Raw genomic sequence first — 132,105 nt, forward strand, 5'->3', positions numbered from 1 at the left:
CCATTTGCACTATTTACTGTTTTTGCACTGTTGTACTGTGTTATAAGTTATTTTAATTTTAATTCTATTTTAATATAGGTTTAATGTATGTTTAATGTATGTATATTTCGTATACTACTGGATACTTGAATTTCCCTCGGGATAAATAAAGTTCTTATCTATCTATCTATCTATCTATTTATAAGATGCAGAAACATGTACCGCTGTAGCATTTTCATTAAGGTCTTTGACAAATTGTGCATTGCTGAAATGCCTGCAGTGGTAACCTTTATTGGCCAGCTGATTGCCTGCTAGTTTCCACTTCTGCTGTTGTTTTTAAGAGATCCAAACTGCAGAAGGAAATGTTGAATTAGCATATCGCTGTCTGGCAAGGAGAACATAACTAAATTGTAAATGACAGATCAGTAAATGCGTTATATAATCTGCAAAGCCTGGATTTGAATGTGATCAGGGTCTTTACTTATAGTGGTGCACTAGTGTGGTGTTCAGCATCATAAACCAGAACTCAAAAATCTCACTATAATGTGTGCATTGTGTTCATTGATGCTAAATGCTGCTCAATGATATCCAATTGTGACACACGATTCAGATACATGATCAACATCTTTTGATAATGCATAACAGTTGGAAGAAGGCAAGGCACTGTGTATTTAGCACCAATGTCTACCCCTGCCTTGGGTTTTTTATAGCCACTGTTGGTCCACGCCAACTCCACTTCAAGCAGCCCACTTCTCGCTTAAAATGTGCTCTTGGGCTGCAGCACTTAGCAACATGATCTCTGTGCCAGCCCAGGAAGACTCAATACCACCTAAATCATGGAGGCCTTAAGAGCTGAACTCCACAGGAAATTATTGCATTGTTCAGTTATGTATTGTAAACTGAGAGAGTTCCCGATAAAGGTCTGATCATTTCACACCCAGGGAGATTCAAATTTGAATAAATCACTTTAAAAACTGACTTAAAAATGAGATAACAAAATAGAAAGAAAATAGTGTTATCGTATTCTGATGTGGTTTGTGTGGTTAGGGTGATAACACTGGTTGGTCAGTCACCACCCATTGATTTCTCTCTGTCTACTCTTACATGAGTATATTGTTTCAGCAGTTTCTAAATGCAGCCTGCAGTGTTCATTTGATTACTGATTATTGATTGTTTAATTAGGCAGACTGCAATGCGCAGAGTGGGCAGATTCAAGAGGAGTGAGCTAACCAAACGGCTAAAGCATGTTGACTCTGATCATGGAAATAAGTGTTATGTGGGTGGATGTAGCTCTGAGCTGTGGGAATAGTATCAAAAGCAGGTGTGATTAAAAAGCAGGATGTAAAGAGAAAAATGTACAGCAGAGCATCAACACTATTCATTCAGTGACAACTGTACATTAATGTATCTTTGGCAGCAGTTATTCTCAGCCCCCAACTCCAGTTACTGTTGCAACACCTCAAGCTTTCTGTTTTTGAATAGCACTTATGCAATATACAATAATAACGGTAACCGATTTACCACTCAAAATTTGCAATACTTTTTGACACAACAGCCCTTAATTTTTTACTCAGATGTAAACAAAAGCAGGCTTCCTATTTTGAGCCAGTTTGATCAGCTATAGCTAGCTAACTAATTTAACTAATGTTAGCTCCATGAGTTGATAAAAGGGATATTATGTAGTTTTCAGCTGCCACTAGCGGTGCAGTTTTTAGATTGCAACCAGTTGTGTGCTCGTACACGTGTTCAAACTCGTGTGCAAGCAAAATCAGCTCATGAGCTTCACACAAAGTGGCAAAAACTCAGGTAAACTCCTGTTGCTATGTTACAGTAATATTTTTATCATCTTGACGTGGAACTAATCCATGCTGGTTACATGACAACGTTACATTGATGGCATTTAGCTGACGTGATGCTGCTTTTCAGTAACTATTTGTGTATGTTTCACCAGAGAGGCTCAGCAATGTGAGCAAAGCTAAATGTATTGGATGACAACAAAGACTGTTAGTGACCTAGACTGAATATTATAAATGAAATTGTTGCCACACTTTATAACCGTTAGACCGCAGTAAGTGTGTGGGTCTTCCACTGTGTTGTTATCCTGCACTGTTATGTTGCATTAATGTATAATATGTGGGTCACTTAAGTTACAGTGACTGAGACGGGTGAAGTAGGTAAAACGACAATAAGTCTAAATTGAATATTATGATACAAATGGCGGTAGATCTGTGTTTATGTTACATTAGCTGGCTGCCCCTGCCTTGCATCACTATAGGCCTATATACCTTTCCGATGTTGACAGTGTTTTCACCTGAAGTCGATTTCATTCTCGTTTGGCCTGACTGGCTTCTGCACGTAAAACTGTTTTCTTGTTTTTTATGCTTATGTGGAGTTTGTGTTAGCTGCGGTTTTGTTGCTGTTTGTACTGTACAGAATCAGAAGGCAAGAAGCTCGGGAGCGTCCATGCAGTCACAGCCAAGAGATTTCATGGAAAATCCAAGTCTTCACATAGGATTAGGCATACCGGCCATCAGAGGTAACTGAAACCGGCAAGTGGATTGTTTTTAGGTGAGGATACAGCTATTCACACAAGGCAATAAAAGAGGAATTCATCTAATTTAAAAAACCTGCAAATAGCCCCTTTAAGAGCTCTGTCTTGCATTTAGCATCCAAGACAGGCTTCAACACAAATGCTAGTCAGTTTTTAATGTAACCCCAAGAAATTAGTTAATAATGTGCTCCTCTGCCTTGGTTACTACTATAGGTAGTAAGCTAGTAAGCTTGTAAATGTTTGAACAGACAATACATTCCTTACACATTTGCTTTTGTATTTTTGGTTTTGGAAAGGCTAAAAAATGACACCACCACTATAGGCCCATACAGACTGCTTCCACATGTGGAGAAATGTGGAGCTTGACTGGCCTGTCCTGCCTAGTTACAATTGCTAAGCTATAATTGGACAATAGCTGTTCAGAGGAGGGGTTTAGTAAACGGTCACTTGAATAAAATCATACAGTACATACAATTAAAAAAGAGTTACTGTTAGTAACAAAAAAGAAAATAAGAGCTTGATTACAATGCATGCAAATATTAAAGAAATACAGAAAATGTTAAACCACATTGAATAAATAATACAAGTAACAGATGTATTGGGCTGACTGAATGTGACTTCCTGTGTATGTGTATGTGTGTGTGTGTGTGTGTGTGTGTGTGTGTGTGTGTGTGTGTGTGTCATGTTGTGTGTACCTGCATGTGAGTCATTTGTCATCATCAAGGCAGGTAGGAGCTGCCAGACAGAGGCCAATCAAACCTTCATCACAGCCCTTTGATTCACAGGAAATGCACATGTGTGCATGAGGCACCAAAGAATAAAGAAGTACACAATAATCTTCAAAGCAGAGTTACTCTACATTCTTTGTGTGCATCGACAATGGTGTGTGAAACCTGTTCGACCCACATGAAGGGACTCCAGAGAAATATATTAATGCTAAACCTCGCATGATTGCTTTAGCACAGGGTCAGCCTCTGGTACTTGAACTGGACACTTATTACTGTCTTACAAATGCATTACCATGATAGCTTTAAGTATTACTTATCATATATGATACTAAATGGATATAAATAAGCTATATTAGGATGATTTATTCAACATTACAAGGCTAATTTACTTTAATGCTTGCACAGATCCTGTTTTCCTGCTGTGCATTTATGCTTCTGAGCCCTGTTTGACAGCAGTTCCCACTGACAGTGTTGATAGTGGTGAAAACAATCAGAGAAGCCACATCCTCCATGTCTATCTTTTCCTGTTACAGTAATTAGCTTGTCAGTGTGCCGAACATTTGAGAGGAATTGGTGAAAATGCCGCCATCCTCATGAGAGCATCAACTTAAAACAATAATATTCAAATGCTCCATCCCCCCATATGCTATCATGCATAGACCCATCCACTGGGAAAACAATCCACCTCACACCTCACTGACCAAATGCTGTTACAGTAATGTGTCGCTGAAAAACTGTGGCTTTCTCCGACTGCTCCCTGAAAAGTTCAAAAAAGTAGTACATGGTGTGCTGCGTGTCTAAAAAACCCAGCTGTGAAGCTTAAGTGAGATTCATGATTTAATTTAGAGCACCATATGTGGATTCATGTGTTTCCAGAGTCTGCAGCATCATCAGTTAAGATCATCTGTGTGTGTCTGTGTAGGTCTCATCTTTCGATAGAGTTCCCTGACTCTGCTTCTTTGTCTGTGTCTGCCCTGATTGCTCTTATGTGTCTGAGCTGTGCTTGACTACCCTGCCTGCCTGGTGTGTGATTTTTCTGTGTCAGTATTTAAGCCCTCAGTTCTGTTCAGTCTTTGTTGTGTCCTTGTTGTCAGTTGAGTGTGCTGTCTGTCCTCTGTGTCCTGTTTCCATGGTTTTGGATTACTCTGCTCACTTTTGGATATATGTTGTGTTTTGCACTACAACCTTTGTTTGGACTTCTGAAACCATATAAACCTCTTTAGTTTGCCTAATAAATCACAACAACTGCATCCTGCTCATCTGGGTCCAACCTCCTGACTCTGCACTCGGCCATTGTGACAGATACATATGTAGATAGATGCAGACAGACATCACTGACAAGGTGAAACCAGGTGAAGTGGTATGTCACTAGCTGCATTTGCTGAATGTGCTCCTTGTTCTGGTCAATAAATTCCGCTTAAATCTATCTCTGCTCTATCTCATCTGTTTTTTTTTACACTTTCAATAGGTGAAGTATGTGAAAATGTTTTAATGTGTGTATTTTTTATATGCCTAGTTTTGGTTCAGAGGCTCAGAGCATGACTGTAATGAAATGCTTTCAGCTGAGATACTGGCTTTGTTGGAGCAACAGTGCTATTCATTGTGCATGCTATGAGCTTATGGATTTGAAAGGCTCTATGGAGCGTTTTAGCATCCTTTCAGTCATTTAGTTTTTTAGTTGCACAACTTTACTGTGCACTGCTATCTGTCCAGCATCAAACAGGATTCAAAATCAAAACTAAAAGAGTGAATATTGGATTTACTCTATCTGCTGGATGTGTAAAACAGGCAGCTGTTTGTTATCAAGTTCAACGTATCAACTTAAATGTTATAATATGTTGTGTTTACAGCTTGTTGTGCTGCCCTAAAGTGGCCAAAAATATATTTCCCTCATATTTCAATTCTAGACACTTAAACGCAAAAATAAAATGATTTTCTATTCTTGAATTACAAACCAAACAGTGAGGGGGTTAGTGAAGAGGTTGGAGTGTACCAACATGTCTCTAGGGACGGCAGTATCAGTTTGTCTGTCTCTTTGGTCCAGACTGAAAATTCTCAGTTTCCACTCAATAGATTGGCACAATCCATCACAGTCTACACAGATACACTGTGATTTAAACCTTATTACACAGTTAAATCAGCGTGACTACACAGGGGCATATATGATCTAAAAAGGTGGATGTCCCAAAACTTCTTCAAATTAACTTTGACAAGACAGAAGTCCTCGTCATTGGACCTGACCAAACAAATACAATACACTCCTTGACCCCCTCACTCCCAACATAAAGTCAGCAAAAAAAAAAACTGTGGGTGTTCTTCTGGATATGAATTTGTGCCTGGATCAACATGTAAAGAAAGTAATCCAGTCAGAGTCAGGGTAAGAATATCAGATCAGCAGGCTTTTACAGCTGACAGACTACACTTCTGTGCTCGTGAGCTGTTGGTTTTTATTAATTTCCGTGAGTTTTATTTTATTATCTGTGTGTATGTGTATATGTATATACTGTATAATGTATGTGTACGTATGCTCAACGCAAATGCATATGTTTCATTATTTACCTTTTACAATTGTCCCTAATGTTGCTTATATTTTGAATTTCCTCATTTTGGAAAGCACTTTTTGCTGGAAAAGTGCCCCATAAATAGTAGGCATTTAGTTCAAACCCCCACTGTGCCGAAGTATAGCCTCCCAGGGCCGCTGGTCATGTATGGTGATAAAGTGGTTTGTTTAAATAAGAGTGGAGGAGTTAAGGTAAAAACTGTACCCAAACATGTTACAGCAAGTAGATTCAGAAAGTAGTTAAGTCAATTTTAAGTGATGGTAGTCACATTTTAAAAGATGCATCCTTTATAGAGCAAGGGACAAATAAACTGTGAAGAAAATGAATTCTACTTCCTGCTGATTCATTGTATATACAGTTTATATACAGAGAACTAGGCTGATAAATGTTTGCTGACACAATCTGAGCCACTAACATTTAAAGCCTTGTCTGGCATTTGTTAAAAATTTATGATTTCATTAAATTAAAAGAACAGAAATCACAGAACGTGGCAGAATTTATTTGTTCTGCATTCACAGTAACAACAATGTATACAGAAAGGCTTCACAGAAATGGCCTAGTCATAGTGAGCAGAGCAACATAAGAAAAGATTTGAAGATGAAAAGGCAGGATACTGCTGGCAACTTTAACTTTAACGGACTCTGCTACTGGACAGTTAACAATACTCACTTACTCAGTATCACAACTCACATATCAGAATTGACCAAAATACAGACAAAAATTGGTGCCGAATATTTACATATATTTGTCAAGATATTTCCTTGGTACCAAAACATTTGGAATACAGAGAGCAGAAGATGCAAAGAGACTCCCTCCGGAGCAAAGCCAATATCTATGTCAGCCCTAATGAGGCCGTTTGATGTGATTAACTGCAGGGTCATTATTGATCTTTACCCGAAGCTGGAAATAATAACGATATGGTAGACTCACATCTTTAATGATTATATTTTGGATTTTTTTTCCTGTTATTTAATTATTTTTTTACAAAAGCTAAAATATTATAATGAAGCTTTACATTTGCTAGCAAAGTCATTTTTACACAGGATTTACTTTGTTTTACACATTTGCGTTGTGTGTTATGTGGTGTTCTGTAGGTCTGTGCGTAAATTCTGAGGACAGAAATCACATGTGTATGGTAGTACAACTTCAGTGCTTTTTGACTCAGGGGCAAAACACAAATATCACCCCCCTCCCCCACCACCACCACCACTACTGCCACCAGCACAAATTCAAAATCCACAAATAGCAGAGACCAGCTTAGTGCCTCCTCTGCGGTTTTGGCTCTGTCTCAGTTCTGGCTCCTTCTCCACATCTCTGTAAATGAACCCAAATCTTAATCTTAATGTTTATTTGCTTCACAACAGTTTCATGTGCCAAAAAACACACAGTCTGCTCACTATGTGTGCAAATTCAGAAAACTGGGAGACATTTTCACCTCTGCTTCTGCCTCTTGGTCACTACAATCAATAAAAACATATCGATGGCTGTATTTCTTTTTTTCAGGCTTCACCCTACTCACATATTCTGTGGTTCCAGGAAAATCAGTAAATTCTTCATGATGATGTTTTGCAAAAAAATTTAAATTGACCACAAGTGTTGAATGAATTTGAAGTGTACATATGCAGAACAACTACAATATCAGATTCTGATTGGCTTACGGTGCCGCCTTCACTAATTTAAATGTTTGGAATGGAGCCAAACAAGTTCACTTGTGAAGAGGAATGGATGTGTTAGGAAAGTTTAATGCTCTCACATTTACCCGTTCAAACCCAGCATTGGTCATAAATGCGCACATGAATGGCTATTTTTACTTCCCACAATATATTTCTTTGCATGAAAGAGTCTACGTTTTAATAAAGGCATGCTGTGCCTCTCTGCTCTCCTCCACAATCATCTGAAAACACAAGAGAAACCACGCAATAGGTGGACTAAAATGGATTCCACAGTGTAGCAGCAAATGAATCAAAGGCAGTGAGCCTGAGATAATCATAGCAAGGCACTCTGTGGAGAGATCAAAAGTAGAACGTTTCTGCACCTGCCAGTGTCTGTGGTGTGTGTGTGTGTGTGTGTGTGTGTGTGTGTGTGTGTGTGTGTGTGTGTGTGTGTCGGCGATTGGCTGTCTCACCATGGGAAACAGGACTCTGCTTCCTCTCCCGAAGGGACCTTCACTCAAACACCAGATGACTGATGACTCCATGCACACGCCAAGACTGATTTCTCAGGTATTATTTGTAAGCATCTTTTTTTTCCAGGTTTAGGGTGATGTGAGACGCAGAGGGCAACATATGGGAATGAAAACACACATTATTTGCTGAGGTGATGTGTTGAAGTGTTTCATCCAAGGAGTATGACGTCCTACACCCAGACCGCTCAATCATGCCAGTGCAAATAGAGAGATGGAAAGTTTCCTCTCACATGAACTCTAACATCTTCACCTGGTTTTGACGTTTGGGAGTTTCAAACACAAATGCCAAAGGTATGATGTCTATTGCTTGTGTATGAGGAATGTTTGTTCTCTTTAAATAATGTCACAAGGAGCACGGCCTAGACCTGCTCTATATGAAAAGGGCAATAAGATCCTCTGTTATGAATTGGAGTTATATGAATAACACTGAACTGAATTGATTTGCAAGTATTGACATATCTCTTGATTCCTTGCTTTTTTCCTTTTGTCTTGCTGTGCATGTCATACTACTGTTCAGTTTCTTTTCCTATGTTCTATTGCTTTTCTTAATCTATCCTCAAAGGAACACGATGATTAATTTGTCCAAAAACACACTCAATTGAACAATATTCTTTAAAAAGAATAAGAATATAAAACAAAAATACTGAATCAGGTCAGTTTGATACATTTAACAATGTAACACAACTGAAATAAGGCAAGGCAAGGCAAGTTTATTTGTATAGCACATTTCAACAACAAGGTAATTCAAAGTGCTTTACTTAAAACATAAAAGCAACAGGGAAATAAAATAAAATATAATAAAAGTTACAGTGTTACAATCAGGGTTAAAAGAGTTAAATGGAAAATAAAAACAGGCTGAGGGGTTGAGCAAATAACTGAGTTACAATCATCCTGAAAAGAGAATAAACAGAGAAGTACACTTACCACTTCCTTCACTCTGTTCAATCTCACTCCCATAATCATCCAACTCAATTACCTACTCATTTCTCACTGTGTAAATATTTAATTAAAAGCAATGGTAAAAAGCTAAAAACAAAGAAAAAGAAAACAGGACAGTAAAAGTTACAGTGCAGTGTAAGTTATCAATAAAAAGAAAAATCTTAAATATTTAATTAAAAGCAATGGTAAAAAGAAAAGTCTTCAGTCTTAATTTAAAAGAACTGACTGTTTCAGCAGACCTGCAGTTATCTGGGAGTTTGACCCATTTGACTCTGGCGACAGAAAGCAGACCTGCCCCAGACGACCTGAGAGGTCTGGATGGTTCATAACGAAGTAGAAGATCAGAAATGTATTTTGGCCCTAAACCATTTAGTTCTTTGTAAACTAACAGCAGGATTTAAATAAGATATTTAATCCAAAGGCTCTCCCCCACACAGGTGCTTTCACTTTAGCCTGACCTCTTTTCAGAACTGTGTGGCCTTGTATTTGTAAATACACCCTTTTTTCCAGCAGGTAGCCAGCTGATTGGTCAGCTGTTGGAGCCAGTAAAGATGGCACAAGCATTTTTTCGTAAAGGGGGCTTTACAGTAAAAAAATAAACTAAAACGAATAACATAACAACACGTAAAATACAAAACCATGGCTAGTTAAACGCTTGTCTAAAAAGTTGTGTCTTTAGGTGTTTTCTAGAAGTATCCACAGAATCCAGGGCTCTCAAGGCTGAAGGGAGCGAGTTCCAGAGCCTTGGAGCCACTATACAGAAAGCACGATCATAGTTAGATCATAGATAATAGTTGTTTTACTTCTTCTATAGTATACAGTATACAGAATTTTAAAGAATAGCTCTTGTCATTCATGTTTTGGTTTTGTATACCTGAATGCAGTAGCTCACTATGTGGTGTGGTGTAAGTTTAAGAACTTTATCAATAAAGTGATTGTTAAAATATTTTGCAATATCTAGAAGGTTTGGTTATAAAAAGACCCTTCCACTTCAACACAAGATGAAGTCAAATTGTTCTTTCTGCCCGTGATATCATTTAAGGTGCTCCAAAGCATCATCAATATAAGGAGCCATAGCTCTGACAGTCAGCCTCCTGACAGGCGCATTCTTATTCATAACTAGAGCCAGCAATTCCATAAACACACTGAAAGTACTATCTGGACCTAACATCATCCACATATGAATCACAACAAAAACCTTGTACAATCTTTTATAAATAATTTTTGGCCCAGCTTATGGAACTTTGGACCTTTAGTCCTCCTGGAAGCACACTAGAATATGATCGCTAAAGCCGATACGGCTTTAGAACAGAGTTCAGATGCATAAGTGTATGTGTGATTAATACATATGGATTATACAGTTCCTGTCTTGTTAGTGCCCACCCTGGCTGGTTGGTTAATGACCTGAACCACATTACAGGCACTGGTTATTATAAGAATTTCCTTTTTTTAAAGAACAGTTTGATGCAAGAAATTCTATGTTTAGGTCTCCCAGGAAATACATTTCTTTATTTTCAACACACGCTCGCTCAAACATTTCGCCCAGATTATCAAGAAACTGGCTGCCAGATCCTTGTGGCCTATAACAGCATCCCAGCAATATGGGTTTTAAATTGGGTGGGTGAAGCTGTAACCATAGCATTTCAACATCACATGAGATTAGATCCATTCTAAGCTTAACCGGGATGTGGCTCTGAACGTACATTGCAACTCGGTCCCCATAGATATCCCTATCCTTTGATGCTATATTCTTCTCCACAGTGACATCATCAAACATGTTGTCTAAATGAGTTTCAGAAATGGCTAGAATAATGAATTTTATCAGATGTTAACAAGTTATCTATGTCCTGAACTTTATTCTTTAAGCTGCATATGTTCACATGTGCTATGAAAGGTTTTCCTGTTCTTTCCATTCTGTATGCGCTGTGTGAAAGCAGCACTGTTCTGTCTGATTAGACCTCTGTTGTGCTGGGAATTACATGATGCCACCAAACTCTGTGAACTAACTTCTAACAATGATAACAGCGTAAAAAAGGTACCGCTCTAACATTTGCAGCGAAAGAAAAAGTGAGGGAGCTGTGCCTGCACACACAGTCTTGAGAAGAGGTCTAATTAGGCAACATATGTGAAAGCATGTGTGGGTGGACTGTGAGTATGCAGGGGCTTCAAAAAAACTCAGGTCATCCTATCATGAAGACTTGTTTACTGCTGCACTCAGGCCATTTTCATATAACACATTTCAACATGCCATAGCAGGAAAAGCACGGGTGTCCCAGGTGTTGTACAGGCTTGCTCCCTGTCATAATATAACAGGTAAATGGAACAGAGCCATTGTTAATGTTATTGGTTACGATGCTTTTCTTGTAGATGCTGTTGTTTCGTGTGCGTTCAGTACAGTGAGTAGCTGTCAAGCATATTGAGGAAAGGAAGGTTTTACTACATTATATATTACATACCAGGTGTTTGTTTACATCCTCCTTGGCCCTGATGCACACTGAACTTTCAAAGCACCACCAGGCTTTCTTTGAGGCAACACAATTGAAATAAGGAATTGAAACATTCCTGCAAATTGCTAACTATTATTGTCAAACCTCTGACTGAAAGGCTCTGGTTTTAATTAGAAGAGCATAAAAATCCTGCAGAACTATATTTTCAATTTTCCAATGACAGTCTTTTAACACATTTAATTTCCCCGATCGTTTAATAACCTCTAAATTGATTAAGAGCATAATCATCTTTACTCCTTTTTAATCTATTAAAGCAGTATAAGTCATTTCCTCAAGCTCTCGTCTGTCTCAAGGACTTCGATAATATGTGCTCCCATATGTGGCACTGATGACATTTCTCAGCTCATTTTTCCTGCTGTTTGCTTCGGATGATTAATGACAGACTACGCGCAGACATAATGTAACTACCCTCTGAGCCTAGGCTGGTTCATTTTTTCTCATGTACATTCAGATGCCTTAAGTGGGTGTCAAACGGAAGACATCTCGAATATGTATTTGACCTGCTGGATCCAGTTCCACCTTCAGGGCTTTGCCAACCAAAAGAGATTCTCCTCTACTCGATTTACAAGCACTCAGGCGTTGATGAAAGTTGTGCCCCTTTCAAAATGTCAATGCAGTGTGACTGAACTGGCTTATCAATTAAACATGAAGAAAAATTAGAAGCTTTCGGTTATGGAATGTTTCATCTTTGTCCAGCATGAAAATGTAAATGAGTTTCTATAGATGTCCCATGTGGATTTACTTTTGTCCATTTACTAGGATCCTCATTAGCGGTGCCCTAAAGCACAGCTAGTCTTCCTGGGGTCCACATTTAAAAACATTAAACATTACAGGCCACACATATGGCAAACATAAATTAGAGAATAACATTAATATGTATGAGTAAAAACTAACTGACATATGGGTACGTATGAATATGCATAGCATCCTACCAATATGATGCTCCAAAGTGTTTCCTTATTTGCTTTTTAAACATTGATTTCTGTGTTAATATAGTCAATGATTTTTTTATGATTTATGTAGGGAGCTGATGGAAAACTGCAAAATACCTTACATTTTAGATGCTCACAAGTGATTCAGATGATCAGTATTATCGTCTGGTTGTGTTGAGATGGGATATTTTCCTACTGAAAGTGTGGTGACGTCAAGCAGACCCACTTGACAGTCAAAGTAGGGTTTTTGATATGTATATTCACTGAAATTATCATCCTTATTTCACCATCTCATGATTTCATTATCTGCAATTAGATGAAAAGAGAACTTTCGTTATAATTGCCTGCAATTATTGGATAGCCAGCGTCCATTAGCATTTTGCTTGTTTCATGATTTGAAAGTGCCCTGTAAACCGCCAACTGCAATAGATCTATGAGGAACAATTACCTTTAAAGGGATGATAATTACACACTAAGTAGAAAACAATTTACCTGCCAACTGTGGCCGCATAGCTTCAAGAGGAAAAGAGGACACATCTTATTTCCCAATGTGGCACACAAAGTAAATGCTACAAAACAGGATTGATATGACTGAACACAAAGAGTAGACTTTAGCAATAACAGTGGACTATATGAGTTATCCCTGTCAAGTGAAATTCATTCACAGGTAATATACACTCTGGAATGGAGAGTCACTTTTCTCTGACCCCTCTGGCCACCAGACGAGCTGTTATCGACAGATACGCCTGTCGCCTCTGTGGACCCTGCTGGAATCTTTAAAATGAGCTGAGGGAGATCTCGGCTCAAAACTGAAAATGTCTGCTTCTGCTTACACTGAAAAAATAAATAACTTTGGAAAATGACTGTCCCTAAGTGACATTCTTTGCCTCTCTATCTTCCAATTTATGGTTCAGCAGCAAGAATATAAATGTAGCTTGTGTATTAGGTGTCTGTGAGTCTCAGATAGTTGGCAGTGGGTTGCCAAATTCAAATTACTGTCAAAAGTTTAAAAAAATTCTTTCATAAATGTCTCAGACAAACCAAAGCTGAAGGACACCTGTTAATGTTCGGGTGCCATAGCAACACGGCCTTGGATCTATTGTGGAAGTGACGAGAAGGAAGTACGTCACCTGACTTAATTCTCCAGTGAGCCTACTAACTAAAATGCTAAGAGAGTGATGTGCCACCCCAGCCTGAAACAGGTGGAAACATGTGCTCTTACAGCCTAAAACTGAATCACGTGGTTGGAAAAATCCAGTCTCAAATTGCACATCATTGACTGTTATGTGGGTGCCATCTGCTGGTTATTCTTGAGCGAAAAACATTTACCTTGTGCTTTGCTCAATTCTGCCACTAGAAGGACACTTCACTACTGCATGTCCTGATTCAAAGAGAGCAGATTTGGGGGCTTCAAACTAATTATAGTGACTCAAAATACCATTACTTGATAAAAAAAATAAAACTTTAATACCATTTAAATACCATAAAATGCCATATCAATCAGTGTTTGGAATTATTTTTCCCTAGGTAATGTCTTGTGTATTGTATCTTTTACCTCACAGATAATGCCAAGTGTGCTCCAGCACTATCAACTATTCAAACATATCAGATAACAGATCAGCCATACAAGCTGCCTCTGCACAATAGTGACCCTGCAATAACTGCTGCCCTTTATCAGTGAAAAGTACAAAAAGTAGAAAAAGTACAATAACAACATGTGTGCATGGACAGGAACACTATAGAAAGTGACATAACATAACTACTAGTAGTAAATTGTAGTCAAATGTGTTCCCCCAAATGGGTTAAACATTGAATAAAACCTATAAATGTAATAAATCATTGGATAAAGTAGCCTAGTGAATTGTACCGTGACTTCATCAGAGGAAACTGGAGGTGTTTTTTATATGAATATGCTCTAATAAGGAACTAACTCTTAATAATTAAGATTGAAATAGCCCAAGCTCATCGTAATCACTGATGCTATGTCATATTATAGCATATTATTACATTAATAGCTTTTATTAAACATTTAACTCCTTAAGATGACAGCGTGTTGATAATATACTCTGTTTATGTTTAATTATAAGCTATCTTGAAAAATATAATAATAATTTAGCAGTTTTTTAATAACAGTTTTGTATTGTGCGGACGGTCAGTTAAGTGTGATTCCTTTTAGCTATGATTCGGCGCTATAAAGGAAGATAATACTCACTCTGTATCATCTTTAAGTGTATCTATTCAATAGCTGAGTGAGTAATTGGAGCTACATTCATTCAACCCTTTCTATCCAAACAAAATGCCCATCCACAATCAGAAACAAAACCATTTCAGCTCTTTTGCTTTAGAAATCAAAATTTGCTTTTTATTCACGCCCCACAGTGTCCTTCTGAAAATACGGTTTGTCAAAGAAAACTATTGGAGGATATCATTTATGCTTTGTGATAAAACTTAAAATATGGTCACTTCAGAATCTGCTCCCCAGTGTGGACTGGCAGTGCAAGGCTGAAGATTTAAAACAAAAGAAAATCAGATGCTTGCAATGCATCAAGGCTTCATCTATGACAAGTGCAGGGCAGGCCAACAAGGACAATGGCAGGACCGTTGTGCGAGAGGCACTGCTCAAATCTCCAGCCAATCCTGTGACTTTCATAATCACATGATGTCAGTGAGCCTGTGGCTGTTAGATGTGGCATAATCAAAACAGTGAATTCAAGCTTTTGGACTGTGAAACAGTTTGAATTCATTTTCTCTGTTGACTTTTACCTCGCCTTTAAAAAACATAAACTTTAGTCAATCCTGCATTTGGTCGTGTTTGTGTGTGCATCCGTCCACAGCTAATTTTGCATACTACTGAACTCATCATCCTAACATTTTTTATTAACTTACCGATCGACCTTACTGATAGACCTTAGCAAAGGGCATTTTCAGGAATCAGCTAGGCTACAAACAAGACTTACCTAGTCTATAGCAGGCCGCATTTTGGTCATTGTTGTAACATCCACAGAAAAGTTTGTAATTATCTTGATCAGATGAATTCAATACGTTATGATCCACTACAGTTAGGCAAACTAGTAAAGAAGGGAAATGAATAAATCCCCATTTTTGTTATCTTTGCAGCCATATGGATTGTAAAGGAGCCGGGAGGGACAACTGAGTGAGATTCAACTTTTTGTTTGCAAGGGGTTTTATTTTGTGTGGCGTTACAAGGAACGTTCTAAATAAAAAAAGAATATTTAAATTCAGAAGTTTGGACTCATTGTCCCATTTACTTTCTTAATAACTAACTTTCTCCCCATCATTCCACTACTCTCATACATACACACTGGACACTCAGCCTGCCCTGCACTCCCTGTTCCCCACTCACATGACCCCAGACACACCTGGTTGACATCTTCACTTTACTGAGTCTACTCTTCCAGTTGTGATTGTGTTATTGAAAAATGAGAAATCACCCATGTTTAACCATTGTGTAACTACTCAGCTTTTCAAAAGTGTGTCACAACCGACGTAGGAATGATGTGGGTCTTTCTGTAAATAACAGGGTCAAGTGAAAATCATTTGAGAACAGTAAACAAGGTGAGTTTACTTTACATACTTTTTTTTCCCACATCAGTCCTCTTTGGCAACAGGGTGTTCAGCATTTCCCCTGATATGAGGCCATTATGTTAAACATTAAGCTATAGCCAGACACAGGTCAGGTAGAGGTGGCCTCAGGTAAAGGTGGTGTGATCGAAAGTAATATTCTTAAAATGGTGCTTGGCAAACAGAATAGCTGTAAATATGCCATGCTCATTCAGTATAACTTGCCACATGGTCAACAGTGGACTTAACTATTATTCAAAAAGGGGAAACTAAACTTAAAATGAAATTAACATTGTGCTATTGCATTAATTTTGGACAGTTAAAGGAATAGTTTAAAATTTTGCGAAATACATTTGTTTGTTTCCTGAGAGAATTTTAGATGAGATGGTCAATACCACTCTCATATCTTTCTGTTAAATGTGAAGCTACAGAAGCTGCCAGCAAGCTTAGGACAAAATCTGGAAATAAAGGAAAACAGCTAGCTTGGTTCAGTTGAAAAGTGACAAAAATCCACCTACCAGCACCTCTAAAGCTCACTAATTAACAAGTTCTTTGTTTAATCCAAAACTGAAGTATATCATTTGTCATTTTACAGTGGTGAGTAAATATTAGCTTGAGCCAGCAGCCGGTTTGCTTAGCTTATTATGTACTGATTAAACAAACAAGATAAAATGTGTTACTTATCTCTCTCTCATCTAACTCTCAGCAAAGAAAGTGAACTATTCCTTTAACTGAATGTGCTTTAAATGATGCTATTAACATAGATTTTGTCAAAATGTCAATGTCAACAAAATGTGTGTCCCTTGATTTAATGATGATAATAGGTGACCCTTTCTGGAGTTGACTGACATTTTAACTAAATTAGTTTTAGCTATTAGTCATGTGTCCAAATCCCAGTGAAGTCAACATGGGTGTGTGCTGTCATAGTGAGTTGTCCTGTGAAGCAGCTCCAGAATTTGTCAATAGATTACATCATCATTAAATTCTGTCTGTGCTGTTCAGCTTGGGGAGATGCTTTAACTGCCAAATTTAACACCACTGTACAATGCTGCAGGAAAAAAAACATGTGAGGTGCATTTTTGAAGCATTGTCCAACCTTAAACAAACTCCCTCTATTGCTCTCACTGTTGCTCTCTCACATATTAATGTACCCACTGAGGGAGTGGCTGTGATTGGTCCAGAATGACACCTGAGCAGACAGCCGGGGGTTATTTTGGACGCTGATTGGCTGTTGGAACTGTGCTGTTCATAGGGACTTCTAGTGTAGCTGACTTGAATGGAGCTTTTGTGTAAATATGCCACATGTACAGACAGGGGGGAACAGTATCACGAACACCTATGCTGTACTCCAAAGCAGCCCAATACAATAGCCCTGTGACAAAATGATACCTTCACCGAGCTCATAATGTTCTGTTTTTGTGAGATTGTCAGAGAAGTGTTGATTCAACATTGTGGTGAGTTTTGAGTTTGTAGTGATGACTCAACTGCTTACCAGACTGCACATAAACCATAAAGTCATGAAAAATACAGTCACCAGCTCTGCTGAAGATAAGGTACGTAACACTGTGGTACAATTTCCTTCAAAGAAAGATAACAACCTCAAGTGTTTTCCTTTAAAGTAAAATGGCTAGTAAAAGGTCAATGACAGCAATAAGGTTACAGATAGGAGGCAGTCTATCATAGACACATAGTGAAGGCTGAATATCAAGTTAAAGGAATAGGTGGACATTCTGGAAAATAAGCTTTTTGCAAACAGTTTAATAAGAGGATTGATACCACTCTTGTCTGTTCATTAGCAGGTTAGCTTAGCTTAGCAAAAAGACAGGAAAAGGGGGAACTAGCCTGTCTAAAGTAACTAAATCCACCTACTGAACTGTAGGGATTCAATTAAATTTGTTAATTTGTGAGCTATAGAGGTACTAGTAGGCGAACAGAGTCAGGCTACTTGTTTACCCGTTTCCAGTATTTTGCCAAGCTAAGCTAAACTGAGTCAATGTACAGCTACATATTCACTGTACAGACATGAGCATGGTATGAATCTTTGAACGCTCAGCAAGTAAAGTGACTAAGCGTATTTCTCAAAATGTTCTTTTACATGAAATGCAAATCACTGTCTGAGACACATTTTTATCCACTGAATAGCAGTTTGTATGGTTTGTAGTTCTCAGTCAGTGTATATTTATCACCCCTTAAAACCCAACATATTCTCTTTTTTAGGCATTTACACACAGACAATAAGCATGCTGTGCAGGAGTAAGTGTAGGATCTGGCCATGATAAAAGGTGAGCTGCTTGCTAAAGAACAAAGGGGCTGGGAGATTGCATCCTGGTGCCACGCCCTCGGGCTGTAGAGTAAGGGCCTTTATGGCACCCTTTGTTAAGCTGTTTGATACACTCTATAACCCAGAACCCCCTTTCATCTTTCATGGCACAGAGAGAGCAAGAGAGAGCTACTGAAAAGGTTGTGTGTACCCAGAATGCATTGATGCATTGGCCTTGGAGAAAGGAAGAAGATCGGGTTGAAGAATTTTGAGCAAACTGTGGATTATTAACCTAATTTTAAATAATGATGGATGCTGCAATTACCTATGGTGCATTAATATGAAAAAAACTATCTTTATTTATGGGTTCACCAATTTAAAAGGTTCTCTAAAATGTGCAGTAGCACCTGAACTAGAAGGAATAAACAAGATGAAGCTAAAACCGTTTTCGTCTTAATCAACTATCCAAGGGGGCGGAGTAGGATGTTTCCCTTCATAATTTTACACAGGACTGAGGAAAGAAATTGTCAAGCTTGAGTTTGATAGATCAATTTACCAGCTGTTCCAGAAGGCTTTTCCCTTAGCTATAATTCAATCCCTCCCAGTCTAACAGCATAATCTATGATACGCTTGATCTGCTACTCATTTGAAGTGTCGTAGCATCCTGCTTTATCTTCTGATGTGGCTGAGACCTCCTCAATGCCAGCGCCAGCTCCGCCAGTTGCTAGGAGCTCTTTGCTATATGCAATTTTCATGGATATTATGGCCCTGCATTAGCTAACAAGTGACTTGTGATTTCAGCCTGCACATTAATGCACGTTACTGCCAGTAAAAGCACTAGAAGCTAAATTATGAATCTAAATTCCTGCAGGATCTCACAATTAAACTTGGAAGTCATCTCAGGTCACACATATCCAACAACACACTTTTTTTCAGTAGATTAGCATACACACTCCAGCAAAGACAGAGATTTACACACATACACACACTCACTGCTGTAGGCTTTTATCCTCAGGCACCTGGATTGCCAAGAATTACATAGAGAGAAATGTATTCATTTGGAGAACTTACACACGCTCCTTCCCAGTCCAATTCTCAGTCAAGCCTTCAACATACTCATTTTGTCCTCAGGCAGAGAAGAATACTATTGCTGGATTACTGGGGTGCTGTAGTAGTTTGGGTCCTTGGGGAGCTCCCCGTAGGTGCACTCTTCTCATTTTGACCTCCTTTCCCCCTTTGTGAAACTGTGAGACTCTGGTGATTTATCTGTGTAGACCACATGTCCCTCTGGAATTAGGATACAGTAAATATGACTGATGTCATTATCTATGGATTGCAGCAAAGTGAATGTCTCTGAATGTTGGTTTAGGACCACAGCAGTGTGTTTTGTAAAGAGGTCATGAGTGAGGATGTATGCCATTCTATCATAGCGTCCTTTAAAAAAAAGCTGAACTAAGTGAGGAAGAAAAAGAAACCTGTTCAGATTATTAAAAAGTGAAATTTCCTCTTTGACAGGCTTCTCATCCAATAAGACATGCTGCATTTGTTCAAGCCTTCTGCATACACCAACACGACTCTAAGCACTCAGAAATGAGACAGGGGACAAATGCAAACTTTTCAACCTTCAATATACTTTCATGCTTGACTTGTCTGGTACAAAATTGTGAAACTGCTCCAGTGGAGTGCAGCGGTGACATTTATATTTAAACACTCAGTTATCACTGCCATTTCAGAAATGGCATTTTCTCATTCTATTCAAGTGGAACCAGTTTCAATGTGGTCCATTTGAATGTGCAGTCTGGAAACTGTAATACCTATAAGATGACTTATATATACATATGTAATACTAACATTCAAAAACTCATTCTGAAACTTAGTGGGACTAAGATAGCTCCTTTATCGTTTAAATGGTGTGATGACATGGTTAATAACTTATGATATTAAAGTCTTTGGAATAAAGTAGCCTAGCTTGCACTCCACTACATTTGCTATCACTGTTTGTGTTTACAAAGTCTCAGCCGTGCTAACACCTCTTTGAGACTCCACACAGCAGTGTTTTGACCTAAATTCTAACACCAGTATGCTAAAGTGCACAATTACAATGCTAACATGCTGATGCTAAGCAGGTATGTTTACTATATTCAGCATCTTAGTTTGGCATATTAGCATCCTAAGATTTGCTAATTAGCATGAAACACGAAGTACCATTTTAATTACGGTAGGCTACAGCATGTGAATGTGTGTACAAAACGTCATGTAATTTCATCAAATAGGATTTGAGATATTTCAGTCTGGAGCAATGGGGTGGACTGACAGACTGGAATTGCCATCCCTAGAGCCATGCTGCTAGGGTAGCTAAAAGGTCTCTGGTGTGCCTGTAATGTTTCCAAGTCTATTTTCATAAATATAGTTATTGGTGTTTTCTTTTCCCAATATTCCCAGTAATTGGAGCATTGTTTTCCTCCATGTGGCACATCAAATCCGTCATAAAAAGAAGAGATAAATTCAGCACCTGGGTTAATGCCTTAAAGCTAAACGCTGGGTGACAACCGGAAACCAGTCCCCACATCACACCCTCACTTGATGCAGAACTCATTCTTGGTTCTGCATTTTAGCACCACATAATTGCCAAAAAAAACCAATGAATTCAACACCCTGAGACATCAGTGCCACATATAATTACACCAAAAAAGATTTTCAATTCAACTTAATTGAAAAGAAATGCTATCTGATTGATATGCTCTCTGTTTTTGTTTACCAAATTGGCTGCTGATCATGAAGCATCAATTTATTCAGAAAGTCAATTGGCATGAAAAAAGATGATTCATCCATGGTATTACTTTCTACAAAGTGCCAGCAGCTGAAATTAAGTAAATCTGACTTAATCTAGGACTTTTTGACAGTTAAAATGCAATAATATACAGTATATATTCTCACTGGATTAACAATGCAGTTCCATCTCATAAAAATGTTAAATGTATAATTGTCTTTACAATGTTTGCCTATGCACGTCCTGTGGCACAGTGAAAAGCAAAACGTACACCTACAGTCCTATGTTTTTTGCTGCACGTATGCATTGGGTGGAGGTTCGTTATCACACTGCCTTATATACACCCAGCTGGGTTACACAAGTTCTTGCAAAAGTTCTTGTTTGTTGTTGTCGGCCTTTATGTCATAGGGGCACTGAACCTTTTCCATTCACATTAACTCTGTGGCCTACATGCTGTTCCCTGCACACTGCTCAGTGGAAGACACACCTCCTCTAACCTGACCCCAAAGGTCACTAACCTTTTATCTACATAAAAACAAGGTTGTGCCACTTCCGAAAGCTGCCCATATAAAAAGTTACTTGTCCAAGAGGTTGGAAATAATTTGTGGAGGTGCAGCCTGCAGGAATAGTTAGAGGAAGACTGCTTTTTTGGACAAGATCTGTGAAAGTTTGAGCGTTTATCCAAGAGTGATCACACTGACATTCTGCTATCAGCCTGGTAAACACATATTTCCTTTTCTATAATACTTTTAATCGTACAGTAGTTCATCATGGATCTCTATCACAGCTGTGGATTTAAATATTGAATTCATGATGACTTATTGGCCTACTTTTATTGTATTTTGTTTAACACCAGGCTAAATCCCTGGGTTTGCTCTTATAATATACCATTTGGATCTTGTAATATCCCTGCTTCTTATTATAGCTCTTCAAATTCTCTTTCTGATAAGTGTTGCATATGTTTCGCTGCCATTTAAAGTACTTCTATTTCCACTTTCACTTCAGCTCACAAGCCTCCTGGTTGGCGCGTCTGTTACGGACGAGGGGGCGGTGGGGTGGCGACACGTCATATCAGCCGCCGCGCTCTGATTGGCTCCCGATTCTCACCCGACACAGCTGTGATTGTTTTCTGCAGAGGAAGCTCTTGCCCCTGGTAAGAGCCCTGTGCTGTGGAATGGAGCAGCAGCGTGTGTGTTTTTTTCTGCATGTGTGTGTGCGCTAACGATGATGTGAACAAACAACGTGATTGCAATCCTTGTTGTAACGAGCAGGAAAACAAGGAGGGGGTCCTGGCTTAATCATTTGCCGAGGCGCGAATGAACAGGAGTGGTTTCTCTTTGGACCAGATACTGAACACGTCTGGAGATCAAGGTAAGGACTTTGGATCACAGCATTTTCTCACTCTAGTCTAACTTATGCAGTTATAGCAGAATCCAGGAAACCATTACTTAATTTATCTTTCACCTCGCAACAGTGTATCTCTCTACTTATGAGCTAAATGTATCTGTTTTCTCACAAACGTTTCCATCCCTTCAGCTCAAAAGTGCCAAATGCCCAGACTAGAGGACCACTGCTGGAGCTGCTCTTGTGCATCAAGAGTCGAAACGAAGCATTCATCTGAGGCAAACTGGTTGGCATCTAAAGCTGAAGAAATGATGTCCATCATCACCTCGGTGCTCCGCAGTGCCTACGGCTCACTGCACAACGTCCGGACGGCCAACCTGATCCGTCGGGGTCTCGTCCTCTTCACCGTCGGGGCGTTCCTCGCCCTGGTGCTCAACTTGCTGCAGATACAAAGACATGTCACCCTGTTTCCCGAGGAGGTGATGACAACTTTGTTTTCGTCTGCCTGGTGGATCCCACCTTGCTGCGGCACAGGAGCTGGTGAGTAGACAACATGCAGGTTGGTGGTAGGGGGAGATGTTAATGTAAATGTGCAAATAGTTCTGGAGGTAAGTGTGACCTCTGTTATCAGTAGTTTGCTGCTAAGTTTGGGAGAAAGGAATGCGAATAGGGGAGGGGTAACAGCGCAGCAGCTTTTTCCATATATAGACAAAATGACGGAGAAAAACCATTAAAAATCCATTAAAATTTAGATTTGTCAAGCATTTATGGGCGCTCAAAGTCTGGGAATCTCCCACACCTTACTAAGCACTTTATTGTACAATTTTTACATATTTACAGCAGAAAAACAATGCTTTTCATGTAAATGCACCTGCTGTTAGTTACCGCCTGATCAGGTGGTAATGAATCATTATTCAGCTTTGTTTTTGTTTGCTATTATACAAGCCTTTCACACGCAGGCTATAGCCTACTAGTCTTTGTGGTTTTTTTGTTATGGGAAAAGAAACTGACTTGGCACAGACGGCATTGATTCTCGACCTCTGATTGGCCGCAACAGCCGGACACGAGGTGAGCTGCGCGCTCATTGGTGTGTGTCATAACGGGTGAGCTGATGGGGAGGTACTCTTACGGCAAGGAACCAGGAAGTGGGAGGAGAGAAAAAATCATAACAGCATCCGTCATCGGCTCCTCCTCCCGTGTGCTGCGGGACAGAAAAAAAATTAAGTAGAGGTGTATGGAGACAGACTTATCTCAATAGAGGTGTAGCTTCATGGCTTGACTTTCTGTTGACATTAGTCTATGCTTTATTAATGTCTCTTAGTGTCATGTAGGAACTTGTTTAAGGTTTTCATCTTGTGTAGTAACTTAGCTGCTTCCTTCTCAAGAGGCATACTTAGTTTACAGTGAACTCACAACAACTTTTGGTAGCCTATGTTTTTTGCCTTCTATGGTCTCAGGTATTGTGGGCTGCACCTATTAACTGATTAATTGTCTAGTCTGTATAATATATTAAAAATGTCACTTGTTATGTAATGTCACTTGTCCCCAGAGCCCAAGGGGATGTCTTTTTAAAAGCTTGTTTTGTCCGACCAACAGTCCAAGGTTTTAAATTGTGAGGAGGCATTTTTTTTTATTCATTCATTACACAAAACCTGGAATTACATCAAAAGAACGGTCAAGCAAACTTTAAAAAAAAAAGTTTAAGAGAAAAATAAGCTTCTTTTTTGTCTAAATGAGTCACTAATTAAGGAAGCGCATGTTCAGCAAATAAAATAATCCCACACAGCAGCTCCATGACATGATATGCCCTCTGGTGTTTCACAGAGTTTCTTCTTATCTTGGGTAATTCGGGTCTGTTTGTTCCCTTTTCATAGCTGTCGTTGGCCTGCTGTACCCCTGCCTCGACAGCCATTTGGGAGAGCCACACAAGTTCAAGAGGGAGTGGGCCAGCGTCATGAGGTGCATCGCAGTGTTCGTCGGTATCAACCACGCCAGTGTTGTATCCTTTCATAAAAGACTTACCCCGTAGATTCATACATGCATAATTTTTTCAGTGTTTCCTTTAATTTTGGCTAGTTTATCAGAGAAAATGCACTGTTCTGTCTCTAGTTTGGACAGTGCCTAAAGCAACAGGATGTCCTGCTCTACCCGTAAGACGTGATGTGGAGTTAGCAGGTCACACAAATATGTGAGTAAGAGCTAATCCCATGCTAGCGTCATACTGTTTGACTTTGTCCTTAACGGCTCTAACACAGAAACTAGACTTTGACAACAACGTGCAGCTCTCCCTAACACTGGCAGCCTTGTCCTTGGGCCTGTGGTGGACATTCGACCGGTCCAGGAGTGGCTTTGGTTTGGGGATCACCACTGCCTTCCTAGCTACAGTCATCACACAGCTGCTGGTTTACAATGGAGTCTACCAGTAAGTTTGCTTTCATCTTCTGTCATAACACTGCGTTCAAATACAAGTTGTCCCGGTTTTGATGCTGTCTGCAATGATAAATCACGAGTGCTTTGTCATCACACACACAACAAAAAATTATGTTGATGGGCTTAAGTGCTAATTATATAACAATTATAGCTACAGTAAACCCCACCCTGGTGGGAATCAAGTAAATAAAGTACTTGGAAGTACTCCCCCCTGTGTGATTCCATAAAATAAAATATGACAGATGATGCTTGACATACTGAGTTATATTTTGGGAAGTCCCCTTGTCTCTGGGAGCCCAATTAACAGGCCCTCCTACCCGCTTCAGCAGCATAACATCAAAAAAACACAGCTGAGAAAAGAGACTGCTGCTCATGGTGAGAGCTTCAATAGGCAGCTGCAGCACATGCTGACTAGACAAGGTAGAAAAAACGAGGGAAGAATGAGGGGAGATAATTATATTTTAATTACATTTTCAAGCACAACATGTTTTGTATGTTTTTTTTATTCCCCCACTCAGACATCTGTCTTTGGCATTGTGTTTAAGAGAGCGTTGTGTTTCTTACTCTGTGACATGACATCTTATTTAACTTTGACCTCATACAAAGAGGTCAGAGGTCAGGATCATCTAGAGATCATCGTCATCATTAAACCTGCTCTACATTTATAACTATAACTACGATTTGATAGGATGATTTGGGTTTCTTTTGTCTTTCAGGTATACTTCTCCAGACTTCTTGTATGTACGCTCCTGGCTCCCATGCATATTCTTCTCAGGTGGTGTTACTGTGGGAAACATCGGACGTCAACTTGCCATGGTAAAGCCTGAAACCATTTTGATATGTAATCCTATAATTTAATGGTAAAAAAGGAAGAAAAATACAGTATATTTAAATTATATAAACATGAGTTTGGCTGATTCCATTATTTTATGGTAAGGATGTAAGTTCACCTCAACCTGCTTTAAAAGAATAATTTACCTACAAATTAAGATTTTGGACTGATACAGACATATTTACAAACAAAATTTTATTTTTCAACTGTAAAATGTTGTAATAGTGCATATCTCGGTCAATTCTCTAAAAAAAACTATTTTGGGAGTTCCTCATGAAAAAATGTCAGTTATGTGTTTGTTTTTTTTTATTTACTATAAAATATTGATATCGGAATTGGCCTCCAAAATCCAATATCAGTCGGGCAACATATATACAGTACATGTGTATTTAAAAATACATGAGTGAGCGCTGCTGTGTGTTGGCATTATCAAGAACAACATAAATGGGCAGAAGCTGTTGCAAAAATGGGACCAAAGTTGATATATGAACCCAAACAGCTCATACATCACAATGCACATGTTCTAAAGACAACAGGCTCCAGGTCCCAAAGTTTAGTAATTGTCTCAGCATCTGCTAGTGTTTCCCCTCCATTTAAAAAAATAAAAAATAAAAAATAAAATCTGACAGTGATCTTGGATTCTTGCTGTTTTGTGTTCCTAAACAACTGAACAAGAGTCAGAAAGTCATGAATACAGCTTGTCTTATATGTAACTAGGCACCTTTTTGGACGAAATAGATCTTGTGACAAACTTTTAAAGACCTAGTGGTACAGAATTGTGTTGCTGTACATGAGCAGAAGAAAGGGAACATTTAAATTCATTATGTATTTGACATTTCATTAAGTTTAATAGCTTAAACGTTCTGTATGTGTAACATCTAAACGGCTACCAAACCAGTTGCAGTACAATAGTGGAATGTTTTATAGTTACAAGATACTCTTGATCTTGATCCAGAGGGTTTTTCCAGTTTGCCGAGATTATAAATCAGGGGTAAACACCTGTGGGGATGTTTTGAAAATTGTTGGTCTGTCGTATTTGCATAGCAGTACACATTTACAAGTATCAGCCTTCAAACATCTGTATTTGTTGAACTCCCCTGCACTCTGTCTAAACCGTGGAACATAAAAGGAGGACTTCAAAAGACTCCTCTGCGCCATGCATACTTTATTTTCAATTATTTGGCTGAACCACAACAGCTGATAACATTGTCAGATGGTTTAAAATTGTGCAAAGTGCATGGGACGCCCCCTTTTCTTTATAATTATCCCATCACGTCAGCTTTGATGTCTTCATTAAGCTTGTGCCCGGAAGCCTCACCTCATTCTGTCTGTAAAGTAAGAGCCCCGTCACTCCCTCAGTTTGACTCGGTGAAAGCGTGAAAGCAGATTAAGGGCTGTTGTTTTTCACAGTCGTGGCAGGACACAGAGCCAGTCAGGACTCGGCTGACCAGAGGGTCATTTGCTACTTGTTGTTTTTGTTTGTGATGAGGCCTGAGGAATGTTGGCACAAGTCTGTACTCGTGGTTTTGTTCTCTGTTTTTCTCTCTTTCGCTCCAGTGAGTCATTTATGAGAAGGATCAGGAGGAACATGAGACTTTTTTTGGGGGGGATAAAGAGGTTACAATGCAACAATCTGTTTAGCAGCATAAACCATGCAGAATGAAAAAACAAAAAAACAAGCATTGCTCTGTCCAGCTCTTGCGCTTATTTTATCTGCTTTAAAGCTGCATGACTTTACCATTTTATTTGAAATTACAGTCAGATGTGTAGTTTAATTGGAACCAATGACCAAATAGAAAATATTTAAGCAGTAAGCAGTTTCCTCAAACAGTACTTTCTTCCTTTATTGTACACAATGTTCAGCCGCCATTTGGGGTTAAAAAACAATCTTTCAATGGAATGGAACTGAAAGAAAAAATTAGCTTTCTTTAAAAACAATATTGGCACTTAGAGTAGTCCGGATTTGTTCATAATGCAGTAAACAGGTCCTTATTTACTTGAAAAGCTACTAATTGCCCACAGAGTTTGGTTTTTGAGTTTACAGGAAACAGAAACTAATGTGTTCATGTGTGATTCATGTCTTGAAAGTGAGTCACCTGAGGCTGTTTCCCCAAATCAATTTCCCTGTCATGAAAACAAAACAATAGTTTGAGTAATCAAGAAGATAAATGTTCTTCAGTGCTTACATAAAATTGACTATAGCCACTTCCAGGCAATAAAGCTGTTCTTTGATTTTGCTGTAAACAACTGTGTGACTTTGTAACTACAAATATTCTAGCTGTTTTTCTAATTGCTGCATTACATTGAGTGCCTGATATGTTAATAACACCGTCTTGTCTGTCTCCCCTCAGGGCGGTGTAGAGAAACCCCACATGGACTAAACAACGGAAAGGCAGAAAACCAGGTGAAGGACAGCTGATGTAAAAATGGACAAGTTATGTGAAGAACGAGAAGAATAACAGGAGAAAAAAGACTCATTGTTTCGACTTCATCCTTTTGTTCTCATAACAAAGTGTGGGTCAGAAAAGCCCCTCATCTAATGTGCCATGTCCTCTGCTCCTCCTTGTGGCCAAATAACCTCTCCCTCCCACCTCTGTTGTACTCCATTAGCATTAAGGCTTCCTTCACACAAGACAGGAGAATGGTGTTTGCCTTTTTTTCTCTCGTTATTTTGAAGTGTTGACTGATTTTTACTTTCACGCTGATGTATCTTCCTGCAGTTTATGGAGTGGAAGCGTGCGTGTGTGCTTTAGCATGGATGTATCCTGGTCTTGGCAGAGAAGACATGAGGCGGTGCTAAAAGTCTGTTTTATTTTTTTATTTTGTATTAGCATGAATAGAATATAATCATAAAAGGGAAATGAGTGGGCAAAAAAAATGTCTTCACTCTCGCATAGAAATGTATTCAGCAGCCTCAGTTGCATCACTGAGACACAGGGGAGATGTATGTTCCCGGTCAAACCAAATTAAGTATTTATTTTGTACATTTTGAATTACCCCAAACCAACTGTACTTTATGTTTGATAATGAACGGTGGAATAGTTTTGACATTTGGTGAAATGTTTAGGAGGTTGCTTCTCTTACTAAGAGTTAGATGAGGAGATTCATACCGCTCTGATATCTGTACAGTATGAATGTAGCCAAAGTCAGCAGCTGGTTAGCTTAGCGCAAAAACTGGAAACAGGGGGAAACCGCTAGCCTGGCTCTGCTGAAGGTAACATCCACTTACCAGCATCTATAAAGCTCACTAACTAATATGTTTGTTTTCGAATAAGCTAAGCTGAGTGGCTGCTGGCACTAGTTACTAGTTCTATTTACCATACAGACACGAGTGGTATTGATCTTCTCGTCTAAGTGGAATGCCTCCTTTAATGTGGTTATGAAACATATTGTAGAGGACAGTAGATGGAATGAAGAGAGATAGGAAATATGTACAGGAGTGCCAACTACCAATTTGTACTTACTGATACTCATTTGTGTACATATAAATGACAAGAGATATACTACACGTGTTAAGAAATTTGGAGCAGAAACTGCAAACCATTTAGGTTCCTCAATGGAAATTAGTCCTATTTACCTGTGAGTAGTATCACATTCACAGCTGTCAGTTAGCACAAGATCACACTTACTTTTTGGAAAACTATCCTGAGACCTTCCATTGTGTCTGCTGTTCCTGAGAAATTTCACCCACACAGACAGGACTGTTGTAGGGAGAATTAAGACATCAAAACATTAATTTGAAAGAAATGCCAGCATATGCTAATTTAATTTTTTCTTAATCAGCTGAGTGAGGAAGGCCACCATGGTGGAGCGTGTTTTGAAAGAATGTATCAGGAATATACTACAACAATCTTTGCCAGCATCAGTGGTTACTGTTAAACCAGCTTAAAACACTTTTCCAGTGACCTGCTTTTTCTTCGCTGACAGGTGTTAAATGTCGGAGAACGGGCCTTTTTATTCCCATCGACAAACATTTTGCTGTGTGATTGTGCACATGTCCCACTTCACACTGTGTCTTCAAACTAGCGATAATAGCTTGGGAACATATACCGGTTGAAGGAGGGGGCAGGATATTATTAATTAAGATTTGCAATCTGTGATTGCCTGTGTATTATAGAATGTAGTGCTTTTGTCACTATAACAGTTAAGTTTTATCATTTCTACAATGACATTACTGCTTGTATGTACAATGGCTTGCCTATGTAATCAGATCAATACTAGACCTACAGTATGTTAGTTAGTGTTTGGGGGTCTAGAGGATTAAGTGCAATCAGAGTATACATGAGCCGATTATTCTTCCTTATTTATTATTATTTCTGATGATGGCTAAAATAAATATAAGTTGTTGTAAATATATGCAGTGGGCATACTTCAAAAAAAGCAATAACATCCTTGTTTTTTGTGAACAAGTTTATTTGTCAAAATACACGCTTTTAGAGTCAATACCAATGAGAGAGAGACCGTAAAAAAAAAATATTGTGTCAAGCTGTTGTAAAAAGTCTCAAATAGTAGCATTATTGAAGGAAACCTGATTTATTTTTTTAAGTACTTCTTTATGGCAGATCACGTCAAGTTGAATCTGCTCACATTCAGGTGTGCTAAACTGAAGAGGAAGCTTTATTTTTTTGAGGTGGTGAAGCACCTTTTGTTTCGATGTTTCGGAGTTTGTGTGTCTGATATTTCCGCTGTGTATCATTTTTGCTACCATGGATTTAAGTGAAAAATAAAAAAACACCTGACAAGGACATCTGCATGTAGTCATCACTCACATATGCAACTGGATGAAGGGATGTAAAACTAGTTTATTATTCAAGATGAAAATAAGAATTATGTATATACTGTATATTATTTGTACAGTATCAATGATACTGATTGATATCCTTTCAGCCAGAAAGAAAAAACAGAACTTAACACTCTCTAGCTTCCCTTCCAGTGATATAAACCTGATACATACATACATACATACATACATACATACATAACATACATAATGCAACTGAGCTTCAGCAAATGATTTTGCCTTGGATTAGACCCTAGCCTAATTACATGTCTGAACAGCTTCAGTAAAACAATAGCCCTCTTTTTTTTTAAGGGTTTCAAATGCGGCCGCAGCTCAATTGCACCCGAGCTTTCTGGGGTGCTGATGATGGCATTTGTTGTGTCTGCTGTCACGGCCAAGTTGAATAGATCAGGACACTCTTTTGTCTGGGGTCCCTGTCAGTCTCCAGAGCCATTATAATGTCCTCGGCTGCATCTTTCCTCTCTCTGCTCTCCTCTGCAAGACCCTTCCATCCGCCTCCGCCCTCCCAAAACCCCTGAAACTACCCCCCACCTCCTGTGTGTCACTGGGATCATGAGGAACTGGGCCTCCTCCCTCCTCTGTCTACCCCCTCTCTGAACACGCCTTTCTGGAGGGCAGACTTCTATTTATACCTAGCGGGGGACTGACAGTTAACCTTTTGCACTGGGGGAAATTTCTGGGAGTGGGGCCAATATCTGTGGGCTGTTCTGAATGAACCCCTCGTTCTGGGGTATCTATCTATCTATCTGTCTATCTATCTATCTGTCTGTTCTCTCCCTCTCTCTATGTATCTATGGGTCTGACTCTCTCTCTCTCTCTGACAGGCCAACGATCCAGCGCCACACGCCACTTCTTCTTCGCTCTCCCTTCTCTTTCAGTCTCCTCCTCTTCTCGGGCAAAATAATTGGCCGGGCTTCAACCTCCTTTCATTACCAGCCACAGCACACTGAAAGACTCCATTAGAGCGCCTCCTTATTGCCAAAAACAACCCCCTCTCTCTTCCTTGTACTCTCTCTATCCTTCCTTCAAGGCGAGAAGACAGGCCGGGGCACATCTGATCTATTGATTTGAGCCATCTATAGGTTCTCCTGCTAGACTCTTCAATTTCACCTCCTCACAGCACCATTGCGTTTTGTCAGGTCTGTTATTGAGCCTCTAATTTGATGCTGTGAGTCAACTGCCAGTAAACATGAAGACAGTGATGTTAACATTTAACAACTTATAAAATATAACAGGCTGCACAGTGCCTACCTTCTATAAAAGTCATTTGAAGATAACAAGCAGAGGACCACCAGTGGGGTCAGTCAGTACAGACTCATGCTGCGCAGTCAAACATTGCTCAAATCCACACAAGTTTATTTTAAATTCTAGCAAAGAAAGATACCAAATGTCAGGATACATTTTGGGAAACGTATCTAAAACAAGGTACAAGGCATCTAGAATATTGCCATTTGAAGCAAAGGTAGATATACTGATAGAATACTGTGTATGTGCTACTTAAGAGGAATCTTTAAATCATGTCTTTCTTAAAATAAGTGGAAAATTGTGTCTTTTTGGTGATTTATGCAGCCTTTCCCCAATGGAATTTGTTGTGAGACTTTTCTTGACATGATATCTCAAAAAGGAGGATCACTACTAAGCTAATGTCACATAAAATTATTGATTTGCATAGTTAACAACTATGCTGTTTACGCACAAGTAATATTTTAATACTCAATACTAAACTACTTTTGTGATTTAAATATGTGATTAGGTTGTTTTCTTTCTGGCTTCATTTGCATTTACAATTTTACACAGCAGAAAACAGCAGACATGCAAAATCAGTACAGCCATATGAAATTGTTATTTTGTGTAAAAAATAAATAAATAAATACATCTCTTTAGATTTCATAGAAAGAAAGAAAGAAAACATATTAGAACATAAAAACAGTGATACACATTCAGAGATCTGGGTCAAATAAAATCAAAAACACAAAATAACCTTGAAAGACTCATAATAATCCTATCAAAGTAAAAATAGTACCAGACCTCAAAATACCCATTAAAACCTTTAGCTAATATACATTCATGTGAGCCAATGACTGTCATCCACTTTAAATTACTTTTTCAAACTTTTGTATAATAATTTCTTCTCACCTTAGGGGCCCTTCAGCGGTTTCTGACTCAGACTTTGTGGACACAGGTGGTCTGACTCCCTCTGAAGTCTGTTGTAAACTTCCTAGCAGAGGGAGCTGCTGTCCCCTCACTCTGCCTGACACATGCATTTAAAAGCATCTCAGGTGCTTTTATCTTGACAAGTGTTTGCTTTGACTCACGCTCCTACTCTGGAGCCAAAATGATGTTTGGTCCTTTGGGACCAAGTAAAATCTAAGCAACTTGTTTTTATGTTGAAAAGTTAAATACATAGAATGGAAAGATATTAAGAGGCACACATTCTTTCTATTGAGTAGTGATTGCTTTTGTTACCACCAGATGACAGTATTTATCCTCTTAGGTTGTCTGGACAGTATTACCCAGACATCTATGGACTCCTAGTGGAGGGACAAGGACCAGCAGGGTCTTGCTAGGCAAAAACCTATTCACCCAACTACTTTTATGAATACTAATTAAGGTAAATCTCCTGAGCCTTTAGACAAAACATAGATAGAGTGTATTTAATTGATCTAAGATAACAAACTCCATGTTTAAAAATGCATGTTCAAGTGTGCAAATGCTGCATACAAAAGAGGGAGAAAACTTCAAATCATATCAGTAAATGTTTTTTTTAAAATACAGATTTTACTTAAAGCCTCTCAAAATGCACTGATGAACATAAAAATTCAGATTCAAAAAGATAATTTATTAAACAGCAGCAGGAATATTATTCTTGGAATATTTATCTCACACTGCAGTGAGCAGGGTAGAGTCACATGCATGATGGAAAAGGTCAATGAAATGGATTGAGTGTGGAGAAAATCATTGCACACTCTTATTTCTCTGCCAAAAGGTCTTCAGTGGCATTAATGTCCTGCTCTCTGTGATATATAATGAAAGATTGTGTGTGTGGGTGGGTGTGTGTGAGTGTGTAAGTGTGTGTGTCTGTGTGTGGGTCGTTTAGGTCTACTGAGTCTTCATTACACCAGAGCTGGGTCCACTCCTGTCCTCTGCCCTCGCTCATTGCCTCTCCCAGTGCCGGCCAGGAATAATGAATTACAGTGGATGCCATGGGGGGGCTGTGTGAGTGGCTCAGAAGTGGACTCCATTTTAGCTCAAATGACCTCTCGGATCCCATTCAAATGGCAGTCTCAGGCAGCTCTCCGCTTTTTCTATGTATCCCTGTTTGGGGTGAAATTATCACACCCTTTCTTCATTTACTCATTTCTATTTTTTTTTGGAGGGGGGGGTCATTCCTCCGGTGCTTTGGGTTAAATCACAGGGAAATCAAAGAGATGTAAGCAAAACATCCACATAAAAACACAGGGAATAGACTAGCAACATATTTAACAGTGTAAACAACAGTTCATGTCACAGTGGGATTTATCAGTTCAGTCAGCGTGCTCAGCCTTGTGTGCCATTCCCGTTGATTCCTCTTCTTCCTCCGCAGGACAATAATAAAAATGACAACATAAACCTCAGGTGATGGCACATTATGCATGCCATCCAAACAAATCCTTCCCAGTGTAAATTAAACACACCCAGTGCATCTCACAGCCCAGATCAGACTCTGTAAATCAAGCAGGGTAATAATAATAACTAAGGTAATGGAATAGATCAAGGCAAGCATTTCCATTGCATGATCTATCCTGAGAGGCAAAACCAACAACAAAATTCAGCATTTGGTGGAAACTCATTGATAGAAGGCTAAATATTTACACCACAGGTCAATATCCATGCTCATCCCTTAGTTTACTATAAATAATAAAAAATAATTAAATATGAGGGGGTTCTTTGGCTATCTGGATTAAACATATTTACTCACTGATTTTAAGATTATGAGATTAAGAATATGTGAAACACATATTCTTAAAAATATCACATTTGAAAGTCATTCAGACTATGTATCCAAAAAAATCAAAAGCACAAACGGGTTGTGTAACAGACATCACACAAACCTACACCAAATGTAAAACTGATCCGCTCATGGACACACATAAAGAAAGATGTCCTATATGTCACCTACAGTGTCAAAGACTGGAGGAGTTTTTTTTTTGCATAATCAAAATCATGCTTGCAGCCCTGTTCAGGGTGCACTAAAGGCCGATGTTTGTCATGTTTTAATTAGTCTTCATTAGTAGGCGTAAGAGGCATTTCTGGGAAGCAACAGGCATGCGGCCTATTCATCTCGCTGCTGAGAGATGCACAAAGTTGGCAGGCTAAATCCATCTGGGAAAGTTATTGCGCCTGAAATGGCCTTTGACAGCCCGCCCCCTGATAAGTGACAAATTCACAACATATCTGCGACTGGGGGGTAAAAACAACTCAGGTGCACACGGGGTGAAAGGGACTCCATCGCACATGGCGCTTTCAGGGGAGTCCAGCACTATTTTGGCGAGTTAAACGGCGCAGGGCGCGATGCCACACAGGGAGAAGGGTCGAATAACCGCTTATGACTGACCTCCTTCCACTATAATTAAAGTTGCAAGCTGGAGCCAGAGACATAACAGAAATTGTTTCTCCCATTTAGAATGAAACGTAAATAAACGGGAGAAACAACTTGATGGCATGCTGGATTTTTCTTTGGAGCACTTTCAGTAAAAGGTGTAACTTTTAAAACTCCGAGCTGCATCACATCTGGCCTGTTGGGTTGACATGTGTAACTGTCCGGATAGTAAAAAAATAAATAAAATAAATCCACTAAGAAATTCTACAGTTTGAATTTACTTTAGGAGTTGATTAAATTGAAGATGAAAACTACTGGGGAAATACAGGCCTGTCATGCCTCTAGTTTAACATGTTTTGTGTTGTTTTATAGGGGGGGAATGCACCTTGCAGAGATGTAATGGTTGCAAACTTATATACATGAAGACTTCAATCTAAGAAATCAATCTAAAGCATAAAATATCATAATTTTTTGCCTGGCGATGAATATTTCACTGCCCTGCCTGCATGCTTAATGAGTTTATTCTGCATCAAGTGCTTTCCACCTGTCCCTCTCCCACTTGTTCCTCCCTCCTAATAAACGCCTGCAGAAGCTCGAGACAGGTGCACGAGGAATTTGGACGATCCAAACCCCGTAAAACACCCTGGGTGCACATGAGCATCAAGGACCAAAAACTTTTGGGGCCACCGAGCTCAGTAAGTGAGTGTAGGTCACTGAATTTCAGGGAGACTGCGGCGCACCGCTGCTGCTGTGGTGCACCTTTTACTTTACATGGGCTTTTCTTTTATACGTAGACTTAGGACGTCGCTCTCAACTCCCCCACTCCTCCCTATGTTGCGTGGTAGCCTATTTGTTCTGTATGACTGAGAATGTAAACCCATTAACCTTACCGGAATAGCCACCACGTGCAGGTCATTCTTTGCTGTCACAAGTGAAGACGTTCCGTCACCTGAAAAATACAGCTGGAAAACTACAGTAGGCCTGTATGTGAAGAATACTGTGGGCCTGACACCAGTTGGTTACCACGCAGATAACACTTTATCTAGGCTACCTGATGCATATGGAGGGGGGACTGGGGCTTAAATAATCTTTTGTGAGGAAATTCTTCAGAAAACAAAACGAAAATATGACTTTTAAGACTATCATTTTGACATTAAAATAATAGTGAAACACTAGTTTTAAAGTTATAGAGTTCAGAGGGGAAACCTGCCCCTAAGAGTGGTTAACCATCTTTGTGCGTTTTAATGTGAGTCTTCTTCCTTTTAACCCTGTATTCACTTTGTTATTGGATCTTACAGTGACAATTTAGGATGGGCCGGTAAAAAAAAAAGCTCATTTCTCATTTGCCTTTAAATATTTTTCAAAATAAAAGGAAAACAATGACAGTGAATTTCAATTTAAAGCAATTTACTTTTGGCAAGAATTTCCTAACGTGTTGAATTACTGTGTCGGGAGCGCTGCCATGTTGTTTTATTATCACTCCCCTTGTTTTTTGTGTTAGGTTTACTATTGTTACTTTAATTTGTTTTGGGTAGGGTATGTCTTTTTGGTTTTATTTTTCGATTTAAGCTTCCTGAGTTGGCAAAAAAACACTGAGACACTGAACACACATATTCCTCATATTCTTCATCTAGCTTTTGTCTCATGGAGACAAGCATGGACTCATAATAAGCCTATTTAGGATTTTATTTAGTTCACCAATCACTCACTTTGTTAATCTACTATGTGACCAGAAATAACTACAAAATTGACTAAACCCGCCACAGTATAGGGCTAAATTATAATTTTTATATTGCTTACGTGTCCTACCACTCTGCAACACACCTCAATTAACCACAGCTATAGAACCTTTTCTTTACCCTTTAGTTTTACGTCTTGAAACTTTTTCAATGCCCCCCTCAGATAGGATGTAAATCGAGACAGGAGTGCTTCTGCTTTGTCTGTTAGAAAACTCACTTTTCTGACTTTTCAAGAAATAGGCTATATCCTCCTGTAAAATGTAAATAAAAGCCACTGCACGTTATTCTCATATCAGTGAAGCATTGGAGAGTTTGCTGATAGGAAGTCAGCTGCATTCAATTAGCCTTCATCTAATTTAGCTGAGGCCTTAATTGCGCTCAGGGTGGTGCAGTTGTTTGTGCTAAGCTCTGTTTGAGACTTCTGTGGAGAAATACGAGCCGCTCCTTAAGAACAATCCCAATTCAAATGAGACTTATCTTCGCCAGAGCGATCAGACGGATTAAGAGTTATTAAAACCGATAAAGGGCTGAAACCAGAAGATTCAGCAGTCCCAAAGTCCGCTGCGTGGCGACTCCAGAGGATTTCTCTGTAAACACATTCCCACCATGGAAACATTTATATAGACATCATCTACATACAGAGATGTATGATGAATAAATAGTGGAGTAAAGGATGATATCTGGAGGGCGATTCGCCAACAGAAACAGAAAAATAAATGGATTACACCAGACTTTGAGAAGCACCATCTCACTACATGTTTTCCCTTAAATAAAAATCCAAATTCAAGTTTTATATCAAGTTATGACTTTTACAAGAATAACAAGTAGTTTAGGAGTTAAACTAAATTAGCTTTACATATAACAGTATTTCAGCAAGATTTGACCAGTAAAGTGAAGCAATAGTAGCCTACTAAACAGGCAGTGGCTCGTTATTAAACGATGAAACTGCAAAAATAACTATATCTTGAAGTAAGACATTTTTTAAAAAATATGATCAAATAATTGCATTGGTTTCTAATCCAAATCTACTTTCCCCCCACATTATCTCCATGTGATCTGCCCATTTCTCCCATATGCAACACACAAAACTTAGCCTACTGAATAATCTTGGAAAACAATGGGCCATTGGAAACAGGTGGAACTCCCTCATCAAATTATAAAATTTTATTTGAGATAGATTTTATTTTTAAATTGGTTGACTTTTTGCAGTGTGGACTATAGGCCTACAGCAATTAGGCCCGCTCCTAATCTTTTCTAATTCGGCTGCCATGCTCTTGGCTGACCCGGGATGGGAAACAAAGGGCAGCGAGCTTCCAGGCCCACAAAAGCGCAACAAAAAAATCATATAGGATCATCAAATAGGAGAGACGTGCTTTCAGGTTTTGAAAGGCACAGGAAGCTGGAGGATTTGGTCCGACCCCTGCATGGTGACAGAACTGATATCTTAGAGACCCCCATTCATCTGGAGGGAGGGATGGTAACCGGGAGAGAGAGGGGAGGGGTGCTGGGGTAGGGGTGGGGTGTGAGGGGGCTCACAGTTTGCATCTGCAGAGGTCCCACCGCCCTCTGATCTGTGAGCTGGCACACATCACGGCGTCCATTCACAAATCCTCCTTCTGCGCGTCACCTTTTGTAGTACTCCATAGTACTGAGCGCTGGTGACGTGTAAGACAATCCTACCAAGCAAAATACAGAGAGGAAAAATAGGTTATAGGAACTCAAGGACAGGGCACATGCGCACAATGCATACGATTTCTTATAGTAGTAGGAGGGGATGTGTATATGTGTGTGTGGGGGGGGGGGGGGGGGCGACGACTAGGCCTATAGGCTAAGTGAATATGAAATAGACTCAGTTGCTGGATTTATAGACTGCATAAAAACAAAATCAGATGTTCAAACTGTTCGCGACTATATTTTTTCTCCAAAAATAGGGAATATGAAACCCTTCGTGCAAAGCTGAGGAGATCCCCAAGTTTTTTTTAAACAAATAATGGAAAAGACAGAAGATTACTAAAGCACGGATTTAGTAGACCCTGACAGACATGACGTGCTATAATCAATATTTCCTACTTTACAATATACAATATATTCATGGAAAATAATAATTTCATCCATTTAACCATAAGGCAGCACTCTCAATCAAGAATAGTTTTTAAAAAATAACAGGCAACATCAATGATAAAGTGATCACATGTTGGCAAACAATAGTCACAAGATTTTTCCAAAAAGTCATATAATCGATTAGTGCTTTGGCGCGGGCCTGCTGGACGTTATGTGGCAGACTGCTGTGGAGCAAATCCTAACAAATATCGCTTGAATATGAAAAATGTTGAATATGAATTTGTGTTCAACACGTGAAAGGGTGGCAGACCTGGCTTCGATTTATACATCAGACTCGGAAATCCCTCAGAAATTGGCTGTGCAGTCGCCTTTTCAGGAATATCTATCTCTAACTGCAACATTGTTATATGTTTATCACAATGTGAAACACAGCACATGCACAGGTTTTAATGTCCCCTTAAAATAAAAACTACACATGCACATAACACAAGACACTTAGACATGCGTGATAAGCACGTGCATGCATGTAATAACGCCAGTATTATAGACTGAGTTTTTGATCATGTTACAAGAAAGAAAAATACATTTATACTGTGGATTCATGTATCCATTTCACTGCGTCTGGACAGTCCAGACCAAGATACAGATAAAAAAAACCCACTATGTTCAAGGGTGAGCTACCATCAAAAAAGCTTCCTTTTATAATTGCATTTCCTCTTGTATTAATCAAAATTTAATAAACAACAAAGATCCTACAGACTGAATATGGAGGGGCTTCACTATATAAACCAAAGTAATAGCCGATAAGAAACAAGACAATAAAACTACAAAGCAAGCATGGCACCAAAAACATACAAATGAGTCGATTAATGACTGACTTTACTCGGAAATAAAAAGACAAAAATTCCATGTTATGCAAATCAATTGAATACTACAGCACTATTTTAACCCTTAACCAACCAGCACAAATTGTCCTAGAATGTATTTTCATTCACAAGCAGAAAAGTAAACCAGAAAGTCTGACTTACATGACAAACAACAGAAATCCTTTGTAAGTAAAGACAGTGATGATAATAATGATACCCCGACTGATTATCTACTAAAACAAGACACATTTTTTCTTAGCCAGCATAGACCAAAACAAGCCAGTTAAAACTGAACAGACAGCAGTGAACCAAAACGCCACAATAGTGGGATTATGTACTTGTAAAGTATAGGCCTACACTGCAAAAAAATACACATTTAGTAGAGTTGTGAGTATTAAAAGCCCGTTTTGCCTGCCAAAAACTGCAGCAGAGTGAGATGACTCCTGCCCACATGGTGTTTCACCTATTTCGAGAAATTTCTGTGCGTAAAAATCATTACTCTCGACCCGCTGCCATCAATCCAGTCTCAATTTGTTTTGTCTTAAAACGCGCTTCAAAATGGAAACAAGTGAAGTGCCACATATGTCACTTTTGAAAGAAAACCAAGTCTCTATGGCTTACAATCAGACTGTTTGGCGTGTAAATATGTGTATTTTTTTGCAGTGCACACACGCTCTGATTATAATTCAGAGCCTGAAATGGTGTCATTTCCTTCAGACATCCCTGTTTTGCTGTGAGGTTAGAGGCCAAGCCCAGGCGGTAGCGGCCTGTCTGTGCCTCCATTGTCTGCCGCTTATTTAGCGCTCAACATTAATCTGCGCTTCCCATCACAAGTGAGAAACAATCGCAGCATGAGAGTGGCCTGTCTAATTACATCTTTCACTCCGAACTTTCACTTCAGTCGCCGACGTGAGGACTTGGATTTGGCCCTTTTGTGATGGGGACCTGTGAGATAGGAGCATGAGGGTGTTGAGGTAGATTTTGAGATAAGATTTTTGTTGTTGTTGTTTGTTGTTGCAATGCAGCAATACCAGAAAATGAGAATTCACTTTTAATTGAAAAAGGCTATTGAAAGATCATCTTAAAGCAAGGGATGTGGTGTTTTGTGAATCTGTGTGCATGACATGTCAATAGGCGTTTGAACGCAAACCCCAGATTAACCCCAAACAAATATTTTCGGTAATAAGACTTCACTATAATTGCTTTGCAGTTTGCACAAAGCCTGTATTTAACAAGTGGAAAGTCAAGGATAGGATGTTTTCCACCTGGCTTAGACTCAAGCTTAAATTACAGGGCTTAACATGTCACAGATACAAATTAAAACAACAATGTTGTGCAGCAGGTTATTGTTGCATCCAAAAAAGAACCTATTTTAATCACCACAGCTCACATACATGTGAATAATCAATCATATCATAACGACTGACCGGCCTGTGAGGCACAAATAATCACACTATTCAACAAAGTATAGGTCTTGTGTTCATTTTAGAAATTTGGAAGTTACTCGCACTCCCAAAAAAAACTAGAGGAACAGACAATGCCTGCTTGTAATAATGAAAACAAAGCAGCTGACTGACTTTCTAAGTGAATTGTTCAAAGGCTCCTCACTCAGTCTCAGTCCTGCTGCTCCTCTGCTCCTCCTCGATGCCCTTTTATTTTACGCGCAGCCCTCGGCTCAAACGCCAGAGAGCCGGCCGAGCAGTCCCTCAAGCCCGGTGCCGTCCTGGAAGGAGAAGTACAAACTTAGTGGTGGTCAGCAAAGTTACTGAAAGTTTTGTCTTTGGCGCGACTCGGTACCCTGAGCACCGTGCACAAAACAGTTTGTTTGCATCACTGATTTCTTTTAAAGGGATATGGACCCAGTTCTTGGTCCACCGCAGCGTCACGACAGGCGAACATGAGAACATCAAAAATACTTAACACACATCTCTGCCCGTTTGGGGTCAGACAGGGAAGTCTCTTTGCCTGTCACGTTTCAGTTTTGATGCACGTTCTTGCCAGTTTTGAGGCAACAGGAAGCAATATGTCACATTGGACCATTCAGAAAAACAGAGTGGTTAATTTCCAAGCTGGACCCACAATGTGCCATATGGGTTAAAAAGAGTTTAAATGTTTTGAGATGTTATTCAATTTTCAAGAAAATACCGTTACTCCACCCTCGGATCAAAATGTGAGCATATAGACATGCAGCAATTCAGTTCCTCGCATTTAACCTTGGCCAGGACAAACTGACTTTAAGTTACTCTGACTCCAACTGACCGTACAGGTGTTAGAATTACCTTCAATGCAGACATATTGTGAGCTATGTTCAACAGATAATAAGTGTTTTCAGTGTTGTCTAAAAGGGTATTTACAGATATTATTTCAACACATGTTGCCTCATAGATTTTCATGTCACGGATCCCCAAATACACCCACAATAGGCCTTTTTTGTTAGGGCTGTGTCTCATTTGCTTACATTTGAGCAGATATTTAGTTGTTATTGTTTTTCATTTAAACTGAATTGGACTGATACTATCCAAAAGTGTCGAGAATGGAGCTTTTACTCCTCAGATATGTTATAGCACATTAATATGAAGTAAAAACGTACTATTCGTCATTTTTTTGGGAATCCCTGCCTGCCCTGCAAGCAAGGAACCCCGGGGGTCCCCACAACCCACTTTTGACAGCCGATGCTTCAACCTCCCATTGTTTTAATGAACACAAACAATGTAATGTGCATCATGTTGTCCTTTGAAACCTGAATACCCCCCCACCAAAAAAAATGAAGTTACAGGTTCATAAACACAGATGAATTATTGGGAGTATCTAGGAGCATGCACTGGATTTAAATTAGGCTTCTCCTCCATCAGTCCAGGACTCTTTCCCTTTACTAAGGCGAGGATGGGCGTTTGTGGACTGCTCCGGAGTCTGCATCACGTGGCCTGGTTTCTGCCATCCTATTGGTCCAAGGCACGTGTCTGGGAGGACGGTGGGAAAACGTCACTCGGGGGGCTCGTATTGAAAATAAGAACAAAACTCCAGAGTGAGAGTATTAGAGCATCAGTTTAGGAGGCTCTTTATTTACCCTTAGTTTAGTTTAGGCGTAGGCATTACTGAGCACACTGAAATCGGATAACAATAAATTGGATGGTGCGCAAATGGCACGTTTTAGCTCTACGATATCAGTTGTAACCCAAGATTGAGGGAATATATATCAAAAAGTATGCTTTTCTCAGAGGACACTATCGCAAGGCTTTGCATGGTGTCCAAGGCACTCACTAGAATCTGAGTTTTATTTTTTTATTTATTTTACGCGTGCAGTTTTTTTTTTAAATTTAATTCCCCATAAGTTCTGAATTTCATTGCAGCAGAGAGAGCGATAAAGGGGTTAAAGAGAGTAAAGCGGGGAAAGTGAATCAGTATGGAAGAAAATGATCACGGCAACAGAGACGTGGTGGAGCGGCAGGAGTCGGGGGATGAATCAAACAGAGCCATCCTCCCTCTCTTACAGGCGCCGGGAAACCTTCAGATCCCTCACCGGGTCACCAATTTCTTCATCGACAACATCTTGCGGCCGGATTTCGGCCGGAAAAAGGACGGGGGCGCAAACCGCGAAGAGAGTAGCCTCGCGTCGCGGGAGAGCCACAACAGCCCTGCCGCCCCTCAGAGCGAGCCGGTGGGAAGCACGGTGCCGGCGGAGGGGACCTCCACCCCGCACACGGTTACGGGGACCAAGAAGCCCACTATAGCCGCCGATGAGCCCCTGAAATCCCGCGGGGAGAACGGAGACCAGTGCCTAAGCTCAGACTCAGACAGTTCCCAAGCCAGCTCAAACCCAGCCCAGAGTCAGCCCATGCTGTGGCCAGCCTGGGTGTACTGCACCAGATACTCGGACAGGCCTTCTTCAGGTTGGTGGCACCGTGCATGCGTTTTACTCTACCGTATTCTCGGTAACCTGAAATACCCCGTAACACTGACCCCGGATGCCTTGACCGACTTCTCCCGAGTAGAGAAGCCTACAGCGAACTGCCCTGTGTAGCAAACTGAGAATTTACTAAATATAAATCCACATAGATTTTTTTGAAATATTATTTAACGCTAAACGCAAATCCCGCGGTAAAATACATAGACAACACGTGCAATGTAGAAAAAAAGATTAAAACATTAAAATGAAATAAAAATATGGCTTTTCGGTGAGAGGAGGCCCATTTTAAAACGCAAACGACGAAGAAAAAATATTGTTTTTAACAGTAAATCTTGTCATAAATCTTTCTATTTTAACAACTCACCAAAATACATTTAACACATAAAAACGGCCATTTTTTGAGCTTTTACGCACAGTTTCTTTCTTGACTAAAATGTTCCAGTTTAGGCAGTCCTCTTGCAAATTTCCTCGGGTTATGAATATGATAATACTGGGGTCCTACATGTACTAAACAGAAGCGCGCTGACAGGCTGCATGTCCTCCAGAGCAGCAGGTCTGCAAAATAATATTTGGTGCTCTTGTCAAAGCTGCTTTGGTCCTTAGAAGCGATAGGCAAGTTGTGTTTGGGATGAATTAAATATGTTTTCACAATTAACGCTCCCTCAGCTCGTGTGTATGCTGGCCAACAGTGACTTTTTTGGTATTATTATTTCTTATCTTTATTTAAAAGAAAACACAGGCTACAACTTATCTGCCTGCTGTGAGGTTAGTATGTGTATTTGTCATCCATCAAAAGTGGTACAACTTATTCTCATGCGTTATGTAACGCTGTATGGAGTGGCGTAGGCGACTACTACGAGTTGTAGAGTTTCAGTTTTTATATAGGCACGCACACACACACACGCACGCTGATTCATCAGGTTCGGCCTGTATTATGTCGTTTCATTAATGTTTTCCACTGTTTGGAGGTGGGAACCAAGCATTTAGTCCAATTCACCACCAAACAGGCCTCTATCCAAATGGAAAATGTGTAGCCTATCTAATGTGTGTTGCTCAAATTCTATTCACGTTTTCCCACTGAGGAGCTTTTCAAGTGACCCACAAAAACTAAAAGGCAAAGTAGCTGCTCTGAAATGAGTCTGAGTCCGAACTGTAATTCAGCTCACCTGCAAAACAGTGGCTCCGATGTCCCATTGATGTTTTTCCACTGTTGTCCTCTTGGTTAATAATTCCTTATTACTACAGACAGAGTCGGTGTGTGTGCACGCGCTAGTGTGTTTGTGTGCTAGAGAGGAAGAGGGATAGAAACGGGGAGGGAGGGGAGATTTTGCTGCTTGGTTGTTTTCTTCAGTGGACGTGTCAACATTTTACAATCAACCCTCCTCGTTTTATTAAAGCTTGCCAAAAGTGCTTTAGGGAATCAAAAGAACTTATTTTTGTGATTTGTTGTATGCTAAAAAGCTTCTAAAGACACAGTAGCCTAATGACAACAGAGACATTTATAGCCATTTGTTTACCTATTTCTCTATTTCTCTATTTTGAAGTTTACAAATCTACATATAGGCAAATACTTTCCTTACGCACCTTGATAAATGTCTAGGCTCACTCCTAAATGTAAAGTAGCCTAGTAGAATATTATACTAGTTATTGGTGGGTTTAATTTAAAAACTAACATATTGTTTCATTAATGAAATTGCTTAGAACGCAGTTTGCCGGATTATCGTCCATGTAAAAGTGTAGGCCTACCCATCTGTGTGAAAAGTTTGTTTTGATGCTAATAAACCACTGTTTGTGTCTGTGACCCCCCCCCCCCCCCCATATCACCCACACTACAGGGCCAAGATCTCGCAAACCAAAGAAGAAATCGACCAGCAAAGAGGACAAGCGACCACGGACGGCCTTCACAGCAGAACAGCTGCAAAGACTAAAATCGGAGTTTCAGACAAATCGGTATCTGACCGAGCAGAGGCGGCAGAACCTGGCGCAGGAGCTGGGCCTGAACGAGTCCCAGATCAAGATCTGGTTTCAGAACAAGAGGGCCAAAATCAAGAAGGCCACCGGCGCTAAAAACAGTCTGGCCCTGCACCTGATGGCACAGGGACTATACAATCACGCCACCATCTCGTCGAAAGACGAAAAATCAGACAGCGATTGATTTCCAGAGAAGTCACAGAAACCTCCTAACGAAAAAGAACCTATAGTAATCCTATGATAGATTTTTATAGAGATATCACAAAACTCTACCTACAGGAATATTTAATGATACCACAGCAGATACAAATACCACAAAGTTCTATTACTATCACTATACTCGATGCTGAACCACTACAGATAGGCTATACCAAGGGTCCAGGACACCACAGGACATACAAAAAAATTCTACACTAAGGCTAATCGACTGCTAAGAGTCCCTACAGGAATATTTAATGTCACCATAGGTCTCTATATGTTCCTATAGGAATATTATAGTGATTTTTCGATATGGGAGGTTTTGCCAAGCCTACAATGCAATAATTTCATCGAATAAAGGGCCAGTGTGCAGAGTATACCAGCATAAATTGTTTAAAAAAAATAGAGAGATATTTCTGCAATATCACGTCTATAAAAGATGTTGTAAAAAGGTATGTTTTCAACGTTTGTCGTCCCCGCCCCCCCACCCCCCAGAGGAGGTACAAATGCTTACACCCTTCATTTTTATATAGGCCTACTGCTACCCATGATTGTCATCATTTTACATTTAAACTAACTGGCACTTGACGTTTCGATCTGTCAGTGAAGTGAACTGAAGTCCAAAGAATATTTTTCTGCTGCATCCAGGCTACTGTGAATTTAAATAAATGCTAACACGATTTTATTTCCATGCTTGTTGGTTTCCTTGGTTGTGTTTGATGTAAAATGGAAAGAGGAAGGTGTTTTTGAGTGTCAGCTGCAGACCTAATTGGGCAGACAATGAATTTTGATACGTTTTTTAAAAAATAAATAAATTCACAGTTAACAGTTTATTATGACTGAGAGAGGTAGCGATTTTTTTTCTAACACGCCACTTAACTAAGATGCTAAGTTAGGCTTTGCTTATATGTATGTGGTCGTCTCATAGCCTTTAAACAACTATTATGTGCGTATTCCCTTCTTTATACCAATGCATCAGTGCAGCTATTATAGTTTTTAAATAGCAATATAAATCATTTTTTGTAGCTAAATGAATTGAAGGCTATGATGCTGCCTATAAAGTCACATAAACAACTCTGTTGCATAAAGACAATGATGACAACCATTTTGCGCTCTCTTTGAGTATAGCCTATACATGCAGGTTATTGGATGTTCTTGTTAAATCTTTCTCTATATACAGTTTTATTACATATCCATATATCATAAAAGAAGGCAAATCCGTCAGTGACTGTATTACAAATGTTGGAAATCTGTTATCGTTGTTGAAAGGACTTCATATGTGTATTTATATAGATTATATTGAGAAAAAAATCTATCCAATGACCAGTGTTGCTTTAGAGTAGATATCTGAGGTGTTTACACTGCTTGTTTATCTTGCAATAACTTCTTTTTGTTTTCTTTCTTTGTGAATGAAAAATAGTTTATGGGGCCTTTGCATGAAAGCTGCAATTTGTTGTACTTGGGCAAATAACTGTGTTTATACACTTTGGTCTTTATCGACAGAAGTATGACCGAGCATAAGTTTTAGACTGTATCCATACCAAATTGTGGACTTTTTGCCTTTCAAAGTGTTTTGTTGTTTTGTTGCAAAAAGTGTGTGTGAATTGAAATCCACCAAACAGAAACACACTTTGCCTTAAAAGTTCAAGTGTGAACTTTTTATGAAACAGAACTGTGCCGAATCAGAGAAGCAGTATTACTTCAAATGCAGACTATTCAAGTTGAATGCCTTTATGAAAACTGCTGGTACGACATTATGAATTTACTCATCAGCGTATATCTATCTATATATGAACATGTTTAAATAAAATTACAACACAGAGTTGTAGAATACAATGCTATTTTTTATTTTATGTTGGAAGTATTCTTTGGTATAAATGTACATAATTTGTATCATGTATTAATTGTGTAATTAACTGCCTCCTGAAAACTGCAAAAGAAGAGCAAATAAACCTTGAAGATTATACACAAACAAGTTTCTAGCATCTCCATGTGAAGCAAAGAATTCATATATTTCCATAAAAACACACAAAAAATAACTGAGGCGTGACTGAAGCAGCAAATGTGACCTTCAATCAATGCTGAGCTTCTACAGGCATTAAAATGTAGAATAAACAAATGCATTACTAGCTTAAATTGTCTAGAACAGAGAAACACATACAATACTAGTTTTAAATAAATGTTGCCAGGTGTCAAATATTCACAAATGTTATCACAAACATTATTCATTTGCATAGCATGACAATCCTTTCCATGCAAACACCCACTCATTCTATGGGCGGTTCAGTATCACATTCATGGAGGATCAAATTCATGGGGTTTGAGATTAAAACATTTGCAAAAGCATCCAAACATTATGCAAGGGAAAGCCTTGAACAATTCCCAGGCATGTTTCCTCAACAATGCCTTATCTGCATTTCCATACTTGCACCGCTAGTCTTTGAACGCCATGTCTAACGGCCAGTGACTAGCATTAGAGCAGATAGGGCTGCTCCCAGCACTGTCTCCACGACGGTCAGTCTTCCTCGCCGCCTCTGAAAAGAGCCTGTGCTTCTATCACAAGGCAGAAATGGGAGTCGAAACGAGAGGGAGAGAGAGAGAGGGAAGGAGGGAGGAAGGGGGTGAGAGAAAGAGAGAGAGAGAGCAATGAAGGTCAAAGCCTGTCATGGCTGCAGGTGGCTGGTTTCCCTCCTCCCGCCCCTCAGTAACCCATTCTCCACACACAGCTTTCTCACTCACTACTCATACTCCCTTTCTCCCTCACACACACACACGCACACAAACACACACACACACACACACACACACAAATGCACACCCCTACCTTGCTATCACTTGGTTTTTATTTTATTCTTGCCTGGCACATACACACACATCCCCACACGCTTCATTCATTTCTGTTCCTCCTCACATGCGCACATACCCCTGTTGTTTTGGTCCTTCATTCAGCGCATCAATAGGAACCTTCATCAAAATTTTCACAGGCAGGGAAGCTCCCTGAAGTTCAGATAGGGACACCAATGCATGAACAATAGCAGAAGCTGTAAGGCCGCATGGGCACATTCTCCTGGAACAAAAGCTTTTATCTGAGAATAATTTGTCTCATCTCAAGAAGTGAGATTCTGATGGTCAAGTGGCCAGAAGTGGTCCTTGTTTGGGCCTCTACCTGCTTTACCCAATAGAAAAGTGTTGCATTGCTGTGAAAACACAATATATGACAGTATGAAGCATCAGTAATCTGGGTAACATCTCTTCTAGAACAGGATACAGAAATTGTGAAATGCCTGGAAGAAAATTGACCTTCTGGAGTATACTGCTGACAATTTCAGAAAGTTCTCTGTAAAGATGGAAGTGAGCACAAGATATATCAGGAAAGTATCAATGTCTACCTCTAAACACAAAAGGGCCCCATCCTGCTATGACCTCTCCTACCATCCTCCCCCTCCCCTACTGTGTCATTTACCCACAGTTTCTAAATGCTTCCTACGGCCAGAGTGGAATCTGCTCAGAGGTGCCTGGGCTTTGTGGCGGAAACATAATTAAAGTGGTGAAAGATGTAAAAGGTGAAGAATGGGGATGACATCAGGCCAATTTCACACTTGGCACTCGAATGGATAGGTCCAAGCCAGGACTCTTGCCTCGCAACACAGATCAAAGCCCACTGTCACCGCACCAGTGCAGGGAAAAAAGAGGCAAAAGGACACCTAACTATGCTAATCCCCAGGACGAATATATTTTAATCTTGTTAGAATACAAGTTAATGCCGTGGCTCAGTGACTGAACTTTTCGGCAAGAATGAGAGGTGGACAGAATTACTTTTACCTTTTTTCACATGAGGTGCCTCTGTCTGGCACCGGATAAACAGCCGGCGTCTGAACAAACTTTCTTTTGGGCAAACTCAGCATATTATCAAGCCACATACTGTACAGGATGCAGATAACAGTCGCAAGCCACTGAAAAGGCAAGCAACAGTTTTCATTAAGAACAACGAGGGGCAAAAAAGAACCCCAACCCCAGTGTCAGTGACCCCGTCTGAATCCCCACTAGGGCAACTAACATGCAAAGGAAATGAGTATTTTGTGGACTGGTTTGTCCCCTCTCACATTGAGCCCTCCCTTCTCAAAAGCACCTTGGTAACCCTTGATCTCTCATGTATGGAAGTCAGGGCGCTGGGGCCTGCAGAAGTTGACTAGGCAGACAATAGCAAGCGGATGCTTTCTGGAGAAGTCACACCCAGGCAACTCTCATTTCACACACCGTGTTTGAGCGACCCTTGAAAACAGATGCAAGACTTTTCAATAAAGATTCTTTTTGTTCACTTGATGAAATTCAGGGGGGGGGAAACAAATCTCCATGTACTTTTCCCCATGCAGCTACCATATCTGGTTTCATGAGTGCATGTTTCCTGCTTAGGGGCAGGAATTAATACATGAAATTGTTTATAATGTGACTGAACCATGGATGTGTCACAAAAAGATTACTTAGCGGAGAGAACACTATAGGAAATATTTTAGTTGAGAACATCAAAGAGTTAATATTTATTCATTATAATTATGCTCGAGTTACATTTCAGATGATGACGCAGGTTGCAATTGTTTCAGCTCAATCATGATTTTGGGCACTACATTTGATATGACATTGACCACGGTGTTGGTAAAATTGCATGCTGTTACAGTGGAGACTCTGAGACAGCCAACTTTATTTTATATTTGTTGTTTTTAGCAAATGCAAGCAGATATTTCTCACTGAACAAAAGGTTAATTTCAACCCATGAAAAGTCAACAGGTTTTGTTTATTTTTTAACTTTATGTTTGGCTTAACAAACAAGCGCTGCAACTTATGATTATTTTCATTAGTCGATTAATCAAAAATACCGAAAACTGCCCTTCACAATTTTTCAGAGCACAAGGCCACATTTTCAAATTACTTGTTGTGTCCAACCAACAGTCAAAACCCCAAATATATTTCATTTATGATGACATGAAACAGAGACATGCAGCAAATCCTCACAGTTTTGAAGGCGGAACCAGTAAAGCATTTTGGCATTTTTGCATGATAAATGACTTAAACTTAGCAATTATCAGAATAGAATTCTAGAATTTAGAATTTTCTGTTGACCGACTAACCAATTAATCAACTAATTGTTTCAGCAATAAATGTAATGATAATACAATATGACTATAGTTTGTGTAAAATGAATCACACTGTATGTTCTTTCCTATATAGTGTTAATAACAAGGCAAATCAAAAATGAGAGGAATAATGTGTGAATAAAACTGATATTGCAATACACAATTTCTTCAAAACAATTCTTAATGATTTGGATTGGAAGTTTTACTAGGCACTGATTAGCCATTTATTTTAACAAGCAATACCCAGGCATGGATACAATTTAAATATTTTAATACCTAGGGTTGACATGCTGTTTGGCCATGTATCATGTACAGTAAATATCCTACTTAAGGTTTTGCAGGTAATAAAGTTTTCCTGCTCCCTGAAACTCCCTGAAAGCATTCTAACTTAAAATATAAGCCCAATTTCAGCTAAAAAGGGTACGCAACAAAACAAAACCTTCATAATAAACTCCAGAGATAATACCTTCTCTTCTTTTTCAAAGTCTAACCTGGCTTTGGGTGTTTAATACTGTTTCTGTATTGCACTGAAGTAAATAATATTGAATATGTGCCAAAATCAGTACCAAGTTTAAGTTTCTTAAAAATATCACAAAACCTAGAGCAGAACATTCAGCACTCTGGCGGAAATACAAATGCACACAACAGTACCAAAGGTATCACTTGTTATGCTGCATTATAATTTCATAATTCATACGTTTTGGGAGTTTATGCAATGCAAACCAGACCTCTTGAACAGAAACAGGCTGTTTTTCTTACATTCTTCTTCTTCTTACTCTTACTAAATTAAGATGTACAATGTACAGTCATGCCATTTCTGGCCTTTGTTTCTGAGTTTGTGTTGCTTGCTGACACAGCTAGACAGGGTCAAGGATACATCTGACTCACCTCAGGCCCCCTGCTCTCCCCGGGGACTGGCCTGTCACTCACTTTGTGGTTACGCATCATAGCTGACAGAGGCACAAAGTGAGAGCTCGATGCTGCATCAATAGCAGCAACATCATCACCAAAACCCATCCTTAGCATGACATCTTCCTCCTAGTCCACCACCAGCTCTCTACACTGTGGAGGGAAGGAAAAAACATATTCACACCAAGAGCCAATAATAAAATGTCATTCAGTGTGAGTAGGAAGACCTAAAAATAGAAGATATGGACACTTACCTCAAAATTCTCCACACTGCAGTTTGGATGTGGAATGCCTTACAATATAGTTGTTATGAAGTGGCAGCCAGACCTGCAAAGGTTTGAAATGATTGAGTGCAATACTTAATTTCAGATGGTTTATTGAGACTGGATTCACACATCTACGCTCGGTGATCCATTTTCAATGGCTCTCTAGCTCACTAAAACAGTGCTAGGTTGGTGTAGTGTATATCCTTTAATTGGTGTTAGTTAGATGACATAACAAGAACATGCGTACAGCTGTTTGACTAGGAGCAAAGGGTTTCAATGATCACTGATCACAGCACTTTGTTCTTTCTACATTAAATTAATATAGCCACTGAAATACTGTACTGCACCACTACAGAATACAAATGATTCTGTGGCCAATGCTGACAACTCAAACTAAGATTTATTAAAACACATTCACAGTATATGAATAATATAGCTTGTTTTTACATCTTAGATGCTACAGAGCAGAAAATTCTGTAAAAATCAGCAAGTGCCCATTGCGGCAGGCTGTAACCGATAATTTGGAGAATAAAATGGCAGCCTGCCAAAGCTGGGTGAAGAGTTCAATAATGGCTCATTATCTTGTAGTAAGGGCCTGAACCCTATATTATATATATATATTTAGCATAAATGCTAAATATATATCTTTTAGGCTCCATATCTACTATGAAAATAATGTAGTCGTGGTTTCGCTAATATGAATGGACGAATGTTATTTTTTTTAAATTCAGTCATTTAAAAGAAGAATTTAAACAACATTTTGTTCTACATCTGGGCAAACTGTGTCTGGAAGTAGAGCAGTATTGCGAACAACTGATTTTGAAAAAAGCGGTGACAATAGAGGTTAACCCTTCACTTATTTCAGCCCCATCTACCTGTCTAGACTTCTTTAGATTCTACATTGTACTCAGACGACCAAATACAGCAAAAATAATCATCTCAGTTTGAGTTGGCATGCAAGGCGAGCTACAGCTCACTCGACCGTGCCTTATCTCACAGTAGTGGGCGTCTCCCACTTTCTCCCACTCACTCATTTTGCTGCATGCTGCCATTTTAACTGTTGTTGAGTGGCAGGCAGGAGGGCGGGGTTGGTAGTGGCGGCCATGATGGTGGAATCGCTACACTCATTCCTGAGGAACAGTCTCAACATCAAAGCCAATTCGCACATTGGGCTATGTTGTGGTTCAGGCCAAAACCAGGGACTCTAGGTATAGGACAAAAAATGTGATATATACAAATTATACCAACATCTCCCTTTATGTACGGCAAAACATTTGTATTAGAAAATAAACACATACACGTTATTCTGACAATTAACAATTAAGAGAAAAAATTATTTGCAAAAACCTCTATAAGAAAATTTGACTCCTCTCATCTGTGACATTTGCATGTGTTTAAGGTTCATACTCTGTATAGATGAATACTGTGTGTCGTATTAGTGTCTTCTTTAGGTTTTTACTGGATTTTAACTCAGATTTGCATTGCACTACCCTTTTCTTGAGCTTACATTTGTAATATTTATATATAAGCTCTGTATAAGTACAAATTAAAAGAAATGCGGATGTTGGGAAGAGCTGCACATATGCTGCACATTACTAGCATCTATTGAAATACAAAAAAATAATCACATTTTCAAAAAGATAAAACTGAATAAAATAGAACACAAAACTACTGTATGTCTATCCAAGGTAGAAAGTTGTCTTTGGCTCAACAAGGCACAACATAAAAACAGCTCAGGTAGACAAGAATAACTTGAGTCAATGTAAGAATATTTTTGTTTTACCTATAAACTGCCTGTTGAATATAATATTTAACAAGATGAAATAGATATCAAGTTTACTTACTGCGCATGAGAAATAAAATGTCCAAAAATGTATCAAAATCAAAAAACAATCATGAACCAAAAACAGCATGACCTCCTTGGTGTCAGAATATGCCACAAATTAAATAAACAAAATCTTCCATCCAAGAGTATCATTGTGGGATTAGATGAACTAAAGCAAACCAACATAACATTCTCAGTAAAGTAACACTGTTGTTTCACAGTTGAAAGGCAAACGCAATATTGTTCTCTATTTTGCACAACTGTCCTGACGTCCTCTAACCTAACTGAAAACGTCACAATTATTACATTTAAAAAAAGGAAGTTTTGCCAACAAATTCATGCTTGTGGTCCCTCAAAGCAGACTGTGTATTATGTGGGTCACTTTCATACCTCCGCCTCATTTCCCCACCCCCAACCCTGGAAATTAAAAAGAAAAAAAAATCTTCCTTGAATGACCAGAGTGGCTCCTAACCAACTACATTTGAGGTCAAAGTTCATTATGTCCCCCTGGCAACACCAGGGCAACAAGCAACGGTGTCTAGACAGGTCATGGTATCCCCCCCATGCCCAAACCAACCCACCACCCCCTGGCTCTTTCCGGAAGGAGGTGTCAGCAGCAGCCAAGTGCAGGGTAAACAAGGCAAGGGAGGGTGGCCTTTGGCCCTTCTGAGGTCGGATCAGCACCTCCACCCTCCACTGATCAAAGATGAGGATCCTCCATGCCAGGGCCTTGGTCAAAGGGGGAAGGGTCGGCAGATGAACTCTGCGTTTCTGTAATCTAGACGTGTCCAGACCCGATTGTCTTCTTTCACAGACCAAAATGGACCCTTCCGGTGCCGCTGATTACATTAGGGAGGACAGCCTCTTTTCACTGGGGCGCCCGGACAAAAGAGGCGCTTCCGTGCCCCTCGCCATCTGGTCCCAAAATAACAGAAAAGGTCCCAGGAAAAAAAATAAGCCCAGCCAGCACACAGCCTAAATGAAAGGAACGCTGTTTGAATAGATGGGATGGCTGGACAGATAAGCAAACATACAGTAAAGCCCCACACATTTCATTTACGCAGAGATTGGAACCCAATCTAAATCAGCAAATAAAGCAGTGTACATGGGCTGTGATGAGCAGGTCTGCAAATCACTGATGGATTTGAGCAGAAATGGAATTCTGCTGTGCACCAAATAGAGAACTGTGACACACATACATCATTATTATTGCAAGCTATCTGTGCCCAGAGGCTCTTCACCAGTTTATACTAATCTATGTTGTACCACAGAGGACCACGTGGATAGATTTGTAATGGAAATGAGAAGAAAAACACTAAAATATGAGATAGTTCTGAGTTTTTAATACAACGCAGTCAATAGAACAAGGTAAATAATTTAAGACAAAGTACATTTTTTTTACTTTAGGATTTACTAAAATCAGCACTGTTGCTACACAGGCTTGTCACATCAGGTTGATTGCCAGTTAGCAATAGTAGCAATAGTATTTGCGAACTCATACAGTCTGCATGCTGTATGTCTGTCATATCCCTATTGGTTTGTTATGCCCAGTCCACTTTGTCAAAGTGGACTGGGCAGTGTTTTGCACATGACATCATGACTTTTGACCATTCCTGTCGCATATCAAATAATTTTGTTTTGGTTGTCGGGGTATTTGGCATAATTGTAGCTCATGTTGCCTCGAAAACTTCCCTGAAATCCAAGTCCTTGTTACTAGACCTCTATTATAGCTGAAAAATGCAGAAAATGCTAACAGGCATTCCACATAATATTATTAGCATTTGTAACATTGTTTGCAATTGTGATGAGTTGAGATTGATTTTCATGAAGTGTTTATTTCTTTACATTTCCTGTATGTGCAGTGTAACTACCGGAGTGATACAGAGTAATAACCCAGCGTAAGGTTAATCAAAAGAGCACCTCACTGTTAGTTATCCATCACCTTGACATCTTTGAAAACCTGATAATTAATATAAAGTAGCAAATGAATCAAACTGGATGTATAGCAAATTTTAAATAAAAGCCTTAAAAGTGCTCCAGAAATCTTTATTTCTTTCATTAGAAGATTATGTCCAATTTAAAATCCAGCACAACACTGTTCGTGTTATAATAATGTGGTCTGTTCACGTCAGCATCTCTGAAAGGTAACATGCTTAACATGCAGGTACCGCAGGTGAGCTACATGGTGTTACACTGTCACAAAATGTATAACTTGGGTCTTTCTGGAGCTTTGCTGTGCCAATGCTGATTATGTGCTCTGCTATGCACGGCTTGGTTTTCTCTCACAGTCCACAAGGAAATTTAGTAAATAAACAGCCTCATTAGTGGCAAAGGTGATGCTGCCCTTGATCTTGAATGGTTGTGTCAGGAGAAAGGTGAATGTGCAGCATTGAGAACTCAAATTGGATTGAGTAGCCGGCCCATATGGGACTACCGGCTTTGTTATGAAAACTGATTTCGTAACAAAGCTAAAAATCTAAATTCAGCTCCTTACTGGCACATGCCAAGTAACGATGAAAGAAGCACTGTGTACAAGCACAAAACTACCCCGAAACATATTTTTTTTAACATTTTCTAACAGCTAGAAATCACAGCAATAATGTGCTTCAAGCCTAAAGCTGATATCAGAGGATTCTCAAAATCAATGAGTCACTACATCTACCAATCATGATAGCAAATTCTGAACTAATAGTACAACTAATAGTATGAACCAATTCACTGTTATCTCTTTAAACCCTACACACAGCAGGACTACAGTAAATATATACAGCTACAACGCAGATTTCTCTTTTAAATTAATGTACATATCCAAGGTTTCGACCTATCATCCTAACTTTGACTGCAGATATATGGGATTTATCAAATCCAAATCAATAGTATTGCCAGAACAAATTGATGCTTTAATGAATCATGAAATATGCATATTATTGGAAGAGCTAGGGCATATCCAAGGTAAAACTCATGCACCAAAAGACAATTTTTGATAGTTTATCTTATTAGCTTTAAACTCCACAGAAATTATGTAAAGCTGATTACTGAAATTTCATGTAATTTTAATATTGTCTTAAATTTCGCTTTGTGTGTTAAAATATACAGTATCCCAGGTCTGACATAGCACACGTTTTTTATGTAAGGTATACAAGGCTATTCAGTGAATCAAACTTTTCATGTTCTGCAGATCCTAATTCCCCAACTTTTCTCTACCTGCTTTTCTTGCTTCATTCTTCATTATAAATCACACCAAGGCCCCGTCGATTCAGCTGTCGGTTTTTAATCCATACTTTTTTAAAAAGTGAACTGCATGAAAAGAAGCAAATGACTAAACAAATCAGCAAAAGAACTGTGGTTACATACATGCACATCCAAGCAGCTGAAAATGGTCAAATTGCACAGATAAATAAGTCGATTCTTAAAAATGAATGTGAATGACAGTCTACTGGTGTGATTTTTGACAGCTATATCCTGAGAAGAGAGGAAATGACTGTAGACTTCAATGTCTTAAAAGACCTACTTCAAACATGACAACAAGCTCTTCTCATCTCTGCTGTGATGCAGCAACATCCTGCAAGTATTTTACATCAGATTTTTTCATTTATGTCATTTCTAGGAGAAGGAGTTAATATAAAATCAATAGGGAGAGAATACACAAACAAGTGAAGCAAGTGGGGTGCTGGGATCTGTCTGCTGTTCTTGTGATTAAGCTCAAGAGGAAAATGAGTACTTTTTTGTCAATACGAAATAAAAGTTCTAAACTTCAGAGATGAGGCATATAACTGCTCTATAATGCTGAAGACTTTCTGTATTGACTTGCATTCAAACAAGGATCTGAAGTGCATAAACATGGCTTGGACATCAGTTGTCAAATATAATGGTTGTCCTTTGTAATGATGCTGCACACTTGCACCTGCTTTGGTTCCCTTCAGCATTGACAGTCAAACCTCTAAAAAAAAAAACCCAACAAAATGATGTGGCTGATGTTGCTTTTCTTTGTTCTTTGTTTTCTCAAGAAGTACTTGTTGGCCTTGCAATTTTTGATAAAAAAAACAGTAAGAAAAAAGTCTGTATACCAGAAGAGAATACAAAATTCCAGGGCGGCTAAAGCCAAACTGTTCGTGGAGTTTTGTTGAGGTGAAAATGTCGCAAGACGACATATTACTGGTAAATTGTGCAAAAGTTAAATATTGCTTTAAAATGTGTGGGAGTCAGAGACACACTGTAGGTATCAGCCACTTAACAACAGCTGAATGTTATGACACTATGAGAAAATCACTTAATTTACTTGCTATACCAGTGCAGCCCTGGCATAAATGTTAGCACTTGCTTTTCTATAAACTCAGACAATCTTACACCGAAGTCTTACGAGCAGAAAACTGTTTTATATTCATGAATTACTTTGCCTCTCAGACAGGTAGTGTGTAAAAAAACTAATGCAGAGGAACGAGATTCACAACCACAGCCAGAACTGAAGCGAGCTTCTCGTACAGTACTGCATATGATCATACACCATGTTCCTGCCCTGCTAAATGTCTATTCCCAAAAAAATTTAGACAAAATGCAGGAATAACAAGAAAGCGCTTCCATCAGCAGGTCAAGCCACAACATCTGACAAATACTGTCCAGTGAACCACATGTGTTACTACGCACCTACAAACAAATACAGTATTTCCAGAACTTTCTCTCCAATGCTCTGACTTTCACAACTTTCCTACTGTCCAAGATAACACACCAACACTGAAAGGGGTTTTCTTCCTATTGCTATCGCTGAATTCTTCTTCCACCAAACTCTCAAACATCATCTACTTCAAATTTTTCAAGTCTTCATGGGTTAATAAAATCTATATAAACAACATCATTATTAAATCCAACCCACTACTGATTCATTGCATATGCGTCTGCTGGGGGTTGCACATAACTGGCAGACACCAGCTCGGTTTCACAACTGTGGGATAAGTGAAGTGAGTGTGACATATAGAGGGCAGGTGGTGCCAGTCAAGTGAAGTACACGAGAGAAGTCCCAATCTGTAGTTTCTTAGCTTCATAATTAGTTATTTTTCCATAGCAATCTCCAAATGATGTCATCAGGCCTTACAAAGTACTCATTACTCAGTGCAACAAACAAGCTGGAAATAACACTCAATCCTATGGAGACTTGAGAACTGCGTTCCAGGGAGGGACTCGAGTCGCTGTGTGAAACCAACAAGAACCAACACGACACCTGGCATTTTCCAGCTAAAGTGGGCTGTTGCACACTGCTGAGCACAATGGCAAGATATGCTTCTTAATTGTGCAGGTTTGAGAGTACTGACAAGAAAAAACGCCCACACACATATGGTTGTCCATATAAAGGCTTAAAAAACTGCTGCTTTTTCAAATAAGCATATATTCATGAGGAAATGGACATGGTCTATGTTTACCAAAAGTTACGTTGGCTTAGCTGCAGTTCAAGGGTCTGATCTGTGAATCATGACCATTTACTGAAGCAATCTAGTCAGTGTTTGCCTACACAACTTCTCATTTTAAAAAGACCACGCCCCACAGCATTCAGGCATATAAAAATATTTCAAAACAGCAGAGAAAAATCTAATTGCGAATAAGAAGAATTAAACCAAAATATCGGATGCAAGGAGAGGAGTCATAAATACTGGGTTGTTTGCGTTTACACAAGAACAAGTCCACAACTGTAGATTGTACCTCTTACAGCTAAACAGGGTTGTTGCATCATTGAAAGTAGTCACTGCAATATAATTTATACATCTGACTCAAATGTATTTTAAAATTGCAAACCTAACTTGAAAAGACTGGAATGTACCCGTCGAATAAACATTTTATTGTAAAAGGTACTTTGGATCAATTAATTTGCATGCAGTCTATGTTGAAAAAAGCATTGGAAGGGTTACAAATTGTTTTGTTTTTTACCTTTCTCTCATAGTATGCTTCCTAAGCACTAATCATCATGACTTTGGACTTTGCAGTAATGCTGTATTTTTGTTATAAACAATCTCCGACTTGCCTTGCTATAACCATGAAAGTACAGGGATTTGGATCACAACAATCCATTGATCAGCAATCCTTTGCAGGGTGTCAGACACTCACTGTTATTTTTGGTGTGAATGAATGAAAAAAACTTAAAACGTAAAATACTGATTGGAGATTGGACCTGTCGCTCACTGTAGTGATGATTTTAAGACTGAACATGGACCAACATTACCATATTATTGATAAGTGATTTCCTTCTGAATCTTGAAAGTTTTTAAAAGTAAAAGTTGCACTAAACACTTATTAACATGTATTAAAAACTCAAAGACTGCTGAAAACCTCACTGTATTCATCCCAATATCGGAAGAAGTCCTTAATTTCTGATAGGACCAGCAGTCATATCATTACAAATCAAACTATTTCCATGTAACTGCTTTGTTAAAAAAAAAAGGAGTTAGTTTTATTAAGTATGTCTAAATATCCTGAATTATTATTTATCTCTTTAGCTTTAGATTTTGTAAAAATAAATTTTTTACATACAACCAAGTGGCAGATTACAGCAACTGCTAACTATAGCGTAACTTTAACAAAGCCAACACAGATGTGAGAGTAATGTAACTCTATGTTGCCACATGAAAGAGGTCTCATATAGTTAGGACTACCACTTCTAACTGTGACAATGAAACACAACTAATAACAGGTCACCTATAAGAAGCAATGAAAAGTGACTAAAAGTAAACACTGCTAATCTCCATAAATTGTTAATTCAATTACAGGGTTTGCAGTATGAAGATGAGAGAATTTACTAAGATAAAGCTCTTGGAAACTGGTACAACACCTGCGCTTTGGAATTAATGCAGTGTCTGCAGTTTCCCCAATAGTGACATGAGCACTGGCTTAAAGTCAGTGGACATATTTTAAAGAGGGTAATTAGTTAACAGTTAAAGGCAGTAATCACCTAGCGAGGAAGATAAAAGCACTCAAAGGAAAACAAACTGGAAATGGGCTGGTACCATTCACATCACAGTCGGATTCTAGAGGTCATGTGCTAAGTCCTTTTAAGAGCCTCAAAGGGCAAACGGTGAACATTGAGCACTTTTGTGTGAGTGTTTAGAAACACAGCCAGATTTTAAGCACACAAACATGAAAAATATCAATTTCACATTTGGTTTAACGCTTTCACACTTTGTGTCACTGACACCCAGAGAGAAGGGCTGTGGAAGACAAAACACAGCTCCTGGATAAGGATCATGTTAATGCCTATCAATTAGGATCAAAAAGGGATTAGCTGGCATGGTTGCAGCGGTAGGATGGGGGCCCATGCAAAGTCACTGAATACTAGGGGTCACACCCCCGACTTCATTAGGCCTGACCTTTCCACGCCATTGTGTGACAGGAAAGAGACCCTGCAGTCTGTTTCCCTTTTACCCATCTTCAGATGGCTTACGGAGAGTCAAATATGAGACATGCAGAAAAGCTGTTAGAGATCAGTGAAATATGAAATATTCACTTTTAAAGTCCAGGGAGACTTATTAGGTTACTGCAACTTGGTGCAGGTGGGTATTTACTCATCAACCCCCAACCTCCCTGCAAAGGAAATCATTTTTTTCACCTTTGAGAGGAGTGAGATTTACTAATTAGTCATGGCACAGCCTTCCCTCACTATGATGTACCGCAGGGTTGACGAGCTCCAACTCTGCCTTTGCTGTCTTAATTCACAAAAGGTCAAATGGCAAAATGAAAGTAGGTATTCCAGGTGTGTTAAAATAAGCCCCAATTAGGGAAAAATGCAAGCACACCCTCAAGTCTCACATGTCTAACTTGGAAGGAAACTTTCAGTAAAGCTCCTGAACTAGGGGAAATTCTAATGCCGTGGTATGTTTGAGTACTTTTTTACATATTCATTACATAAAGAGAAAGAAATGAGTATGACAGAGAGAAATAACTTTTACACACAAAGCCCTTGTATGGATGTCATAAATACTGGGTTGTTTGCTTTTACACAAGACCAAGTCCACAACTGTAGATTGTCCCTCTTCAATGACGCTAAACAGGGTTGTTGCGTCATTGAAAGTAGTCTCTGCAACATCATTTATACATCTGAGATTAAACTATTTAGTTAATTTGAGTATATAAAAATATATAAGTTAATTCAACATGTTACACTTTCATTCAAGCATCTTTAGGGTTGGAAAGATATACACGTAGATGAGCGGACTAGAAATTTACACACTGCTACATTACTATTCACTCTGAACAGATGTTTGTAATCACCCTGGTAAGAACAATAACTTTATTATTCAACTGTGCCATACTTTTGATAATAGAAAAATGTGTAGGAAGTCAACAAATACCTGCTGATTTATCATTATCAGAATGTTTTTTGTACTCTTAAATATCCAGCTCTAAAATCCAGTATTGGTCAATCTAGATATAGGGACTATTGGGTTACAAGGACGCTATGTACTCTATGGTTAACTATCCATACTAAAGCTGAGCAGGGACTGGCCTGCATAAAAACTGTGGCTGAGAGCAAGGTAGACCCGACACTGACCTATTCTTACCAACGACAACCAACATAAAAAATCTTTTAGTTGACAATAAAGTCCAAACATACATATATTAGATTACAATAGACACTGAACAATACAAGGTCTGCTTTGTTAAATGCTTATATGTAACTGTTTTGCAGGAATATGGTAACTTAGACTGGACGTCTCCTCTTTGCAAGGCCTCAGTCCAGCAGCATGTGTTGAGAACTAAGTGAACATTAGGAGTTAAGTCAAATAGCAGAACTTCATATCGGGCCAAAAGTTTCTCATTGAATGTAAGTACTTGTTCAGGCTGCTGTTCAGTGTAAGCGTGCATGCAGCTCTGCACTACAGTCAAACAGTGGTCACCCAGGCCTACAGCCTTCTTTGTAACGTTTATGAGGGTGTTATAGATGAGCACACTCCATTTGAAAGTCAGTGGTGGAGTTGCAGTCAAATTAAAACAGGAAATACTGCTGAAGCCATCAATGTTACACAGCTGAGTGGGAACGGACATGCTGCATGTGCACATCTGAAGACTGGCTGGGTCACAAACAGTGGAAAACAAATGCAGGCACAATATTCACACAACACCGTAAGAGAAAGACATCAAGTTATTTACTTACCTTTCACAAAGCCCCCAAAAAGTGTTTAAAAACTTCCATTAACATTATAGTCACTGTGAAATTTCAGAAAGGTAGCCTTCTTCTAATGAGGATCTAATATTCATGTGACATGATGTTGTGGCTGCACCTGAAATTCAAAAGCTCTGCTCTGTCAGTGAGTGGAGTGTTGTGGTTGTGTTAACAATAAACAAAGGTCTGCTATCTCCAGGCAATTTTTTTATTGTTAACCCAAGATCAATTTCATACCTCAGAAATTGTGTTTGAGCAGAGAACAAGATAGTTTGCTAAATCCACCCGATAAACAAGTCGCTCATGTTATTATTATTAGGGCATCATGAATACAGTAATAAAAGAGACACACTCAACTGTAGCTGATCGGCAGAAATATTAGTCTAAACAAATAAAAAAACAGAACATATTATCAAAAGTGAACTGAAGCAACGATACGAATGACTATATAATATAATCAGGATTTCTAACAACAGTTGAAATAGTTTAGTTTGAGCACGATTACATCTACAAATTGCCCATACTGCCTGCTTGCATTAGTGGAACTTGCAATATGGTGACGTAGACTTCACTTGTTTTGTACCATCTACAAAAGTCAACAGGCTTGAGACTGCAAAACAAAAAACAATCCAAAAACATAAAGAATCTAAATAATTCCGACCTGCCTCCATTCCCTCATGAAACCACAACACATGCATCAACCCTAAAGTGCCTTTTCTCTCTCTATTTTCATGGCAACAGGGCAGAGGCCCAGCTTAATATGTTACTGACAGCCACTGTTGTGTTACGTGGCATCAGAACACAGTCTGGCTTTCACACGAGGTCTTAACAGTGGACGAAAACATGTATTCAAGAGGGTAAAGGTCACCAAAACCTTTCAAGATAGCAGTCAAGATAGCAGTTCTACATCACAATATACAGTACTTTTAAATAAATCTTGCAATGGGCGGATCTTAAATTTGCAGTTACATCCTGTGCAACTTTATTATAAAGATATAAAGATCACTTTCAAGACTTTTTCAAGAATTTTCAATGAATGCAATATAACGTACAAATAATAAAGCATTACATATCGCTTTAATTGCTTTAATTCTCAGTAAGCGTAATAATCATAAAGTGTAAAATATTTTATTCCATTAATTAGATTTTAATATACGTATGTATACAGTTAGCTTTATACAAAAAAAATGGCATGGTGCATAATTTAGCAATATTTGTTAAATGAAATCATTTCAATATGCTTAATATGATGGTACAAATCAGACAAAATAGCGAACTAACAATTTAATGTTGTTAATTACTCTGGTGAAATACTGAAAAAAATATTTTTATAAAATCATTTTTATAATGCCTGACTCGCTTATTATATAATGTGTACATTCTTTTGATGTCAGTGTTTTATAAATACAGTAAAACACAAATTAACTACAGTGAGAACTAATAACACTTCCAGTTTTCAGCTGGGGAAATTTCAAATTCCAAGATCAAATCATCAAAACTTATCAAATAAATCTCTTCTTTAGAAAATATATTTTTATTAAACCATATTGCATGACTTACTCAGCACCTTGTGTTTTTGATGAACCTGTAGCTTGGATCATTTTTGCACTGAAAAATACAAAAAGAACAAACTGTGCATCGCACACATTTTCAATGCAAATTATTTTGCTTTATACTGTTAATATTATGTTTTTATAGTACATTATTATACGAGTGTAATTTAACATTTTATTAAAGTCTTTATCGATGTGCATTTTTAGTAAATCATAGTCCATCAGAAGCATTTGTGATACTTTAAAAAATATTAAAATAAATGTGAAACTGTATGACAAAATCCAAATGCTTGTCCAAATAAAAATTGAATCGCGCTGCACTTGAGAAAAAGTAAACATTTAAATCATAAACTGTAATTCAAAAGAGGTCGTTTTCACATGGACCTGTTTGTTCAATATTATTTTCAAATCTGCTCCACTGAAGTTTGTTTACTCCACAAAAGTGGAGCCATTTCCTAACAGGATTTACACTGTGAGTTCAAATTTCCTTTTCCACAAGCTACATTATAGTTCATCTCTTTCGCCACTGCCTGAACCTAAAATGGACGCTGCTGGCTTTGAGATATCGATGGCTAAGACCAGCTAAGGGTCACAGATGTGCAGTTGTGCTTTTAAGAGGGAATAGGCAATTGGATCCATGGTTTGGCAGGCTGCCAGGAGACTCTTTAAAATACAGTGAAGGCCTTGATTTAAAATATGGCACACCAATGTCAAAGGAAACTGCGTCATTACGTAGCAGAGGCTGGTGAGATAAACAACCCACCATTTACATTTTACAACAGACAATGGCAGGTGCTGCTGTTGTACAGAATAATGCTTTTAAACATGCTGAAATTGTACTCTGTATGTGCACAGAAATAACCCAAAAAATCTTTTCATTATAGCTCAGGCAGCATTAGAGCCTAGATGAAAGCCTGTTTTCTAAAGACATCATCATGATGTTAGACCTCGTGACTGCACTGTGGGTGGAGACAATGAGCCAATGGAAAAACAGGATGAAGATTCAGAGCCCTTCTTGCATCAGCATTTTCCGGCTAAGCCTCAAGTGAAAGTTACGAGATCCATATCCATGATTATCTTATGAAGAGATCACAAATCTGTGTTAATAAAAAATGATTGCTGCTGACGAGTGAATGACAGCACTGAATTTGATTAGCCATTTTTCAGCATCATATCATGTAGACTTGGCATTGCAAGCCAGAACTCAGCCTCTGTAAATACTGGTCTGTGCAGCGGACCGATATTTCCCTCAGGCAATCACATTCACTCACTGCAGCACCTTAAAACATTCCTAGAATTGCTTTTCTCAACTTTTAACGTGCCCAAATGTGCTTTAATGAACAGGTCAACACAGATCTTACCATTTGAGCGGACACACTCCAGCGTCGAAGACATGAAGGCATGAAAGGCTGCAAGACGCCATGGATCTCCTGTGAAAACAAAAGAAAACAATCATCAAACAACTGTGCGGGCGGCTTGGTAATAGTCAACATAAACATTATGCAGTATGCACAGACTGAGAAAAGAAAAGAAAACTGAAAGAAAAGTAAGGGCAAGCATTAAATGAAGAAGTGCTTTCACTTTTGTGTTTACAACATTGGAAATTTGGCTTGTAACACATTCAAGCTAAATATGGGGTCAAAACGCTACAATATATTAATAAATGCTATAAAACAATTTGAAAGTAAATAATGACTGGTAACAGTACTTTATTGTTCTAAAACATGTATGAGCTATACTTGATTGTAATGATATTTTCTTAAAAATATATTATATCTACTTTAAGACACATAAATTAGGAATAAGAATTGTTTTCAGGTAGTATTTTGTGATTCATCACTTGATTGATAATCTGCATTCAGGAAGCACACACATACTCATTTACTCAGCATTGTGGTCACTATTACAAATAACAGCACAGGATCCCCAACATTGAATAAATTGCTATACTGTATGCAACAACTGTACATATATCTATATAGATATATAATTCAGCAGAGTAGCCAGAAAATGCCTGTTTAGAACTGCAATTAAAAATTGCAACAAGTTACACCAATAATAAAAGCGTGATCCTAAAACTCTGCTTTTCATTTCTTACCTTTCTAATTGCAATTCCAATCATTTTTGTCAGACACTGGATCAGGTTTGGGACAGGCCTGCAAAGATACTGCATGCTTTAAGTGTGGCTGTACGCTCCAGTGAAAACATAATCAACAAGCACTCAAAAACAATTAAGCAAAATGACAAGACGAGACTAAAGGAACTGTCTGACAGCAGACGAGTATGCACTAAGTAGATGATAATGAAGAGATCTGTCCAGGCTGGTCACTGATATGGCAAACTGATAAACATCATAGACTTCCTGGGTGAAAGTAACTTGTAATGTCAGAGTGAAGCTTGAAGCACTTTTAGAAGACAAACTTAAATATTGCATTGTACTGTCCCTCACTGATAAAGTGAACTGTGAAATGAATATGACAGCTGCTTTGACTTTTTAAAAACACATCTGACTGCTCGGTGCAACACCTGTCTTTTTAAAGATGTGGAGGTTTATATAAAATATTTTATTCACTTTAGCTAAGTGGCATTGTACTTCAGCCACTCCACTAAATGGCAAGTTGCGTTTATGTGAAAATAAGAGGCTCATCTTGCACACCACATTTTATGATAGACACAATGATATTAAAGAGTTTATAAAAAAAGTTTCACTGGCTATTATTGCAGCACAACGAAGCTGTAATAAGTGATAACAAAATGTAGCCTGTAACTATCTTCTAACTGACTTGATTTTTCAGTTATTACTCCAAAAACCACCGAATATGATCATCTATACAAAAATATGAAAAAGGTTTTTTTCACAGTTGCTAATTCATACATTATTTCACATTGCATAAATGTGTTCACATTGTTGCCTTCACAATGTGCTTCACCGCATGTTATGAAATGCTGATTACGTGTAATAGATTTTATTTTCATTCCTTTCAAGCTGCCTAGAAAGATATTGTAATTATCTAAAAGATACCTACTGATACTGTGTGTGGTGGTTACAATACTCTAAGTATATTTAACAGATGCAATGGAATCCTCACAAGAAGTTTTTTCACGGAAGGATATGTATACCTATTTTTAAAAGACAAATATTTCAAAATGGGAAGCCGCCACTGACATATATAAAATATGCAGACACATTATGGTTGCCCACAACAAATTTTGGGATACCCTAGAATCCTATGGCAAAAATTGGCAGTGATGAATCAGACAAAATGGCTACCAAGCAATAACAGACACATGCGCGCTGGTAGAGAAACAAGTAAGGACTAAACTTCCAACAAGTCAAGAAATACATAATAACATTGGAACTGTCCAATTACTGGGTTACGTTGACACAAGGATGGCTACTAGTGTTTAATAATCATCCAATCGATTAAACGCAACACATTTAGGTTAGAAAAACCTGTTAAAGGAGTTAACATTCACTGTCCCGTCTATGTGCAATACATGCTCGAGCAGCCGTGGTCTGTTTCATTGAAGTATGAATGGATCACCGGCCTTGCCAAGTTTTGTCGGCTCACATGAATTCATATACGTCATGTGTAACAACAATACTATAGCAGCCATCTTGCCCAAAAAGAGCAGACACTGGGAGGAGGGAGGAAGGGTGCCCCAAGTCATATGACCGCACAGTCTGCAGACAACTGCAGTGACAGAGCAAAAGCGTCTAGACGAGTCTGAGGCAGCAAATCAGCTACACATGCACAACCTACTTTGACTTCCACTTTGTTTTTTGTTAAATCCATAATTTACACTCTTGCAATGCTCATCAATTTGGGTATGAAATAATATCACAATTAACCTCTTAAGCAAAGTAAACATCGTTAGAACTGAATTCTTGTGAAGTTCAGAACATCAGAATATTTCCACTATGTCAGGCTCAACCACTGAGACTGTAAAAAAAAAAAATTTAAATTGCACAAAACATCTTGAATTTTCCATTTAAAGTGATAATGCAGCAGGATTTAAAATGCAGTTTGAAATGTGTTATAGTGATAGATTTAAATATTGTGTGAATAAAATCTGTGTCATATACTTTGTGTGATCCTCTCAGACAGTGTGGAAAAATATTTCATTGTACTTTTAAGCTACTTGTGGGGAGTTTAGGAGTTCAAGTGGCTAAAATTGTTGTAGATAGATGCAATCATGACAAATGAATAAATGCAATGGTCTGATAACCCCTACTAAAGCTATGCAGCATCAACCTACATGACTCTAACCCTTAAAAAGTGAACACACTACTCTGTCTCAACATACAATGTGTGCAGCAACCCGACCTTTGTGAGCTGTTGGAGGCTGCCTTCTGGATGGTGCACTCCTCTTGACCTCCAGGTGCTGAGCTGAGGGCTGCTCCCCTGCAGAGCATAAAACAAGGATAGGACAAAAAACACATTTCATACAGAATTCATACTGCCTCATTTCAGGGTCGCATAGATTTGTGAACTGCACGGGTGCCTGGAAAAGGTATTGTTGTGTGCTTTGTAATCATAAATTGTTACAGTGGTATAGCTGAAAGGGTTAAAAAGATAATTGGGGAGTCCTCAAAAGATGGGGCTTTTCCCCGCAGGTGTCTGCTGAGTAAGGTATCGTTACTAGCTTAAGCGCGCATGGGGTTAATCAACAACCTCACGTCAGCAAAGGTGCGTCACCTGCGCATCCTCCTGAGTTGTGAGGTCAAGCCTCCAAAACAAAAAAGCTGCTGTGTGGATTCATAAGAAATAAGAAAACACATCATACATCTTATATTAACAGTAAAAATAATCGAGCTACTTATGGTCTGTTAAATGGTCGGTAAAAAACAGGATTATTTAAATTTTAAGATAGGAAACCGTTTTGTTTCCAAAAACCGCACAGCCAATGCTCACAAACAAACATTTTTTTTTTTTTGGCTAACGTGTAATGCTGCAGTATCCACTATTAGGCAACTTGCAATCCCACGCTTGTCTTACCTACCTGTACAGCAGAGCTGTCTGCTGGTAGACTGCAGAAGAAAAAACTTTCACAGCGTTTATCTAAAAAAATATTTTGTCTGAGCGTGGCGACTCATGGGCGAAGGCGTTTGAGGAGGAGAGAGCAAAGAAAATCCCATTTCCAATAGCCGGCTTCCTTGAATATGTGCAAAGACATGCAAAACTCCATCTCCCAATTTTATCAATTTCAGACAGACTCCAGACAGTCTCCAAGCGGTTACGTGCCTGCTTGTCTTGCGCGTGCACGCCGAATGGCGCGGGAAGTGGCAATAACAGATTCAGAATGACAGCGCGAGCATCCAATGGCGATAAATGAGCCGAATCCAGCATCCAATCGCGGTGGCCGATAGGTGTAAACCCCGCCCCCCCTCCTCCTAACCCTTCTGTTGACAGTGCACTGAATAAAACAACAGTCTGAGTTAAGCAGTTCATTGCACTGAGATGTGGGTCACTGACTGCAGCCTATTCACTATGGGAAAATTGCAGAAGCATGATAGTATTACATATCATACTATTACCTCAGACATGTGCATAAATATACAGGTAATTGTACATCACATGGTCTAGATTCACTTGACTTTTCCCATATGCTTTTTAATTATATACCATATTACATACCATATACAAGCATATAAGTATGACCTTAGGTTATAAAGTAACCAGGCAGATTTTACATTTGACTGGTGCCATTTGTTTTAAATCTGTGACACTAGTTACAACTGCCAGTGATATTTACTACAGTCATTGTGTAAATACATGCTCTACTTTGTTACACATGACTACATACAGTTGACTGAAATTCTTGCAATAATCCTAGCATTTAAGTTGTCTTTATGAATATCCAGATGTTTCCAAAAATAATAGAAATGGATTTTCTGCATAAAATATGCTCAGAATGGAAGTTCACCAGTGTCCAGTGACAGATAGGGGATTGAAACCCCAGTCTCCCTTTTGAGATTTAAACAGACATCCACAAAAAATCTTCCCTTCCCTTATCGGGTATGGCCATGTAGTAACACATTCCTTTGACCTCCCCTCATTACGAAAAACTGCTCCAATTTGGACACCAAATCTTTCTCAGAAGGTCTCAGACAGAATCAGTCTGCAGCTAAAAACATTACATAATTATTTAGAAATGAAATGATTACATTTCTTTGATTTACAAAATAACATTAGTGGCCTTTACACTCCCACTCCACAACTCCACTGTCACTTTCTCAAGACAGTTGCTGATCCTTATGAGTCGACAGCAAAAACTTATTGTCTCACACAAAAACAACTTCCAAGTTGGATTTAAATTCTGTCAAAGAATACACACAGCATACAGACAAGTTTGTTGTAAAGAACCTCTGTCCTTTGGATAGAAAATAGAAGTTTTGTCTCCTTCGGCTTTGCACCCTTTATTTTGCATTGTTATGGAAAACCGCTGGATTTGGATAGGGCACAGAATCATTGAGGTCACCATAATAGAGTGTGACAGCTCCCCTTTTCACATCTATTTGGAAGTAAAATCAAAATTCCTGGGAAAGTGAAATCCAGGGAGCATAAACATATCTCATTCATCTTTGGAAACAGCTGTTTAGAGTGAATATTTAATAGGGCATGGAATACATATTGATATGAATTGCACATGCATTCATTTCAAGGAGAAGAACTGGATCCAGAAGCTCGTGCAGGTACAAACAACATGAACCATGTAAGTCTGGGAGGCTGAAACATCAGGCTTTTAGAAAGTTTAGAAAGCATATCGTAAAGGAACAGCAGCACTGGTCCTTGCCATATTTTTTTATTTTAACATGAATATTGGCCTGATTACCTTGAATGCAGCAGTAACTGCAAATGATATACAAGTGTCTTGGAGCATGCAATACTGTGGATAAATTACATTTTTGCATTCCTTTTAAAGCAAAAAGCAAAACATTTGCCAACTCAACATCTTGTCTGTACAATCCCTACAGTCCATTAGAATTCACAGACTGTCTTTCAGGAAAGCCCCTTTACACTTTCTCAAATTAAAAATCTCACGGCTGATCCCCTCCATTGCACTGGCTTTCAGATATTGACCTTGTGGTGCTACAAAATAGCTTCTTCCTCACTGCGGGACCCCATAATGAGCCAATACAATGAGGCTTCAGTTCACTGCTCACCTCTCTTTGGTGTCTCTCTGGGTCTTTGTTGACGTTTGTCAGCCCGGGAGGAATTTGGGGGTTAGAATTCTGCTGTAGTCTAGCTGTAGACAGACAACAACTTTGACTCCCAGACTTACGAAAGAGAAAAAAACATGGTCAGAGATTTAAAAAAAAAAGGCTTTGACCTTAAAGGGAAGAAAAATCAAAGGACTGACTTGAATAAAGATTAAGCACCATTTTGAAGTTCAGCCAAATAAACCAAGATTTGAAAAGGGCAAGCATTTATACATATGACATCTTTGGTGTAGTACTAAAATTGGACACCAATAACGGTCATAATTTTAAACTTTGACCAATTTTCAGGGTCTGATGAATGCAAAGCTATGTTGTGATATTAAACTTGTCTCCAATGGTAAAGAAAGGTGGGCTTGGTTAAAGTGCAGAAAAAGAAGTCCATACAGATGTGTCAAATGCATAGCACCTCCAGACGACTCTACACAAAGCAGACCAGAAACCCCATTGTGGGAACAACCAACAGTATGTCTCATCTATGAACCCTGACCAGTTCCAGTTAACCCAGCTTGGTAATGAGCCCAACCTAATACTGTTCAACACTGAATGAAGTAGAACTAGATATTTCAGTTGAAATGTGTCGATGTAAAGTGAAAATGTCCCCACTAAAATGTGTATGAAGCATGCACCTATAAATCAGGTCATAATAGTGTTGTAATAATATTATATGAGAATCAGTGTTTTATCTGTATGACCCACCTTCTCAGTTTGACAGAAGAAACAGAAGAAAAACATACCTTTTCATACAGTGGACTCACTAGACAGCCAGGATTACACAAGTAGGTTTAATTATTTGTGAATTGAACCAGTTAGTTTTATTATCTTCAATGGTAGGCTATGATTTTTATAAAGACACTAACTGTAGTCACAATTACAACAAAGGTAATGCCAAAATGCAAGGCATTAACTGTAGGCCTATGTGTAGAAAAATATTGTATTTCCAGTTCAGCCAAGAGGTGTAAAGAAAGCCAAGGCGTGTGTTTATACATATATAAATACATATACATATAAAAAATTGTATAACCTATCCAATTGTACAACACACAGATTTTACAAAAACAAGCACCTGTGAATTTAATGCAGTTATGAAGGGCAGATTTACGTCAGATTGATAATGGCCAGTGTGTTTACCTGACCTGAGAGGCAGCTCGCTTTTGTGCAGCAAACCGACCGGGGGAGCTGGTGTTTCCCACCCACAATGCATCATCGCTGAAAACACAGGTCTGCCATGTTTGCATTCTGGTCGTGGTTGGAAATCATTGCCGCATAGAAGCTGTCCCCTTGCCAGTTTCGCGTTTTATGCCGTGATAATGGTGAAAAACTAAAGATTAAATGCACTCTCAAGATTTGTAGTCCGACTCTACGCGGGACGCGCTTTGCATCATGTCAGCCAACGCTCAGGGTGAGTAACGTTAATGTTTCTGTCGACGATGCTGAGTTAGCTATGTAGCTAAATTAGCTAACATGGCTAGCTACCATTAACAGCAGTTTTAAACATGACTGCATTGAAGGTAGGCCCCAATCTGGACCTCAGTTGTGGTTTGCTCAATTAGCTTTAACAAATAATTCGTCACTACCAATGATTTACACTCCTGGTTATATACATAAATACGTTAAAGCGAACGGTATCGTTAGTGTTAGCTTGGCTGCTAGCTAAGCTATCAATAATATAACGTTATAAGTTAACTTAGCGTAACATAGCGTACTGACATTTATGAGAGTTTTTATATTCACCGAATGATGTAACCCACAAGCTAAGCAAATTAATCCATGGCCAATTCGAGGGCTAACCTAAGCATTAAAAATTTCAGTTCAAATTTCTGGTTTGAATTTAGCTAGCTAGCTAGCTAGACACCTTGTACTAAGGATGTAAAAACAGATCATACTAACGTTAATGGTAACTATTACTGATCGAGAATAGCACTGGCACCATTCACTATGTTAAAGTATTCGTGCAGTGTTATAGTTGCCAACATGATGTTTTAATATGAGTAATGGCTCAATAACGTCAGTTGTTTTGGCTCAAATTTACGCTAACGTTAGCTGCCGCAACATTGCAAATACTAACGTTAGGAGCTATCCTTAACACGATCACAACAGACACAATCGCTTAGAAAGAACACGCAGTTCTTTGGCCGCTTTAACTTATGTTGCCTAACTGTAGTCATGCAGTGTTGATTTGTCTGGCCTTGTAGCCATGGTCGGGACTGAACTCGGCACATGTGTAACATTATACGGGTACCAGTATATGACGCAGTTTACGCGGTTTATTTATTCCACATGTGGTGTCCGAACAATAATGCTGCGATGATTTGTTGAGAAGAAACCCGCTTGACACTGTTCTTGATCATAAAAGTTTATTAAATCAAATAGTTGAGCATCAATTACAAGCTCTGCAGCAGCTTGGAGAGTGACCCAGCCCGATGACCACTCTGTTTCTCTGTACATCAAACATAGCTTATATAGGATATGTTTAGGTATCTGTTAGGTACCATAGAAGGGTTTGTGTCTGCAAAGTAAAAGGTCAAACCCATATAAGGGTACAGTACTATCTTGAAGTAACAAAACAAGGGGTTAGAGGTCAAATTCTATAGAAGGGTTCAGTCCCTACATAATCACCAATCACTGTTCTCCCCATAGAACACCTCCCCAAAGGTCACTGACCCTCTGTCTTGCTGCTACAGTGCTATTTTGAACTGTTATAAGTCAAATGCATAAGTATTGGATACTACACACATATGCTTTGTCGTTTTTGATTAGCTTTGGGCTGTAATGGCCTTCAGAAAATACTTGCCATGTCATGTATAGTCTGTCCATACATGGTAACACATTAGTTTACCAAAAGGGACAGGTAGTTTTAAGCGCATCCAAGATGGATCCTTCAAAGTATGTGGCTTTTAAGGTGGGTCCTTCAGGGGACCTAAAGGTCAGTCTGGACTTTCGCCTCTTCCTCAATTGAGATAGTCTCACAGAGACAACTTCTAATGGTGTATTTGGGTAACTTAGTAGTCATCAAACTGTAATGTTCATAAGAAAGTTGTCCAATGATGTGAAAATGAGTGTGAATACCAATAATAAATGGAAAGCCATTTCACTACACCCCAGTTTACAGTATGATATTTGAACTTCAAACATGACAGCTTGCAAATAGTCAGATAGTAATATGTCTATATAACTAAGAGTTGTCACCCTTTGATAAACAACATATTCAGGCTGCTAGTAAGAAACATATATTCCAGTAATTACGTCATACAGTGGCTTTTCTCTTGGTCAAGTGCAAATGCTTAATGAACCAGTTTATCAACTGGATGCAAAAAAGTGGTATTTTCATATATTTGCCAAATGCAGGAGTTTGAGTAAACAACTGACTGGTGCCAAATGCATTGTGGGATATTGAGGGCTGCCGATCAGATAGCAACTTTGTTTTTTGACTAAATCTTGGCCAGGTCCATGACTTCATCTTAAAGCCGGTAATAGGCCTTTTTCACAGAAAAGATTTTGATGTGTCACAGCTGCTGCAGAAATAATGATGGATGGAACTTAATTTAGTTGCTTTGGTTTTAGGGTGCTGGTGTTGTGCATGCTGGCTCACTGTAACACTGTGCTTAAGCTCTCAGAATGCTTATCTGCACAGATAAGTGAACTTTGTGTTAGCCAGTGCAGCTAACCTGTATCTGCTCATTGGTGAGTCCATTCACACCGCGTCGTTCACCGGGATGAAAGCCCCGGTGCATCTTGTTCTCGCCGACTAAACATGCTGTTGCTTACAGGCCGACCGTTAAACGGAGAGAAATATTCCTGAAGTTGACACGGTGGTGTCAAGTTGTCACGGTTGTCAGAACTGGGCTAGCTGCTCTTTAGCACAGAGAAAGTAGGTTGACACACCAATGTCACCAACACAGCCGCCATCCCCTTGTTCGTCTTCGTCTAGGCAGTGTAGAAACAAAAATGGTGTTTTACTGCCATACTGTTTGTTATAATACTGCAAAGGTATTCCATCAGTTTCTTCATTTTAGATCCAGTTATCCAGGTTGAGTTTCTCCAGCTGCTCTCAGGTCTTTTAACAGTTTCCTCCTTTGAAATGAGTAATTGTATTGTAATGTGTTCTTTTCTTTTTGAATGGATTTTATTTTATTTTAAAATTTTTCCTTTAATAATAGGAAAGTGAGAGGAAAGGGGCAGAGAGATAGGGGGCGACACACAGCAAAGGGCAGTAGCCTGGATTCAAACACGGGCTGCTGCAGTAAGAACTCAGTCTTGTACATGGGGCGTACACTCTACCAACTGACCTAATTGCACCCCTTAAATGGCTTTTATAATATTGGTATAGAAAAAAGTATTGTTCAGGATCCAGTATCGAAGTTAAGGTATCTGTACTGGTATCGGCATCGAAAATATTTTTAACAATCCCAGCCCTAATTCAACTTTAAACTTTTTTCCATTGAACTCTATATATTTTATTTTAAGGCAACAACATATATTACTGCTGTTAAGAATAATATCAGATAATGCTATAAAATCTATTATTGTTGTTTCAGTTTTGACCTACATATACATATGAGGAGAGAGTGTAAGTATCTCTCTCTCTCACACACAAACACAGACAGTCTCTCTCTGTACAGCACAAACAGTGGAAAAGATGACTGAGAGCAGCAGGGTTTTTTTTTTTTTAATTGTGATTTTTAACAGATGTAAACAATGGTGGAAGACTTAAACAAAGGTATAGACGTGATAGCAGCTAAGTTTAATTATTGAACTAAATTGCAGAAACGTAGTACGTTGCTCTTCCCCACTTGGTGAAATAACGTGACGGATGAAACTAGCTGATGTTAGCTAGTTAATTAGCCATGTTATCTGCCTTGGTAGAAAGCCAGTAATATTTATTTCACCCGTGCCACGCTATTTGACAGCATATCATACCGCAGACTTTGTCTTTTCCGATGGGGGAAAATCCCCTCCTTCGGCCATCCTACACACCGGTGACTGACTGCTCGCTCCAAGCGGAGGGAAAGGGGTCGTTATACTCTCTACGCTGCACACAACCTGCGGGATTCCTGCACTTTCCATCTTAGACGAGAAAACAAAGGAATGGTATAACGTGAAATTTTAGTGGTTTTAAAACCTTGATTATTTCAAACAGTGCAATACCTTGAAACCCATGACCAACCCATGCCTAATCCTGGGAGTAAATGTTTTCAGTTTGACATTCTTTCTAACGTTGTGTCGTATGACATGAAATATTTTTTTATTTTCACAGCAAGATTGGGAAAACCTACTAAAACTAATTGAATGGGGCACATGAGGCTGAAGGATTGTTGTTTATCTATATCAGCTGATTCTCAAACAACAGCAGCAGGAGGGTTGGCAGGTGCTGTGGTAACACATTTTTGTTGAAGATTTGGTTAATAACTAGAAACAGATAAATATCTGGAAGGGTAACATTTAAACCTATACAGCTATACCGTAAGGCCAAACTAACTTTAGTTTTATGTTTGGACTGCTTTTAAACACTGACAATATAAATAAATATAAAATAGTACCTTTCTGTTTGGAGTCAGCCATGAGAACGATGTGTTCACCAATCTCTACTGTGTACCATGCTGTTGGTTCACGTGTTATTTGTGCACTTGCTGCACAAGTTATTGATTCATATTGGCATTGTGTCAGTGTGCTAATACATTTCTCTGTACATTTCTAGTTGTGCAGGCCAGTAGGACAGACTGATGCCAACCCATGAGGTTGGTGCTTGTTATTAGCATAGTCCATAGTTCTGATGGGAGCAAAACTGCCTTTGTGTTACAGATTATGACTTCGATGAATATGACAAACCCGGTGCTGAGCGGTCACGCAGGAGGAGAGGCGAAGATGACGATCTAGAGAGGTAAATCATCATATCATGTTCTCATGTCTCTACAGGAAGAGTGCTGTGTGTGTGTATGTATATATATGTGTGTGTGTGTGTGTATATATATATAATGTATGTATGTAATTTACTTATGCTAAGGTAGTCAAAATCAAGATGGGTCAAATACAGATATATAAACAAAATCACTATGCTGTAAAAAAAAAAAAAAAAAAAAAAACCCACATATCTACAAAACATACATTTTTCATGGGCCAAGAAAAATAGCTCTGTCAGCCTCACGGCAATGCATTTTTTTCAGATATTTTGATGGGTTGAAGTGTGTATTTAGTTGAAGAAGTAGAATAATTGTCTCACCCCATGAAGAAACACGTAATCCTTTATTTTATCTGAAGCCATAACAAATACAAATACATAGTTTACTGTGGAAGGTCACAAAAATATTGTTGTAGCAAAATGTGCCCAGTCACATCAGTTTACCTTCAAGTGGTGTGATAGTCAGTTTTAAGGCTATTGACAGGCCAGATGCGTTGTTCAGAGCAAACTGCAACTGTTTTAGCCTTTGTTTTAGTCTACTACAATGTAGTCTTTACTTTTTTTTTGTTAAAGGCTGAGATTGGTCACGTATACACAAAGCACTTGATATACCTCACTAGGACATACAGTGTAAACTAGCACTTTATTATTGCAGAAAATGATGATCAATGATGAATATTATAAAATAAGTGCTCCTCAGAAAAACCTAAATGTTTTGTTATTACAATGTATTGCAGCTGCTTAATATTCCCTGGATTTCAGACTCTTGGAATAGACATTATAACCAGTGTTTCCTCTAGGATTTTTTTCAGCAGTGGGGGCAGGGCAAACAGCACCCCCCCAATTACAATTTTTGTCTGAATATAAAACCCCAACACAACATGTCTCAGCAACTTTGCTCTTGTGTCCATAAGCATGCGGTGCACCTTTGAATAGCTTAAAACTGAAACTTTTCCCAGTTTAATGTGAGCTTTAGATGAATGTTTTGGTGTTGGTTGGGGGGTTTGTGGGTCCTCCCCCAAGAAAATTGTATGTTTTCCAATGAAAAATATGTAATTTCACATCATATTGGGCCATTATTTTCACCATATCTCTGAACAAATAGTTGGAGAAGCTAGAGCAGATAATAAATAAACAACACCCAAACATCAGTCTACCTTTAGATCTGGAGAAAGTAATTTGGTTGGTTCTGTTGCTCCACAGTGATTTTACAGTGATGGCACAGCATGTTTTGGGCACCCCTAAGCCTTAATGGCAGGAAAACGCTGTTAATATGACCTCAGAATCATTATAGATACGACTGTTCATGTTTGCCTTTTGTGTCTTCATTTTACAGCTTCTGACATTTATCTGTAGACATTAATATAAAAAATAGGCAACATGAGAAACCCCCTCCCTTCTGAGGTGCATTTTATTTGCACATTAAAATCCAGAAAGAAACGTCTCCTCATTAGCTTAAAAGGACTAGTTTGCATCACTAATTAGCTTTACTAACCTCAGCTCCTCCGGTCACCTCCGTCCTTTCTTTTCCAAAACCACTTTTTCAGACTGAATACTGCAAAATAATTTAATCAGTCTGTACAGGACAGAGCTGCAGGCTACGTCAGTTTAGTCTGTTTGTACCTGATGTTCTCAAGATTGGACAAGTAGGCAGTAATAAAATACAGCTTCCAGTTACATAGCAGCTATGTAGCTGCTGTAGAAGCTTTCCTGCTCAGCTGCGCAGTCTGAAGGGGAGGGGAGATGTTAGCTAACTTAACGCTAACCGGCTTCACTTTTCCAGCAGGTGGGAAACAACAGACTTTTCTTGTTCTTGAGAAGCTAACACAATGTAACAGACACCGTACATTTACTGCCAGAATATTTTTCTCCGCTTGCGTTCACCGTCACTTTCTGCCGCTCTGACTATCAAACACTCGCTACGCATCTCCTGATTCAGAGTTACGCTGCTCTTATAACACCATCTGTCACGTATGTTCTGCATAGAACAAGAAGAGGAAGCGAGCCGAGCATTGAGTGCTGCCGTGCTCGCGGCGGTGTGCCGCTGCTGAATGCATATAGAGGAAACACTGATAACTTACCATTAAGAAAACACAATAAGGCAGCTTTGAATGATATGTAAATAGACATTTATTTGAATTACCCCAATGGAGGATCGATAAAGGAACATCTTATCTTATATTACTCTGTGCTATTATCAGAGTCTTCTAACCTGTTATTTGTTATCTTTTTTACTTAAAAGTGATTTGGAAGAGGATTTGTTGGAAGACGATTGGCTGTCAGGTAAAAAGGTAAGATAAAACAAAATCTCTCTCGGTTTCTCTCACTGCTTTGTTTATATTGATTTTGTGCATGGTACCAAAACACACTTGGCTAGTCAGTATGGTTTCTCTTCTTACAAGTAGGAAACAGAAAATAATATCCAAAACATCGGGTGTTAGTGTTGGTAGAAGATTTAGAAAACAGAAGTGAGCAGTTGACTTGTAGCAGGTGGCTCCTCCACAGGGGGAAGTGTTGATGTGAACCAGGAGGAAGTACAGTGGACAAAAAAGAACAGTGTTGACCTGCCCAGATTGCCTTCACCACATGGGAATAGAGCATCCTTTGGGGTTGGAGGTGGTCCCCTGCCCCCACACCTTCCACACAGACAAATTACTGAGGAATTCAAAAGAGCAAACCATAATGTTCCTTTTTATTTTTGTTTCAGAATCCCTCAGAAGTGTCAGATGAAGAGCTGAATGACGACCTTCTGCAAAGTGATGATGAAGATGTAAATATGAGGTAAGCTAATGACATAAGTGCCATGTGTTCAAGTGTTTTGACATTTTTTGTTGTGAATCTGACAAAGTAAAGCTCCAAATTTAGGATATTTTACCATCATACTTAATTTCTGTTTCCTTCAAAGTCCCAATATTTTGTTTAATGTCAGTGGTCAGGATGTGAGCCTCAATGCCACGTACACCCTGGGCACATCCTATGGCCAGCAGGACAACTTGCAGGAAGCAGACTACACAGATGACGTTGTGAACCTGGGAGCAGAGGGCTGTGAAGAAGGGGATGTGGAGGAGGCGGGGTACCAGCAAGAGGGGGAAGAGGATTACGCAGAGGAATATAGCCAGGACGGCAACACAGACATCCCTGAAGACCAAATGGATTACACTGGAGAGCAGGCTGAGGGTGACGATGGCTACCAGGATGAAGTGCTAGACATACAAATCAATGAGCCCATAGATGGTGAATTTCAAGTGAGTTCTCACATTTGCTTCCTCACACGTAAAAGCCTGTGGATGCGCGCACACACACACACACACACATCCTCCCACTCTCCTTTTCTGTCTTATTTCTTTTGTATCCAAGAGATAATGTCAATTTTCTTGTCTCAGTAAAGGGGCAGTCAGGATTGAAAATCTATTCAGGAGAAGGAGATGTTGGTTGGTGATTTTGGGCAAGGGGATGATTAGATTCATTATCACTTCCTGCCAGTTAATTTCTCCATCTTGCTGACAAAGTTCGTGTTGACAGCTTGTTTGGCATGAGGTAATGCTCTGCTGTCGCCTCCAAATCCCCGTGCCATTGTGACCTTGGGCCCTGTATCTTTGGGGGAGTAAGAAGCTGCTTTGTGTTGTGGAGATGTGCTGCCAATCGGTGGAGGTTAATGTGGGGGGCTTTTATCTCTGGCTTTAGACTGGATCTGATAAAGTCTCATGCAGGTGAAAAGATTATTGACCTTCCTGAGGACACCCCATACAGTTTTCTAATGATTAATGCGAGTTTCTCTTTCATTCGTTTCCCTTCCCTCTTAGCCAGGACTAAGAGGATCAAAGATAAGACCAGATACATGTGCAAATGTCCGTTATGGTCCATTTACCAGGGTGTTATGGTGTTTGGCACCTGACAGAGATATATTACCCTACGTCTTTTCTCCCAACAGAGATAAGATGTTGACCTTCTTACTGAGGGTGTGCAGCACAGGTGGATGTCTATTTTGGATTTTGGGAAATGTCTGCAGATGTGTATTTGTAAAATGTGTAATAGCTGTTTACAAGGTCACTGCAGCTGCTGCCTGGCCCTGATATTTTACTGTGGTATTCAATGAGTAGTATGTGGAACAGTTTAAAGGATTAAACTGTTGTGTTCCCTTGGGGCGGCCTGTCCATCCGTCTGGTTTGCTGGGAGTGTATTTTTTTTTTCTTTTCTGCATTAATATGTGCTGCTGTTTGGCAGGTTAATGGAGCGCAACACCAAACACCACGGTGTGACCTACACTCTGACCTCCTTAGCAACAAGTTTTTGTTAGAGGGTGTTAACAGATAGGATTTTTGAATTGCGACCAACTATACCCCTACACCAGTAGTAGGAGCTTGTTGGTCACAATTGAGATGTATATTTGGGATTATATGAAAAGATTGCATCATGAGGTGAACTGAATTTTTTCTTATGGAGTAGTACAAACTGATTTGTCATCTCCACAAATGTTTATGTCAGTGTGATGTTTTTGGGCATGGAGTCATGAACTCACAGTGCAGCCAATAACGGAGTGATTTGCGAGGAGTCAGTCAATGATATTTTCACCATCACTGAACTGGGGAGGAGTGTTTTTATCTGTGCCTGCATTTCTGTATATCATGTCAAACATTTACATCTCATTGAATTTCAAATGCTGTCAGGAATAGTAATGAAGCCTGGCTCCCACTGTTATGGTAATTTAGGGTGGTGGGGGGGGGGGTTACATGGTGTCTTCCTAAAATCCTTTTCATAACATTTTAATGTTTTCCTTTATGCTGTGTATGATTTTTTTTAAATTTTTTTTGTCTTTCATATAAAAAGATAACATTACTATCCCTCCATATCCTTGAGTATATTGTTGTTAAGCCCACTTTATTTATTTCAGCCATTCAGATTAGATAAAAATGTATAAATACACCTATATTTAATAAATTAAAAATATTGAATGTCTGTTGAACCATCTATGTATTTCTTATGCATATATAGATAGATGGGGAGAGAGAGAGATATATAGAGAGATATATAGATGTTCTTATTTTGAACAGAGACACTAAGAGATGCCTATTGCCGATCCTTATTGAAGCATTGTTACTACTTTAACTAATCATGTGATCATGTTATCCATGTGATCTTTACAGGATGATGAATATGAAACCTATAATGATCGGCCCGTGGATGAACGTGGAGTCCAACAGGGGGAGGCCCCCGAGGAGGAGGAGGAGGAGGTAGGGGGAGAAGAGCAGCAGGAAGAGGAGGAGGATGACACAGCTGAGGGCTCACAGGTCTTTGACACAGAGGTGCTAAGATCCTCCATGATAACACCGTCCACTTTTTTGTTGCTATAGATGATTGAATTTGACTTACTCATCCCCGTAGCTTAGTGCATGAACATACAGGTCTCTTGTTATATGGTACATTTAAAGCAGTGTAGTTTCATGGTTAAAGTTAATTTTCAAAGACTGATTTGGATTTATATACTGTGTAAAATGTTGACTACTACTACTACTAACAAGCATGTGTACTATTGCTTAAGCCGCCATTTGTCAATTAATCGGTTAATTATTTGCTCTTTAAAAGTCCAAAAAAGTCTGTCGCTATTCCTTAAAACGAAAGATGTCATCTACAAATGTGTTATTTTGTCCAACTGATCGTCCAAAACCCAAAAATATATTCAGTTTAATATCATGGATGACTAAGACAGCAGTCACATTTTAGAAGCTTTTGATTATCAAAATTGTGTCAGATTAAAATTAAAACTACTAATGGGTTAATTGACTCATTGTTTAAACCGTAGACAACAGTACAGGAGGGAGAATTTGTGATGCACTGCAAACCATGATGGAGTTTAAACACACAGGAAGTGAACAGTGTCACCACTAGGAGTGGGAGAAGAAATTGATTCTTCGATGCATCGCAATGCAGACGTGGAAGATTCTGACTCGATTATCAAATGTCAAAAAATAGATTATTTATGTTGATTGATAACTGTAATGTTGACTGAACGTAAAAGACGGAATTCGCGGAAGGGTATCGCCCGGACTGTCTGTGGCGTGCACATAACGGAGAGACCAGTGTTACCCTGTATTCGGCACACCACTGATGCGGAATGATTAACCACCTTACTTAAATGTCACACAATCATTAAGCGCAAGTAATGATTTTAACTCGCACACTGTGTGAGCATGGTGACACGCAACGCTTGGCAGCTCTCTGCGTATTCTAAGAGTGAGGCCAAGCGAAGAAGAGTCAGGACATGACGGTGAAAGTTGGCGATGTAAAATATTAGCAATAAGTTTAAGCCTGAAAGTAAATGCACAGTGTAGGTCAGGTGTGTGTCCGTTAATAAAAGTCTGTCGTTTCCCTAACTGCTGGAAAAGTCAAATCTGTTAGCGCTAGCTAACATCTCCCCTGTACAGCACGTTTTTGGCTGTTTATAATGTTAGTTAAATTAGTAACGAAGTAATATTAATTAGCTCAGCTGTCTGAGCCTGACAACTGACGCAAACAAGTCCTTTTAAGATCATTATGAGATGTTTCTTTTGGATTTTAATGTGCAAATCAAATGCTTAGTAATTATCCAGAGATACTGTATGTTTTTTTTTTACATCAAGATTCATCGATAATTGTTTTATAATCGCATTGCAGCCTTCTGAATCATAATCGAATCATGAGGTGCCCAGAGATTGCCAGCCCTAGTCACCACTGACCCAAAATTGCACAAAGTAAAAATGGTGAAGGATATGTGTTACAATGGTAGACTTTTGTTTTTAACACCTGAAAATGTCCTTAGGTTGAAGCTGTGCATGAAGAAGAAACAAAGGAGGAATCGGATGAAGAGGACGAGGAAGATGAAGAGTCTGGTCGGATACGGTTCAAATCTGAGCGAAAGGATAGCGCTGTTGTGCGGCTGGGTGATGCATGCAGTAAAAGGAGGAATATCCCGGAGACATTAGGTACATATTATTCCTGATGGGTGTCATTTATACTGTAGTCAGTTAGAGCCAGAGTGAATCCCCCTAATAATCTTGAATCTCTCCTACACAAAAATAGCTTTATATCTCTATGGACTTAACCCCACGTTCAAGTTTTTCCAGACGGTTAATGAACAAGTGCTCTGTTTTCCCGTTCAACATATCATTAGAACTGTCAGAGAAGGCCAAGCAAGATCTGATGGACTTTGAGGAACAAGAACGGCAAAAGAAACAAAACCGCTTTGGAGGCCGAGGCAGAGGAGGAGGGCGAGGAGGCAGAGGAAGAGGAGGCTTCCCAGCTTTTGGAATGGTGGATTTTAGAGGAGGCAACAGAGGAAGAATGAATGACCAGAGGCTTCCCCTGATGGGAAACATGGGCATGCAGGTAGGCCATTGTACAGTCATCCACCTCAACAACTTTAAAGGGATCATCTATTTGGCTGCACTGAGTAACGCATCACTCAGATCTGAACCACTCCACTTGGAGAGTAGCTAAAGGGAGCATAAGGGCTTCACTGGATAAGATGATTTGAAATGGCTAGACTTTTTTCCTTCTTGTATTTGTCACAGTAACAACAACGGTGGGTGTCTTTGTGCCTGTATTTTGTTCACTGCTGCTCTCTTTACTATCTAAGACCTCCACGCTATGGTCGTCTACGCATGAAAAAAGTCAAAACACTCACCCGTATCAATGTTGATATACGGATTATAGCAAATCATTCGGCAGTAGTCCATTTAGACAGTATTATACAAAATTAAATTTGTTCTTTGCCTAGGATTTATTTTCTTGCAGGCTTTTATTATTAGATATCTCTCCAAGCAGTTAATCCTTTGATTTACCTGGTTCATCAGTTCATACAAGACCTTTTGAAGGTCTAGGGAAAAAGTCACTTTGAATATGTAACCAAAATAAAAAGAACTAGTGGTGGTGATCTCCAGTAACACAGTGAAAGGTTATCTGATGGGCCACGACTAGTTTTTACTATAATCACTTCCTGTTAATCACAACGTTAAAGATACCACATTTTCTTTTTGGTTTGATTACTGTAATGAAACTATGCATTTTACCCAAGGTTACAATGTGTAAAAGTATTAAAAGTATAAATGATAAAATACCAATATACCAAGTTTATTATTTATTTAATGATAATAGGCTGTAAAGTTCAAAGCAAAACATAAGGACTGTAAATAAAAAATTTAATGACAAATGGATGAGATGCCAACACCACAAACATTCTGCTGACTGCTGTTAATGAGCATGTACTTTTTGCAACATAACTTGTGTTTCATCACTTGACTAAATTGGTCACTGGCATGTTTGTTTGTTTGTTTGGTAGCTTAAACAAATAGACTGGCCAATTATCAAGGTTTGAAACATGACTTGACGATATAATTATTGTTCATTCATCAGTTGGTGCATCCCTGGTTCATATATTCCAATGCTTGCAGACAGATGGCTGTTGGCATTGGTCTTTGTTTCTTCTCTTAATGCCTGTAGCTCACTTCAAAAATATGGACTGTGATCCAGCCTTCAGTTTTATGTACAGTATGTCACATGTACTTTTAATCTCCAGTGGAGCCTTGGATTACATTTCTTTAGGATGCCATCTTCAATCTTGCTGGTGAATTGACTTGTTGGTGTGTCATCACATGGCTGCAAGCAGTGATATCAGATTCTTCCCAGAAAGAAATGTGTTTTGACAGGTTGTTTTGGTTTTCCCTCCTCTCCGTTTCTCCATCTCTTTCCAATTAGCAGCCATCCCGAATGCCTCCTCCTCATCAGCTACATCAGCAGCAACTGCAGTCCCAGCAGCACCACCATTCACGTCCAAGAGGACCTCCTCCCTTCCAAGAGCATGGGCGCCCGCTGGCCCAGCAGCCCCTTCAGCCCCTCATCCCCCCGCACATGGCTCACCGCTCCCCACCGTTGCGGCCCCAGATGGAGCCGCCACCACGAATGATGAGCTCCCCACCACCCAACTTCCCCCAGCATCACCAGCAGCAGCCTCCACAGCCCAAAAATATCCACATTAACCCCCATTTCAGAGGGCCCACATCATCCTCAGTACAAGGTAGGTTAATCCACTATCACTCAAGTGCTTTTTATTAAACATTTTTATATAAATAACAGTTCTGCCACCTATGCCTTAGCAAGGAGATATGTTGCATCAAACCAAACTCTCCTAGTTGCCTCAATAAATGACAAGGCTGAGTTTAAACCATGAGGTAAATTGTGTGAGAGAGACTGTAAAAGTGCTTATACCAAGAAACGGGTCATGTTTGGTCTGTGGGACCTTTTGGATTTAAGGGTAATGTCTAAGCAAATAATTTATAAGCAACATTTTTCCATAGTTGCTGTTAATGATTTTAACTGTTGCAAATTGTGTAAAGATATAGTAGATTCACTAAATTGCCTCTGTTTTGAAGAGAGATTTTCTGTGCTTTCTAACTTTTAAATGTTTTGTTTTGGTCTAAGCATTTAAGTACAGCGGGTCTCTTTTAAGATAAATCATTGTGCCCTTTGTCTTGTGCAAAGTTGATCTGATGGTTCCACACCAGTCACAACTGTTCTTTTATAAATACAAATGTGTACTTTTAAAATTATTTCTCTAAGATTTATAATATAAATGTATGAAAATCATCATTAAAATTTTGTCAAATTGTGTGCAGCCCTAGTTAATCAGCAAGCTGCACAGTTGAGGTGCATGATGCCGCTACGGCTGGCAGTTATCCTTACACTGTCCTGAAAGGTGTCTGGATTAGAATGTCATTTTGTTGTTTGGTTGAATGACAAGTGAATAGCTCTCTCAGCCAGTAATGGGTTTATCCTCCATTTTTCTTCTGGCGGCATCACCATTTCATTCCCTGAGATGGGTTTATCTGGCCTGTCGGTCCAGGCCAAGATTGAAATTTTGTTAGCAAAGCATGTTAACGTGTGTGTGTGTGTGTGTGTGTGTGTGTGGATGTGTACGTGTGCACACACATGGTGTTTGGATTTCCTCCTGAGGGGAAGACATGTTGTGGAAAATCTTGAATTGCCTGTGGTTATGATTAAGTGTGTATGTGTGCGCATCTGTTTATATATATTTCTGTGTATATTTATTAGTTTATGTATTTATTTAAGTTATTCCAATTTAATGTTTTCTGGTTGTAGATGTTGACATATAAATACAGTAACTCTTGTTTTGAAGCAGTATGCCAGCAATGTGATATCCAGTTTATTGAATTGTGCCAAATGTTGTCAAACAGCAAATGTCTTATTAATTTTTATTTGCTGAATTTGGCATATTATTCTCACATATTTAATATTTCCGCTCTGTTCCCAGCTGTGTAAAGATATGAGGAGCAAGTGATATAAAATTTAACATGTATGTCTGTGTAACAGCCTTTAGTATGGAGATGTCTAATAGGTTCCTCCCTTTCTACTATACCCAACCTGTCTCTCCCTACTGCCCCTCATTTTCATTTTTCTCCCCCTCATCCCTCAACCCCCCTTTCTCTTGCTCTTTCTCTCTCCCCCTCTATCTCATTGCAGTGCCCTTGATGCCTCCTGCTCAGAGCCAGCCCAGACCTGCTGTGGGTCCTCAGAGGTTCCCTGTGAGTAGCAGCTGCTCCTCTCTCCCTCCCTTTCGCCTCACTTTCTTTCCCTCTACTCACGGTTAGCGTCGCTTTTTGTGAGGGCAATATCATTACAGCAATTAGACCGCTTGCCCTGGCCAAATACTGTTAAAGTAAATCTGTAAACACTGATACGAGTCTGGCTGCACAACTGGAAATGCGTGATAGGGGCTTTAGGCAGTAGACATTTGGAGGTCGGGGCTGCAGTGGCGGGACTTAGTTAGCAGCTCTTCATGGATGGACTGGGGCTCAGACTAGCCAGCTTGGAACATAATGGAATTGTGAAACCAGGATATACTGCCAGTTAAAATTCACTTTCCCAAGTTTGTGTCCCAAAGGCATGGAGACCTTTTTTGAATGGTATTTGAATTAATGAAACGTGGTGGTGGTTTGATGGGGGCAGGCTGAGCCTCTTGCACCAAAGGCTGAATTTCACGTCAGAGAAAAGGGGTCTTAAGTCAGTTATTTCCTGTAAGAAAGCGTCCTTTATTTCACTCACAAAGAATCCATCCAAGAGATGACGGAAACGCTTTTAAAGTAATTACTGTTTTGAGGGAAATTGCTTGCCAGCAAGTCAACCAAAGTGCCTTAAGTTACTCAGTCCTTCTAGTTAATGATGCCCAGGCATCAGGTGGTGCTGGTACTGACTGACATCTTCCTGGAAAGTGCCTTTTTATATGGATTTATGCAAATTAGCCATTGGAAAATAGCTGTAACCAATTGCATTCATGTGGATTTACAACACTGTTGCTAAATGAGGCAGACTTTCATACAGGAGTCAATCTTTGTCCAAAAAACCCCCCAAAACAAACCAGTATTTTTATTTACCTCTTTTCTAGTCTTCAATGTCAGTATTGTGCAATTCCTGTTCCCTGAGGTCTGTGATTATGCTAGATATTGATAGCACAGTAGCAGGGAGCTGTTTTGCCTTTTATCAGACAGTAGAAGGTGGAGTTGGAAGGGTATGCAGACAACCGGGCTGATGAACAGCATAGTGTTGGATTCCCCAGCTGTCAATCGCATTTAGTCTGCTGTTGCCAAGGACACAATTTGAAATGCAGGTGACATACCAGCCGGCAACATCCCATTTACCATTGGGCACCTGATTACTCATGATTATCATACATTATCATCCCATCAAATTTATTAATTGTTAAAAGACTGGGCGAATGGGGGGTCATAGCCTCTAGTGTTACTGCATTACATTTTTAGCTGGTGGAGACTGGTTTTGAAATATTAATCTCAGCGCCAATTAAAGTTGTTCGAATATTAAACCTATTTAGATAATGACATTCATTTTAACCATGAAATAAAGACACCACCATCCACATTTTTGCTGTCAGTAAAACTGTACGTTCCAGTAGTTAATACCTTTTTGGAAACCCTTTATTTCTTCTTTTGCATTTTCATAATTAAATTGTTCCTTAATGGCACTTGGTGGCAAAGATCCCTAACTCTCATGTGAACAGTACCATATCCCAAAAACAAAGAATATGCATCAGTGCCAACAGCAGTTTATTGGTTTTAGCTGTAAAAACATATTACCCAGAAACAAAACATCTCTTTCAACTCAAATTTCCATTCTTTATTAAATACTTTGACCTTTGGCCCCTCTTCATTATATATGTCTTGGTTATCCCCTCACTGGTGAGCACTATCCTAGCATCAGTTACATATTGAGCAGCCTGCAGCCTGTTTATCAAGGATTAAAAGCGGGAGGATGAGCTGTTAGAGAGGTATTATATGGACACCAGAGTCTTCATTGTGCAAACCTGCCTGTCTGACCTTTTAGAACAGTATGATTGCGCCCCCATTGTGATCTCCTGTCTGTGTAAGCCCCTTTGATTAACTTTCTATTAAGCAAGTTTTTGGGACTATGGCCTTCTAGCTTTCTAACACCTCTCCTCTCTAAATACCTCCACGCAGCAGTGGAATAAAGATGGATTAAGCCTTGATAGCATCTTAAGTAATTTACAATAGGCTTGGAGGAGGCAAGCAGCCCATTTGTGGAAGTGCCACGTGTTGAATAGCAGGTTAATTTTTCAACAGAGATGGATGTTTAAAAGAATAAAGGAGACAGTTATGAGGGGGATTCGAATTCCAAGGAGGGATTAAAGGGTTGCTATCTAGTTTTCCTTAGAAAATAGATAGGGAGTAACGTGCATGCAATGAGGAGAAAGCTGTCGAACATGCGAAGTGGTTGAAACAAAGGTGAGGGCGCTTATCCCCTCCTGAAATACCCTTTCCTTGTTAGAGATAGGCTTTTAGGTTTATCAAACAAGCCTCAAGTAGCATTAATGCAGGTTTGCTCACAAATTCAGGCTGAAGGGTTTATTTAATATTGGCATGCATATTGATGTTTCAACTCAAGATTGTGTGTCTTTTTAATGACCCTAGCCCTTCAATTACAAGCGCTACCTGCCTGATACAATACAACAAATTCCTCTTTTTCATTAGTTTAATTTGTTTGTGATTATTGAGTTCCCATTATGGCCCATAATTCATGAATTATGTGTTTTTCCAGGGACCGGGAGACTTTCAGCAGCACATGTCTGGTAATTTTGGTCAACCCCAGCGGCCCCCTCATCACATGGAGCCCTTTAGGAACCAGCCACCTCAAGGCCCTCAAGACAGAGAGCCCCTCTTTATGGGAGGTGAGTCCCACACCAGCCTTCACAAGGGTTACAAAGGTCTCTTAGCATATTTAATCCTCAACATCACCTCTGGCAGTATACCTACAGGGTATGCAGCTAGCTTTCTGGTGCTGATCTATTAGTAGCACTCATGTTAAATGCATGCGTGTGTGTGTGTGTGTGCGTGTGTATGTATGGAGATATATATATAATATATGAGAGAGAGATATAGAGATATGGATGTATATAGATGTATATCTGAATGAGCCTTGGAAACTGTATTAAACATCTATATTTCTGATTATTCATGGTATGAATGCAGAATTAAATACTACCCACTTGGTTGTTTACGCTTTCGCCTTGATAGAGTTGTCTATTTTCATTTCCCTTGCCGTATCACTATACATCTGGAGAGGGAGTTAGTGATGTATTGAAATTGGCTCACAACTGTTGTTGTTTTGGTCTTCCTCGTATGGGCGCAGAACGCACAGAGTCAACACGGTTTCCAGGGCAGCACATGTTTGATCACCAGGGACCTAGCCCTCTGATGAACAACAGCCACAACCTCCACCATCAGCAGCTGCCCGGCCAGGGCCACATGAGCTTCGGCCCACCAGGACCAGCCTTCAACCAGCCAGGCCAGGGTCCTCTAGGACTTTTTCCGAGAGAACCCCCAAGACCCAACCTCCCTCCCCACCAAGGTCACCAGGGGATGGTCGGCTTGAATCAACAAGGTGGCCCCCCCAACCAGCCAAGACCCTTCATGGGCCCTCGTCAGCCGTTTGGTCAGCAGGGGAACCTTTTCCCCCCTCCGCCAGTCCAGTTTGGGATGCAGGTACGACTAAGAGTAAGTGATTTTTTTATAACCAAAGACACCTGTGTAATTGTGTCTTTGTTGTGCAACAATCATGTGCTCTTTCTGTGTATTTCTTACCCAATTATGTCTTTAATTTTCTTGCTAAAGATGGTATTGATCTGAGTATCTTGATATTTTTTAAGCATCCTCTCTTACCTGTGACAATTCTTGTAAAGGAGCCTGGCAACGATTCACATGCTTTCTCTGCCATGAATATATGAATCTTTCACAGCTTTGCTGTAGATTATTAATATTGCTGCAGCAGGAGCAATGACTGGAGTACTGTACACACGAATAAACTAGACTAGTTATCATATTGACTGCTACTGAAGCGTTAAGGAAAAAGACTCATGTCTCTTTGGCACCTTGGCATTTTGTCAGGAGTCATAGACAAGAGCTCCCTCTAGTGATTGAATCACTATTGTTGTACTACTATGTGGATACTTGAGGACATCCATTTGAGGTTAATTATATGCAGGAATCGCCTGATTCAGTGTTGGTATTAAAATTCATAAAGTTGGACTATTGCTATTGTACAAATTTGATAAAAATGACATGAACATTTTGCATTATATGTAACAATAGCTTCAGAATTTTCTGGTTACTCATGTTGTAGTTTGTCTTCTTTCACTGTTATTTCAGGGCTTAATGCACGGCCCTCCTGTCTCCCAGCTTCAGCACCACGACCCCTTGCCGTCCCATCAACCCATGCACCAGCACCAGCAACATCATAGGCAGGAGTTACCCCATCATCAGCAGCAGCAGCTAAATGTCAATGTGCCTCGCCCCATGATGCACCATGGCCAGAATCCCTTCCATCAACAGCAGGCCCATGGTAGCCCCAGGCAGATGACTCCCCGCCCTCAGAACCTCCAACAGCGAAACATGTCCAACAGGCAGAGGACGGTGAGAGATTAACATATTAGCTCATCTTTTTTCAAGTCAAACTGATGAAGTACAGTAAAATGGGGTCTCTGTTTTGTCAGTGCCATGCTAAGTACTGAACATTATTCTGTCAGCATCTTTCCTCAGTACTCAAAATGTATGTATGCATTTGAAAAATGCATACAACTGTGTGTGTGTGTGTGTGTGTGTGTGTGTGTGTCTACATATATAGATAGATAGATAGATTGAGATTTAGATAATATTTAGTTAAGATCAGATTGATTATAAATGCAACATGAAATGTTTATATTTTACCTTTTCTGCAGAACACGCCTATCTCCAAGCAAATGCAGCAGCGCAACAGCAACCTACGGGAGCTCCCTGTAGCACCTGGCAACACAAACATGAACAGTGCCCGCCCCGCCGCCAACGTTAGGCCTGTTGCCAAGGCAACACAGGGGGTGCGTCCTGCACAGAACACTCAGCCGGTGCCTGGCAGTGGCAGAGGAAGAGGCCTAGTTGCTGGCAAGACCGAATCACAGCCTGGGGGAGAAGGCAGGACAGTGGTTCAGAAGGAAATCCCGAGTACACTGTCCAGTGTGGCACCACAGGTCAGCTTTTCAACATGTGGGGGGAAAAAAATAAGTAACGGAAAAACATTGTTTGCTGGCGTAACGGGCAATTTATTTCAGATAAATGTGTATGTTTTTTTTATTCTTCTGAAATGGTACTGTAACCTGCTAAATTCAGTGACCCGGAAATTAGTGTGCTGATAAGGACTCCCATTTATTAAAAACTCAATCATAAGGTTGTTAGTGACGGCAGCAATTTTATTGCATTTTCTCATGGGTTTTGTCTTTGATTACATTTGAGTATCAAGGACACCGTGGCTCATGGCTCCTCTTCCAATAAGTGGAGACAGTCATATCGTCCGTTTGTGTTTTGTGCCACAGGACCCTGATGAGGATGAGGAGACACGGCAGTACCGTCTGAAGATTGAGGAGCAGAAGCGTCTAAGAGAGGAGATCCTGAAGAGAAAGGAGCTGCGGCGGCAGATGCAAGCTGGTGTCAGAAAGAAGGAGCTGCTGGACAGGCTCAATACCAATACTCCGAGCCAAGGCCCGGCTCCTTCACAGATTCAGCCCTCACAACAAAATCAGCAAACACCACATCCTGTCCAGCAACCACCTCCACAGCCACATCCAAAGCAGCAGCAGGAACAAAAACAACAGCAGCAGCCACAACAGCCACAACAGCAGAGACCGTTTCCTCAGAGACCCCCACAATCATTAAATCAATCATTAAAGAATCCTAATCAAGGCACCCCCATCCCTCCTAATGGCAGCGCTCAGACCCTTACACCACGTCCTAATGTCAAGACACGCCTGCAGATGGTACAAGGTAGCGCCCAGCAGCTACAGACCCCCGGGCCTGGTCCAGACCAGCAGTGGAAACAGCCCCAACAAAATCCGCAACATCTGCAAGCACAGCGAAGGAACAGTGCCGTGCAGAATGTAAACAGAGCTGGTGCTCAGATCCAGTCCAATCAGGTGCCCCAAAAGAACATAACTCCCTCTGTGGTCCCTGGCCAGGCTCAGGCTCAGGCTCAAGGACCCAAACCTGGAGCTAAAAGAACTGTGATGCAGCGAGCCAAGAATTCTGGTGTCGAAGGCCAGCAGGTGCCTCAAAAAGTTAGAGTCGTCAAACTTTCAGCGGTGAGCATTTCATTTTTTATGAGACACCTCCTTTTGTGTTGGGTCCGACATTAATTTGATACTCTTCAACGGATTCTACCCACAAGGGAAACAGTTTTGAAAAGAAATGCCACTGAATGCCCTCACACTGTCTATTTTGTAATCTAAAAGATATCTAACCTATGGGAATGACAAGGTGATGTCTGTGTCATTTTGGCAAAATTGATCTGTTAAGAGTTTCCTCTGTTAAGCTTTGGGAACTGGTATTTAATGCCTTTACGCACATTATACCTTTAGAACACAGAAAGGCTGTAGGCATTAGAGAGAGCAGAATGACATTTATCTGTAGAGTTGGACACCTCATCACTGCTCTTAAAGGTTGGTATCTGCTTTTAAGGGCAGAAGAGTATTCTTTTAAAGATAGAGGCTTGGAGAGGGTAAAACAAGAATGACAGTAACACCAACAAAATCTAGAATTACCATTGCCGGCTATTTTATACTCACTTGATAAGTTACTGCTGTGGCCTTAATTACACATTAATCTTTATTGAAAAACCACAAAGGCATGCATGTTAAACATTCATACTTGTCACTGATGAGACATGTTGGTGGGATGTGATAGTATTTGAAATAAGCCGCTTTCCAACTCATCCCAGAGGATCAAGCCGCAGAGCCAAAATCGCGGGCTGGCTGCAGATGAAGATAACTGGGTGTCAGTGCGTTAATGGAAACCTGCGCAGAGCTATCTGATGTACCGCATCTTAGAGAAAAAAGAGGAGTGGGATGTGAGGTGGAGAAAAGAGAGATGGAAACAGAAAGAAACAGCTAAGGCCTATAGCTGTTGTTAAAAGAAGATTGTCTAGATGCTCCCTCTTCCACATTGTTTTGCTGTCATCAATGGGCGCTTGACAATGTTATCAGCTCTCTTTTTTTTCTTGCTCTCTCTCTCCCTCTCTGTCATCCCTCGCTTGCTCCTTTCCATCATCCCATCTCTCAGGTGCGAGGCAACAAAAGAATGCCAATCCAAGACCCTTGTAATTAATCTTTCTTGCTTGAACAGGGTGTTTGGGGGAGGGCGGGGGGACAACATAATACCTGTGTAAGAAAGTTGCCACTTTTGAGGATTTGGATTTGTATAGCTTAGGCACACAGATAAGAGGCAAATTATATTTTCATCAGGAATAATACAAAGCGGCGCAAGACACAAAAGCTGGGGAGGTGGGGGGGGTGGGGGTATAAGGGGGATGGGGTACACATCGAGCTGCTGTCGTTCCAGTGTAATGCAGCTTAGCATTTGATGGGTGCAATCAGGAGCTGTGATTTCTATAGGAGGGATTAATCCATTTACTCTCAACTGGGGACAGGTCAGAGATATCGCCTCTTTTCTTCCCCTGTATTGATCTGTCACATCTCTCCGCAGAGTCGGGGAAGAGACGACCTTCAATTCCTCCCCGCATGTCAACAGAGTTGAGCTGTGACTTTATTTGATAATGAGACCATCACCTTGTTGGGATGATCTTTATTCCCCACGGCATGTCTGATTCAGATCCAGCTCCAGTGCTGGCACATTTTTCGTTTGCTTTGTAGATACGGCCTTGCATTTTCTCCCTGTTGTCCGTAAACACTTTGCCTAAATGCTTAATGTGAAGTTTGTGATGCCTGGAAATGGAGATAAAGGCTTTTAACGAGGTGCTAAATTAGTGTTGTCCTCCATCATCCCTACCCAGAGCGGAAAGGTGCCTGTGGCCGCCGACAGCCCAGTGCAGCAACAAGGTAACTGGTCGGCAACCCCGCTCAACCAGGTCGTCCAACGGAAGGTCACCATGACAGGACAGCAGCCACAGGGACCAGGCGGAACACCACAGGCTAGCCGAGGGGGCATGGGCAACCCACAGCAAAACAGGGTAAGTCATATATCAACTCTCCGCTCTTTGGACACCGGCAGCCATTTCACCTGAAAGATATATATTAATAGTGCAGACTGTGGGGTAATGGCAGTTCTGAAATAAAAGAAGCTGAAATGTCTCCTGTAAAGTTGTCCTGTGCCGCTGGCGCTACCCTGGCATTCAGTAGACATACCAATCGAGCAGTAGTGGTAATAAGACAGGACAGTATGCCAGGTGCAGGAGTATTGACGAGCTGAAAGCAGTGTAACACGGGGGGCTACACAAGGTCCCCTGGCCTCTCTGCACGCCTGTCACCACCAGGCTGCTGTCACAGTTACCATACTCACTAACGCTGACAGGGTAAGGCAGTCACCATAACGCTTGCATGGCTTCGCTCCCTTTATGCTCCCCCGCCCCCAACACACACACACACACACACACACACACACACACACACACACACACTCCCTCCACCTCCTCTCCGCTCTTTTCGGGGTCTCTCCCTCCTCCACCTCCTCTTCCTCTGCTGCGGAAGAAACATACCTCTCACTCTCAAGCTCAAATGAAGATATGCCATGCCACATGCATCATGTTCTGACATTGATGTTCTATGTAGAAATATGATAAGTCAATCGTCTGAAAGCTTGGTGTGTCTTGAGAGGTGCGAAAGGAAAACCTAGCGTTTTTAAAATTTCCTTTGTGCTGAGAAACGGTATACCTCCTCTTCACACGGTTGAATGCAGGATTAAAACATCAACATGCTTGTTTAAGCAGTGAAAGATTCAGTTTTTGTTTTCGCCCGTCTTTCTCTTAACCCTTCCCCGTATTTTTTAACCTCATGTGGGTAATTTTTCTTGCACCCGCATTGGTGTGCAGGTTGTCGTGTCGGGCCGGGGCCGAGCTAGAGGGGCCGGTCAGACGGGTCGAGGTCGTCCGATGTCCACAAGACAGACCCAAAGAAGTGCAGAGAGCGAACGTTGTACTGTGTCCATAGAGGGCCTCTCCTCATCCACAACTGATGTTCAGCTGAAGAACCTTCTTAGGTCCATTGGCCCCATAGAGGTAGGTACTGATGCAATGCATCTTGATGCTTGCATGTACATTTTCTTGTTTTCTAGGACCTTATGATTTCATAATATGTTAAATAAGCATCCAGTTTGCATAAAGACTTAACAAATTTTCATTCAGAAGTTAAAGCTGTAACTAATGGTGTATGTTCTTATGTCATATTTATATTAAAGTTACGTACCTCAAGATGAACTTAAACATAAAGTACGCCCCCCAGTCTGGCAGTGATGACATGTTTTTCAGTGTGATCCCATAGCGCCCTCTGTCGTAGTGTGAGAGTGAATGAATCAATTAATTTCCATCCACCACCCTCACTCCCTCTTGTGGATAAGAGGAGAATCTAGTAGTACTCAAGCTGTACTTTACTATTTCTATGTATTGCAGATGTTCAAAATGATGCCCCAGCAGAGGAAAGCAGTCGCCACATTTTCCAGTCCCCAGCATGCAGCAAGTTTTCAAATGAGCTTCCACAGGTAATCACATTCCTTCTACTTTTCATCATCTTTATAGAGATACAAATGAAATGATTACCTGCAGTGGTTAGTAGCCTTCACATGTTGCCAGTGTGATCGTCTTGGATGTTTAGCTGCCGTACAGACAGTACGTAGGACAGTGTAATTGTATTTTAGTGTCTTTGCCTCTGAGACTGAATGGTTCAAACAATATCACAATTACTACGCAGGCACATGATTGATTTGTCCCACATTGACGTGTCGCTGATTGATGGATGCGGAGCCCAATAGAGCCAGGGAGTCCGGTTAGAAGAAGTTGCTTTCTCCCAGCGTGAGAGCCTCTCGTGCGTTGCTCCAATCTGCCTGGCACAGGAATATTTCTTCAGCCCTTTTGGGGTCACACAAATCCTCTGCACAGAAGCATCGTTCATCGCCTCAACTTGGAACAGTGAACATTAAGACTCTGGCTGCAAACATGCCATTGATTGACTTTGTCTACCAATTGTCCATTGTTGTAAAATGGCACTGGAGAGACACTGGACACTTAATCCTTCTTTGATCTAGATTTTGAAGAATGTTTTGAGCATTTTACACTAAGTAAGACGTATCATGGGATAATGGTTGCTCCCCTCTTCAGTTAGATTCGTTATAAAAACAGAAAGAAAACTTTAACTTTGAAATTCTCATGTGACCATTTCATGGTCGTTTGTCATTATTTATGGCTCGCTGTTAGGTTTCGGATGCAGAAAATGGTTGAGGCAAACTTTGACTGGCCTATTCCCAAAGCAGTATTTCTCTCCCTCTGTAGATGGCAGCATTTCATCACGAATGGCGCTTAATTTTTTTCCAAGTCAAGCCTGCTTTCAGGTACAGATGAGTCTCCAAGCAGCTCTTGGGTGAATGGCACTGCCTAGTGGAGAACTTGCATACAGGCACAGAAGTGGATGATTTTAACATTTGACACATAGCAGTGATTTGGACCAAACTGGCATAGGATGTAACATGAATGCATGTTTTTCTAAATTCCCAGTGGTTTGGAGAATTGTAAATGTCATGACTCTTGTGTAGATTTTGTGGTGCTTTTTCAGTTTCAGTGCTTCTTCTGGGACAGATTGTCCAGATCATCTACCGTTTAGGTTTATATTGACAGGTCCGTTAGCGTTGCCCCTTGTTCTAAATGTTATTAAGTCTTTTAACTGTTATATGGAATCCATTTTGGAATAATCCGTCATGCTTTTGGATGTATATTTTAGTTGGATGTGTGAGTATGGAGCAGTTAGGTTTGTTATCCGTGTCGAGTGCTTTGAGGGAATGTCTACGTAAGTTTTTTTTTTTTATTATTATTATTTTTTTATTATAATTACAATTTAAATGTATATTGTCGGATTTAAAGATGACCATGTATTTGGTAAATCAGGATTCACACACTTAATGTATATTTTTTGCTAGGGTATACATTAGGCCTACTCCGCTCTGTGATTCGAATCTATGTGGGTAGTTTGAGTTGCATAGTGTACCTGGAATAGCACTTTGAGCAGTTTGCCTTCACACTGAGCTGATAAATGTAAATGTTTGTCAGCAGAGCAGAAAAATAAAATTCATCCATAGTAACACTTTGCCCCATAAATTGAATTCCCCTTATTATAATCATCTGTGAATTTTGGGCTCTTACTCATGTTGATATTTTACTCGTACATAAAGATACGCTTCTTCACATGTGTGACAAATTGTTGCGCAATCTCTAATGCATCACTTTATTTAACTTTTCTCTGAGCATATGTCCTTGTTTGGAGAGTGCTACCACATCACTGAAAACCTTACATTCTCTAATTACTTCATTTCCATGTCTGGCACTCAGTTTTAATTTCATGAGATGTCATTATTAAAGGAAATATAGCAAGTTTAGGCTCATTTCCATTTCCATAATTCCACCATTTATTTCTTCATCTCACAACTTTTTTTCTCTATTCTGGGCTTAAAGTTTGGTGAACAAAAGCAGTTCTCTCAAATCTTCAGACATGGTTACCTGTGTTTACCAAGAACTGAAGTTCATGTCATGGACGCTATTCGCAGGAATGTGACACAGGAAGCTGAGGGGGCAACCATTATCTATGTAGTGATCATGTACATAAGTAGACCAGAACTTTCACTCAATATTTATCCTGTTAACTTTTTTTTGAGTTATTCTTTACTTATGTTGTATCAAGTTAAATATTTTTAGATGTAAGCATATGCTGATGTGTCCAGACATGCATCATTTTACAAGTGTTTTGTTTCTAACTTAGAGCCAAAATGAAGAATGACTGGGCCACATTTCTGTTTATAAGACATTTGACAAAACGTTTAAAGGGAAAACAAGAAAATAAAAATATGGCCAATATACCGTGAGCATGCAGGTATGTGAAGCCAGTTCAACTTTAGCCCAAAGATGTGTGGTTGTGTGTGATGTCCATGTGTCTGGTGCCTTTTTATGATGAATAATCTCTCTTATTTGTGCTGCAATTTTTTCAATTATACTTTACGTATTCTGTAAGTGCCCGGGTATTCAACTTGCACCATATCACATATACTTTAAAAATCTTGTATAGCAAGAAATACTTCCTCCAAATAGATTTAGAGGGATGCCACTGAATTTGGGGATTGAAATGATTTGCTTCATAACCAGAAACGTGACAATTTTTGTCCTGCCCATTTACCTGTGATGTCATACTAATGTTCAGCTCCGCACAGCCCTGACATGCTAGAGGTAAAGCGATAGGAAAAGTAAATGTAGCAGGATTTTAAACGGTTTCACTGAATTTCCTTTGTTTGGAATAAGCCATAATACAAAGATAATTTGGAGCGTTAACACATTGATTCCTGTTAGTAAATCAACTCCTGGCTGTGCATCTGCATGACATCACAGATGAGGTTCTAGGTTCTCTGGTTTTAAGAAAAGAGTTGTTCATATACATAAGTACTTATTGGCCTCTGCGCTTGACTGCATGTGTTAACCAAATTAATAAATGTAGTGGTATTTCCCTTTCAATAGCTATCGCTTGAAATAACTCAAAATCCAGAAAGTCTGAAAATGAGCTGCACATGCGTGGTTCTTGCCAGTAAAGGTCACTAGATTCTGCTTCAAATATCACAAGTACTGGGTCAAATTGGGTGTTTGCAAATGTCTGAACTCCTAAAAACTCCTCCTTTCTTCTTGTAAAACTTGAGGTTGCGTGGTTTCACGTCCTTTTTGTATGTTGTACAGTTGCTCTAAACTGACTTCTTTGTGCTTTTTTTCCTTTTGTTTTTAGTTGAACTGGTGTAGACGTTTTTGTTCCCTAACAATGTGTATTTAATGTCTTTTATGTTGTGCGTTACACTTTGGTTTTTAGTGCCGTGGTAAATCCTGTGGATTTGAAAAAGTATCGGCAATGCCGGTGATAGCAATATTGTTATAAGGCAAATGGTCTTGTAATGACAGAACAGATTCATATTGAATCTATTTGTACTTTAATTTTAAGAATTTCGTACATGTGTATATATGTACCTTGTACTTTTAGATATCATGTTCTATTTCTCAGAATAATTTCCTTGAGGAAAATGGTTCACAGTAGGTTATTATAGTTAGATGTGTGTGACATGTCTATGGGGCTTTCTTGTGCTTGTATAAGAGACCCTCATTGTGGCTGCCGCTAATTACCAGTATCTGAATGTTTACACTAGCTTTGGGTCAAATACACAACACTGGGGCAACTGGGGTTGGGTTCTACAAAACACTAACTTACAGCTTCTTTTTCAACAGGTCCATTTAGTTATCAAGGGTGCAGACTGGCTGAAATAATCATTTAATTCTTTCTTTGTTTTCAGGTCACAGCTCCCCCAACAGAGCGGTGCCACAAGCTGTCATCAGTGTGGTTGCATGCCCCCAAACGTTAAGGGACCATGCCAAGGTTTTAACATGTTTTAGCAAATCAACAAATTTGGTTATGAATATGTTATTTGCTACTGACCAATTTTATAGCTTCAGCTTTTCCCATCTCAAAGGCAGCTGTTGGTTTTAGTTCATGCTTGCACTACATTGTAGAATCCATCATATTGAACTTGGCTTATGTTTTGTCAAAAGTTAAAATTGAGGTTGTTGATGCGTTTAGGCGCTTTCGCAAAGATCCAACATCTGACATTTGAGTTGGGTGGTTTATAGTTTGCTCCTCTGATGTAATAATTTAAGATTGAAAGCCAAAGCAGGTCATTTGAAACCACTTGACACTGTTTTTAAGACTTTTCTATCCTGCTGGTATGAAAAATAATTAATTTGCTGCATGTTGTGTTCATCACCTCACCAAACTGAAAGTTTTTAATCAGGTGTTATTTATCCAGTGTTTCCTCAAGTTGTACTAAACAAACAAGAAGATGCAATATGTGATCTCCAGTTGTTTTCCTTGGTTGGTTTAATTAATAGTTGCACCTTGTTTATTTAAGTTTACTTTACACCAGATGGATAGGATTTTTTTGTGGAAAAAGCAGCGTCACGTTTTGTCAAATGACCTACATTTTTTTTTTTAAGTTAATTTACCTGTTAACTGTATTTATCTTTGAGGACAGCCGTGACTTAAATCTAACTCTAATGTCATTGCAGAAGTTGGATTACATGAGTATGCAAAACCATTGGCATGGTCCAACACTTGAGGTGCTATTGGTTTAAACACATCGGGCTGTTTGAGGCTGTAACTGCACAGAGGATTTGTTTTGGATGGCTTTAAATAGATCTGTCTTATGAAAAACTCACCTGATGTGGCCCCCAGTCACGACAGGTGTCACCACGTATTAACACATTCATTTTTCAACAGCGCACTGGTGAGGGCAGCCATTGGCCAGCTTATTCCATGATACTGCTATGTCACTTTTCGTGCTTTAACTCACTCACTTAACGCTTCAGGTTCTTTTACAGCCACGTGGTGTCCGGCCTCGGGATGAAGACTTTACTTGCGCTTACTTCCCTCACTTAATAGATGTTGCCGCATTCACAGCATTGGGCCTGCCACATTTCCTTCCATTTCTGCTTTTCCTGCCATCGCTGTTTCCAATTTACACATATTTGACAATTGCTCATCTGTTCCTTGACGCTGACGTTGTTGAATGAACCTAAGACTTCTGTATCAAGCAGGGTGGCCTACCTGGATTACCATTGTTTGTTAGCCCAGTGGATGGAGGTTTCCATCTCTGTGACGACAGCCGGGTTCTCAGAGCAGACACGTAACTCTAAAGCCGCTTTATGGCTTTCACTGCACCAAAGGTCATCCCAGCCTCTTGACATGCATTGTTTGGTTGGATCTTGAAAAAGACACGGCAGTGGTTACCTCATCTCGAACAGTACGGTGCACCAAATAATGCCTGAAAATCCAACCTCGAGTTTTGACTGAAACTGTTGACGATCCATCCTGTCATGTGTGTTCACACTGTGATGTGTAACATGAAGTAATCGGGTTTTGTGTTTGAACATTCTGAGATCACTGTGAAATCTGTTCTGGTATTGTAAATTATGTGACTTTTCTAAAGAGATTGGATGTTTCTAAAAGTGAAAATGTCTTAAAGAGATGGAATGTGTTACTTTTGATACCAGAAGCTGGAGAAAAATAAACTTTTTGATATACACATCACTGACATTGTTTGTTTTTATTGCGAGATTGGACATGTTTGGCAGGTGATTTTAAAATCACTTCAGTTAAGATCAAAACCACCAATGTACTTTAGTCGGAGGCAAATGCCTGGACTGGAATGGGTCTCGTCTAAAGCAGTACTTCATTTTTTTTCATCCCTTTTAAATGAAGCAGTGTCTGCTTGCGATCTCTTGTGACTGGTTCAATATATTTTAAATTGTGAGCAGATCAACCAGTGAATGATTAAAACTCTCAGATTGACTGGTGGATTTATTATTGTTTTTAACCTTTTCAGGCTTCTATCTAGTGTACAAGGAAAGATTGGAGAAAAGTCAGGAAAAAAACATTTTCTTTCCTTTTCTGCTAAAAGATCCTGCGACCGCTCGGATTAATCTGGACAAACCTTTAGGGATCCCAATCCCCTGGTTGGAAACCACTGATCTTCAAGAAGGTCATCTAAAATCCAAATAAACTGCAGTTTCTTCTGATAATACTTGTATAAGTTACTTATATAAATTCTCCTACCAGCAGCGATACAATAATATCAAGTTATTGTGTTGGTTTCATGTTGCCTTCATATGAAACTGAAGACCAAAAATGTTGAGCCTTTTCATTGAGATGTTGTTGTGAGATGCAGTTGAAGAGATTTGAGACCATGTGCACTTGAGGAACCACCAAGTCTTCTTCATAGACGGAAGGTTGTGAGAACTTTCCGAAATCCATATTTACTTCTGTCCATCTGCTGTGTTATCTATATAGCCATTTGTCCATCCATCTATCATGAGTTTATTTGCATCTTAATTATTCTGTCTTCAGTACTTCAGATCTCTGATTCAGTTTATTGACAGTAAAGAGAGGAGGCAGTAGTAAAGGTATGTTACCATGTCTAGGACTAGATCCTTGTAAAAGAAAATAATTTCCCCTCCAACTTACCACTCACATCTTCAGCGCTCTGCTGGTTGCTGCCACGGAGGAGTAAATGTTGCCTGGAAAGAACTGAGCGCTGCCATTTGCAGAACTCTCTTAGAGGCGGCGAGTTTTATTTTCCAGAATGCCAGACTTTCCATGTTTGCAAATGTCAACCTTTGTAAAAGCAGTTGTTGAGCTCCAGCAGACTGAGGGCCCCCAGAGGGATTAGAGGAGCCTCTGTTTACCTGCTCTGAGGAATGCTGCCCTGCACCAATGCTTTTGTATCTGTCAAGGTCACAGCGCCGGCCGAGATGGGCCGCTTTTGTCCTTCTCTAAAGTTTCCACCTCACAGTATCAACAACAAAACACAATGTGGGCGACCTGGAAGAAGGAAATGGGAATTCCTGCTCATGTTGCTACAGTGGTCAGAAACTTCAGTTCGATGGCTCCTTTTTACCTTTAATAAATCTGGGTGAAGGATGGGATCATTTTTGTGATTTTGATCAGGAAAATATAATATATTTATGTTATTCATCTGTATTTTCATATATTTTGCACTTGTGCTTGTAACTACACGTGCATTTTTTAAAAATTTGATGCATTAAACCTAAATTGTTAAGAACGATTGACAACAGATTGAAAGCCGCTTCAGTTTGTTCCATCAGCCTACAGGTCTACCCACAAATTAATTTATGTAGTAGTTAACTCATAAAAAGCAGTTACTGCTCCTTTCTACCTGTGAGTTGAGTCTGAAAGTTGTCATATGAAAGTATTTACAACTACTCCCAGCTATTTCCCAATATTGCAAAGTAGCACTACCTTTATTTCACCATATGGTGTCGCACTTGCACAACTTAATAACATTAAGTGACTGGGAGAACCTGATGCTGTGATCAATTTCATATGAAAGATGTGTAGCCTTCTAATACCTCACCACACCTCAGTAGGACAAAACCCCATCACTAAAACCTCACTATTAAATGCTTCATGCACACTATTAAATCCCTGTGAAAATATTGGAGGATTATTTGTTAAGACAGACAAATGTTTTACTAAGCTGCGATTTAGACAACGGCTCTAGACTATTAATTGTTTTGGACCGGACTGTCAGTCACTGATGGAGCAATGTGACCTCGAACCAGCAGACACCGTGAAGCAGATTTAGGGCCAACAAACACACTTCTGTTTAATTTGTCTGCAAGTTAGAAGTTATTTGCGGAGGGCAAACCTCGTTAAATTTGACATGGACTCTCAACATTTCGCAAGCATGCAAAAGAGAGTTCAAAGCGCAATATTTTCTCCATTTTGTAAGAGCTAGCAAACAGGGCGGAACTGTTTGCTAGCTCTTCCCAGTGGGCTAAGCTCATTAAATTACCATGTAAAACAATTGTTATATATGTATAATTAGAACGGTCACCCAAAATTGAAGGCAGTGTGCCTTATTAAAGATAATTAGACCAGAAGGGAAATATAAATTCAAGCCTTGGTATGCTGTTTTTAAGACCTTAATTTGGCCACATCATGTCGTTCAAGTGTTCCTCTTTGTGTTTCCTGTGAAGCTCATTCAGACAAAGACATGTAACAACTGCAAGTTTGAAGATTTTCTTTATCTCATTTTGTAATAAACATATAAATAATAAACTCTAGACATTTTTGACGCATCGCCCTGTTATGAAAGTTAACTGGTATGGTCTGGCTATATAGACTATCCAAACTTTGCATCTGCCGCAGGTCATTTCTATAAAACTATTTCCCTATTACAAAATATGAAAAAAAAAATACATTTTTAGTACATTTACAGGAGTTACTTATTAATTTATTTAACGAAACTGTTTCAGTACTACTTTTAACTGTCACTGAATTGTCAGAATCTGCATTTAATATTTTTCTCAGAAGAAAACAGAAAAATAGAAACACAACAAAATAAAAAGCAGAGAATGCAGACATGAGGCAGAATATCTGTCCCTCTCCGACAACTTAAACGAACAGTTTCCAAAATAATAAAATTCTTAATAAACCAAGCAGTACAAGATTTTTCCAATACTTTCCCAACTACTGTATTTAAATTAAAATATATTCTCATATCTTACACTATTTCAAATAACGAAATGTGATTCGGTAGCGATCAGTCAAAATCTAATTTACAATTCTGTGTATAAAAATATAATTTATGGAACCCCGCGAAGTTTGTTCTCCCCAAAATATAACAGTCAGTTGCACATATATGCACATATGAACATTACAACCTGTCAAAGTTAGCTCCTTTCTACATGGTCTTCTTTCTCTTTGCCATATTTATTCTTTTTCAATTTTTTCTTCGTTTTTTCTTTATTTTTTTCCTTTTTTTTTTGCATTTGAGCTATACAAAAATAGATTATGCACAATTTGCTGCTCACACCGTGTCAGAATCCATTTGTGTGACAGCAGCGAGTTCACATGAGAATAAATTATTCAAAGAGAAACTTTTTAAGGCTCCATTCATTCTTTGAAAGGGGACACATGGAAAAGTCAGTGAAATAAATATCCCAACTCCGCTGGGGCCTTTGTCTTGTTTGTTCGTTCGCTCGTTTTTTTAATTATTATTATTTTATTTTTTAATCTAGTTCGTGTGTCCTACATTAAAGTCTCATTCCGCTCCTGTAGTCGAGGTTTCAACTTGGGTATACTGACATCCCAAGTGGATGGATCGAGTGGCTGTCCAAAAGCCAAGTTCCTAATTGATATAGGATCTTGGAGTACCAGTGCACTCCGTCGTTCTGTGCACTGACTTGAGGCTGGGAACTGAAAAGCAACGAGGACACCCAGTGGGCGAGCCTGACAGGTGCCAGGGCCCAGTGCGCAAGGTCGTGGTCTTCTATCACTGCGTAACAGGACGCAAGGACCTGGTCCACCACGACGGTCCCCTGCACGGTCACCGGCGCAAAGGAGCCCTCGTGCTCTTGCGTGTAAATCCGTTTTACGGTCACAGGCTCGAGTTGACTTCGCTCGGCGTCAAACACGAACACCTTTTGTCCAGATTGGACTTGGCTGGCGAAGACCGCCGACATCCGCTCGTCTTCCGTGGTGTTGTGGCCGACGAAGAGGAGGTGCGCGGCGGTGAGGGTGATCTTCTGGCCTGAGTCGGTTTCGATCACGTAAAAGATCCTCCTGGTCGTCGAGTCTCGGTCTATGAACATGATGAACTCGGTGTAAATCGGGTTTCCGTCGTCATCTGCTGCCAGGACCCTGTCGCCGGATTGGAGGTCTTTGACCGCCTTGTTGGTACCATCCTGCAGGGTGACCGTGGAGGAGCCTGGGAAGCAGCCGCCTGACTTTGCTGCCACTGAGTTTTCTGTTAAAATAAAAGATTAACTTGTTAAAATATAATGTAGGCCTACGGTTTTTACATCATCAGTTTCATCTTAAGACTTCCACAGTAGAGCCCTTTGTGGCGATGCACAGTCATTTTAAATTAAAGCGCCAAAGCAGCGGTATTTAAAGCCTTTAAAAACTTTAAGGGCTTATAAAATAATAAATCACAGGTGCTTTGAGCAGTTCAGGACCACCTCCACGTCCAAAAGCCCATTCAAGAACCATCCTTTTTAACTCGTGTTTGTATTTTTCCTGCCTACAGACATCATGGTGGGCCATATGCATTTTGCATGATGATGCCTGTCTGCTCCTCCATGCCAAATGCGTATTGGCCAGGGCCACGTTAGTCTGAGACGAGAAAACTCAAAGCCTTGGCTCATCTATTCTTAATTAAAAAACCCAATAAAGAGCAGGCATTGTTATTCTAAATCAGCTTGTGGATCGAGCTACTCTCGGTAAAGAACACTTACGCCTTTCCCAGCTACTCTTCCCATATTTACTCAGGTGCAGAAACCTCTATGTGACAATTCACACAAATAGGCGACTCACAACTACTATTTACCCAGTGGAGCCACTTTTCCAAGCCTCTCGAGTTGTAGATTTGAATTTAAATGAGGGCCCGGACTCTTAAATGCTTTCTGTTGTGCAACATCAATGTCCCCTCTTTCTTCCACCTCTCCCTGCTTTGTTGTCAGTCTTGATGACAATAATTTTGGCCTTGGTGGAGCTCTTCACATACCAGTTTCTAGGATCACACTGTCCTGCACACAGAAAAGGGGGTTTCCTACTAAGAATTTGGGGCTTTTAATCTTCTTTTAAGATTCCCAAGCATGAAATAAGGTGACAACTGAAAACCAGATTTACCCCAAGCAATTCAACATTGTAAAGCCAAATCCTTTTGGTAAAGTCGCATGACCCCTAATGACACGTCGGCCTGGCCCATACTGTGATCTCAAAACGTGTGTGTTGAATGAGAAGTAAGGGATTTATCAATAAAGTCTGGGCTGAGAAAAAGTGCCACGGTTCATCAATCAGCTTGAAGAAATGTTTCCTAAAGGTGTCCTTTAGTTTAGTTGAAAGCCTGTAAGGTTTTATTAACAAAAAGAAAAATAGCCTAAATGAAATCAAATTAAAAACTGCATCTTAAAGCTGTGTTTTAAAAAATCCGGGGGGAAAATGCTTTGACAAGCAATTTTTTTTTTCGTTTTTCCATTTTATGAACAAATCCCAAATATCACCTAATTCCCTAAACCTATCATCACACCATTTTATTTTGGCTTCCACTGATGCGCAAAATCCCATGAAACAGAATGATCTGAGTTTTATAAGTCACACCGAAGAGCCTTGTTAGATTATGGTCGTGGTTCCCACCAGGAGACAGCATGGGGCGATGTAAGATCAAGAAATAAGCTGTATGGGAAACGCTCATATACCGCCACAAGCTGGCATGTGCCCCATACATCATTCATATAAACGTATTTCCTCATTGAAACATCTCGTCGAGACTAATGGATAGAATCAAATAGATAACCTCATCAGATAAACACTGAGTAGGCCTACACGTTCTCGCGATTATTCTATAACTGAATAATAGTTTTGGCTTCAATGAAAAGCATGGCATTTATATTTTTGCAAATTTAAACGGATCAAGTCTTATTGCATTTCTACTGTTACGCTTAGTTTCCTGCAGGCTATGCATTTTCTTTGGCCTCATCTTGTTTGACTCTGATACCTTCATTACATCTAGTGTAATGTACTTTCCCCTTGCAGACTGCTGAGGGAACTCTAATCGTGCATGGAACTTTTCTACTAGATAAAGCAGGACTGCAGCTTCCCAGAGCTGCACCTTCCCAGAGCTGCACCTGCTCGTTTAGATGATTACAATCGCATCTGACGGGAAATGGTGGATATATCTGGTTATTTTCTCCCACAGCCAGCCGTCACAGTGTGCATGACAGATTTTCTCTATGTATGTGGTGGGTTTTCTCTCAATCTTGCAGCCATACCTGCTTTCACAGAGCAGTGGATGTGGGCTTTGGATTCATAATAGACCCAGTCGAATCCGGCTTCCACCGCCAGCCTGGACAGAGTTCCGTATTTGCTCTTGTCTCTGTCTGAGGTGGTGATGTCCACGGCTCTGCCCTCGTAGTGGAGCGACTCTTCGAAGTGGTGTCCGTCTTCGTCCCAGCCCTCGGTGACCCGCAGCTTCACCCCGGGCCACTGATTCATCACCGAGATGGCCAGAGAGTTCAACTTGTCTTTACATCTCTGCGGGAAGGAGAAATGGACCAATTAGTCACCTGTTGTGTCATGGCTGGCAGATGTCCAGGCGTGTAAAATGCGGAAAAGTATGAATCTAGAACAGAATTTGCCACCAAAGCCTTTCTTATATTGACACCATTTCTATTGCAAAGAGTAGCAGGTGCCTATAATTGACAAAAATATAACATCTTTTGGTCAGACAAGTAAAGCATTAGACCGCATGCGCCACACATGGAAGTTTCCCCCTAGAAACAGCTCTTCCCAGTACATATCAGGAATGTTTGCCTGATATCTGCTGTCCATTATGGTGAAAACGATAACAAAAAAAATCTAATTTGGACTCACTGAGGCCTCGCCCACACTTCTCCATCCCCATCTGACGCCCCTGATTCCTCCCAGCTGAGGTGAAACACTGCGGGCTGAGCTACATTTGTCAGTGTGAGCAGCAGCAGCAGCGTCAGAGGGCACATCTCGGATAAGAAAGCTGCTGATGAAATATTGATAAGGCACCGCATTCGCTTCACTGGCCTATAACATATGGGTGTTTGGTCTTGGAAAGGTGCGAGCAGCATCCCTTTCTATTAAAAAGTGTTGCATCGAACACAACATTCATACATGCATGAGTTTGTATTAAGCCATGGAATGAGCGAGTCCTTTGTTGGTTGCAACTTGTCTGTTTTCTTTAAATCAATAATTGATATGCAGATGATATGAAGATGATCTTCAAGAGCAGCTGCTGCCTTAAAAAAAATCTGGAGTTTGTCCTATAAATAAATCGTCGCAACCCCAACCTTTCCGCGCTCTCAATGAAGATGCTTGGCCTTCTCCAAGACAACTATTCTCGACACTCAAGCAATATGTCAAATAAAACATCACAAAGAGTCTTTTCAGTCCAAACGCGGAGGGAAACTTTCATTATTCCCCTCCTGCAAAGTCTTGGAGACGTGACATGCCTCCTTAAGTCGAGGTGTTTCGGCTGCTGACTGACAGACTTGTGAAATATCCAGGGGTGGTGTGGGCGCACAGAGAAGCGTATATGTGTGCGACCCACTGTCCTTTTATGGACAGCATGTGTGTCCTGCAGCAAGAATGTTCACACAGTCCACCAAAATGGAAAAAAGGAGCTCCACATATTTCAGTGGGTGTTTCATGAGGATATCACACTTGTAGAATGTGTTGGACAAAAATCCCCCCCCCCCCCCCAAAAAAAAAAACCTTCCACATTCTGAGTGGGTCTGTCGGAGTCAAGAGCCGTAAAGCTTAACCTATTTATTAATTCATTAGGTCGTGTGCCGCAAATCAAACCAAATTCTGCTCAGTCACCGTGAAGCACAGCAGGGCGCCCTAGACCGGCGCTTTGTGCTCGGGTAAAGTTGTTCAACAGCCTCCCTCTTAATCTTTCACAAATGATTTGGTTAGAGGAAACACTTATCAGCTACCTGTCAGTGCAAACAAGCCGCCAGCTCATCTCTTTTCCGACGCGTTTGCACTGTGGGCAGAGACTGTAGGCTCCTAACAGTGCTACGCTGCAAACAAAAAAACAAAAAAAAAATCTGCGTTTAAAAGCCAGTTCATCTAGTAAGGTCTGGAATTTTCAGTCACAAAACTACTCAACACCTTATCTTGCTTTACAAGTTGTATCTGGACAATCCTTGAAACAAACTTGATTGGAAACACGTGGAATTGAGGATTTTGGGCAATCTCACGGCTCCACAAGATACAATTTCGACGTGTACAGAGACAGATAATATTTTACGCATGAGAGTGATATTCCTGTTCATCTCAGCTCCCCCTCACTTCAGGAAACACCCTCTACATATGTCTGTAAAACCGCCTTTGTTGGCAACGTTCCTGATGAGTGAGTTGTGTCTTAATATTTAAGGGAGTAGATGCTTGTTAAAGCGAGCTATCAGTCGTTATAGTCTTAAGTATTATTCGTGCGTAAAAACCTACTAGGTTCGTGCGTAAAGCCGTGGAAAAGCACAAAGACCGTTGGCACAGCGTAAATCCTCATGTGATAATGCTTATGCCACTGGCAGGGTAGCCTACAGAACAACTACAATCACCTTTTTTTGCATGTACAACCCTAATTTGATGGCTTTGCAATGACATGTACGATTGGGACAATATCACCTGTTTTAACTTACTATGGCCTCCCGCTGACCAAAGGTCATAAGTTCAAATTGTGTTTCAGGCCCAGTGAGGGGTGCCTGAAAAGCTCTTTCATGTACATGTCACACTTTGAGCCTGTTGTTGTGTTTTCTGTAAACACTAGGATGCTGAGTGGAGAGCAAGTGATGAACCAGAAGCATCAACTACTGACCCTCTTTATAAATCTGTAAAACCACAGTGAAGTTCCCAGACGTGTTTTGTAAGCCCTGGAAACAGACAAACTTCAGCCACAGATCACATTTTATCGAAGGACTCCCTCTTCGTTTGTGTGATTTTATACAAACCTGTAAACACAACGGTTCATACATCAGGTGGAAAGCCTTGCAGACGTGTGTTACTCAACATTCTCAGAAATGAATGAAATGTAAAATCAAACTAGCCCCCCTTTTTGCTGGCGACACTGGCGCATCCTCAAGGATCCGTGAGGGGGTCCCTGAACACCAGTTCGGTCATTACTTCCCCACGCGCCTGCAATTTCATGATCTGTGGGGTATGAGAACCTATAGGTGTATCACAGAGGCTATGTGGGGAGGGCTTGAAAGGGACGCCAAGACCGCACGCACAGTGAATATTTCATCGGAGCTCGTGCTCATGTATGGTGCGAGGCACGGGTTCAGGGACTCCAGCGCGCGCATGGCTTCATCACCACCACCATTAGCACCGGCATTTTATTATTACTGAGCCAATATCACCCAAGCGCTTTTAATAATTCACCAGCATCTGAGTGCTAAAAGTCATGCTGAAGAGACGCGGCATTCTGCAGCCTGGATAGAAATCAAGGCTGCATCTGTGATGTATTGTGAGCCCCTGCTTATCTGTACAGACCGAGCTGTGAGGTTTGATAATTAACTGCCTACATGAGGATGAGGTATTTAAAAAAATATGTCATCATCCGTGCAAGTAAGGCACCACCACCATTGTGCGCCTTTGCTCCTATAATTGACCGAGTCCCACCCATTTATGAAGTCCTGATAGTGTTCAGAACACTCTTAGAGAAATGTCACCGTTTTCATGCACTGATGCACACCATGCGAAAGGCTAAATTGCAGCAGCCTGTGCGAGAAAATGTCTGAATGAACCACGCCATGCCTGAATAAGCCCGGCTATTTGAAGCGGTGCGCATCGCCAGCTCTCTGTATTAATGGCCGGAATAAAGAAAATGCGCTTAAAACAAGCTGCAATTTTAAAGCTTAAATAGGCAACCATATACTGAATGTGTTCACGTGACGTAAAGTAACACGAATGTGCGCCTGCGAAACAACATATAGAGTCTCACAAAGATATAAATATAGATATGAGGAGAGGGGCACATTAATATTTTAAATACACTGTCACAATCATGAAGGCCGAGTGTCCTGACTGTCCGCCTGCACATCACTTCTACATTCGCATCAAGCCTGCAGCCTTTGAAAACTCCCATGCTGATGCATAAAGCGCATCTGCTTTTACAGTGAAGTTAAAAGACTCAGTGTGAAGAGTTCAGCAGCGGGTAAAACAGACTTCACTTAAGGTGCGCAATCAGTCTGACAAGGAGGTTGTTGCAGTGCGCATTGATGGTGCGTTAGGAGACTGGCAGTAAGGGGGAAAGGTTATTCTGTCTCCTTACCTGAGTCATTAGCCTGTCGGCACCGGTGTTCTCCTCATCCTTGAATATGATGTCTGTGTTATAATTGGGAGTCAGTTCTTTAAATCGCTCGGAGTTTCTCGTGATCTTGCCTTCGTATCTGCCGCTTGCCCCGAGGGTCTTCTCGGCCACGTTGGGGATGAACTGCTTGTACGCAAGAGGTGTCAGCTTCTTCGGGTGTCTTCTCCTGCCGTAGCCCCTGCCCGGTCCGCATCCCATCCCAGAGGACACCAAGGACAAGCAGATGAGACCGACCAATACGATTCTGGTCCAGAGCAGCATTTTTGTCCTTTTAAGATCTCAAACGAGTCGCCGCTGCTATCTCTACCGTCTGCCTCTCCCGGCTCTCGCAATGTCCTTGTCTCCTCCTCTACTTTGCCTTCGCCTGGTCTCTAGTGTGGCAGGTGCGAAAATGAACGGCTCAGACAAATGCTAATAACGGGGCACATCGAAGGAGGGTTTTAAAAAAAAGTACTGAGGGAATTAAAAGCCACGGGATCTCTAGTCGAGCTGCAGCCGCTTGTGTGAGGCGACTGCTTTTACTGCTTTGTATTATAGCAACGATCTATTGCAGGGGAGGGATTTGATTGGCTCGTGTGGACAAACCCTCCTGATGTCCTGATATATCCCAAAAAAAATCTTAAAAGATTTCTTTCACCTGAGGGTTAGTCTGTGTTGCGGGGAGGAGGGGCTGTTCCATGGGAAAACATCAATTATAAACCGTCTTTTTTCCCCTCCCATTTTCCAGATTTCACAGGGAAGGCAGGACAGAGGGGAGCACTTTGGCTCAAATCAGTGGCAGCGTAGTTAGGTGAAGTGAGTTCAGTGTATGTGCGGTAATGGGATAACTTTCCCCAGAGAATGCATTTCCCAGGAGAATAAAACAGCTCGTGGACGCGCACTGTGCACGCTTGTGCTGGATGGTGTTTGCTGTGACCCTGTTTCCACCAAATACACGCATAAGCATAATTAAGAGTTTACTTATTGTACAGATGATTAGATTGGTGGATTTAAATAAGAAATGACTTCGAACCTCGTTTCCCTTGTAGAACAGCTGCATGCCAACGTGAATAGACGCACAAAAATGAGTTTGGAGACGGTTCGTACCATTTAGGTTTATAAAAGTCTAAAGAAACCTTAAGCAAACATAACTCAATTTACTTTTGGTTTGACAATGGTCAAAGTTTATTCAACTTTAGTCAAATTTAATAATAATGATGATAAACCACCTAATAACCGCGCAGTGCGCCCTTGTAACACCTCTCTTTTTACGCATCAAAACACGGGTTTGGTTCTTTAAATTGTTATTTAATCCGATTAATTTTTATATCTAGTCCGATATTCATCAAATTACAGTACATATTGTCACAAATCTGACTCACGCCACAAAGTTGACTTCTGAACGAGACAGACTTACAGTACAACATGAGGTTTTAGATACAGGCCTGTCCGACTCATCCAATGCCAGCTCTTATTGGAACCAGCCTATTTAGCACCTAAAATGTTCTGCCTTCATCTGATATGGGCCAAGGATCACCCATAGGCTGCCCTACACACTGTCTGGCTTCCAAAGTCCACTTCATCGACAGATTATACCTTCCTAAGCACTGTATTTACCTGCATTAGGAGTGCAACTTTCTCTTTCCCCTTTAAAGGAGAGGGAAGAGGAGGGCTTCTTGCACTCATAGCAAACAGTAACACCCAGCACTTCTGTAATTAATTCTCCACTTGTGTTTTGATTTTTATTTTTTTTTCAGTTCCTTGGATGTCAATCTCCAACCTTCCTGTGTGTTTTTAGCCCAACACACATATTTATTAATGTGATTAGAGCCAATTAAGCAATATGTTAGTGTTGTTGATTAAAAACTGCATGGCACCATCACACATAAAAGACCCATCCATCCAGACAAAAACAGGTATCTCAAATGTTTCAGGAAGGCAAATTATTTGTGTGATAACAAACCAACTGTTAGAATAATTACAGGAAGAAGGGCTGTTGTGGCGCAACTTTAGCTCTCATCACACTGACAGTGTGGCACAGGTGCTCTGAAGTGAGGACAGATTTCCCAGCCTTTGGTGTGGCTTCAGTCTCATTAAACCTCACACTGGCTGACCTCCAGTCTGGTTCAATCTGTGCCAGGCTTGTGGCACCGCAACCAGGGCAGGTGAGACTACCTGCCGCTCACTGAGACTATGAATATCAAGCCTTGGCCAAAAGATGGTTTGTGCACTTGGCACACTGCTGTGTAACCCAGACCAAGATATTCTGCTTCCAGTGATGGCTTTCAGTCTACATATCACTGAATTCCCCCTGTTTTTGCTAAATGTCTCAAGATGTCTTTACTAGACACATTTTAGCAGTTATCTTTGGTGCTGTTTCAGAGTCACTACTCAAACACTGAGCTGACAGCAGTTGCGGTGCCCATAGGGCCACTGGAGGCACTGTTTGGCCCCGGGTCAGAGTCTTGGTTCAAGTGTCACAGCTCTGGAATAAAACCTGGCATGCCACACAAATGCCTCAAAACCACAGAGATGGGGGGAGGTGAGGGGCAGTGAGAGTCCATTGAGGCCTCCATCCTCACATCCATAAAAGGATGCGAGTTTGTTGTTGTTGTAATTGTTATTATTATTATTTTAGTACAGACTTTAAGGGGTTCTTTATAAATGAACCAAGTGACGAAATGTGATGCAATGAATAATTCATCTAAAGAGCAATGTGTGCTGATGACTGCATTTGAACTTGAGTTTCTTCCACAGAGGAAAACAGCCAGACCTGGGGCAAATAGTATTTGCAAACATTACACTTCATTGTTTGATTTTGGCCTCCAGTGCCAGATGGGTGGAGTTTGCAACCAAAGGTGATCACAGCATATAGTTTAGACAATTAATCAAAGTACCTGAGGTCAATTTAGTATATGAACTTTTCATTGAGAACTTGTGTTAATGCTATAAAAACATCGTAAGACAAACACAAAAATATTTGCAAAACCTGCTAATTCCTGTTCTGGCCTTAATCCTGTTCAGGGTGAACGCACGCTGGGATGTAAACACTCTGGACAGGCCACCAGACAATCATAGTGTTAACACACCAAGTTTTTATTGTCACACACCTATGGACAATTTAGGTTTTAGCTTCAAAATAGACATTTTCAGTTTGCCAAATTGGGTTTGAAAGGATTTTATAACCCCAACAGCTAAACCACAAAGGAGCACATAATCCTGCAATTTACGTTAGAACAAACAAAGTGAATATTTCTCACCATACAACAACATTACCCACGTTTTTGGGAAACCTCTCTGTTGTAAAAGCCATCGGAACATCACAAGCAAAGCATAAACGAAAGCCTTTACTAAATAAACAGCTTCCTAAATTCCATATGTCTAGTGCTATGTTGAGGTTCTGTTAAATTTACATTTATTTACATTGGCCTGGGTTTTGCATAAAGGTGACACAGCAAAACAGAGGCTGATTTTATGAAACAATTCAGCAGGGATTGAGGGCATTACGCAATTCACATTAAGAAGCCGATTGCATGTGATGGCTAATCCAGAGTGAGGCGTGAAAATGAGTCAACAGTTTTGGCTCTTTCTGTGTCACATCAAAACCTGTACCCCCCCCCAAAAAAACGCACAGACCCCACATCCCCTCACACAACACTCTATCCAGTCTGAGATGTCTGCTCTATTACTCTCCTACTTCCTCTTCAGCTCAACATTCAAGGGAATTAAGAGATATGCTTCAAATCAGACTAAATACACACCCATGTTTGATTTCTTGTGCCACAGTCTCGATCAAGCACGAGCGAGATGCAACTAGAAGTGGTTGAGCTGAGTTTTACCAGTCTAAGTCCCCCCAATTACTGCTTTTAAAGCCTCCTCCTGTCTGAATGTTTTGTAACATTGTTAGACGGATTAGAACTACAGAATAATCACGCACAAACATATAAGTAGTGTCAGGCTTTCTGTGTTGTTTTGCTTTGCTGCAAATCGGGTTTCCTTTCTTCCTGCCCAACAGAAAAGCCGGCAATACCACAACTCATTGTGGTTTTCTCTTGCAGGTGGGGTCGGCATTCAAACCTTTGTCCTGTTCTGAACTTCTGACAAACGCTTTATAGCACGGACACGTTGCCGTCTATCCCGTGAACATGTGTACTCTTTTGTAAGCATAATAAAAGTTTGAATAATCTTCTTCTAAATGGTTTATCTAAGCCGCACGCATCAAGCATTACGAAGAAGCAAAGAGTCAGAATTCGGCAGAACACATTCAGGTGCCCTGAGGCTATACTCTGTCAAGCACAATAGAGCATTTCACAATACAGTATCTGGAATCACAGCCCTCGGCGTGCCCCGGAGTCTGTCAAGGCATTTTATTTGCACTCTAGCCGCTCCCAATACTTAAACATTAAACGCCAAGGCTAGACAGGCAAAACCACTTTGAACTGCAGTGCAGGGTGAACTCAGAGGGAGGGGAAGGAGGTGAGTGAGTGGTGAGCGGGGGGCGTGTGTGCGAGCGATACTCCACCAGGTGAGTCAGTGCTGGCCGCCGTGCAACACCATTACAATCTGTGGCAACAATGATAGAGAAGGGAAGGGCACAAGCTCATTGCCATGTAAATGTGGCTGTTTACTTTCAGACATAACTGAACTGAACATTTCTTAGGATGCACTGTAAATGATTTACATCCTAACAAGCGGTTTTGTCTGTTGAGCTCCAGAATTGTCTTAAATTTAAAAATGGAAGATTATTCCACCTTCTTCTACCATAACTCGTTAACTTGTTAGTTTCATATTCTTGTGACTGATTTCATATCACTTCTATTCATAACTGTACAAGTTTCTGATACATTGTAAATAATCTACATCTTCAAGAAATATTTAGACATTTTGGGAAATAGACTAATTTGCTTTCACGTTAGATGACAAGATTGATGCCACTCTCATATCTTTACCTTAAATATGAAACTTTCCTTTTCTTGACACTTAATTTGTTCATTACAATTTAACAATATCTAAGGAGAAATGACAAATAATGTACATCTTAACAAGTAGATTTGTCTCTTATTTGAGCCCTAATATTTTATTCTCTTGGGAGAATAGTTGGAGGACTGCCAAGAGACAGAATGGTCAAAATTGATATCTTGGCATTTAGTATGAGTCATGCTCCAAAAATAATGGATCCTGCACTTCCCATAGTGCAATTATATAGCATCTTTTCTTATACACTCACAGCCTGATAAATGCCTGCTTCTTTCATCAACACAAGCCTTCTGTTGTGTGCCCCTTTAAATCAAACTGGAAAAATATTTGCCTAGTGTGAGATTATTTAATTATCTTTATTAATTTTAGTGACACTATAGAGCAGCAATCTGAACTCCAACATTTTGTTTCTAGATGTTGACACACATTTTTAGAAAATCTGACAGCAGATTAATGTTCTCACCGTACTAGTAGAATTAGTAAGTAGAAAAAGTCTGAATATGAGCGCCTTTGTAATATTTGTGTGTGTCTGTCCTTAAGTACCACTCAGAACAATGTGTTGATCAATAAAGTGACAGGAAACAGTTTCAATCAAAACACCACCAGTGACTCAAAGACATGAAGTTGTGCGCGGATCAGCTATGCAAATTTACTTCGCAATATGCTCCAACATGATCTCTTCAGCATTCGTTTTCATTAAAGTAAGAACATTGATTCTATCTCTCTAATGAGCCCTGAGTTTTTTCAGTGTGTGCCATTTCACCCCAGGCTACAAAAATGGAGGTTATAATTCCCTTCTGACTGAAATGAGTGTAGGAACACAACAAACAGCAGGAAAACTTAATCACACCCCGTTAGCAGGCTACTACACTACCCATGCTAACCACAGTAACCACCCATGTGGCTCATAGTCAATTATGATATGCTATACGTGCTGCTCAGGCATTCCTTCTCCTCAATCAGCTCTTTCTCATCTGCCTTAATCATGTCTGCAAACGTTGTGTTTGTCAGGAAAGTGACACACAGTACTTGCATATTTCCCATCTTCCAGTATGGATAACTTTATTTTGTATCAATAAACGTCATTTCCTGTGCTCTGACTTTTCATTTTCCCCTTAACTTAAACCACTTTCATATTGATTTGCTGCAGATATCCCCATTTATCAAGAAGAGGAAGTGCTGGCACGCTTGGTGGTGTCACAGTTTGTGTTAAATCAAAGTTGATAGTGATCATTTCCAGAGCAACTTACCCTTCCCACTCTGTGCATTCATTCAAACTTTACTAATCCAGGAAATTGATGCCACTGATCAAAGTGGAAGCTGAACAAAAGTGACACTGACTCATATCTAATGATGAGTTGTGACTTCAGATGGACACAGATCTTTGTCAGCTGGATATTTGATGGCGTTTCAAAGTGAAAGCGGCGAATAAGTTTGTGTTGAATACTGTGCAATTCATTTTGTGTTGAAAACTGCGGACTGCATGATTGTCAGTGCCCTCTGTGGCATGATAGAGATGAGAAACCCAATCAATCAGATATTTTCCTCTGGCATGTATCGGTTGATTTATTGAAATGTGGAGATTAAACACATCAAGCTACACAAATCTGATGGTTTATTGTCAATGCACCTGGTTTGGCTGATAAATACCAGGTAAAACAACTTATTCTGAACAAACCACTTCAAAAACACTGTTCCCATAATATGTCAAAGTTATTTAACACTATTGAAATGGTGGAGTTGTTGGATGCACAATGGATATATATTTTAAAAAGTTAAAATTTGATGCAGTATATTCAGAAATATTGTCTTTTATATTCCACACATTCTCTCCTTCCTTGTCAAAACCTGGCACCACATTACTCACAATGCAACTCGACCACCGACATTTCGGTTGGGGATTCAGCTGTGTTAAGCTAGCAGTGGCTAATCTAGCCCAGAGCAGAAGTGGGTAACCAAAAACTGTACTCAAGTAAAAGTACTGTTACTTTGCAAAACCAATTACTCAAGTAGTAAAAGTGGTCCTAAAAATAACTACTTGAGTAACTACTTGAGTAAGTGAGTACTAAAAAGTTAACTGAGTAGCGAGTAACTTAGTGATTAACTTAAGAAATAGAAAATACAAAACAATGGGTCATTTTTTTAATTTGATGTGGATGTTAATAGAATTTTATAAGATGGTCTTCCTCAGGTAAAGGTAAAGAAGCGAACATGCACTTATTTGTAAGGAAATGACCAGATATCATCTCCTGATTAGATAGATAACCTGCCACATACGCACCAGGACAATATTCCCAGTCTGTGTCCATCAAGTTTGATTATTGCATTAACATTATAGTCTGTGAGTACTCCAATAAGTAAAGATTGTTTAAAAATGTAAATTATTTTCTTGTTATCCCCAATATTAAATTATGATTTGGCAAACAAATCACATTAGGAGATAATGCTGTGATGTTTCATAATTTATTCCCCTATTAAATACAGGTGTGTTCACTTCTTCACGTTTATCTGAGGAAGATCATCTTATATCAGTCACATCCACATGAAATAATAGTAGTTTGTCTTTTTTGTGTGTGCATAATTTGGTCTGTCTTCATAAGGCTACACCAGTGAGCATTACTAGTGAAATGCACACTGCTCGTACACTGCTTGCGCTATTTGAAAGCCATACTACCATACTGTAGCTTTAGCCATTATTCTGCTCTAACAGAGTCATGTGGATGCTTGACTGCGGTAAATAAATAAATAAGTAGCAAAGTAGCAAGTAAAAGTAAATTATTTTTCTCTTAAAAACTACTCTAGTAAGAGTAAAAGTATGATGCATTAAAACTACTCTGACAAGTACAATTTACTCAAAAAAGTTACCTGAGTACAGGTAATGGAGTAAATGTAACTTTTTACTACCCACCTCTGGCCCCGAGCAGCTAGTCTCAGAAATGCGAGCAGAGATGAGGAGAGGGCTACAGAGGTCTGGTAAACTCACTTCTTCCTTAACTTAAGATCCCCAGATTTTTTTTATTTTCAGACTTGTGGTCTTCAGCACCAACCGGCATTTACTCAAGTGACATCACTTGAGGCAATTTATCAGATTTCACGCAGCTCCCTCCAGCGCCACAAAAGGCTTAATTCAGCTTTTTTTCACATGTGCAGACAAATTCGGCATCCTGTTAACTTAATATTCTTCATTATTCAATATTTTTTCATTTTTTCAAATTAAAATTTTTATTTTGCTTTCTTTTGAGATGCAGAATAAAGGGAAGGTAGGGGCTGCACAACAATAGTGATAAATTATGTGCTCTTGGGAGAGATAAATTTCAATAACTAAGACTTTCCCCTTCTCTCCCACCAAAATTTGCCTTTTAGCCAAAAGAAAAAAAATACATAACCTTCCCCCTTTTCTGAACTTCCCTCCCCCTAATCATTTTTGTACAGTTCCTTATCTATGTCAGAGTGAAAAAGTTATGTATCTATATATCTTTAATCCAAACAGACAAGGAAAAAGCTACACACTTATCCTGTCAGCACACTCCAAAATCAATTCATCTGATCAGAGGGTAACAGACAGAAAGTGAATTCTGCAGCTGTAGTGATTCACACAAGCAGCAAAACGTCAAAACATGTCAAAATGTGCAAACTGACACACACTCGACTGCCTCCAAGCGGGAAACTTCGACTCAGTGGATGTACGCGATTGTGCATATGCGAGGGCACGTGCATGTACGACTATAGCACAGGCAATAACAGCCCAACAGGAGTTAATGAGGCGAGTGACTGACAGAGCAGCCTGACTGTGTCAACAGAGTATGGAAGACAGTCTGGTTGGGAGCTAAGCGTCTGAGAGAGCCCAGGTGAGGAGAGAGAGAGAGAAGAGAGAGCCGGGAGGCGGTGTTGATGGGAAATGTCAAACGCTACTCCGGAGGACGAGTCTGATTAGCACCCAGAGTGCACTGCACCTCTCGCTTGCACCTTGGTGATGACCCCTGCCTTTCCCACCTCTTCCTCCACTGACACCCTGAATAACAAAAAATCCACCTCAAGACATCTTCATTCATTTTTTTTTAACAAGCAGAAAACTCCCTGAGAAACTTCAAATAAATGAAGGAAGGACCAAATGTCTTTATGGCAGCTTCATATAAAGGTGCCAAACAATCAGCCGCTGGGCTCTCATACCTATTTTTATGATTTGTTTAGCCGGCGTGGTTGTGTAGGCTCTGGGTTAATTATCTGATGTGGCGGAGGCTTCTGTTTGTGTCCCCTGAGAGAAAATGTGGGTCACTGACCTGCCTTAAAACTTCTTTGATGTCTGATAGATTACAGTGACATACAATAAAATGATACAATAGATGGATGGATGGATGATGGATTCAGACATCACAGCAGACTTCTGGCATTACTCTTGGGTGTGTCTATTTACAAAACAGACGCACTCCTCTTACCACACAGCTTATGATAATAACCTCATAAAAGGGGAAATCTGTCTTTCTCTCCTTGTGTTGGGCAATATGACAATACATTCATATGATTTGTCTTTTAGTTTTGGTAAATTAGAGTTAGTGCATAGGAAGGTCGTTACTAACGTCACCCAGAGGGGGACGGTTCTGACTTGTATTTAGCCATCAATATGACATTGATGTTTTGTTGACTCATTGATTCATCCCAACCTTCACCCAACAATGAGTTTGTCACCCTATAATAAAACGCCACCTTAACTTCCTCCTTTGCTCCTGTCATAGTTCCCACAGGGAGGGCTTTGTAACTTTTGGAACATCTCTATTAAGTAGAAGGGTTGACATGTTTTCAGATTTTCCATTAACTGTAGTCCCTATGTATAAAAATTCTAAAATCCCTTGATTTGATTTGTGGATGACTCGCCACGTTTCTTTATTTGCTTGTGTTTTCTGTGTTTATAATGCATTTCTGTATGCCAGGTGACATTGGTGACAATGTGTTTCTCACTTAGCTTGCATTTTACATATTTCCAGCGTTTGTTAAATGTGGCATGCTTTATGTCGTTTTCTTCATCTACTAATGTTTTGTCTGTTTGGTTGTATTGTCTTAAACCTGCATTCATTGATTTTATGGTCACTTGGGGTAGCGCAATGGGCTATAAACAGGATATTACTGCCTTATAAACTTGATATGGTTAACGTGCAAACAGTAGCCTATTTAAACATCTTGCTGGGCACCATCTGTGTTTCTGGCCACTTAATGAATAATTCCAATGTTCACTCATCTTTAATCTTTTAAATTTAATGTGTTTTGGTCTCTACCAGCTGGGAAATATCTATCTGCTGCTAAGCGCTCCTCTATGTTCACTATCTAGTTGCTAACTTTGTCTGTCTGCCATGTCCAGGAATCATACATTGGGTTTACCAAAGCTTTTTCACTTAACACAGCTGCCTGTTTAGGCTGAAACCCAAAACAATGAGCTGAAAGAAATATTCCAAAAAGCAGAGTTGGGTGATGATGCCTAATGGGTTTGTCACTATGATCCCTTTCACATAACACTGATTTCATTCAGCTTTAAGTTGCAGTGCGTTGAGGTCTCTCGGCTGCCGTAATATCATGATATGTATGAAATTACATAATCTGTATACTTTATTTGTCCCTTTACCTGTGTACAACTTGAAACTGGTTACATTCTTTCATGCTTCAACAGGGTTCACGCAGTCTAAAGAGCTGACGGCTTCTCTTTCTCGATGCGTATGTGAACAGCTTGGTAAGCTGGGACTAATCCCGTACTGCCACTGCAAATAAAACCCCAAGAGCTAATTCAACAATACAAACAAGAAACTGGAACATTGCTTAAGGTGGGATAAATGGGGAAGAAGGGGCTGCACGGGCATGTCAGAACAAATCCCAAACATCATATTTCATTGTGTTATCAGAGAAGGTCAGACTTTATTGTTGGCCCAACAGTCGTCCTGGATGTTGATTTATATTTTAAATTGGACAGGATAAAGTTCCAAGAGGTGAAAGTACAATCAAACCTGTGTCTGGCAGCCTTGGTTGTAACTGAACTTCTCCCCACTTCCTGTCTGCAGGTGGGAAAATCCTCATCCTTTATCTTTACTGCCTGAGAAAACCGTCAGGAACACAGGGGAGGAGTTTATGGGGTTGAAAGTTTTTTCGACTGTGCTACTGCAGGGTGGAGAGGTTTATAAAAGGCTTAGATCACAGGTGAGGGGATCACAGAGGAGACTGTGCAGGTGTTTGAGTAGTGTACTGAAGGCTGTTTTAGTACCATGTACATATGAACATAATATCATATTGTACATTATCTCTCAGCTTTGTGAAGATGTGTTATATCTGCAGATCAAAAGCACAGGAAATGGACTTGCTCAGAGTGAGGATGATAGTTACACCTTGCAGTACAGCCAATCTCACAGAGATTATCTCGCTCAAGGCTCTTATTATTTAATAGTAGCACAGATTGATTATTGTTTAGTGCTGCTCAAATTGATGTTTATGCTCTGCTCTTGCAGAAAAGGTGTTTCCCCACTGTAGGTCCTCTTTTGTTTCTCCAAAAACGTCATCTCAGTCCTTTCTCATAACAACATTCCACATTATGGTCATAGTATAGGATATTTTTCAGTAGCTACGTGGACTCATTGCTGTTTTTTTTTACAGATTTTCAAGTGTTTTTGTTCATTTCAGCCCCTCTTATGTTCCTCTATAATCTCACCAAACTATCAGAGGCCGGCTTCCAACCGCCTGAGTTTTTGGGAAGGTCGGGGCCGGTGTGAGACTTCACCACGTCCTCCGCTTGCGTAGCTCCCTGAAAACTGACAGGGCAGTGTGTAAAAACTCACTCAGTTGCTACATTGTTGAGTATGCTGCCGAAAGGACTGGAGCTCGGCATTCAAAAATGTGTTGAATTTACTGCCCTGAATGCTATTTTTTTTCAAACACTGAAAGTCAGAGACACATAGAGAAGGGTTATTGTCCAAACGGTCAATAGGACTTAGACTTGAAGGTGGTTTTAATTGTGTTTTAATGACAGGGACAGCTCAGTGATTTTTTTGTTTGTCTGTCATAATCTAGTTTATCTAAATCTGCAGTTTTTATAAGACCTGCATGAAAGTAGGAAACACTGATTTGTATTGTCTTGTCAGTATCAGTGTGTTTGTCTGGCTAGATGTCTGGGTCAGGGTTGAAATAACATGCAGTGTGACACATAGCAGGCAGAAAAAGGCAACAACACAGAGGTGTCTTGAAGCTATCTGGCCTCAGCATTGGTCTTGACCCGTTGGATGTCTGTTGTAGTTTATGTCTTTTGATGTGAAACAAGAAGCACCTTGATGTCTTCCCGAACTCTCATTACATTTACAGAGGTTTTCCTTTATAAACGGTTATTTTCAATCTTATCTTATTGTACTCTGTACCTTAAAGTTTGGCTGTAAAAACCAGAAAACATGAATGTAATCGTCTGCCATCACATTCTGTATGTCAATAATTTAACAGCGGGGGGGGGGGGGGGGGGGGGGGGGGGGAGTACTGAAAGTCAAAAAGTAACAATTACACTTGAAAATCAACAAACTGGAGTTGTAAGGCTTTCACAGCACAGCAATGAATAATTATAATGTGAAGATCAGCGCTGTTCTGATCCCAAAGCTATGTTAAGAGCCTTATTTTGCATTGAAAAGCCATTTAAGGCACTAATATAAAAGTAGCAAGTGAATAAAAGTGGAGGTAATGGAGGTGGATCGATCTTCGGAAGAAGTTTGCATAAAATCATCTTCTGATAGTCCTGACATTGTTGAAAAGGTGGTTGTTAACAGCTCAGAGACAGACTTTTCGAGAGGCGACTGCCGCAGTGCTTAAAGCACTTAAAGAGCAGTGAGTGCATCAAAAAAGAAAAAAAAGAGTGAAAAAGGAGAAAGTGAACAACTTTAATGAGGGTCTGATCAGTGTGCAGCCGCCAGTCTTGTCATGTAGCGAGCAAGGCAGCTGGCAGGGTTAGAATATGGACTTCTCCCCTGCTGCTTACCATAATTTCCAACCTCACTTCTGCACATATATATATGTCTGCATCAGAAAAAAAGGGAGAAAGAAAGCAGACGCAATCAGAAATGACAATAAAAAAGAGAAGATGTAGACAGAGAGGTCAATAAGAATACATAAAAGCATTTTATTTCCTTAGTTTGTGTTATATAGCAATACCAAATGGATGCATGTGTATGTCATGTTGAACACTAAGTAATCATTTTTCACAGTTCATTCATAGGTTCTTAGGTTTCTCATAGGAGGGAAGTCTTGTTTTCCCTCATGAATGTGGAGGATCAGTGTGTGAGAGGATCAACAGATGATTTGGGGGCCAATAGGGGGCACTGGGGGCCTAATCCACAAGTTTGGGAGCAAGCAGTAGCAGTAGTAACACACAGATGCCTTTCCTTTTACTTCCCCACTATTAAACTGAACCTACTTTGAACTGGTAAACTGACAGAATCGAAAACTTCACGACTCTTGTGTCATTTGCGGAGATTAATCTGGGGCAAGGTGGCCTTGTGCAATCAATCTTCTGCTGCTTGGTGAGACCGCGGACACAACAACCGCTGTCTGAACCATCATCAACGAGTCAGTGATGTCTAATCAGGGCTTGATTGGCACCCTGGTTAGAAACGGCCTGTAAATCAGTCAGATGTGAAGTGCTGCTTCAAGGGCTCAGTCAGCTGTCTGTAAGTATAGATGTTGCTGTTGTTTTGCTTCCATCAGGAATCACATGCATTTAATACTGTTCATTTTCCTACATATGTACCCTTCTTTATGCAGTTTTAACAATTTTTAAATAAAATCTGATCATTATCAGACTTTATTCATGCTATTCAGCAACTTTGAGAAGCCTTCCATCTAATTATAACTCCACTCTGCTTCTGTGATGTATTTGCGGTAGTGAATTATGATAAAGCACATTGTTGTCACCAATTATCCTGCATAGAGAGACTGACCTGCTCTCCTTCTCATGAGCTGTGGTTACCAATGGAAACAGTGCAAGGCTAACATTTACCCTCACTCCTTTGTGTGATGTATTGCAGTAGGGGAAAAAAGGATGAACAAAGCACAGTAGCATACTATGTGTGTGTGTGTGAGAGAGAGAGAGGGAGACAAGGTTCTGAAGAAACTGAACTTTCCCAACTAATGTACTTTGCGAGTCTGGCGGTGACAAAGATAAATTAGCCAAAGAAAGAGTGGGGGATGCTTCAACAGAAACCGACCCTCCGACACCAATTAGCAGATTGATTACGCGCCTGAGAGAAGCGGACGCTTGTCAATCAGCGCCACACAAGGGGAGCGACAGGAAGGAGCTGGCGTAGATGTACCTGGAATGTTAAAGGAACAAGAGGCTGCTCCAGGGGATCCATACAGAGGCACTGATCCATAGGACTGTGTAGCGCTCAACACCGACACACAGAAACAGCAAAGGTGCAAATACCACTATGCCACATTGGAAGGCGAATACCTTCACAGGCTGCAAACTCAAATACCTGTATAACTGGAGGCACACAGGCCTGTTGTGATGGCTGGTCATGCACCCAGCTTCCTGTGCTGTATGATCTGAGTAGATTACTGCAAACAGTAATCGTGCTGAGGGAGTGTGTGTGCATAGATTATTTGCACACATGTATATTCTTGTTCTGTTCATGCACACACACACACACACACACACACAGGAGTATACATCCCCCGTTATTCATCAACTCCCGAGGGTCTGGGCAACGCTGTCCTCCGGATGATGACAGTCCTGTTCGCCTTCATTTAGCAAGGACACACCAGCAAGGACATAAAGAAAATAAACGCCAGCCGCTAAATTTAGTGCTGCCTGACAGATGCAAAAGCCCAAAGAAGAAGAGGAGAGTTCATTTTAACTCAGATACAAGAAGTCTGCAGCTGCAGCTGTTCGAGGAGGTTCAAACCAGGTTACCTGCATGCTGTCAATAGCAGAAATATCATAAAGAGCTGCTGCCCAGTTTGATATGTTACTTCACATGTGCAAAAACACACACAGGCAAGTCAACAGTTAAAGTCCAGACAGCTCAATCTACTTCAATGGGGTAGTTAAACTTGGAGAAGATAAGGGCACAATTAGATTTGGCTGAAGGAGGAAAGACCATTAGGTTCTTATTCTCTGCCTCCCACTCAGAATATATGGTCCACAGTCACTCTTAAAAGGATGAGACGATGACATCACCTCCATATTCAGAATACCAGCTGCATGAAAAAACGAAAAAAGGAGAGGAAACAGAAACCAATTTGTTAGATTAAACATTTCTCATGCAGCCGCATGATTTAGAAGGTCTGCTGACCACAGTGGCACAAGGTTTTACCTCCCCTAAGACACAGCATTCTGTCAATCTGGCCCAGCCAGAATTTCTAATTATAGGCTGCAGACGCAAGAAGGTCAAAAGCTTATTAAAAGTCAAGATTAAAATTCCCAATGCATATTATAAGCTTCCTCCTCCCCTGACTAGCAATTATTTGCTAACTCATGCCATTACAGTGAGCAATATTTCTCAGGAGGAGCAAGTTATGTGTGAGGTGACTCTGTGTTTGTCTGTGGGGGGAGGAAGGGGTGTAATAGGGTTATAAATGATAGTTGCTGACATCCGGTCACACCTTTGTGCTTCCTCATCTCTCCTGGTCAGATAGATACTGGTCAGTATAGGTTAAAGAAACGATTGAGCTGTTTTCTTGTTTTTCCAATTTGTCTTTTAGTGGTGTTTCATAATCGAGCCATAGCTGAACCTTCCCTCTTAAAGAGCTAATCATTCACCCTGTTCCTTTGTTTTAATATGTGAGGTTGGCACTGCTCGTTGTCTGCAAGGCAACAGTACATGAATGTTAATACCATGCTTACATTGTAGATTATGAGTTTAAGAAAATATGTCTTGTCGAGGCTTGATTTGAAACTTTGTTTTTCAAACAACTGAAGACTTTCAATTCATTACTTAAGCATCAATGAAACTCAGTCTGTTACATTTGGTTGATGCACAGAAATGCATGACATCACCTTTTTCCAAGTATGCCCCACCCACTTCAAACCAATGAGAAAAGCAAGGACAAAAACACAAATATAAAAATCTCTCATGTGATGTAACCAAAACTGTTTAAAGTTGGAAAAAAAAAACCTTATAGTAGGATTAAGAAAATACATTTTCTTTAAATCAAATCACAACTTGGGTCTTACAGTATTTTATAGTTTTGGCCATAATTCCTGGCGGTTTGGATAACTTTGTAGCTGTACTGTAATTGCTGCAATCTGGAACCACAGCAACGCAGGGCAAGATACACGAGGGTTCAGACAGTCAGACACGTTATCTATTCATCTAATCTAATTCCCTTTGTTTGGAGGTAAAACTAAAAGTAAGCACACTCATCATACAGGAAAACTGTGCACACCCAATGTAAGTATGGTAGGTCAAAGTTGAACTAGGAAGGCACTCTGTAAACTCTTATGACACATTTTTCAGTCATACAAGGATCTGTTATATGATAAAACATGTTAGCCTAGCTGCAGACGTGAAGAAGAAGCACTAATCAGCTTTAAGCAGGTGGAAGTTAAAAAAAGATGTATTTTTAGATATCCTTAGTGTAAAGATTGTTTCATAGAATAAATTAATAAACTTGAAGCGAGAAGCATTTTGATTTAAGGCAAAAATGGCAGGAATAAAGGAAATTCATAAAAGAAGATATCATGAATGTAAAAATTAGGTGATCTGCTTCATACCCATGTTAATATAGTTTCAGAAGTCTTGCAGATTGTCTGAAAGTCTAGCCCTGGAGTAGCATGTTTTTGCACCATGGAAGCAGCCTCACAGTGTCAAGCAGGGTCATCACAATAAACATCTTTTTCTCCTTCTTTCTCTAAGAGACTGCTTTACTCACCGTCTTTAAAGAACACCCCAAAAAGATGTGCGGACAGACGCCTCAGTGGACCAGCTAAGCTGTTGCTAGCAGACATGGTCTGTTATGAACCAAGGCCGTTTCAGTCAACAGGATCGATCTAACTCTGAAAAAAAAGCCTCTCCCTATTTTTTTTCTTCTCTGGAAATCTTCCAGCGAGGTCTAATCACCTTGCTGCTCCCGTATAGATCCGAGTTCACCTTCCATTATAGCATTATAGAGCCTCAATCATAATTGAAAATTGATTACAGAGTAATGACATGACACTTGTTTAATAAGCTCATTCCAAGCAGAGCAAATAAACATACACATGCACACACTTTCTGGTGTGTGAATAATGAAAGCCGCAAGGGGAAGAGCACTTTATCAAATGAATGGCTGAAACACTGCAGACCATAGTTATTATCAGTCCAGGCTGGAGACTCCTGTGAAGACCGGGATGCAGCTGAGAGTAATCTCTAACTGGATTTAATTGCTAGGTGGAGAATGGGGTGTGGGGAGGGGGGGATGATTGGGGGGGATTGCCATATTTATGAAAGTAAACATGATACCTGGCTTCCATGCTGCCTCTTCACATGTGGTTTCCCAATCTCAGGTCATCTTCCCTGCATCTGCTCCTCATGAAGGCAACTGCTGAGGAATAAAGTATTAATTATGGCTGTGTGGTTGAATGGTGTCTGGGGGTATCAGCGCGGCAGCACATTTTTAAGTTTTGCCCTTCATAATTCCTGTATGTTTGAGCTCCGGCACAGGACCGGGCATGTTTACAGTCTGCACTGATGCATTCAGGGTCTTAAGAAAACCCTGAAGGAAGCCATACATCTGTATTCATGTATTCACAACACAACAATGACCCTCTCTGTGGCTCCAAAAGGGGGATAACACAAGCTCTGTGACATCCACACAGTGATCAATTTACTCCGCCAGACAAACATGTTGTTGCTGACCCCCCCTCCACCTCTTCCTCTCTGATCTTTCGGTTTGGGTGACAACAAACAGACATCATCTCTGAATCCAGTATTGGTCATGCATTGTGAAGAAAGGGTCACTTGATATTTTGTGGTTGTCCACATTGCATCATTTATGGCACCTGCAGAACGCTGGAGAAAAAACAACAACCACTCACAGTTTTGTACACTTCCATTATGGTAATGTTCAAGTCTGGGTTTTGTTTTGTTTCCGGTTAGAGCTTATCATCTGCAGACTTAACCATACATTGGATTGCCTTGTTTTTGGTTTTAATTTTAATCTCCTTTTGATGTATACTTCCACTGGGGAGAGGTAGCGTAATGCACAGGTATCAGTGAGAATTACAGGAGGGCTCCTGCACACTGTCAGCCACACTTTCTTGTGGCTTACTAAGTAGAGCTGGCTGCTGTCGAAGATGAAGGGCTACTGTGAAGTTTTACATACATGATCATGCCTGATTTTTTTATGTTCTCTGCTCCAACCTTTGAACACAGGATGTGTTTCCAAGTTGAGTAATTAACTCGGGGCATAGCCATTTTCATCCACGGTCTTGTCAAGACGCTTC

At 40.0% G+C, this 132,105-nt stretch overlaps 4 protein-coding genes and 1 long non-coding RNA gene across 12 annotated transcripts; 3 read left to right on the top strand and 2 right to left on the bottom strand.

The window, feature by feature from the left end:
- Positions 1-21,551: 21,551 nt before the first annotated feature.
- insig1 (insulin induced gene 1) lies at positions 21,552-30,347 on the top strand. 2 transcript variants are annotated; one of them, XM_038729492.1, is made up of 8 exons: positions 21,552-21,712; positions 22,000-22,147; positions 22,266-22,365; positions 22,531-22,878; positions 24,213-24,337; positions 24,594-24,760; positions 25,485-25,584; positions 27,952-30,347. In XM_038729492.1, the coding sequence occupies exons 3-8, from the start codon at positions 22,311-22,313 to the stop codon at positions 27,979-27,981; spliced, it is 825 nt and encodes a 274-aa protein (XP_038585420.1). In that variant the 5' UTR covers positions 21,552-21,712; positions 22,000-22,147; positions 22,266-22,310; the 3' UTR covers positions 27,982-30,347. The 2 variants fall into 2 exon arrangements, with proteins under 2 accessions (XP_038585420.1, XP_038585428.1); XM_038729500.1 differs by lacking the exons at positions 21,552-21,712; positions 22,000-22,147 and having other exon boundaries at positions 22,154-22,365.
- LOC119910729 lies at positions 30,064-69,906 on the bottom strand. Of its 3 annotated transcripts, XR_005445696.1 has the most exons (9): positions 69,554-69,906; positions 68,878-68,955; positions 66,648-66,705; positions 65,911-65,979; positions 53,060-53,233; positions 52,018-52,090; positions 51,743-51,916; positions 41,255-41,369; positions 30,064-38,395 (listed from the first exon to the last, which is right to left on the bottom strand). It is a non-coding gene; the product is annotated as an uncharacterized LOC119910729 (long non-coding RNA). The 3 variants fall into 3 exon arrangements; XR_005445698.1 differs by lacking the exons at positions 30,064-38,395; positions 41,255-41,369 and adding an exon at positions 47,549-48,272 and having other exon boundaries at positions 69,554-69,904; XR_005445695.1 differs by lacking the exons at positions 30,064-38,395; positions 41,255-41,369 and adding an exon at positions 47,549-48,275 and having other exon boundaries at positions 69,554-69,902.
- en2a (engrailed homeobox 2a) lies at positions 42,613-46,555 on the top strand. Its single transcript, XM_038729507.1, has 2 exons — positions 42,613-43,536; positions 45,389-46,555. Exons 1-2 carry the CDS (start codon positions 43,050-43,052, stop codon positions 45,706-45,708), a joined length of 807 nt encoding a protein of 268 aa, XP_038585435.1. The 5' UTR covers positions 42,613-43,049; the 3' UTR covers positions 45,709-46,555.
- A 3,055-nt stretch (positions 69,907-72,961) lies between the features above and the next one.
- rbm33a (RNA binding motif protein 33a) lies at positions 72,962-103,375 on the top strand. Of its 5 annotated transcripts, none has more exons than XM_038729534.1 (19): positions 72,962-73,173; positions 77,574-77,652; positions 79,913-79,961; positions 80,378-80,451; positions 80,576-80,915; positions 82,815-82,973; positions 84,467-84,629; positions 84,818-85,032; positions 86,401-86,719; positions 88,183-88,244; positions 90,790-90,919; positions 91,381-91,745; positions 92,397-92,660; positions 92,966-93,250; positions 93,593-94,354; positions 96,061-96,237; positions 97,096-97,281; positions 97,672-97,760; positions 97,970-103,375. In XM_038729534.1, exons 1-19 carry the CDS (start codon positions 73,155-73,157, stop codon positions 98,028-98,030), a joined length of 3,798 nt encoding a protein of 1,265 aa, XP_038585462.1. In that variant the 5' UTR covers positions 72,962-73,154; the 3' UTR covers positions 98,031-103,375. The 5 variants fall into 5 exon arrangements, with proteins under 5 accessions (XP_038585462.1, XP_038585479.1, XP_038585471.1 ...); XM_038729551.1 differs by having other exon boundaries at positions 91,381-91,733; XM_038729543.1 differs by having other exon boundaries at positions 86,404-86,719.
- A 2,497-nt stretch (positions 103,376-105,872) lies between these two features.
- On the bottom strand, positions 105,873-114,231 carry shha (sonic hedgehog signaling molecule a). The gene is made up of 3 exons (XM_038729576.1): positions 113,676-114,231; positions 109,642-109,903; positions 105,873-107,615 (listed from the first exon to the last, which is right to left on the bottom strand). Exons 1-3 carry the CDS (start codon positions 113,973-113,975, stop codon positions 106,936-106,938), a joined length of 1,242 nt encoding a protein of 413 aa, XP_038585504.1. The 5' UTR covers positions 113,976-114,231; the 3' UTR covers positions 105,873-106,935.
- Positions 114,232-132,105: the final 17,874 nt, after the last annotated feature.

Source organism: Micropterus salmoides, unplaced genomic scaffold (assembly GCF_014851395.1).
Source record: "Micropterus salmoides isolate LMB-PRFRI ecotype aquatic unplaced genomic scaffold, ASM1485139v1 Ms_hic_scaffold_1, whole genome shotgun sequence".
NCBI lineage: Eukaryota > Metazoa > Chordata > Actinopteri > Centrarchiformes > Centrarchidae > Micropterus > Micropterus salmoides.

Coding starts and splice junctions, on each gene's coding strand:
- en2a (XM_038729507.1), top strand. CDS start 43,050: ATGGAAGAAAATGATCACGGCAACAGAGACGTGGTGGAGCGGCAGGAG. Junction 43,537..45,388: donor CTCGGACAGGCCTTCTTCAG/GTTGGTGGCACC, acceptor CCCACACTACAG/GGCCAAGATCTCGCAAACCA.
- shha (XM_038729576.1), bottom strand. CDS start 113,975: ATGCTGCTCTGGACCAGAATCGTATTGGTCGGTCTCATCTGCTTGTCC. Junction 109,904..113,675: donor CCGACAGGCTAATGACTCAG/GTAAGGAGACAG, acceptor TCCTTCCCGCAG/AGATGTAAAGACAAGTTGAA. Junction 107,616..109,641: donor CCACTGCTCTGTGAAAGCAG/GTATGGCTGCAA, acceptor TTATTTTAACAG/AAAACTCAGTGGCAGCAAAG.
- insig1 (XM_038729492.1), top strand. CDS start 22,311: ATGAACAGGAGTGGTTTCTCTTTGGACCAGATACTGAACACGTCTGGA. Junction 22,879..24,212: donor TTGCTGCGGCACAGGAGCTG/GTGAGTAGACAA, acceptor CCCTTTTCATAG/CTGTCGTTGGCCTGCTGTAC. Junction 25,585..27,951: donor TCGGACGTCAACTTGCCATG/GTAAAGCCTGAA, acceptor GTCTCCCCTCAG/GGCGGTGTAGAGAAACCCCA.
- rbm33a (XM_038729534.1), top strand. Junction 79,962..80,377: donor ATTGGCTGTCAGGTAAAAAG/GTAAGATAAAAC, acceptor TTTTTGTTTCAG/AATCCCTCAGAAGTGTCAGA. Junction 97,282..97,671: donor GGTCCATTGGCCCCATAGAG/GTAGGTACTGAT, acceptor TATGTATTGCAG/ATGTTCAAAATGATGCCCCA.